Source organism: Microtus pennsylvanicus, chromosome 3, assembly GCF_037038515.1.
Source record: "Microtus pennsylvanicus isolate mMicPen1 chromosome 3, mMicPen1.hap1, whole genome shotgun sequence".
Lineage (NCBI taxonomy): Eukaryota > Metazoa > Chordata > Mammalia > Rodentia > Cricetidae > Microtus > Microtus pennsylvanicus.
Genome location: NC_134581.1, coordinates 42,789,177 through 42,932,809, shown reverse-complemented (window position 1 = coordinate 42,932,809; position 143,633 = coordinate 42,789,177). Strand labels below are relative to the sequence as shown.

The 143,633-nt window shown below is 44.1% G+C and overlaps 4 protein-coding genes across 9 annotated transcripts in view; 3 read left to right on the top strand and 1 right to left on the bottom strand.

Annotated features, from left to right (window-relative positions):
* Gcm1 (glial cells missing transcription factor 1) overlaps positions 1-12,585 on the top strand; it is a 12,869-nt gene extending 284 nt beyond the window's left edge. Inside the window, exons 2-5 of the mRNA XM_075967743.1 lie at positions 7,818-8,070; positions 8,979-9,091; positions 9,939-10,067; positions 11,845-12,585. Coding sequence (XP_075823858.1) covers positions 7,818-8,070; positions 8,979-9,091; positions 9,939-10,067; positions 11,845-12,585 — 1,236 coding nt within the window. The remainder of the gene's footprint in view (positions 1-7,817; positions 8,071-8,978; positions 9,092-9,938; positions 10,068-11,844) is intronic.
* Positions 12,586-34,459: 21,874 nt separating this feature from the next.
* Fbxo9 (F-box protein 9) lies at positions 34,460-66,913 on the bottom strand. Its single transcript, XM_075965162.1, has 13 exons — positions 66,578-66,913; positions 62,008-62,091; positions 59,790-59,948; positions 58,306-58,363; positions 56,726-56,825; positions 53,115-53,245; positions 49,088-49,202; positions 40,814-40,932; positions 40,563-40,653; positions 39,257-39,352; positions 38,875-38,968; positions 37,078-37,229; positions 34,460-34,981 (listed from the first exon to the last, which is right to left on the bottom strand). Exons 1-13 carry the CDS (start codon positions 66,578-66,580, stop codon positions 34,873-34,875), a joined length of 1,311 nt encoding a protein of 436 aa, XP_075821277.1. The 5' UTR covers positions 66,581-66,913; the 3' UTR covers positions 34,460-34,872.
* A 392-nt stretch (positions 66,914-67,305) lies between these two features.
* Positions 67,306-89,710, top strand: LOC142845808 (uncharacterized). 6 transcript variants are annotated; one of them, XM_075965176.1, is made up of 3 exons: positions 67,306-67,756; positions 86,480-86,537; positions 89,568-89,710. In XM_075965176.1, the coding sequence occupies exon 3, from the start codon at positions 89,591-89,593 to the stop codon at positions 89,708-89,710; it is 120 nt and encodes a 39-aa protein (XP_075821291.1). In that variant the 5' UTR covers positions 67,306-67,756; positions 86,480-86,537; positions 89,568-89,590. The 6 variants fall into 6 exon arrangements, with proteins under 6 accessions (XP_075821291.1, XP_075821294.1, XP_075821295.1 ...); XM_075965179.1 differs by lacking the exon at positions 86,480-86,537 and adding an exon at positions 80,177-80,284 and having other exon boundaries at positions 89,572-89,710; XM_075965178.1 differs by lacking the exon at positions 67,306-67,756 and adding an exon at positions 71,939-72,164.
* On the top strand, positions 89,601-132,231 carry Cilk1 (ciliogenesis associated kinase 1). Its single transcript, XM_075965161.1, has 13 exons — positions 89,601-89,840; positions 94,051-94,105; positions 98,157-98,278; positions 99,092-99,171; positions 110,052-110,184; positions 112,959-113,130; positions 115,165-115,332; positions 117,528-117,839; positions 120,657-120,847; positions 120,964-121,112; positions 123,526-123,654; positions 126,769-126,891; positions 127,705-132,231. The coding sequence occupies exons 1-13, from the start codon at positions 89,740-89,742 to the stop codon at positions 127,857-127,859; spliced, it is 1,890 nt and encodes a 629-aa protein (XP_075821276.1). The 5' UTR covers positions 89,601-89,739; the 3' UTR covers positions 127,860-132,231.
* The last annotated feature ends 11,402 nt before the right edge of the window (positions 132,232-143,633 follow it).

The window sequence follows — 143,633 nt, the reverse complement described above, 5'->3', positions numbered from 1 at the left end:
TTCTCCCTGTTGAAGCTGGCTCGCTCTCAGTTCACAGTATTTGCCAGGGGTCTGACTTATAGCAACACATAAGACCCCATAGCACCTTTTTGCTGTAGAACTTTAAACAGTTAACCCTGGAGCTGGAATTTCTGAGCAGCGGTGCCCTTGGGGCAACATAGGCAGTGTTGAGGGATTGGCTCATGGGTGGCTTCTACTCTACCCAGGACAGAGAGAGAGAAAAAGAGAGAGAGAGACTGGGCCTTACTCAGCTGCCTAAGTTAGCATTAAATACCCCAAAGGAACTCAAATTTGCCTTGAACTCACAATCCTCTTGTTTCTGCCTCCCAAGAGCTGGGATCACAGGCCTGGCTAGCAACTGATCTTTGAATTCTAATTCGGTGGAAAGCATTAATTAAGACCATGTTTATCATTCCTGACTATCTTGTCCTCTCTTCTTGGTATTTAAAGATACTTTGACTGAACGTTGTAACCACAAACTCTAAGCCCGGAGTCCACTACTACCAAATGTCTGTCTGATCCTGGGGAGCAAACAGGGAGGAGGGCTGGGGATTCTGGTCTCAGCTCATGACTTTTCTGGGTTCTCACTCTAATGGACACTTCTTTTTGTGTCTTTGTTTTCTCTAAACTTCTCCCTTAGATCTCCTTTGGTGGATGTGGAGAAAACTAAAAGACAGAAAATAAGCCCATTCATTCAAGGGGGCAAATAAGCTATCACTAAGCCAGGCAAACATCCATTTTCCAGACTTGCATTGGGAGTTGCTCCTGATTTGTACTGCAATTGCAATAGCTATTTTAGGGAACTTTAGAGTCAATTTGAATTGCTGTTGGCTCAGTGGCCCATATTTCTCCCTATTTTTAATTTCATGTTTGTACCCTGAGAATGTGAGCTGAAGATAGTATGTACAGCTGAGGTCAGCAGATATGGAAGAACTTGGCAGGCAGGCAGGGCAGCCCTGTGTCCTCACAAGCATTTTTCCAGATGTGCTGGTGTATGCCTATAACCCCACCACACAGGAGGCAGAGACGGGAAAATCACCACAAGTCTGAGGCTGATCTTAAAAAGATAAAAAAAAGCATACAATTATCCCGGATGGAGGATTCATATCCTTCATCAGCTCCGTAAACAAAGAGAAAGAACAATTTCCCTGGAGGGACACTCGGGGCCCCAAAGCTCTTGTTCCAGCATGAATTTCCATAGCATTCTTGACTCCTTAGGCCACTGCACAGGAAAGCCCATGGCAAACATGTGTACTCTTGCTCTGGAAACAGACCCTCTGCAGTTACTGAACAGGTGAAAGGTTGCTTAGGAAAAAGCTATTCGGCTTGTAAAACTCAGGGCAGTAATTAAAAGTATAAACATCAAGCCAGGCAGTGGTGGCGCAAGCCTTTAATCCCAGCACTCGGGAGGCAGAGGCAGGCAAATCTCTGTGAGTTCTAGGCCAGCCTGGTCTACAAGAGCTAGTGCCAGGACAGGCTCCAAAGCTACAAAGAAACCCTGTCTCGAAAAACTAAAAAAAAAAAAAAAAAAGTACAAACATCTTTCAGTCTGAATAGACACGACCCCATGCAAATCTGGCTTGATTCGAACTCCGAAATCATATCTACAACCAGTTAAGGTGAAAAATAAAAGATCTCAGAAAGCTTTCAGCAATTGGGCTTGTGTGTTTCAGAGCAATCTAAAGGCAGAGGTTATCCAATGAGAAACTGAGGATCTGGAGACAACAGCCCTGGATTTGAGTTCCAGCTGTACCTCTCTCTACTTGTAGGGCCTCTGAGAATTAGCTGCCTCTCCTCAAATCCTTTTTCCTCCTGAAAATGCTGCAGCATGCAGTGATCTCTTCTGTACCTATTGATTCTGATTGCCAGGGATTCTAGAAGTGTCGGTCTGGGCCCAGTGAGTGGTTTCATTTATTTGTTTGTTCTTGTTTATTTACATTTTTTCCTTCCTTCCTTCTGTGTGTATATCTGTGCACTATGTACATACCTGGTGCCCTCGGAGGCTAAGAGAAGCCAGTGGATTCTCTGGAACTAGAGATACAGTCAGTAGTGAGCCAAGTAGGTACTGGGAATTGAACACATTTCCTCTGGAAGAGCAACAAGAATTTTTAACCATTGAACCATCTCTCCATTCCTATTTATTCAGGCTGTTGAGACAGGATCTCACTCTGGAATGGGCTAAAATTCCCTTTGTAGCTTAGGTTGGCCTTGAACTCATAGAAAGCCTCCTGCCTCAGTCTCTCAGCTAATTGGAACTGTGTAGCTTTGCCTAGCTAGTCTGGACTTCATGTCATAGACTGGGCTAGTCTCAAACTGGTGTCTTCTGCCTCCTGAGTGGTGGATTACTGCTGTGTGCCCACATGCCCAGCTTCCTATTTCTCTCAAGACATTCACTGTGGTGTCAGCCCAGAAGCACAGGCTCTTGACTACACTATCATGGATGGAAGTCTTATTCCAGGACAGCGTACTACGCCGGTTGCGCTTTCCTGTTTTATTCCCCTTAAATTACATTTGCACCTGCAAAATTAATCACTGTAGAGCCCAAGCAGCAAATGTCCGGTGTTGGTCTTGTCTTGCTTTCACTCAGAATGTGTATTACATGGTCCCAGGGAGTCTTACACTTGTCCCACAGACTGTGGCAGCTGAGAGACAAAACTGTAGCGTTTATTTTCCTTTTTGACTGAAAATTGGGGAGACACTCAATGCCCTTTTCTGTTAAACAGCATTCATTTCACAAGGCATAGATCGCCCACTGTTCTCACTGGCTTTCCTGAGCTGAAGAAGGGTTGTTCTAGAAACACCACAGACACCTCAATCATTTTATTGCCAAGTACTGGGCAGTTGCCGGTCAAACCCATGACCAAAACAACACGAAGGCTTCCAATCTGGCTGTTTTGTTGGTGGTGGTTTTGTTGTTCCTGTTGTTATTTTGATTGTCTGTTTTGAGGCTAGAGCTCACTGTGTAACCCAGGCTGAACTTGAATTCACTATGAGGCTCATTGTAGCTACAAATTCAAGATCCTTTTGCTTTTGCCTTCGCTAAGATTTCAAGTTTCATGATGCCTAACTAATTCCGTTTTGATCTGTAGTACTGCGGGCAAACACAGGGCTCCAGGCTACCACTGGGCTGTACCATCAACCCAGTTCCAAGGCTTGAATTCACAGAGACAGCATTCTTTATAACAGTGGGGTCGCATATCAAGGGGCTGTAGCTCCAATTAGTTCATGGCTGGACCAAAATTTTAGCCAGCAAAATTCCTTCTGCCTTCACAGAGGATAAGCCCCAAAGTGTGGCTGTCTGAACTCTCTGTAGAGCCAGGTGCCTGCATGTAATCACAAGCAATCAGATGTGCGGAGGCACTGAAGAGGCAAGGGGCAAACCCAATTCTGCATTCTTCATCAATTCCTATTATCCTGCAAGGCTATGTCAGGTTGTCTCTCACACAGACACTTGTAACTTCACCCTCTCTGTCTGCCTCCTACTTGACCCCAAGCTCTCCTGGGACTACATGGACACCCGTGGTTACCTGAGGAGACCTTGTTGTTGGGTCTGAGGTTCTACCACCCTGAGCTTCCGGTGCAATGGCAGTGGGGGCATTCCTGCATCTGTGATGATGGGCTCTTGCCCATCACACACCCTTTGCTTGAGAGGTAGGAGCGGGGAAGGGAAGGGAAAAGAGAGGAGTTGGAAGTGAAAGAGAGTGTGAAAGCTGGAACTTGACCTAGCAATATGGAACTTCTCTCCTCAGGTGGGAAATAGCAGGATTGCTAGCAATTCCTGATGCAAAGACCTTTGTTGAAGCATGACGACATTTAGAATTCCATCCATCTATAGTTGACCTAGAAGAGGCAGATTCACTTCAAAAAGTTATCTGTAGGGTCAAAGTGAGAGTCTGTTTTGTTTTCTTTTGTTACTGTTGCTGTTGTTACAGGGTTTTACTATGTAACCTTAGCTGGCCTGGAACTTGCTATGTAGACCAGGATGGACTTGAACTCATAGAGCTCTGTCTACCTCTGCCTTTTTGATGCTAGGATTAAAGGTGTGTGCCACCACACCTGACATTTTGTTTTGTTTTTAGTAACATATAATTTTTTCTTTAACTGATTATCTTAAGGTGTTTGAAAAGCTGGGTATGAGTATTGTGTTGTATTTCCATAACCCTAAGAAAAGGCCCGCCTTTGCTACATAGTGAGTCTAAAACTAACTTGGGCTAGTTGGGCCCTTGTTAGTGTGTGGGGTGTGTGTGTGTGTGTGTGTGTGTGTGTGTGTGAGAGAGAGAGAGAGAGAGAGAGAGAGAGAGAGAGAGAGAGAGAGAGGTTCTTGTTCTATTTGGCAATACTAATATAAAGGAGTTATGCATAATAAGTTATTTATGCTGGAAGACAATTGCTTTATACAAGAGTAGACTATACTGTCGGCTGGTGGTGGCACATTTAATCCCAGCACTTGGGAGGCAGAGGCAGACAGATCTCTGTGAGTTTGAGGCCAGCCTAGTCTACAGAGTAAGTTCCAGGACAACAAAAAGCTACACAGAGAAACCCTGTCTCGAAAAAAGAGAGTAGACTATACTAAGAATGAAAATTAATTTAATGTAATAACCTGATGTAAAATTTTTGGTTTTGTTTTTTCTTTTCTTTCTTTCTTTTTTTTTTTTGAAATAGTCTCTTACTGTAGCCCAGGCTGGCCTTGGCCTGGAAACAACCCTTAGGACTCAGCCTTTCAGCTGCTAGAATTATAGGTGAAATCCACCTCACCTTACTCATAATATGAATATTTTGATTTTATTAGTTTTATATAATAGTAATAAATAATTTTTACAATAGCCTATTAAAACTCCAAATGACTAAATTAAATTAAAACAAAGGTCATATAAAGAGTGTCCTTGTGTTCTCATACGGCTAAGAGCTACTGAGTAAATTATAGGATTAAATTTTTTTGTAAAGAAGTATTGAGAAGTCATAGGAATATCAATTAAATTCCTAATGATGCTTCCCGAGATGATAAAATATAGATTTGTTAGATGTGACAGGTTGAAAAACTTAAAGATGTTCCCTTTCAATTATAAACTTCTTAACCAAGAGCAAAAACAAAGAGTTACTCATGAAAAGTTAGAAATTAAAGTAAACAAAGTGTCTAAAAAGAAGAAAGCGTTTTATGAAAAGTTAGAAATTAAATTAACAAAGGTTCTAAAAAGGAGAGAGCATTTTTCTGGGAATTGCTAGCAAGGTTAAGAATCAGTGTTCTCAGTTTTAAAACTTTATGTCCCTGGTGGCGAATTATATGGACTTTCAGAAATGCCCTCCTCACACTCTTCTGATTCTTGGACGTTCGGATCCAGATGGATCCACCATCGTCCCAATTTTAATATAAAACGTTGCCAAACATTCCACTGACGGTCCAGGCAAACTATAGAATAAATAAACAACAGCCAAGAGAAGAGCTTTGTGGGCTCATGCTTCCCTCTAGTAGACCCTCCCTTCATACTACTGCCTCACTAAGGGAAGTAGAAAACTAGGGTGTCGGGGGTGCCATTTGGGAAGAAATAGCTTCAAAGGCGTTGAGAGTCACCTCCTCCTCACACACATGAAGTCTTTGCTTTGGTCAGAGCGTGAGAGGGCTCTCATGGATACATTTCACTTCTCCTGTCTCATGGCTCTGTAGTTCTGACCTTCGTGGGTGTGGGGGGCATTTGCACAGAAATCCCTGCTTTCCTCTAAGTATCTGACCCCCTGTCTCTCTTCATCTTGATACCTGTGTGCATTAAAGGATAATAAAAATCAAGTCCACCAATTCTTTATAGTTAAAATGATTAAAGGCAAATATATATTTTAGTGTTTTAATCTGCATTTTGATTATTTCAAAAGTAAAATACTTAGTGCTGGAGAGATGGCTCAGAGGTTAATCAGGAGTGCTCAGTGCTCTTGCAGAGGATTTAGGTTCCGTTCCCAGTACGCATACTGGGTGCCGGCACTCATGTGCACACACCACTCTCCACACAAATGCATAATCAAAAGCTAAAATAAATCTTTTAAAAGTGAACTAACATACTCTGCTATGCTTTTCTGAGATGGAAAGCTGGAAGCATTGATTACACTTTCAGTCAGAAGGAAAAAGAAAAAAAAGATGGCAGGTGTTGAGGTTATAGAGGGCTTCTCACGCGGACCCTGAACCACATCAAGGCCGTAGTCCCCCACGAAGGAGCAGATAGTTGGGCTCAGCGGCCCTGGCTGTGGGTACCAATAGAGAGGTACTATAGCTGCCCTCTGGGCCTCAGGGGGCGCCTCCAGCAATGCAGGCCTTTATTTATTGAACCCCTTCCTCTAGGACAGCAGTCTAACCCAGGGGATTGCTCACACTTCCCGGCACTGGTGTTTGCCTTCGTTTCTTTTCAGACGTTCCTTGGCTTAGCTTACTTACATTGTATGTTCTTGTAGGGAAAGCAAAGAGTTGGTAGCTTGATTTCTTTTTCTGGTTTTCCCAGAGTCTTCTACCATGACCTTGAAGAATCGTCAAAATGAAAACTGTTCTTATTTCTGTGTCAGGTCTCTGAGAGTCATGATGATGGGCAGAGTCAACCTAGGATGATTCTCCTTCTAGGAGCTAGGCAGGATCTCTCACACGCAACATCAGTCCCAATTGTGGGACGTGGCAAAAAGAGCCACACCCAGCAACTATGTTTGTTTCCAGCCTACAGCTTGCTAGAGGCTGTGACTAGTATTTTATATGCATGATATTTAAGCCTCACAACTCCTGCAGTAGGAGAGTCTCATTGTCCGTATTTTACACACGCAGGAACAGAACAGCAAACAAAGCGACTGATGCTCTAGGGACCTCTTTTTAGGGTGATTATATTGGGCTTCAAAATTTAGCATGAGAGCTGCCACCACAGCTGCTTTGCAATACCTGAGTGGCCGCCACCACCCACTGCTGCCAGAGCTGCTTCTCTTGCCGAATCGGAACTCGAGACCCCCTGAGCCCCAGCTCTGACCTTGCACAACAGAGTCCAGTTAGATGTTCACATGCAGGAAATAAGGCAGTGCAGGGAAGCACACAGGCTCAGCCGGAGTCCTCTGCGTGTCTGGGAGTAGAGGATAACAAGGAAACTGCCCATGGAGGGAAACGTGAGCTTCCAGACCTCTCCGACCCGGAGCTCCGCATTGCCTGCCTGGCGACTGAGACTCCCAGCCTGGCAACCAGTGTGGTCTGAGTCATTATCTCTCTGTGCTCTCCGTAGTCATTAGGAAAGAGCATGGCGAGGCTACTCCACCCACAAAATTCTCACTGAGAAGTGGCCGTTACTGTTGTCTCCAAGGACTGGAGAAACAGCAGAAGTCAGAAGGGCTGAGCTCTAGCTCATCTTGCTGCAAGAGACCAACCGCTTGATAGACACAGCAGACGCTTTGCCACCATTGTGCTGCCAGAGGTTCCCCACCTTCGGGTCACGACCCCTCTAGGGATCGAATGACCCTTTCACAGGGGTCACCTAAAGACCCTCAAAAGGCACAGATATGCTACGATTCATGACAGCAGCAAAAGTGTAGTTATGAAGTAGCAATAATTTTAATTGTAATAATACTAATTTTATGGTTGGGGGTCATCACAACACGAGGAACTGTATTAAGGGGTCACAGCACTGGGAAGGTGAGAATAAACTGTTAGTGTTCCCAGATTTCACCACCAGGATTAAAATCAGGTAAAGCTCTTCCAATGGCCTCTTGTTCCGGCCCAGATATCTTTTACATCTATTAACACTACAGCGGCGGATGAGTGGGTTTTCTGGACAAAACCGTAAACAGAATCTTTGTGTTTCCATCAGAATGTGAAAAAGACTGACTGGTTCCAGGAGTGGCCGGACTCCTATGTGAAACATATCTACAGCTCTGAGGACAGGAACGCCCAGCGCCACTTGAGCAGCTGGGCCATGCGGAACACCAACAACCACAATTCCCGCATCCTCAAGAAGTCCTGCCTGGGCGTGGTGGTGTGCAGCCGGGATTGCTCCACCGAGGAGGGCCGCAAGATCTACCTGAGACCCGCCATCTGTGACAAAGCCAGGCAGAAGCAGCAGAGTGAGTGAGGCTTGGGGGCAGCAGCAGGAGGCCGGGAGTCTGTGTAGATGCTCCAGCCAGGGTGGACATGTCCCAGGGGCCCAGTCAGCCCTCCCACTGGAGTTAGGTGACAGGCCAGGCATTCTGATGGAGCACTAAGTGGGAGGCACCCATCACCCCCCATCTCTGCCTGCAAGGCCTCCCGTGTGCAGAGCCCCCTCATGAAGGCCCCCATTGCTTGGGAGAGAGGTCTGCTCACGGAAAGTTCAGGAGAAATTGGTTCACAGACTTGCTACATGGCCCCTGAGTCCCCTGGGAGAGCTCAGTGAACCCAGTCTTTGGGAGTGGCACAACTGAATTTATAAACTCAGTTTTGCCCGTTTAGATTTGTGCCCTTGTTACCATGGAGATGCTTGCTTTCCCTTCTCTATATCATACTCACTGGATTGTGAAATAGATGCTCCCAGTCTTCCCGTGCCTAACCCACAAGTTACACCTCAAGTTACTTTGTGTTCTTTCCCAGTGTGTGTTCCAAACTTCCTCTCAATCATTTACAACCGAGTGGAAATTTATTGATGGTGTTCTTTCTCTCCCTAGTGGCTTTGCCCCTTAAATCTGAATTATTAATCATGAAATAAAATACTTTTTCTCTAGAAAGAATACTTAATAATAGGAAATAAGTAGGGGGAACTTTTGTTCTTCGGAGTGCTTTGACCTGTAAAATAATCACACCGGTCAGGCAGCTGTTGAGTGTATCCGTGTGTGAGCCCAGCTGGCCGTTGGTCACGGGTTAGATCCAGCCGAGGGGAGCAGCAGGGACGGTGCGGAGAGGTTCCTCTCCACTATCCTGGAACCAACACTGAAAGCCAGCAGGGCAGCCCAGACTCAGCCCGGGTGGTCCAGTCAACTGCCTCCTACCCTTCTTCTAGGGAAGTGCTGTCCCAACTGCAATGGTCCTCTGAAGCTCATTCCCTGCCGCGGCCACGGGGGCTTTCCGGTCACCAACTTCTGGAGGCACGACGGTCGCTTCATATTTTTCCAGGTTGGATTTGAGTTATTTACTCGACTTCTATTTCAAGTGCCAGGTGTCTACCATGTTTATCAGTGATTGGGGGTGTAGGGGGTCTATGAGACTGTGCCCACCCTCTGGGAGAGCAAATGCCCACGCGCCCTACTTCACCAGAGGTGGAGCCCGGGAAACCCAGGAAGGCTGAGTGCCTCCACCCCTGAGAGAGGAGGCCTAGCTTTCAGCTCACGGCCTTCCGCAGCCCCAACTGACTCAGCACTAGCGCTGCCCACAGAAACAACTTGATTCCTCCCGGAAACCGGGGTTTTCTGCAGGCTTTGTAAGGAACGCTAGTGGGGCCCGGATGTAGACAGGTGAGGAGTAGGCTCTGGCGTCAGAGTGCCCATGGAGGGCTGACAAATCAACTCTCCCAAGCTGTGACTCGGCTGTTACCACGGCAGCTGAACGTCAGCTACCAGCCAGTTAATGCCAGCTCAAGCAAGGGCTGAATGTTTCACTCCCACCTTGGCTGTGGAAATCCAGCGCCACTGAGAGAGGTTATCTAGATGGCACCCTTTCTCTGGGTCTCACTAGTTTCTTACTCTGTCAACTGGAGAGGTAATAGCGGTATGCATGTAAGCATTGCACCTTACATACATAAGGGGCAGAAGACGAGCCTGGCTAGCAGACACTACGAGGACAGCCTAGGAGAAAGGACAGGAGGCAGGCATGAGCTCAGTGGGCTTGGGAAGAGTTCTGCCGGAGCAGGCGGCCTTGCTAACACCAAGGAGAGGACAGGACGGAGAACAAAAGCTACGCCCCGTGAAGTGCAATCCCGTTACTAAGTTTTGCTTCATTTCTACTATTTTGCCTCTCTCTCCAGTCAAAAGGAGAACACGACCATCCCAAACCAGAGACCAAGCTAGAAGCAGAGGCGAGAAGAGCAATGAAGAAGGTGCACATGGCATCCGCCTCTGGCTCCTTGCGGATGAAGGGGAGCCCGGAAACTAAGGTCAGCTGCCCTAAATGTGCTCACCCGTGCATGGAGGCCTCACCCCTGCAATGGGCATGGTAGATCGCCCCAGTCTCTTACTGACCAATGAAAGCAGCTGACATTCTTCTATCTGGCCTATCTAGAAGCAAGCATCCACTGGACAAACTAAATCTGAGATATCTTTTTCACCACATTTGAAACAGGCTTGCAAATATTCAGTATGGTCATAGACTCATCATAAGTTTTAAAAAGGAGCTTGAATCAGTATCTAACCTATATTTGGCAACTCTATATTTTAGTTCCAGTAAAATCAGAATTGATCTAAATAATCTCCACAAAATGTTATCAGCCTTATGCTTTTGGAGTTTCTGTTTTCACGTTTCCGTATCCCTAGAACAGATGGTTTTCTTAGCTTGTCAAAATAATCAGATGGTCTACGGCCACAGGGCCCTGAATGTGTCTGAGCAGTTTCCTCTAAGTCAGTGGTTCTCAACCTTCCTAATGTTGTGACTCTTTAATACAGATCCTCATGCTGTGATGAGCACAAAGTTATTTTCATTGCTACTTCATACCTCTAATTTTTGCTACTGTTATGAATCATAATGCAAATACCTGAGATGCAGGACATCTGATACACGACCCGCAAGGGGTCCCAGCCCACAGTTTGAGAACTGTTAATCTAAATAATCAGACTGCTGTTAAGCTGGATGCTCTCTAGTGTGATCCCAGCTCTGGGGACAGAGATATACCAGCAGTTAGGATGCAGAGTCGGAGTCCAGCCTGGACTATATAGTGAGACTCTGTTTTTTTAAAGGGGGGAAAATAAAAAGAAGTTTCTGCAAATGATGGCCCCCTCCAGCCGTAGAGGCGAGCGTGGCCTGTATCAAAAAGTGCAGTGCTGCAAGGGCTTCACAGCAGAGCAGGCTTGTCTGTTTGATACAGTGCCAATTCTCACTTGGAGAGCTTTAAGGGTACCTTATCTAGAAGGAATCGTGATTTACTCTGTGACACAAGACCTGAGCACCCAAATCCACACGACTGGCCCTCGCCCTTCATCTTAGTCCCGGTGCATCTCTGACGCTTTACTTGGACAGAATCTTTCTCTCCTCCATTCAGACTATCCTCTTTGAGGGGAGAGTTTACATAATGAACCATGTAAGAGAGACCTAGCAGCTTCTTCTTCTCAGGGCTAATATAGTTACTCCATCTACATAAAGAAATTAGCGCTGACCAGTTTATGTTCTATTCTGTGTAGTTTCCATGAGCTCAGAGAAAAGCCTCTAAAGGAGAAAACCAATTAAGCTCAACAATACCGTGATCTCTCACACTAGGCACTGGCCCAGGCCAGGTGGGAGAGATGGAAAAGGAAGAGGTGGATGTGGGCCAGACTGATGTCCCTGAGAGCTGTACCAGGACTAGCATAACTCTGGGAACCTGCAGGGCTGTTTTGTTTGGGGGTTCTGTGTGTGTGTTGTTTGTTTTTTAGATAACCTCCTATACATGTTGCAAAAAGGCAGTTAGCTATCTGCTATCTGAAGCATATTAAACAGCCAGTGTGTCTCCAGAGTGCACCGGGGTCCTCACAGTTTAGGAAGTTGTAAACTGGCTTAGGAGTCAATCTCCCTCTCCTCTCGCCGGTTCCCAGAAGCTGTGGAGAGGCTGTGCCTATGGTCGTAGTATGCCAGGAATGAAGGTGATCTTATCGAGGGATATTTGCAGAATAACTCAGGGGAGCCTGGGGTAGCCATGTGGATTCGCTTAACTTATTAACGTGAGTGTTCATTTCCCTTTCCAGGCTCTTCCCTGTGAAATACCAAGTCAGGGAAGTTTACCTTTAACTTGGTCATTCCAGGAAGGCGTCCAACTGCCCAGCAGTTACAGTACATCTTTAATAGCTAACACTCCCCAGCAGAACTCCCTGAATGATTGCCTATCCTTCCCCAAGAGCTACAGTTTGGGGGGAACCACTGAGCTGGAAGATCCAGCTTCCACCTTGGACCCCACTCCGCTCTATGAGAAGTGCAAATTCCCCAGCAGTAGGATCTACGGCAGTGAAGATCAGTTTCAGTCTGCTGTCCCCGGGGTCTACACGGATTACGACGATCTGCAAGCCTGGAGTAAAAATGCTACCTTCGGGAGAAATCCCAGCGATGATGCGTGCTACCCCAGCTATCCTCTGCCTGTGACCAGCTGGCCCTGCGACTTCTTCCCCTCCCAGAACTCTCTGGAGCACTTTCCCCAGCAGATTCCACTGGAAGCAACTGCAGTGCAAACTGCTTGCCATCCGCTGTGGTCCAACCCAGGCGGCGAACCTTACGAAGAGAAAGTACCTATGGATTTCAGCGGCTACGCGCCCTCCCTCTCGTACCACTCCCCTCAGCAGGACCCCTTCCTGCTCACCTATGGCTCTCAGCCTCAGCAGCAATACTCACTGCCCAGCAAGAGCAGCAAGTGGGATTTTGATGAAGAGATGGCATGCACGGGCTTGGATCACTTCAACAACGAAATGTTTCTCAACCTCTGCCCTTTAAGATGACGCAGGGCTGGAAGAATGTCCTTCGAGAATGGGTTTCGAAGCATAGCCTCAGAGGAGTGTAGGACTCACGATAAGCAGTAGACAAGGCTTTTGTTTGCAGTCTTCCTCTCTTCACCTCGTCAATGCTAGTGCCTTTACCCGTAGTCAGGAATAGAAACTCACTCGTGCCAGGAATAATCCCAGAAACTCAGGAGGCAGAAGCCGTTGGATCTCTGGGAGTTCAAGGCCACCCTAGTCTACCTAGTGAGCTCCAGGACAGCCAACGCTGTGTAGAGAGACCCTGTCTCAGAACCCACCCACCTAGCTCCCCTCCAAAAAAAAAAAAAAAAGAGAGAGAGAGGGAGAGAGAGAGAGGAAAAAATGAAAAAAAAAAAGAAGAAAAGGAAAAAAGAAACTCTTGTGTTGTGGGACAAAATGCTCTCTGGTGCCCTTGTCCAAGCTCTGGAAACTCAGCACCTCAGTGGGGCTGTCTGAAGGAGTCCTACTATGGCAGGCACGCTTCAGCTTAGCATTTCGTCTATGCCTTTTTGGAAGCCAAAAATGAAGGAACAGAAAGAAGACAGAAGACCTGTGAAGGTGTGGAGTTGAACATTTTACCAAAAAGTATTTAACACTTTGTTTAGTTTTATTTAAAAAAAAACAACAAAAACATGTTTTCTAGATTTGTGACTTGACAAAACAAGAGGCGTGACCTCATTCTGTTTACAAAGAACAGAAAACAAGCGGATGCGGAAGGAGAATGGAATCCACATCTCCTTTCCGTTTTCTCTTCTCAGTGACTTCTGCTTCCACAAGGTCGGAGTTTCTGCCCTGTTCTTTCCTATCCTTTATTGTATCTCAGTGTCAGAAGTTCTTGATGAAAAGTCTTTGTGAAGGGCTGCGCTGGGACTCAACAGACCAGAGCTTGCTTAGCGTGTCAATGGCCCTGGGTTCAACCCCCAGCAACAAATTCCTAGCAAAGCTTTGGTGGGCATGGCAGTGCACACCTGCTATCCCAGTATTTAGGAGACTGAGGCAGAAGGATCGTGAGCTTGAGGTCAGCCCAGACTACACAGTGAGAGAGAACCTGTCTCAAACAAACTTAGAACATTCTTCGTGGAGGCTAGGAGGCATGGCTCCATGGTTTAGCATGTAGAGCCGAATGGGGCTTTAGCCTCGCTACTCCAAACCCAAGCTGCTAAACTAAGGGGTCTCTGTTCCTTCATCAGCTGGCCAGTCCCCAGGCTCTGCTGAAGTACCATCCAGAAAAGACAGCTCAAAATCTAGAATGAACTTTGCCATAAGCAAATGTTTTCAAAATGGTCTTTGCCATTTGATTCATAGTTAATGTGTATGATACAAGAATCAAAATTAAATGATGTCTCTTGTTCCTCTGGTCCTCTGCAATACTAAAAGCTTTTTCTTGTCTACCCCACAGATTAATGCCCTTTTCTAAATATACATGTGAATATTATTATACATAATATAAAAAATATATTGTTTTCTATATTATGATGTGTATGTGTGAAGTCATATCCTCTAACTCCCGCGTGTGCTTGTCGCCCTCAAACAAACACACACAATGCATGTGATAAGAAACTGTTGAGTATACCAGATGTAAAGAAGAGTGTAAAAGTCATAGTGCGTAGCTCAACACATTGAGATAGGCGAGTCTGTGTGTGCACTCTCTTCGGGGAAATAATGTACTTTGCAGACAAGACATAGTGTATTTGATATCTACAGCTGCTTACAAAGACGATGTGATGAGGCCCTATTGAGTATCACCGAGGCTGTGGGATGTAGCTATGGGCCTGACGGAGTTTCCTATACCTAGAAGGTTCTAATTGCACCGAAAGAAAAACAAAGAAAGAATCACTGGGTTTTAGTTTCTATTGGTCTGAGATATTTTGGTATTGCAAACATTTTTCTCCACTAGACTGAAGTACCCTTTCATCTCAAACGTTTTCACTTATAAAAAAAATCATAATTTTGATATTTACCGAAGCTAGAATATGTGATTAACCACCATCTCCACTCCCGAGTCTGATTCCCAACCTTCCAAAGGCTTCTACTTCTTAACTCTCTACTGCTTCTCACACTTAGCTCTAGACTTCCACATAGTAAGAGTCCACATCTGTGTTTTCACATTATGTGTCCTTGGTGTTATGACCACAGATTAGGATCTCAGAGACTCATAATGGTACCAGCCCCATTCTTCATCATCTAAGCTGTATAATTTGATGATTTTTGCCCATAGTATACTTGGTCATGTTGTGTAATGAAATCAAAATCAAGATATAGAATACTGCCATTATCCTAAAAAAAAAAAAAAAAAAAAAACAAACTTTTGTTGGTGTGAGGCTAGGGGAGAGGTGGAGAGATGGCTCCGCAGTTAAGAGTGTACACTGCTCTTACAGAGGACTCCAGTTCAGTCTCCAGCACCCACATCAGGTGGCTCACAACCCCTATAACTCTAGCTTCATGGGATGTTGCACATTCTCCTGGTCTCTGGGGATGCCCTCACTCACATGCACACAGACATATGTAGATACACATAATTAAAATTCCTTCTGCCTGCCAGTGGTGGCGCACACCTTTAATCCCATCACTCAGGAGGCAGAGGCAAGTGGATCTCTGAGTTTGAGACCAGCCTGGTCTACAGGGTTCCAGGACAGCCAGGACTATAAAGAGAAACCCTGTCTCAAACTACCACCTCTCCCACTTCCCAAAAAAGCTTTTAAAAAGTTGTTGGGCCCCTCACCAATCAATTCTTCCCTTGATTCCCAGTCCCCACAGCTCCAGTGTGCTTTCTGTCATTGCAGGGCTGCGTTCTTTGAAATGGCCTGCAGTGAGATCACAAGGCCTTTAACACCTGCTTTCTACACTCTGCACAATGCTTTTAAGATCTACAAATGTCTCGTGTGATATTAGTCAGTTGCTTACTCTGTTATATGAATGAACCACACTTCATCCGTAAATCAACCTTGTCCATTCAGGTTGTTTTCAGCTGTATAAACTATAAATATGACTACTACGAATGTCCACATTAAAGGCTCTTGTGGACATTTCTCCTGTCTGTGTACCTAGACATGAAATCATTTCATCACGTGTTAAATGCACGCTACGGCATTAGGAGATACCGCCAAGTTGTGTGGCAAAGTCACTGCGGTATTTTCAGCCCTTCAGAAGCAAACACGAGAGTTCCCTTCTTGACTTCATTTTTAAGCTCCTTTAACTCTTAGCCATTCTTAGAGAGAAGAAGTGGCCTCTCACTAAGGCTTCGTTTTTTTTTTTAAAAAAAAAAAAACAGGGTCTTACTCTGTTGCCTTGACTGATCTGGGACTCACTATGTAACCCAGGACTCCCAATTGCTGGAATTACAAGATTGAGCTACTATAACTGGCTTCTCACTGAGACATTATATTACATTTCCCCAGTGACTTGCAGAGTTGAGCTTCTTTTTATGTTTTATTTACCATTTGTACGGCTTTGGTAAAGTATCTACTTAAAGCTCTTTATTTGATTACAGATAATGAGGTCTAAGAATTATATCTTCAGAACCTAAATCTCTAGTCAGATGTGTTTTGAAGGCTTTCTGCTTTTATATCTTCTAAATAAACATTTGTAATCAAATGTGTGATTTACAAATATTTTCCCAGTTATTGCATTTTATCTAATTTAAGGCCATAAGGATTTTTCTCTGTACTTTCTTTGAGAGATTTTGGTTTTAGCTATTATAGTTAAGCTATGCTCTACTTCTACATAAATTTCATGTATGAGGTATGAGGCAAGGGTTGAGTTTCATTTTATTTTGCATATGGATATTAAATTGTCTCAAAGGCATTTGTTGAATCAATATTTCCTCACAAACTGAAATGATTAATATTCAGAATTTCTAGGGCCCAAAGAAAGGCTCAGCAGTTAAGGATACTTGCTGATCTGCAGAGGACCAGAGTTTCATTCCCAGTATCCACATGATGAATCAAAACCATCTGACACTAGTTCCAGGAGAGATGATATGCTCTTCTGGCTTCTGTGGGCACCAGGCAGAGATGTATGTATGTTTGTATGTATGTATGTATGTATGTATTATGTACGTATATATCATGTAGGCAAACACTCATAATACACCAAAAAAAAGTCTTATTTCCTTGAACTCATTGCTATTTCTTCAGAGAGCCCTTGATGGGCAATCCTGGTTTGGCATTATGTTCATTTCTTTCAACTCTATAGACATGTAAAAATTATGAGCACAACATAATTCTATGCAATAGCAGGTTTCTCGTGGCACTTTCATGCAGTCTTACTTTGATCTTATCCACAGGCTCCTATTGACCTCTTATCTCCATGCCCTTTACTGACCTCTCTCGTCTCTTGCTGTCTCCTTCCGTATCTTTTTTTCTTTTTAAATGTTGGGCTTTCTGTACAAGACAGAACATAGTTGCTGACATTTCTTCCTGTTCTCATAGACAGACTTCTATGTTCACAGCAGATGTGAACATATACTTTAAGCATAGCTTTAAGTATCTGTATAAAATGAGAGAAAAATATACAATATTTGTATCTCTGATACTAAATGAGTTTACTTAATATGATTCTCTCTCCAGTCATATCTGTTTTCTTACGAATGACTTCATTTCTATTTGTGAATGAAAAACTTCCATTGTGTGTAGAGAGCACATTTCTTCCTCCATCCCTGTGTTGCTGGCCACCTAGGCTGGTTCCATCGCTTAGCTCCTGTGAACAGCGCTGTGGCAAAGGCTGATGTGCAAGTCTCTCGGGTGCTGTCTTCCATCCAGGTCACAGGAAGATCTAGCTTTAGTTTTTTAAAGAAACCACTACACTGGCTTCCACAGTGCCTAGACTAGTTCACACTCCTGGAAGAAGGGTCCCTTGGTCTACATCCTCAATAACATGTCTTGTTTTCTTAATGACTGCCACTTGGACTAGTGTGAGATGAAATCTCAGTGGTCAGCAGGACAGTTCCAAAGACTGGGTCTTTTCAACATCACATTTTCTTCCTTCTGTTTGATTGATCCATTGAGGCTTTGTCTGTATTGTTGGTTCACAGAATTCTTCATTTCCTTGACAAACTAATGGTTCTTATCCCGAATCTCTCTTTCCTGAACTCTTCATCCATAGCCTATGCCCTATTTTCTCTGGGATCTTACTGACCTTTTTATGATCATTCTTTTTGGGGGTATTTTTGTTCATTTCAGTTTCTTCGGACTCTGTTCATCGGGAGTTATTGCATTCTTCTTTAGTTGTGTGTATACATATATACACATATGAAATTAACATACAGATATGTATACATATACATGTATACACACATACACACACACATATGGGGGTTTCGTGTAGCCAGACTAGTCTTGGACAGGCTGTGCAACCCAGGATGACTTTGAACTTCAGATCCTCCTGCCACCACTTACCAACTGCTAGAATTCTAGGTGTGTGTCATTATGGCTGATCCATAGGGTGCTGGGGGTGCAACTCAGGACTTTGTCCAAGATAGGTAAGCACTCTATCAACTGAGTTACATTTCCAGTCTTCTTTTATTTTGTTAACCCCCATAAGAAAGTTGCTATTAAGTCAGGGGCACACAGTATTAGGAATGTGAACAATTTCCTCCTCCCAGGGAAGCGGGAAGCAGACCTGACTGCAGGTCTTCACCCGTCCTTCGGTTCCTCCGGTTCCAATGCCCACATTAGTCTCATCCCAATTCTGTAGCAAAACACATGCGGCAGCCTCCCTTTCCTCCTGACACCATCCCGAACAGATCATCGCTAAGATCTCCTCCCACCTTCCTTCCCGCAACTCATTGCAGCATCCCTGCCTCCAACCGAGCAGACCAGGAAAGCAGGTAAGCTAACCAAACACCTTAACACTCCCTCCTCTCCTCTAAATCCAACCCCCCAGTTTCACTCCTTACAATACTTTGACTTCTACTTTCCAATTTGCATCCCCTTGATCTCTTTCAATTGTCTTATTGCTCTAGCTAAGACTTCAGTTGTTACAGAGACAGCAGACAACCTTGTCTTGTTCCTGATTTTAGTGGAAATGCTTTGAGTTTCTCTCTATTTAATTTGATGTTGGCTATAGGTTTGCTTGCTGCAAACTGCCTTTATTACGCTGAGGTATGTCCCTTGTATTCCTAATCTCTTCAGAACTTTTATCAAGAAAAGGTGTTGAATTTTGCCAAAGACCTTTTCTGCATCTGATGAGATGATGACGTGTTTTCTATTTTTCTTTCAATTTGTATGGTGAGCTACATTGATTGATTTTTGTATAATGAGCCATCCTGCATCTCTAGGATAAAGCCTACTTGATCATGGCAGATGATGTAAGGCAAAGCACTCAATAGAACAAGGCAGCAGCTACAGAATGGGGAAAGATCTTTACTAACTTCATAGCCAATAGAAGGGTTAATATCCCAAATATATAAAGAACTCAAGAAACTGGATATCAAAAAACCACAAATGATTTCATTTAAAAATGAGATACAGATCTAAATAGAGAATTCTCAAATGGCTAAGAAACCCTTAAGGAAATGTTCAATAGCCTTAACCATCCAGGAAATGCAAATCAAAACTGCTTTGAGATTCTACCTTACACTTACTAGTAGGGCTAAAATTAATAACGCAAGTGACATCTCATGCAGAGACACATGCAGTAACATACAGGGGCATACACACAGAGAGGAACACAGATAGACACACAGACAAGACACACGTAGATAAACAGACCAATGTTAAAAGAAAGCTGGAATAGCAAGAAGCCCTGCCCTTTCAAATGAAGTGAGATGGGATTGCAATGCAGTTTTGACCTACGTTTCTCTAACTCCTATTCATTTCCTATATTTCATAGACCATTTTGATTTTTTTTAAAAAGAAGTTGTAGACACTTGCTTTTTTGTTGATTTTTTTTTTAGTATTGCACACTTTTTGTCTATTAACTGTCTGTCGAATGAATAGTCTGAGACTATTTTCTCCCAGTATGTAGGTTATCTCCTCACTGCTGTGTTCTGTGCTCTGTAGAACTTTTTGGTTTCATCTAATATTGTCATTTTTATACTTCTGTTTCCTGGGATTTTGTGAGTTCCATCCAGGAAACCACTGCGTGTAGCAATGTCTTGAAGTGTCTCCGCAGCTCTTCTTTCTAGTAGTTTCAGAGTTTGAACTCTTGCTTTTGGATTGAATTTTGTAAGGGTAAGAGGCAGGGGATAGGTTTAGATCTTCTGCAGGTGCATGTCCAGTTTCCCCAGGCCAGTTGGCCGAAGAGACTTCTCCAGTGCAAGCGTTTGACATCTTTGTTGAGAATCAGCCAGCTGTAAATGTGGAGGTTTATTTCTGGGACCCCTGTACTGTTCGACTGTCTGTGTGTCTGTCTTTATTCCAATAGAATGCTGGTTTTGTTTACTCTGGATCTGCAGTGTGTTTCAAGGTCAAGGGTTGTGAAGCCTCCATCTTTTCTCTGTTTGTCCAGATGGCTTTGGCTGTTTGGGATTTGGGAGTTGGGGTGAGGCTTCCATATGACCGTAATATTGTTTTCTATAGCTCTGCTAAGAATGCCATTGGGATTCTCACGGAGATTACACAGAATCTATAGAGTGCTTTGGGAAGTATGTGCATTTTAACAACGTTAAATCTTCTACCCCATAAGCATGGAAGGTCTTTCTATCTTTTTGCGTCTTTCATCTTATGTTTAAGGATCTGTTTGTTTTTAACTATATGTATGCATGTGTCTGCGAGTATGGACATCCATAGAGGTCAGAGGCTTCTGAGTCTCTGGAGCTGGAGCTACATGCAGCTGTCAGCTGGCTGATGTGTGTGCTGGGAGCTGAACTTGGGTGCTTTGCAGGAGCAATAATAGATGTTCTTAGCTGCTGAACTGTCTCTATACACCCTCAATCTTTTTTGTTTGTTTTTTTTTTCTTACTTGAACTAGCTTAGGTTTTATTTACCTTGTTGATATGATGATTGCTGCACAAATAAAAACCCCTCCCCCACAGAATCATAGTCAGAATAGTGATTTATATTCTCTTCAGCTTATCACCACCACCTCATCCTTAGATTATTAATTTTTTTCTACCTACGTGTGAGTATGAGTGTGTGTATGTTTGTGTGGATACAAGTGTGTGTATGATTGTGTGCATTTGTGTGTGTGTGTGTGTGTGTGTGTGTGTGTGAGAGAGAGAGAGAGAGAGAGAGAGAGAGAGAGAGAGAGAGAGAGAGAGAGAGAAGAGAGAGAGAGAGCAGGTAAACATGCATGTGTGTGACGATGCATGTGGTGACCTCCTTATATGTTGAGGCAGAGTTTCTCACTGACTCTGGAGGTCCCTAATTCAGTTCATCTAGCTATCCGGCTTGCTCTAGATGCCCTCTGTCTCCTGAGTACTCAGATTGCAGGCAGACTAGGTTGAGCATATGAACTCTGGCCCTCATGCATTTGGGGCAAGCTTTTTATCTGCTGAGTCATCTCCCCAGGTCAAGATATTCAATGTTTGAAACATTTTACATCTCCTAATTCCTGGGAATCAGGTTCCAAAGGAAAAAATATCACTGTTTAACTACCAAAGGAAGTCAGGCAATATTATTTCTTGATACTTCCAATCAAGCAATTTTGTTTTGTTTGGGGGTAGGGAGAGGGAAGCAGCTGCTGTTGCCAATGAAATCTTCATTTTAAGACTAGTCTTGTTGAGGGGTGGCAGGCAATCAACATCACCAGGAAGAATGGGAATTCCCTGCAGACAACCCCCTTCTTGAAGACTGGTCCCCAACAATAATGTTATTATATATTATTATATATAATATATTGTTGTTGTTGTTTGGTTTTTTTATTTTATTGATTAGTGTTAGTATTATTATTATTATGGGGTGAGGGAGAGATGGCTCAGCAATGAAAAGCACTTGACCTTTGTTCAGTTAACAGCTGGCTTCAAGTCCAGTTCAGGGTATCAGACACCCTCTTCTGGCCTCCTAAGGCACTGCACCCATGAGGTACACATACATACATGGATACATGCCATACATACATGCAAGATAGGCAAATATTCATACACATAGCATAAAAATAAATAATAATGCCAGGTATAATAGTGCACACCTTTAATCCCAGCACTTGGGATGCAGAGGCAGGTGGATTTCCGAGTTCAGTGCCAGCCTGATCTACAGAATGAGATCCAGGACAGTCAGAGAAACATAGTGAGCCCTTGTCTTGGAAACACACACACACACACACACACAAACAGACAAATAAATAAGTAAATAAATAAAGGATGTAAAAAAAATGTCTGAAAGCATTGTGGGCTAAGGCCCAGAGCCTTTTGTTCTGCCCAGCTGATACCAGCTCTGGCCAGTACCTGTTAGTGTGTTGATCGTTGCTCCAGGGTGAGACACTGCATGACTGTCTATAAGCAGGCTGCATATGTGGAATCTGTCCACCGTGTGTAGGATGAGGATCTGGCTGACTGGACCGCACAGCCTCCCTCCCCACAAGTCACTGCAATTCATCTTAACTTAATGATCTCCCCAGCCCCAGTATCACTAGATTTTCCCACTTTTCAAGAAAACCGGTTCTATAAAGCCTTCCAACTCTAAAACGCTAGCTCAGATTTCAAAGACAAAAATCTTCCTAATTGAGCTAAATAAAACACTTCTGTAGACCATCTCTGGTCCTGCTTTGTGACTCTGCTGAACATGGCCATTGCGAGAACTCTTGGGAACAGACGGTAACCATGGGAACTAGAGAGCAACATTTGAGGCAGAGAGAAACGGAGTTTAGTGGGACATTGGAAGAGTGATGGTAACTGCAGTGAGCACATGGTTGCTGATGCTGTGTTGTCCTGGCAACAGTAATTATGGATCAAATTCAATCTTCAGGGTCTGTACAGTTCCGTTTGGTGTAATTTAATCTTTAATTACCTTCCCTGATAAACCATATCACAAGTTCATGTCTCAGATATCTTAAAGGGAACTCTCCCTATAAATGTGATTTTGAATTTTTAATTGTGCATGCACATACATGCACACATACATGTATGTAACAATAATAGCCAAAGAAAAAAGACTATTGACTTGAGAGTGGAGGGGCGGAGAGGGTAACTGGGAGGTGTTGGAGGAAGCAAAGGAAGGGGAAACGTGATAGAATTCTTTTTCAACTAAAAATGTCATTTTCAAAGTATAATTAATTCAATCTTTTTATTGAAAATAGATTCTTCTCCTGTACAATGCATCCTGACCGGTTTCCCCTCCCTCTACTCCTTCTAGCTCCCCTTAGTTAGGTCTTAACAAAGGCCTATGTACTCCTTCTAATCAGATCGTGTTGACCCACCTTGCTTTGGGGGCTACTCCGCAAGGGAGAAGAAAGAAGGAAAGTCTGCATCCTTTATTTTTTAAATCTCTAGGGTGATATTTAGTAAAAAACAAATTTTCACAGGAAGCAGGGTTTCGAGTTTTGATTGAAGAGCTGCATATATTCACTTTCTGTGGCCAGGCAGCCTGAGGCACCACCGAAGCATCAGCAGGCACAACCCTTCCTGAGACAGCAGCCCGCTTTCTCAGCTGGCCATTTCATCTCTGATCCTAACTAAACAAACAGTTTAGACTAGGGTGGTCTGAGTGGGAAAGTATAGGTTACTCCAGAAACAAGCAGGTTTCCGATACGGTTGGTTGGGGAGTGAAGTCTGTAAACCTTAAAGGAAATGACATCTCCAATAAGTGTAGAAAACTGATTAGATCTCTATTAGATTTGGGGTCAGGAGTAGGGAAGAGGCTCAGAGGTGGACATGCAACACAGATCTAAGAATATGAGTTCCACTGGGCTGGTGGTCACAAAGCCTTATAAATAAAGTCTTATAGTTTCTGTATGGTGCCCAGTTCTTTCTGATCATCGGTTTATTGTTATTATCTGTTCTAACCCTCATGCCTAGCCTCATTTAAGCCATTAAAAATGAAACTGGGGCTAGGAGATAACTCATCCAGAAAGGGGCCTGCGATGTGTAGACCCTGGTGCTGAGCACAGAGCCCCAGAACCTTGTAAAAGCCTGGCGTAGTAGCGTGTGTCTGAACAAGGGCTGATATTGGTCAGCCACACTAGCCTAACAGATGAGCTTCAGGTTCAGTGAGAGACTGTTTCAGGATAGACAGACAGACAGACAGACAGGCAGGCAGGTAAGTAAATAGATAAATTAAAAAGGAGAAGCCAGGGGAGCTGCCTGAGTTCCATTTCCAGAATCTTCATAAAAAGCCCCATTCTGTTCTGTGTGCCTGAAAATGAGGAGATGGTAAAGCCATGGTGTTGTTTAGTCCTGACCCTAATCCCTTTGGGGAAGGACAGTCCTAAGAACTCAGAATTATCTCCTGATCCTGTCAGTGATGGTTGCTTGAGTGTGGAACCGAAGAAAGGGTAGAGAGGCCACATGGACATCTGCTCTGGGTCCTGCTACACATCTGAATAGGGCTGGCCACACCCTTGGTCTCAAGAGCAAGTGCTGTGAACTCCTGCTTCATGAGAGCAATGCCCCTCTGGTTCTCCTCCATGTTGTGACACCCCTCTGCTGTGTTTGGGCTTCCATCACAGTTACTTGGCTGAGTCAAGCTGGCTCATGAGGATACTTTGTTCCCCGAGTCAGTGCAGTAGAAATGTCTGCAGAAGCCCAGGAAAGGGAGTATACGAGGGTTCCGAAACCTTGAAGCAGCCAGCGTAGAGTCCGCAGTTCCCTCTTCAAGACAGCGACTGCCTGCAGTACCCTGAGGATTCCCTGGAAGATGACATATTTTTTTTCCCCTAAAATAAGGTACCATGCAGATTTTTTGGGACTTATCTCAGTGAGCTACAAGCCTGGTAGCATTGTGAAACTTTCAGCCAGGATTGCTCACATCTGCGTTGATGGCATTTTCTCAGACCCTGTCTTTCATTATTACTGCTGCAGAGGGGAGGGGACCTGGGTGGCAGTCCCTAGGGCTTTCTGTTTCTCTTACTATGCTGATCCCAAGTCTCTGAATTTTAGCTCTTCTGTTTTCTTTCACATTGATTCCCAGTATTCTTCCATGGTTCCTCACCTCAAACGCAGCTGCACACCCGTTGCCTTTGCTGGATTCTGCAGAGAAGGAGGCGAGTACTGGACAGCCACTTTGAGTCCCTCCTCCTCTAAAAACTCCAATGATGCTATAAGCAAGCACCCACAAAACCCCTCCCCGTCTGCAGGAGGCAGCCTACAGCACAGGAAATGCTGTGGGATAATCCTTTTGTACACTGTGAAGATTCATTGCTGTGATTGGCTTAAAAAATAAGCTGATTGGCTATTAGCTAAACAGGATAAAGTTAGACAGGAGAGCCAGACTGGGAGAATGATGGGAGGAAGAAGGATAGAGTCAGGAGTTGCCAGTCCTGACATAGAGGGAACAAGAGACGAACATGCCATGCTAATAAGTTTTATTTACTGCTGCATAGCAGAGAGTAAATAAGGAATATGGATTAACTTAAAATGTAAGAGATAGTTAGTAATAAGCCTGAGCCGTTGGCCAAGCATCTATGATTAATATAAGCCTCAGTGTGTTTATTTGAGAGTGGCTGCAGGACAGGAAAGCTCTGCTTACAAGGAAACCCTCCCAAAACCATGGAAAACAAAACAATGTCACAGAGAGATTTGAAAGGGTCTAAGAGTTTGAGTGACATCAGTGATGGAGAGGTGTCATTGAGGCCAAAGATCAAACTTAATACGTTCTAGGAAATGTGAGTCAAGTTTTGCCCGAGTTTTAGAAATTAGTGAGAGGCTTTCTATGAATGCTATGTATCTCCACCTACAAGGACAGGGACTAAGCATGGGTTAACCTTAGCCCTAGTGTTTCCCAACAAGGTGGGGATGGGGTGATAGCATCCTTCAATAGACATACACCGATGTGTAGAGAAATTTTGGTTATCATAAATGGAAAAAGGTGCTGTGAAATAGTCCTTCTGTACACTGTGAATATATGTTACTCTCACTGATTGATAAAGAACTGCCTGGCTGGTAGCCAGGCAGGAAGTATAGGCAGGACAGCCAAACTGAGAATGCTAGGAGGAAGAAGGGTAGAGTAGGTGGAGTCACCAGGAGACACAGAGGAAAGTAGATGCTGGAGGACAGCCACGAGTCATGTGGCAATACATAGATTAATAAGAATAGGTTAACTTAAGTTTTAAGAGCTATTTAGTAATAAGCCTGAGCTATTGGCAGAGCACTTGTAATTAATATAAGCCTCAGTGTGTTTGTTTAGGAGTTGCTAGCAGGACAGAAACTTCCACCTACAAGAAGAGCTTAGCACTGCCATCTCATCAGCTCAGGAGAGCAATGTCACCAGAGATCCTCAGTGGATAATAGTACATCACAGCAGAGTATCCAGCCCAAATGTCATGGTGCTAAGATAGGGAACAACAAATCCAAGATAGGGAACAATGAGTTCAAATCCTCATGGCTGGTGAGTGAGGCAGCTCCCCTCAATCTCCCTTCAATTACTCAAGTTCTAGAAGTCTCGGGCCAACCCTAACTCAGGCATCATGGGAGTCACTGTCAACTCTGAGGAGTTACTAGCTGCAAAGGAGTAGTCTTTCTGTAAAATACATCTCAATCGCTTTGTACAGTGTTTATTATTTTTCCTGAAATGCCTGTCCATGTTGAGAATTGATTCCCTTGATCATATCTTTCCAGGGCCTATCAAAGATTTCTAGGGACTGTTTTAGTGATTGGAAGCAATGACAGCTATATTGGAGTATACCTGCAATCTCATAACTATGGAGACAGAGGCTGGAGGGCCATGGGTCCATGCAGGTCTGCCTGGGCTTCCTACAGTGAAACCCTGCCTCAAAGAGGAACGGGGAGATAAGATATAGTGCTAACCATAGAAAGTTGCTAGTTTTTCCTTTATATTCTTTTATCACTTCCATCTGTCAAAAAAAAATCAGTGATCATTTGCTGCCTAGAGAAACTTAGTTTAGTGATGGGGGAGGGGAGAGCCCAAAGTTAAGGTTTAAAGGCAATTAGCAAATCGTAGGCTTTGAAATTAATTTCCATTGAAGCCGGCAGGAATCAAAACCCCAATCTGGTATAAACAGAGGCCTTCCAACCTTGCACATGAAGAAACAAAGCTTTGACAGATAATTTTCTTCACAATCTGACAATGGTCCTAGTCCCCAGCTACCTATCCTCCACACTGACACTCCCTAAAAGAGCAATCTTACCACCCGTTCGTGCGGCTGCATCCGTAGTCACCATGTGTTAAGTTCACCTCTCCCTGCTAGGTCATCCTCACTGGGTCCTACACTCTGAGACTGGTACATCTTGTAAGAGACCTGCTGCCGTGGTTCTCATGTCATTTGTGGCTTGTTCTGGGGTTTGCACGTCAAGAGTCAGATAGCTGTTGGAATTTTGTCTTAATTAGTTAGATCACCTTTCTTCTTTCAGTCAGAAGCATTTGTAACCTTCGGGTGGGACTAGATTATAGTCGGGTTGGCATGTCACTGTCCCCTGTATGACTTCTGTATAGGGCTCCAGGTTTTTTCCCAGCCATCCCCTGCAGTGGCGGTGGCTATCTATGGGTAGACCAACCGTGGTAGCAAAGTCACAGTCAACCATACAGCAATCACTCCTTAGGTGCTGGTCATTTTCAGGAGTAAAGGGACATTGGCAGCGCTGTGTGTGTGGTAACATTAGTTATTGGCAGCGCTGTGTGTGTGATAACATTAGTTATTGAGGGTATAAGTTGGGAAGGGGCGAGAAGAGTGAACAAAGAAAGAAAGCACGGTAAGACTAGTAATTAGTAGTAGGGTGGTAGGGAGAATGTGGGGGAAAGGAACAGGAGGGGGACTGTAGGGAGAAAGACTTGGGGAGCTGTGGGAGTTGGCGCTAAAGGTGGACCAAAGAGAGAGAGAGCTAAAGATGTGCTGTCAGGTACCACAGAGAAGCACATCTCCCAGGAGGCTGAAGCCCAGGTACCCTACAAACCAAGGGAAGAATAGAAGAGAGGGAGGAAAAGAGAAAGTAAAACTGTTAAAAAGCAAGAGAAAGAAAAGGGTGCAATCTAGAACCAGAGTGGCGAGGTGACCCGCTAAAACAAAGTTGGGTATTAAATGCAGATGGTAAAGATATAGAGGAAGCTAAGCGTGGGTGGGGATGTAGGATGTGAAAACTCCCTAGCTCAGAGGTTGGCTGTCCTCTGTCCTCGTTTGCGTTCCTTCGAACTGATGCTAGGAGGCCCTTTGAGACGGCTCTGCCCTCCGCTCTGATTCGGCCTGTGGATTATCGGCGTTTGGCTACAGCGCTTCACAGGTGGAGTCGGCTGTGGTCACAGCTCCGGGAAGTCCTTCTGCCCTCCGGCTGTCAATGCTGCCCTACCCTTGTGGCTGTCTGTCACCAGTCCTATGCTTAGCTTGGAGTCCGAGAAAATGCAGGTGTGACTTTAGTTCCACCGTATTCTCAGCCTCCCAAATGTGTTCAGATGCTCTTAGAAATTACTTCCCTGCCTGTCCTGCTGGGGTCTGTTTGTCGGGTTACCATGCACGGCCCCGTGCCACTTGATCTGGGTCTCTGCGTGGTTTACTCAAGAACTTGAGCTGCCCAGCAGCAGTTCGGAGGAGGTTTTTGGAGCATGTGTTTGTTTTGGTGATTGTTGTTCTTGTTTTTGTTGTTGCTTTAAATGGTGTCTTGTTTTTGTTCCTTTGGTGCCAGTGCTGAACGGTCATTGTTGAGGCAAAAGACTTTTCCTGTAACTGCGGCTGCTGCCCTAGGGTGGCCTTTCCCCAAGCCTTTTAGAGTAACCATTGCATTCCCTGGAGACTCTCTCGTGTGTGTGTGTGTGTGTGTGTGTGTGTGTGTGTGTGTGTCACTGCATTTTTGCCATCTTTACTACAATATGTTGTACAGTGGCTCCTCTCTGGTCACGTCTACAGAGGATTCTAAATGTCTCTTATGGTTGAATATCTAGTTCTTTCTGTAGATTTGGGAACTTTTTGGCTATTGCTTTGTGGAGCAGGTTCTCTATGCATTCATCCTTGCACTCTGTGTGATCTTAGGTTGGTACCTTAAAACAGCCCAGGGTTTTTGGGTGCTGTGGCCATGCTTGTTTCTTCCCCTGATGGTGTTTGTATGCACTATGCCGTTGACTTTATCCTCCATCCCTGATACTCTTTCTGCTGCTCGGCTGAGTCTGTTGCTGGTGTTCGCCTCTGACTCATCAAGATTCTCAATCACTTACATCATTTTTTAAATCTATACTTCCTAGCTGAAAATTTCCCTACATGCCTGATGTTTTCATCTGCCTCACGAGCTTCCTTGTTTATCTGTTTTTCTGACTTTTCCCTCAGCATTGCCGCCTGTCCCTGGGTCCTGAATCTGAAACTCTTTCAGGTCAATGATCAATTTCTACTAGAAAACTTTGGAAGTCTTCTTCTTGTGGTTTACCTATTTCAGCATTCTGAGGAGCTGAAGGCTCTGTTCTACTGAATGTGTCTCTTCGCTTGCTTTTGGTGTTTCTTATATTTCTGTGCCTGTTGGGTTTTGTTTCTCTTCCAGTTGGGTTTTGTTTTTATTGTTTGTTGTTCTTTCTGGTTTTTGAGGCTGGCTTGATAAGACAGTGAATTCTAGTAAAAGTGGAAGTCCTACCCAGAGTAGTCTAAGTAAGCTCACAGGCCTTCTGCTTTCTTACTTCTGTCAAGGCCAAGTTAACAAAAGGCTTCACCTCCGGGAGGAAGGAACATGTCCCGTGTTTCCTAGTTGGCGCCCCAGTTACTCAAAAGAAACATTTTAAACGTCAAAGGATACATAGAAATAGATGAAACTTCTTCAGTCTAAAGAAGGCCATGTCGGGCGATGGTGGCACTCGTCTTTAATCCCAGCACTCGGGAGGCAGAGGCAGGCGGATCTCTGTGAGTTCGAGACCAGCTTGGTCTACAGAGCTAGTTTCAGGACAGGCTCCAAAGCCACAGAGAAACCCTGTCTCGAAAAACCAAAAAAAAAAAAAAAAAAACTAAAGAAGGCCATGTTTGTGGGCATCTCTTGCCCTCAGTGGTACTAGTAATAGCAAAGAGCCCTGAGAGCTTGAGATTGGGGTCCCCTCCTCTGACACACTATTGGTAGAGAAGGCCAGAGTCTCCTTGACTTCAGAGGCATACTATGGGGGTCTAAGTAGGAATCAGCTCACATTTATCGAGCATCTACCAGCGTGGCATTTGGTGCTAGGTGCAAACGCACTCTGATGAGGCTTCTGGTCCTCACACTGCACCACCCAGCTAGCTTCTCACACTGTGCACGCCGCATGGATTCCTTTCCTCTGAAGTCATGGTTGTTTTACATGGGATGAAGCTGGATAAGGCAGAAGAAACTTTGCCTTTAGCCTTATACTTTAATACAAATTGGGGCGGAGACCTAGCTCAGTTGGTAGCGTGCGCGAGGACCTTCTTTCCATCCCCAGCATCGCAGAGTGGGCACAGTGGAACTTGCCTGCAATGTAGAGGTGGAGGCAGAAGGATCAAGAGTTCAGACTCATCCTCAGCCACATAGTGAGTTTGAGGCTTGCCTGAGCAGACTCTGTCTCAGAAAAATAAAGAAAGAAAGAAAATACAAATCATAAGACAAGGGGAAGACCTTTCTTGGCAATGTCCACAATGATGGGATGTGGCCCAAGCCTGGGAGAAACTATGATTCTAGGTTCTCTATAATCATGTCATCTCAGAGACGGCACACGGAAGAATCTATCCGAAGACTTGCCTTCCCGTGTCTCTGAAGGTCTCCCAAGCCTGGATTGGTCCGAGTCAGTCATCAAGGAAATCAGACTGAATTCAGAAACTGTATGAGAAAAGAAGAAATCGGCATGGGGTCTTGGATGGAAATGGCGGCTAGCCGATCCTAACACCTCAGTCATGCGTGTTACCAAGGCCTCGGAGTCACAGCAGTGAGAGAGATGCCGTGACTTCCTACAAAGTAGTTTCACGGGAACGCCGGAAGTGAGCGGAGCTCTGTGGCACTGTACTCTCATGGGCTGGGATGAGAATAATAGTAGGAACGAGGAAAAAGAAGTCATCGCTGATGAAAGACTGAAGTGGTGCGTCTTCTTAGTGGTGATATGGGAGGGCCCAGTCCTCGTAGGAGCTGCCCCTGGATGGGTGGTCCTGGGTGCCATAAGATAGCAATGTTAGGAGCAAGCCAGTAAGCAGCACCCCTCCGTGGCCTCTGCATCAGTTCCTGCCTCCAGGTTCCTACCCTGATTTCCCTCAGTGATGGGAGTGACCTGAGAGTTGGAAGGTGAACTAACCCTTTCCGCCCCAAGTAGCTTTAGTAGTGGTGTTTTAACACAGCCACAGAGATTCAAACTAAGTCAGAAGCTGGAATGTTAATCAAATTTCCTCAGTCTGACACAAGCACTCTGGTCCACACCGTGAAGTAAGATCAAAAACCTGGGACAAGATTGACACCTAGTGGCGGAAACACACTTTACTGTGTTTCTTAGTAAAATGACGGGAAGACTTAGGCGACTTAGTGGTTATTTTCACATGACGTTGGAGTCAAGGTTTTAAAGGAATTGTTCAGGTGTACATGCCATTAATCCCAGCAGAGGCAGGCAGCTCTCTGTGAGCTCCAGGCCAGCCAGACTACACAGTGAGACCCTGTCTCCAAAAAAAGGGGGGGGGGCTTTCTCAATTTCCTCCCCACTCTCAAGGCTCAGAGAACATTGTGGAAGGTGAGGCTAGTCTACCAAACCAGCATAGTCCCTAACTACACTCTAAACTATTTATCCTTATTCCCACAGATAGGAGTAGTCTGCCACTGTCACCAAGGAAACTTTTCTCCAACAGAGACCATTAGAGAAAATCACAACCAATCCCAGTGTGAGCCCCAGTCCCAATGGGTACAACCACAAAGCACTTCCACACCCAAGGCTCAGGGAACATTGCAGAAGATTGTAGGAGTCAGAGAATAGGCATGCTCACACGAATGACAGAAAGCCCAGGAGATGTCAAACCCACAGGAAGAACGACAGGCAGCTGAGAAATGCTGAGACCAGAACAGTCTTCCCCAGGAAGAGCACTCCAATGGGTTATTCGATTCTAAGCAGTCGACCCGCAAAACACACAGGGGTAACGTACAGATAGAGCAGGGTGTGCTAATGGACGAGAGGGAGAGGGAGAAGGGGAGGGGGGAGAATATAAATGTATAAAACAATAATAAAAATAAAAAGAGACCAAGAATTTGAAAGAGAGCAAGGACAGGTCTATGGGAGACTTTGAAGGGGGAAAAGGGAAAAGAAAAATTAATCTCAAAAAATAATCTCAAGTCTTGCCGGGTGGTGGTGGCGCACACCTTTAATCCCAGCACTCGGGAGGCAGAGGCAGGCGGATCTCTGTGAGTTCGAGATCAGCCTGGTCTACAAGAGCTAGTTCCAGGACAGGCTCCAAAACCACAGAGAAACCCTGTCTCGAAAAACTAAAAATAAAAATAAAAAATCTCAAAAAAATAAAAGAAATATGGCCAGGCCTGATGGTACATACCTTTAATCTCAGCATTTGGGAGGCAGAGACAGGTGGAGCTTAATGAGTTCAAGGCCGGCCTGGTCTACAAACTGAGTTCCAAGATAGCCAGAGCTACATGGTGAGACACTATCTCAAAAAAAAAATTTAATTTAAATTATTTTAATTTTTTTCCTCACCACCTCCATGAGGATAGCTGGTCCTTCTGTCTATGTGTTGCTTTCATTGGTTAATAAAGAAACTGCCTTGGCCTGTTAACAGGGCAGAACTTAGGTAGGCAGGGAAGACAGAACTGAATGCTGGGAGAAAGAAGGGCAGAGCAAAAGAGACACCATGGAGCTGCCAGAGTCATTACGCTGAATCTTTGCCAGTAAGCCACTGCCACATGGCGATATCCAGATGAATATAAATGGGTTAAACTAAGATGTAAGAGTTAGCCAATAAATTAGAGCTAATAGGCCAAGCAGTGATTTAATTAATACAGTTTCTGTGTGATTATTTCGGGTGTAAGCTAGCCGGGCGGCCAGGAAGAACAAGCAGCCCCCCTCTGGCAACAGTTAGCAATTAACAATGTCTAAGGTAACTTTTAGCTTTGGCAGCTCACATTTCATCTGAAATTTAAAAATCAGCCATATTTGTCACGTTTAATAACCTATCTTCCCATATGCAGCTACTGCTGCCACCGAGGACCACGTGGATGTCCAGGGTCAGGTCAGCCACCTGAATCCACGTTAGTGTCCGAGGGCCACGATGCAGCCAGGGCCATGCAGATCTGAATGGCCTTTGCTGCTACCCAATGCCATGGTGACATTTGAGCCAGAGCTGCAGCTGAGAGTCGTGTCTGGATCTGTGGCCTTACTGCAGCCAGCCTGTGTTACCATAGAAGGCCATGCAGACGCCCAAGGTCGCAGGCCATATTGGTGATGAGGGCCACACTGCTGCTGAGGCCTTGTAGACCTGAATGGCCTGCGCTGCCACCTGGAGCAATGGTGACATCCAGATCCAGCTGCTGCCAAGAACCATGTCTGGGTCCGTGGTCCTATTGCAGCTGGCATTTCTGCTCAAGTCCAAGTCCCATATTGCCACCAAAGGTCACACAGAACATGGGGTTGGGGCCTTTTTGGTGTCCAGGGGCCAGGCCACCACCAGAACAGTCCCAATCTGAGTGTTCAGTGCTCCCCCCCCCCCCCCAGAGTCCAGGCCCGAGTTGCTGCTGAGGACCAGGTCTGGGTCTATAGTCCAGCTGCAGCTGGGATCTGTTGATGTCTACGCCCTGTGTCAGGAGGCCATGGGAACCTTGGGTGATGAAACCAGAGGGCCATGCTGAGCTGGCCCCGCCCTTCACAAACTCAAGGACTCTACAGCAAGCGAGCTGACCCATGCTCTCAGAGAGATAGCCCCACCCCTCAGCACTGGTGAGAGAATTGACCCTGATGGTATGTAGGGGAGCTGGCTCCACCCCGTCATCTGAGGTGGGTGGCCTCAGTGGCCTGGAATGACCAACTCAGCTACCACCCAGACACATAGCTGGGCCTAGGGTTGGCCCATGCTAACATCTACCCCATCTAGGACCTGCTGAAGCTGGCGAAGGGACTGGTGCTGTGGAACAGTACCCACAGGTCTACTGTGTGGCACACTGCCCCAGAACAATGAAGAAGTCTACTGTGTGGCACACTGCCCCAGTACCCTAGAACAATGAAGAGGTCTACTGTGTGGCACACTGCCCCAGTACCCTAGAACAATGAAGAGGTCTACTGTGTGGCACACTGCCCCAGTACCCTAGAACAATGAAGAGGTCTACTGTGTGGCACACTGCCCCAGAACAGTGAAGAGGTGTTGGAGAGGCAGGCAAGAAGAAGCAAAGAAGTTTTTTTGTTTGTTGGTTGGTTTGTTTTGTTCTTGCTTTTATTTGCTTTTTTAAAATTTTCTTTTGGGGGACCACTGAAGCGGAGAGGGGAGGCTATGGGAGGATTGGGAGGTAAGCGGAATTGAGGTGTATGATGTGAAATTGCCAAAGAATCAATAATTTTTTTTTTTAAAAAAGCACCCGTTTTCCAATGTTTTCTTCCTTTTTTATAATCTGCTCTGTTTCGTTCTTGCATCTTACCTCTCCTCTTGGTCCACACTTGCCCTTTATTTTCACAGTACACGACTCCCGGGATGCTGCAGTGTTCACTTCCGAAGAAAGACCCAAGTCAGTTGGCTGAGCTTGTTGGTTCCGCCTGAGCGAACTCAACTGTCCCCACTTACATATCTGTAAGTCTTGCAGATGAGATTCGAGTCCCCAGGGTTTGGAGTTAACTGTGGAAACGAAGATGACTGAGGCTCCCCAGCCCTTGCTGGCTACCCCAGGACTATTTATTAAATACTCTCCATTTTTAAAGGCCACCACATCTTGAAAGAAACATTTGTGATCTTTATTGAACAGCTTCAAACAAATCCAGACCAGGTTTCACATTCTGAGTCTGATTCAAGGACACAGGTCATGCGGGAATAAGTACTATCCAGTGTGCTCCCTGACGTATGCGAGTGTGCGGGTGTACATGGCAGATCTGCTCAGAAACCTGCTGAAAACATGATTTAAAACCCCACATTACAGTTTACTACAACATGAATGTACTTAACAAACTTCTAATTTCAAAACAAATTACCCCAGGAATCAACTACCCTTTAAATAAAAAAAATAATTTAAGCTCTTCTTAAAGGAATTCCAACAACTTAAAATAGTTCCAACTCCATGTATGTACATATAACTTAGGGGTTCTGGAGCGCGGCTCTGCTCATGCAGCAGCGGCATGCTGGCGAGGCTCACAGGGGCCTTTCAGAGAACGCGGTGTAGCTCCTCACTCTGGCGAAGAACAAAGGGGTGTACATCTTGTCGATCTCAAAAGCACTGACTGCAGTCTCACCAGTTGATCTAGAAACAAAGTACAAAACCACTGGAATGAGGAAATTCCAGTTTACGTGAAATCCCTGCATGTTCATACAGGGTGGGTTTAAAGTCTGAACAATGAAGGCACACTGTAAAACATTTAAAAACTTCCTTCAGAAACCATTTGTATTAGCTGCATAACATATAACCCCTGCTTGTATCATAACTTATTAAATAATTTTTTTTAGAAAGTTAGGTTGTTTCTGATATTTGGCAATTAAAGTAACGTGTTATTCTTCATCATGACCCTCTACATATATGTAAAAGAATTTCCAAGTCAAAGGCTACCGACAAACCTGCAGCCAGTGTTAAATACAACAGAACTAATGATTTAGCATTTGATTAATGGCAAAGTCCTAAGTGTGTGCGTGCTCAGGGGGCACTAATCATGCTACTGCATCCAAAGAGTGCACTCCTGAAGAGAAAGCAGCCAGGGCAGAAAATCATGTGATTCTGACGAGTATAAGGTTGTGTCACTTCCCTCCTGGAGAGTGACTCTTACTTCCTACGGGGGCAAGCACAAACTGTGGCAACACAAACTGCAGCAACATTCACTGGCTGCCTTCTACTTAAGGGTGTTACTGTGAAAAGTAGAAAACATCACCATTAGATCACAGATAGAATCTAGAGGGGAAGGCTGGCATGTGAGGAGCCTCCAAATGAGCACTGAGGAAGGCTGACCCTGCATGCTCAAGTCTGTGAAGCACATCCATGGGAGCCTGCCTCAAAACTTCTCTCCCAGAATTCTGGATTCAACCTGCATAAAGAGCCCCAGAACACTAATCGTCTCTCATGGCAGTCACATGACCTAGCATTTCTGAACTTTTTATTTCTGTACTGCTCATTTTGATATTCTTAATTAATTAGGTGGTGTGGGAGGTCCTTTTGTTGCTTTTATTGGCTAATGAATAAAGAAACTGACTTGGCCTACAGTAGTACGGGAGGAGGAAGGCAGAGTTAGGGAGACGCCATGGAGCTGCAGCCAGAGATAGACATGCTAAAAACTTTGCTGGTAGGCCATGACCTTAGGGTGATATACAGATAAATAGAAATGGGTTAAATTCATATGAAGAGTTAGCCAATAAGAAGCTAGAGCTAATGGGCCAAGTATTGATTTAATTTATACAGTTTCTGTGTGATTATTTCAGGTCTAAGCTAGCCAGGCAGCTGAGAACCAACAAGTGGCCCCCTACAACAATTAGGTAACCAGACTAAACCCTAGCTCACAGAATTTAGAGTTTTAAACAGGAATCACCTACCTAATATTAACATTTGGCTTTGGGTTATACTGAGCACTATTTTAAAAACAGATAGTTTATAAAATTGTGTAAATATAATTTTTAAAACCATTGTATAATCTCTAAGAACAATCCAACAGAAATGAAGTAAAAGGCATTAACGTGACCTGTAGGAAAACGACCTTTGAGATGAGCCTACAGCAGTCAATGAAGGAGCACTGTGTTCACAGCGCCACAGAAGGAATGTCCCCTTCTTATGGAGGGGTTGTGGGCACTGAAGCTTGGCCTTCCTCAGCTCTACGGAAGGAATGTCCCCTTCTTATGGAGGGGTTGTGGACACTGAAGCTTGGCCTTCAGCACTTTGACTCCAGAAGCGGAAGCACTGACTGGGCAGGAGCGGCAGGGCTCCATTTCCTCACTCACGCTCAACTGTTTTACATTTGAGCCTCTCTTTTCTTTCTTTTTCTTAGGTTCATTGTAGTTTTACACTGTGGTTTTACTTTGTAACAAGATACTGAAGAATTCCAAACATATCAAGCTTCTCAAGCTGAATATAAAGTATACTTTTATGCTAGTCCTAGCTTCTTTATTTTATTTTAAAATTTGTTCTTGTGTGTATGGTTATTTTGCCTGCATGTGTCTATACACCACGTGTGTGTCTTGTGCCTGTGGAGGCCAGAAGAAAGCATCAGATGCCCTGGAACTGGAGATACAGATGGCTGTGAGCTGCCAAATGGCTGCTGCAGATTGAACCTGGGTCCTCTGAAAAATCAGCAAGCAGCTTTAACTGCTGAGCTGTCTCTCCAGGACCTAATCTTGGCAGTCTTTCCTGCATTCACCTACTTGTATGTAACGTGACAAGAGTGGTGGATCCAGATGAGTTTGTTGAACCTCTGGTGGCCACTGGAACACAGCTGCAGCCCCACATGAAAACTGTGATCTGCTTCTTGTACAGGAACACGACGAAAATATCTGTACTTATAGTCAAGTGGTTTCTGTAAAAGAAAAGACTCGTGAGCTGTGATAACCGTGTGTGGACATATGATGTCAGAGTCACACTACTCGTAACTTAATAGTTACACATTGCAGACTTGAAAGAGCAGCAAGTAAAATCCCAGGTTTGCCCCCACCATCACAGTAACTTCATGTTAAATACATGGCTGAAGAAATGAGGACCAGGGAGGTTAAACCCAGCAGTTTCAGAAATAAAACTTCTGTCTCCTAATCCTAATAGTTTCTTCTATTAGGAAATACTCCTTTAAAATACTTTTTAAGGGCTGGAGAGATGGCTTGGCAGTTAAGTACACTGGCTCCTCTTATAGAAGATTTGGGTTCAATTCCCAGCATCCACATAGCAGCTCACAATTGTCTGCAACTCTGGTCCCAGGGGATTCAATGCCCTCTTCTGACCTCTGCAGCTACGAGGCACACACATGGTACACAGACAAGCATGCAGTCAAAGTATCCATATACAAACAATAAGCAAAAATTTAAAAAAAATCTTAAGGCAGAAAGTGATAAATTGGTGAAGGCTATTAAAGAAAGCATGATGACACACGCCTTTAATCCCCGTTCTGAACAGAGACAGGTGGATCTCTGGGAATCTCAGGATTCCCAATCTACAGAGTGAGTTCCAGGCCAGTCAGGGTTATAGAGTAAGACCTTATCATTCATATATATATGTATTACACACAATAAACATATATGTGTATATATTATATATAGTATTGTTATATAAAAAATATATATATGTTTATATATAAGAACACAGAGTACAGCTCATCTTTTACAACAACAATAAAATAGTCCATAGACAAATGGGTGTGATGAATTTCATTCTAATAATACTTTTGCCAATTAAGAACACTGTGACTGGTTTCATTATAAAAGGATACCGACATGCTACCTGGGAATTCCTAAATGTTTTTATTAGAAATAAACTAATGATGCCATCAGAAAACACACAGTCACAGCCAAAGCAATTATCTCTGGTCTTCAGATTGTTGCACCACAACATTCCAGGAGCCTATCAAAGGAGGCAGGGAAGCCAGGGATGTGGTCTCGGGACGATAGCATTGTCTCACTATATGACACCAGGAGGAGAGAAGGACCCCATAAAAACTGCCACTTACATAGGCAAGACACGTACTTGTTCCAGCTACCTCACGAGAGATGTGACAGATACGCACTGTGACTTTTCACCAGGACTGGACAAAGGAACTTAGAGAAAGGTGTGAAAATAATAACTCTTTAATCTGCCAAGAATTTGGAGCACTGCAGATGGTGACATATATTAGTAAGCATAATTCTTCACAAAAACAGAAGTGGGTAGTTTTTTTTCTCAACAAAATGCTCTCCCTGCAAGATTGGCAAAAGAGTAAGTAGTCTGTGCAGGTGGCCCAGGAAGCAGCAGGCCCCCTGGTGGACAGAGACATTCCTATGTGTAAGAATCCTAGAATAATTTTCTGGAAAGACAAACACTGTTTCAGATAAAAGAGCAGAAAACTCCAGCTGTGTTGGTAGACCTGTTAGAGATCAGCACCCATCTTACCCGGAAGACCACTGTGTTCCTAGCTGGGAACGCACAGAAGAATGGGCTACGGAACAGGAACACCGCCAGTTCCATGGGGGCATACTCACGTCTTCTTTTTTCTTAGTTAGTACAGCAAATACTTTGGTCTGATTGTCTGCATCTTGTGACAAGCGATAATGACCCAGCAAAATTGCATCCGTTCTAAGAAATAATAAACACATCTTAAATCAACCAGTTATAGTTACTGGAGTAATCTAGGAAACTGAGCTACACCACCACCTGCTCAACTCGCCTGCAAACGGTTACTAACTAGTTCGAGAATGAACTTTAAGTCCGAAGCCCCAAACCTATTACACAGGCTGCCTAGGGAAAGGCTTCTGGAGACTGTTTCCCCGAAGCCCTGTGCCTGCTTTTAAGTCATACATATTCAGTCAGAGGAGGTTAAATCTGAAAATATGGACTGGCTAGAAAGCTATATAAAAACACTACCTGGTGTTCCTAGTTCTTAAACGGGGAACAATGGACTGAGGCTCCTCAGGGGTTGTCAACATCATCACATGGCCATCAGGAAAGAATCTTATGTACCTAAATAAAAAGAAAAACACCAACACCACTATATACACAATATAAAACATGTCCTTATTAGTTTGCAGTACCTACACTTGCTCATAGCTGTGAAACCTAGACTGAAATACTGCAGGGAGCCGGACAGAATCGCCATTACAAGATGGCGCTGACATCCTGTCCCGTTGGAAATAAACAACTCCATATATGGCTATGCCTTTGGGAGCTGCACGTCCCCTGCTTCCCGCTGTGGATAAGGGCCGTTGGGCCTATCCCGATGCAGTCTGGTGTCAGCTGATGGTGGCAACCAATCACAGGGCGACCCATGTGCCTGCTCCCTATATAAGCAGCCGCCTTAGTGCTCTCAGGGCCCCTCGCTTCCTGCTCTCCCTCAACCAAGGGGCACTCCAATAAAGCGTGATCTGAGAAGAATCCTTGTGTGGTGGTTGTTCTTCCTCGCTGGTCGAGAAGTTCGCCGCAAAATACCATCAGCAAAGCACTGCTAAGATAGGAATGCATGCACGACAAAGTCAGCCTATAAGGACAACTAAGGCATTCTATAAACTTCCTTGGGGATCTGCTGACCTTTTCATTTTACTCACTGGATAAACACTAACTTGGATCTTTTCGACCCAGATTCTTTAAAGCCATAGATGCAGGCCAGAATGTAGCTTAATTGACAGAGTGGTCACTTAGCACAGACAAGGCCCTGTGCTGACCCCCAGCAGCATAAAACTAGGTGTGGTGGTATACTTCCGCAATTCTTAGCAATCAGGGGGTGGAAGCTGGAGGATCAGAAGTTCAAGGTCATCCTTAACTATGTAGTGAGTTTGCAGCCAAGCTTCAAACAATAAAACAAATTACAAAAAAAAAACCAAACAAAACAAAAAAAACTTGGCTCTTTTGTTAAAGTTCTCTATTTCCCTAAGGCACTAATGAATACCCAACAAAGTGGGACCCAATAATCAATACACTAGCACTAATCTACTTATTCTCAGCAGCAGTCACACGTGCTAACAAAGAAAAAGGGCTCTAGACTGCAACTAGGGGCTGAAGGACTTATAAAATTTATATTAATCTTTTGGTTTTTGAGTGCAGTTCCTGTCATAATACTGGATAAAAATACTGAGGATCATTCTGTGGATAAATCATAAGCAACAGAAAACAGACTGAATAACTAAGAAGCAGACACTGGCGAGAGCTCTCACGCACTCCGTGTACACAGCTCTACCTGTAGTATTCCACTTGGTGCCAGGCTCTATAGAAACCATCCAGAGACTGCTCTCCCTGGCGGATATATGTGGTTTTACTGATGTACACGCCTAGAAAAAAAAAAGTTGTCTTAAAAGTACATAAATACAATTTAAGTCAGAATCATATACCATAGTGTTGTTTCGCTTAATTATGCTCATACATACTTTAGTCATTACAGAAATGTACTTAAAACAGTGCAGATCATGACATCTCCTGAGTTGAACTTACCATCAAAGCGAACACGAGGCCGTTCTAAAAACATCTCTCTCCAGGATGAGTATGGGACGAGTTTCATACAGCCTCTACCCCACACTTTCAAGCAAGCCAGACGCCATATTTCAGGATCTCTAGGTAGAAAGCACATCACCAATAAGTGTTAAAAGCTAAGTCCTTAGAAGCAATGAATAGTTTGACTACCATGCATTTCTTTTTAAGTTGACAATTATTTGTTGAGCTCCTTCGAGACACTGTCTCAAGCAGCAGGCAGAGGACCTTTTGTTTACTGGTCAGAGGAATATGCAGATAGAGTGCTCAGTGTAAAATCCAACCACAGAAGTAGTTAGACAGGAATGACACTGTTCAATAAACTGGTCCTTTGCGCAGGGTGACCACAGGGACAGGGAAGACTATCCTGGCAGGTGTGGCCAGTGCAAGGTTTGGGTTGGAGTGTGAATGATGGGATCTGCAGGCTGCAGAAGAGAGGGAGCTGAGCAGGACGGAGGGGGAAGCCTGCAGCAGGAGAGTGCCAGCTTACCAGAGCTGCACGCCACTAGAAACTGAGCGTGACTGTGCTTTCAAAGGACAGCTCTGGGAGAAATGGAGTAAGGAAAGGTGACAGAATCTGAGACAGCATCAACAGAGCAAAGTCAGTGCATTCAAGACAACAGAGGATGATAAAGGGACAGAAAACCAATTTAAAGAAATAACAGCAGAAAACTTTCCCAAACCTGGAAACAGACAAACACCCAGGAATCAGGAAGAACAAAGGATCCCAACCAAATACAACCAGAATACAACAAAGAAGTTCTAATGTGCCTAGCAACAGACTTCCAACAGGAACTTCTACTAAAGATCAAGGACATGGGATCCCATTCTAAACCCTGAAGGAAACAAACAAACTGCTAAGCAAAGACAAAGGACCCAAGGGAGCTGGAGAGAGTCCTTGCCAGGACTGCCACAGAGAATCCAACAGCAAAGGGAAACTGGGTGAGGGAGAGCTCTGCAAACAGCAAGAAGTGGCAAGAGCCCTAAATGGAAGGGCAATGCAGAGAATGGAAGAACTGCAGCTTCGGTGCCAGCGGCTGGGGACAGGTTGTCAGTGCCAGCTGCTGGGGACAGGTTGTCAGTGCCAGCTGCTGGGAACAGGTTGTCTTTGTGCTGCCAGGAAAAGGAAAGTAGCTCAGTGTTGGCAACAGCAGTTCAAGAGCAGGCTGGCAGCTCTAACTGTGGGACCTCACAGGCTATGGGGGGAGGGCTGTGTGCTGGGAATTGAACCCAAGGCCTTGCACATGCTACACAAGCACACCGCCACTGCACTATCTACAGGGGTTTCATACAGTTAGTTCCAGGAGTTGGCTGGTGTAAGAGTGGCTGCCATGCTTCACAAGGAAACTCACAGTTCCCTGATGGCAGAATCTAAGCTGCTACAACAACAGCCAGTGTTAGATATCCTTCAGCCTTAGGGTAAGCGGAACATCTGATGCCGGCAGGAAGCCCTGGCCTGTGCGCCTCCCAGCCACTCAGCATTCTCAGATCAGCAGGTGGCACTGCCTCAAGCTAGAGTCCCATCTGCATTTTCCCTGGGGGTACTTGGGGGGGGATCTCTTGGCACTGCAGCTGATGAGAGGGTCCCAGCTTTACCTGTGTCTGCCCACTTCCAGCAGCTCCAGGAATACAACTCCTAGAGTTCCACTACCTGGTGCCATCTGCACTCTGTGGGAACGGGGCAAGGGTTCTTCTCCAGCCTGTTGCCTCGAGACTAGCTAGCTGTGAGTGCCAAAACCCAGCACCATCCACCACTATCTCTCAGAACCTGGGGGAAAAAAACTGATAAACTTTCAACCCAGGTTCCCCAAAGCCCTGTGTGTTTATAGCTTGACCCTCAGTTAAGGGCTACTGGGAGGGGGCAGAATGTTAGCAGGCAGAAGCTTTGCGACCTTTAAAGGATTAACAGGACGCTAGTTTCTTCCTACTCTTTCTTCCAGCTACCATCAAGTCAACAGCTGCCCACACCACATATTCCAAACCATTATGTTCTACCTTGCTGCAGGCCTCGAGGCAACAGACCAAAGACCAACACCATCACCCAAAATGAACCTCATAACAGAACTCTACCACAAGTCCCATCTGTGCCCACAGCTCTAGAACCCCCAAAGTTGTCATACACATATGGCTCCCCGACAGAAACCAGGAAAGACCTCCTCCCCAGTCCACAGCATTAGTGCTGCAGCTGCTGGGGCCAGAAAAGCACTGGCAGTGCCCGGACCCAAGCCTGTCTTATTCATGCCCTGCACTTGCAACACTGACTACCAACGCTTGCCCCACACAACCTAGGGACATTTTATCCACATCCTGCAGACAACAGATACCAAAACCACAAGACCCAGAACTATAGACACTCAACCCATAGGATCTAGTACAGCCACCACATCCAGTATCCCCAAGAGTATAGACACATCAGAATCACAAACCCAACTCTTACCCACATAAGCCCTATAAGGCCTGTGTACATGGGACCACAGCTGCTGGTGCCAAAAGATAACTTGTATTTGTCACTTGAGACCTGGTTCCCACAAGCGGCTATCAGAGGTCCAAGTCCCAGAGCCACTCACAATTGTCCCTTTGCATCCTATTACTTCTGGGGTTACTGATGCCACAGACCTCACCACTAATTTGGTTTTTATCACATGGAATCTAGGCAAGGTGACATCCTACCTTATGGCTCCCAAAACTGGACACTGGCACCAAAGTCCAGGCATTTCCCACATCTATCCTAAGAGTTGTGACAAGGTCTTTTTCAAATCCTATGGTTCAAGGACCACAGCTGTGGGCATCACAGACCTTGGTATTGCTGGTGCTTGTCAGGATGGACCTAAGGACAGCCCTCTGGGCATCTCATACAATCAGGACCTAGAGGAGCCTGAGGACACAAGAGTCTGTGCCCACTGTAAAGCTGTATCTTGCCTTGGTGACTCACTGCAGTCTAGACGATCAGGTGCTCAGAGACACTGCTGACATCAAGCAGAGCCAAAAAAAAATCAATCACAAAGATGTCATACATTTAAGCTCCCTTCTAAGCAGAGCCAAAGCCCCAGCTGACTCTATATCCCATCTAAATGGGGGAAAAATATTTCCAAGAAGTACAGGAAATAAAAACAAAAGGAGATGAGATAGATTACTTCAAAATAAGGTTTCTTTCTGGGTCAATGGATGGCTCAGAAGGGATGGCACTTGCTACTAAAACTGATGACGTGAATTTGGTCCCTGGGACCCAGATGGTGGGGGAGAACACTGACTCCAATGAGTTGTCTCTGGCCTGCACAGGCATGGCGAATGCTGTCCACATACATGTACATGCTAACACATAACCAAATATAGTAATTTAAAAGGTTTCTATGACGAGAATGAACTTTAACTCCGAAGTCCCAAACCTATTACACAGGCTGCCTAGGGAAAGGCTTCTGGAGACTGTTTCCCCCAAGCTCTGTGCCTGCTATTAGAAAGAAAACATCTAATAGCATGTAGAGATAGCCTAAAGAATGGGAGAAACACACTGGCCAAATCTGCGCATGAGAGAGGTGACATTTATAAGAAATTCTAAATATTCAATAGCAAAAAACACCAATAAGCTAATTAAAACATGAGCAATAAATCTAAACAGACATTTCTCAAAAACAGATATTCTGATGATAAACAGGAACATGAAAAAAAGTGTTCCATACCACCAATCATCAGGGAGAGGCAAACAAAACATTGGTATCACATACTTCATGAAGAATACTCCATATGAAGAATACAAATTAGTACAGCCATGCAGGTTCCTTGAGAGATGCAAATAGGGCTGTCACATGATGCAGCAATCCCAGTAATGGGTAAGCATCCACAGGAAATGAATCCATGTATAGAGGCATCTATACCTCACTTCACTGCAGCACTGTTCACATAGATAGCAAACGGCAGGAGAGTGGACTTTAAAAACCATAGCACAGCAAAGAAAACCAGCCCAGAGAACTTAGACAACAATGAGGACACTAAGAGAGACGTACATAAATCTAATCTACATGGGAAGTAGAAAAAGACAAGATCTTCTGAGTAAATTGGGAGCATGGGGACCTTGGGGGAGGCTTGAAGGGGAGAGGGGAGAGGCAGGTAGGGGAGCAGAGAAAAATGTAGAGCTCAATAAAAATCAATAAAAAACATAGCACATATATACACTGCAGCACTATTTAGACATAAAAAGAATAAAACCATGCAGTTTGTATCAACTTGGATGGAACTACAGGTCATTAAGTTATGTGAAATGTAGTGACAACTGCCACATATCCCACTCATTATGCAGGATCTAAAAAAGTCAGTCCTATAAAAGATGAGTACAATGGTGGCTATCTGCTTATGTCACTGGGAAGAGGAGTAGAAGGGGGGGCAGGGGTTGATCAATGGCACTAAGTTACAGTTAGGACAGGAAGGGCCAGTGCTGTGACATAGTAGAGAGGGCATCAAGGTCAATATGCTGTATATTTTCAAACAGTACAAGAATTTTGAGTTTCCACCATGAAGAAAGAAATAAGCCAGGTATGGTGGCATTAACCTGTAATCCTAGCACTTCAAAGGCTGAAGCATAGAGATTTGGAATTAGAAGACAACCTGAAATAAACAGATATAGTTCAAGGCCATCCTGGGCTATACAGCAATACATAGTCTCAAAATAACAAATGCTAAGATATAGTTTTATAAAAAGTACTTGCCTAGTACAAAAACAGAAGTGAATATGGTTAATGTAATTATACAGTATGCAACATACACATATCATACATTATATAGAACTATTAATATAGAAATTACTTTTACCTTTTCATGCATTAGCTAAAATAATAAAATTAGGTGTATGCTGATAGAACCAGGACCTGGGAGGCTGAGTCAAGAGGACTACTTTGCACTTGAAGCCAACCTGGGCTACACAATGAGTACCAGGCCAGACCTTACCTCAAGACCCAAAATAAACCAACAAACAAACTCCTAGAAACAAACAAAAACGCCACCCAGTCCTGTTCCTTTGAGAACGGCCCTTCAGACACAGGAAGATAGAGCTGTTCCCAGAGAGAGAAGATTTTCCCCAGCACACCTGTGACAGGAACATTAGAGAACATAATCTTCCTAAGATGGAAGAAAACAGTACTGATAAACAACACAAATACCTCATGTTCAAACTACAACATCAAGAACTCAAATACAGGGGCTAAGAGAATTGACTGCTCTCGCGGAGCATATCTTGGCTCAGTTCCCAGCACACACAGCAGCTCACAACCATCTGTAACTCCAGCTCTAGTGGACCCAATACCCTCTTCCAGCCTCTTATATACAAGATCAGCTTTCCAACTGAAAGACAGACGCCTGGACAGAGGACTGACTCTGGCAAACTGACCTCTGACCTCCATTCATGCTGCGGTACTTGGACACTCACACACATACAAACACACAAATAAGTAATATGATAAAAACTGTTTTAAAAGCTCATGTTGAACTGTCACTTGTCTCTTGTTAGATTGTGAAATAGGGGAAACGGCAAACGTTAGCCAGCTGTAGGGAGAAGGGACTGCTGCTGGAATGAATAGACACTGGTACAGTCACTACTGAAGGGGTGGAGGCTAAAATATTACAAATATAACCATACGATCTAGCAATCCTACCACTGGGTATCTTTTTAAAAAAATTAAAGCATTTATTTGTATGCACATGAGAGAAAGAGAGAAAGTGTGTATGTGTGTGTGCGCGCGCACGCACACGCTTGTGCCAGGGTGTGTCAGTGCCCTCAGAGGCCAGAGGAGGGCAACAGATCTCAGAGTCAGAGTTACAGGTAGTTGTAAGCTGCACCCCACAGTGCAAATATATTTTAAAACATCATACTATAAACAATAAATATATGCAATTTCTTTCTGTCAGTTAAAAAAAATCCCTCTGGTAGTTACAGAAAAAAATGTTCTATGTGTCCAGGAATAAAAGCAAGGCCATAGAGAATGTCACCAAATTTATTGAGACCAGGGGAAACAGTGGCCAAAGCTGATTGGTAGCAGTAGTAGAGAAATGGCTGATTGGACATACATTGTGAAGATAGCAGCAGAATTTTTTACAGTGAAAATAAGAGAGGCTGAGGAGATGGCTCAGTGGTAAAGGGTCTATCATTCAATTATGAGGTCTGGAGTTGATTCCCAACATCCATATAAATGCTAGGTGGACATGGCTGCCCCACACACACCCGACACACTCAGCCCTGCAGAGACAAAGGAGCCCCACAGCAAGCTAGCTAGTCAAACCTGCCGACTAAGCAAGTTCTATGTTCTAGACTGACCCTGTTCCCAATATATAAGGTTGAAAATAATGGAGGATCTAGGCAGTGGTGGCATACTCCTTTAATCCCTGCAACTCAGGAGACAGAGACAGTTGGATCTCTGTGAGTTAAAGGCCAGCCAGGTCTACAGAGCAAATTCCAGGAGTCCACAGGCTCCAAAGCTACAGGGAAACCCTGTCTCAAAAAAGAAAAAAAGAAAAAAAAGAAGAAAAAAGAAAATGATGGAGGAAGACTCCTTACTCAATTTCAGGTGTGTGAATGTGCAGACACATGTGTTCAAAAACATGCAAACACATACTCACCTACACCACATAAATACAAAAAACTAAGTGTAAGCTGTATTAAAAAGACATTATTTTGTTATAATTCAAAATATTTTTAAATCCCACTCGATAAAAGATAGCATCTTCAACAAATGGTCCCAGTCAAACTAGATAGTTACATGTTGAGGAATGAAGCTATATCCTTATCTCTTTCCCTACACAAAACTCAACTCCAACTGGATCAAGAACCCCAATCAAGTAAGATCTGATAGAGAAGAAAGCACAGAACACACTCCAACTAATAGACACAGGAAGGATTTTCTGAACATGATTGGGACAGTACAGGCAGTAAGAGCAACAATTATTAATGTCTGGAGGGATGGTTCAGTCGTTAAGAGCACTGACTGCTCCTCCAGATGACCAACGCTCAATTCTCAGCACACACAAGGCAGCTCACAACTGTCTGTAACTCCAGTTCCAGGGGATCCAATACCATTACACAGACATAAATGCAGGCAAAACATCAATGTACATAAAATAAAAAACCTTTAAAAATGTTTTTTAAGACCAATAATTGATAAATGTGACTTAATAAAATTGGAAAGCTTCTGTAGGACAAAGGGCACCATCATGTGAGTAAAGAGATCCCTACAGAATGGAAACTCTTTACCTGCTATGTATCTGATAGGAGGGTTAGTATCTAAAATACACAAATAATTCTTCAAGAATTGTTTCTTGACTAAACACCAAGAAAATAATTACCTATTAAAAATTTGGGCAAGAATCTAAACAGATCTCAAAAGAAATACAAATGTCTAGGTCCTCTGAGAGTCCTAATGCTCTTAACCACTGGGCCATTCCTCCAGCGCCAGGTTTCCTTATTTTAATAATTTCTCATTTTATGATGATATATCAAGTTTCATTCCAGAAATTTTGCTTTATTTACCAAACTGACATGTCTTCCCACCTATAATTAATGGAGTAATACTGATCGGTTGGCCAATTTAAAAGAATAGGCAGCAATCCAATGCTGCTTAGTAGATATTTATGCAACAGACCAATACAGAATTATTACAAACCCAGGCTTTAATTCAAATAGTTTGTGCAAAATATTAGATTCTAAATGGAATTAGGCTATTTAAAAATAATGCATTTGAATTCTAAGGACTAACATTATAAAATAAATTCCACATGCTAAGGACTAAGTATATATTTTTGTATAAGAAACCTCTGGAGAATCAAATACAAATGACTTCATATTGTGCTATGATACTCTTCATACAACAACATTTTAAGGTATGCACTTGTTAATTTAAGGAGTCAAAACAAAAGTCTAGAAGAGCTAAATTTAAATCATTAACACCTAATGGGTTTAGAGTTATTACACGAACACTGTGAATGTATTTTCTTCCACATCAGCTGAACTGTCATGAGAGCCGTGGAAGTAGTCAATGTGACCACATCTGCTTCAGTCTCTATACTCTGGAAACCCAGCACATTCTAACTTTTAAATGTTATTCACGAAAAATCACATTGAGTACAGTTTTGCACAGTTTCTATTTAAGCTCTTACTCCGAACATCAAGGTTTGTTTGTTTTGTTTTGTTTTTTGTCAAAACTGACAAAAGGCTATCATCTTTTTCTTACTGTCTAAGTCATTTCTAAAAACAAGTACCTGGCACAGATATAGAATCCTCTGCACACCAGTGACAACTGCTCTAACGATCTGAGATCCAAGTCACTTGAAACCACCCAGCGGAAGATGTACATCAGGACCTCCATAGGCAGGACTGCAACAGAAAATCAGCCTTCAGTGACTCCCTTATTCTCCTGGTGCACTTGTGCATTCTGAGAACCCTGTGTACATGACAGCCTCATACTGCTCAGACACAGACTGAACACACCTACCTACCCAGCAGAAACAATAGCCCCTACACCGATACATGAGAATCTTTATTTTTTGGGAAAGATTTGGTGCTACCGAAAGTACCATTCTCCCCTGCACAATTATTTTATATTAAAATAAATTATTAAAATGCATTAAAAACAATGTGATTCATATAGGTAACTGTGGATATTCTTCACACTGTGTGAATATATGCCACTGTGATTGGTTTAATAAAAAGCTAAACGGCCAGTAATGAGGTAAGATTTTCAAGGCAGAGAAAATGCTGGGAAGAAGGACAGAGTCTGAGAAGACACCAGGAGATGCAGAGTGAGCAGGATGGGAAGTACATAGATGAGGTAAGTGTGCCTTGGGGCAGCACATAGATTAATAGAAATGGATTAATTTAAGCTATAAGAGCTAGCTAAAATCAGGTGGTGGTGGTGCATGCCTTTAATCCCAGCACTTAGGAGCCAGAAGCAGATAGATCTCTTGTGAGTTCAAGGCTAGTTTGGTCTACAGAGTGAGTTCCAGAACATCCAGGACCGTTTCACAAAGAAACCCTGTCTCAAAAAACAAAAACAAAAGCAAAAAACAAACCAAGACAAAAAAGGCTAGCTGAAAACAATCCTAAATCCAAGCATTTCCTATCTCTGTGTGTGGGCGTGGCTGGCAGGACAGAGCTAATCTGTGGTCATTCGGAGAAACTTTGCCTACAAATGGCGCCCACTGTCAGGCAACACAGAGCCACATAAAATCTGAGATCAAGCTTTAAAAAAGATTCTAAACACATGAAAACAGAGTCAAAGTCGGCTTCCTGGTAACTGCCTTCTCTCAGGTAGGCTCAGTGCTAGCAACAGAGGCATGGCTCCTAGAAGAGGCAGCTTCCTGGCTCAGTGCTAGCAGCAAACACAGCCATGGCCCTTTTAAGAGGTCCTGCTACTGAACACTGCACTTCTCAGGGGCAGCATGGACCCCAAAACTTCCCAGAGTTGGGGCATAAACGTGGCTCCCTGGCACCTATGGCATGAGGCTAAGCTCTCAGGGAATCAAGAGGGGAGGAGCCAGCCGCCAACATGCCATGAGCTAAGTTACACAGTGGTTTAAGTTTTGCTCATGCAGACAAAAAAGATTACAGATACATATTAAGACAAATCCAAACAAAGGAAACCTCTAGATAGGTTACAGTGAATTTAGAATATACACAGGCTTAGGAGGGGGGGGGAGGATAAATACAATTATAGAATAAAAAATAGTTTAAAAGTAATAAAGTCCTTAAGAAAGAAGTGTGTGTGTGTGTGTGCGCGCGCGCGTGCATGCGTGCGCGCGTGTGTGTATTAAGTCATGTAAAGATGGGAAATACACAGGGTCTGGATCCTGTATGTTACTGTGTTGTTTTGAATTTTTTGACTCTTGATAAAGGACCGATAGCAACTTAGAAACATTTGATTATTAAAGCTGCTAGAGTAAACCAACCAATATATTTTAAAAATCTATCAATTTCAAAATGGAAGTCAAAAGGTGTGTTACGTTGGGGGAGAGGTTATGCTTTTAGGCTATGAGTTGATTCCACATTGATATGGATCAGGTTTGATCAGGGAAGACCCCCTGAAAATTCTGGCTACAAACATAAAGAAATAAACCTAGAGAAACTACAAAACACATAATGTTTATTTTACCTGCTCAAACATAAACAAAATCATCTTTGGTTAGCTTGTGTACAACACACAGTCTATACTTGTATTAATACAGACATGTATGTTATCTTTTAAAGTTTATTTGTATTTTCAAAACAAGGGAACCAGACACCAATGAAAATGGGTGGCTTAGATGATCCAGCATCTCAGAATGCCTCTGCTATAGCCTCCTTAGAATTCTGCATCCAGAACAGCTTCAAGGCTGCTGACTGAGATGGTCCAGCCTCACAAACTACTCCAGTCAAGACTTAACAATTATCCTGATTTTCCTAAGGTTCCCCCCAAAGATACCAGCACTCACTGAGAGCAGGAAGTAGTCTTAAAAAAACAACACCCATTCCCAAAAAGTGGATTATGGATGTTGCCAATGTTTGGGGGGGTTGGTTACACGTTGTTATTAGTCATAGTCAGGAAAAAAACAAAGGAGTTAAATTCAAAGATCTGTAATGGAAAAAAGGAGGATATGATATAGAAATGATGAGATAAAATGGTAAGTTGTTGAATCTACTTTAATCCAAAAACAACTATTGATCTCAAAATATTTTAAATTGGCATGGATTTTAATTTAGTGATACAAATCTAAAGTTAATTTTGTTATACTATTTGTGTGTTTCTACTCTTATTTGGAGTATTGTACTTATGCAGCTCATTTTAAAATGTAATGTATAATCAGGAAATATAGATTAGTAGTCATCTATAATAATCAAACTTGTAGTCACATTAGGTTATGTTTTTAAGGTTAAACAGATGTATTTAGATAGATAAAAGGTCTTCAAACACTACAAAGACCTATGTAATATGGCATTTAATATGTTTAATGACCTAAGGCTTTTCATGACAGTGAGACATGTCTGTTCCTGACAGCACTAATTTACTTCAAAAGAAGATAAATACCAAAGAACCTCCATATGAAGTTTGCTGTCTTTATGACAAAATTTGGGCAAAAAAACCTCCCCTTGCCTCAGTTGTTATCCAAACTGGACCAGCAGGATGCAAAAGAAAGCAACTGCCAAACTTTGCCAAGACAAGGTAGGACATTCCTTACTTCTCAGAAAAGTCTATCAGAAATACTTTAAGAAGTATTTCTTTAAGAAGTATTATAGAAAGACCTAAAAGCCAAAGATGGATGTCCCAACATTACAAAAGAACTTTGGTTGACTGTCCAGGCAGCCAGATGTCCCTGTCACTAGGTAACATTACACCTCTCTGGGGTCTTTGATCAAGTTAAAGACTAAATATTTAGAGTTAAAGCTTTTCATAGCCATGATAAAAAGCAAATTAGGTATAAAATGTTAGACTCACAAAGACAAGATAAATAATAGAATATTTTCTCTAAATTTGCCAAATACAAATCAACTGGATATTATAACTGTAATTCTCACTTGATAACTGTTTTTGTTATATGTAGTTTTACTATGTTAAAATTAAAACCTTTCTTTTTTATTTAGACAAAAAAAGGGAAATGTGATTATATGTCACTGTGATGATCAGTAGCTAAGCAGGATTTTGGGGGCAGAGAGGATGCTGGGAAAAAGAAAGGCAGAGTCATGAGCTGCAGAGCAAGCAGGGTGGGAAGTATATAGATGAGGTAAACAAGCCTCAGGGCAGCCCATTGATTAACAGAAATGGGTTAATTCCAGTTATAAAAGCTAGCTAAAAATAAGCCTAAGCTATTAGCTAAGCATTTACAATTAATATTAAGTCTCTGTGGTTATTTGAGGGTGGCTAGCAGGACAGAGCTGATCATAGGCAGTCCCCATAAAAAACTCGGCCTACAGTTAACACTAAAGTTATTTTTATTTAAGAAAGTTTTAAACAATCCTCCAATAAATAAGCAGTATTCAGTAAATGAAAATGATAACTTCTGAACATTTGAGTACTACTGTATACTCTGCCTGATATGTTTATTAGCACCAGTGTTCAGTGTTCCTCCAGCTTCCAAAGGGCTTCACTGAAAAAAGTATGGCACCCCAATCTCCTGCATCACCAGTTCTGTTGTTTCAGGTTCTAAAAAGCACAGATTTACATCTCTAGCTATTTCTATAACTAGATCGCCCATCACATCGGACTGTACACCAAGGTTGGAGTGTTTCTGAGTGAAAACCCCCGAGAAGCCACACCTGATATGTGGGTCTGACTGGTCTCCAGCTCAGGCTGACACAGTCTGAGCACAGACTCCTGGAATGTGAGCTGCTGCTGGAAGTACGACAAGAGATCTGCCATCTTGCTGCCATCATCGCTGTCTTCCATGCTGCAACAAGAGGAGTAGGGAACTCAGTGCATCAGATCAGAAGTGCACACAGTTAAAACTGTTACAGAACCTTCAAATGGCTTCAGAAACTCATCTAAGAAACACACCTTCTTACTACAGTAAAAAGATGTGCTAATGTGTGTCCTGCCTTGCTGGAAAGTACCATACCATGCTTCCCCAAACAAAAACGTTTTGGTAATTATGCAAAAAGTTAAGCTTTTAGGCTCAGGTATTGAGATTTAATTAGTTTAATTGTAGATATTTTATGAGTTAGTGAAAACATTGATTTGAAATTTTGTGTAAATTCTTTAGTGAATTTTTTTGTGTGTGGGGGTTTGTCTGAGGGTATACCATGCAGAGCCCTCAGGGGCTGTAAAGTTTAAAACGGCAATTAATACTGACTTCAGCGGATGTCTATAATACGCCTTATCCAATTCTTTTCTTTTCTTTTATTTTTTTAAAGATTTATTTATTTATTATGTGTATAGTATTCTCAGTATTCTGTCTGCACGTATGCCTGCAGGCCAGAAGAGGGCACCAGATCTCATTACAGATGGTTGTGAGCCACCATGTGGTTGCTGGGAATTGAACTCAGGACCTTTGGAAGAGCAGGCAGTGCTCTAAAGCCTTATCCAATTCTTAAATGCTGATTTTTTTCTGTGTTAAAGAACACTGGTTCTGGGAGGAAGAAGAGGACCAACAAGAAGGAAGGAAAATGAACAAAATTTAATTACACCACAGGCACACACCCAAAGATGAAGGCCATCATTTTGTTTGCCACTTTAAGCATATATAATGAAAAATGTAAGTGAATTATTTCATGACAGAGCAAATAATAAAGCACCAAATAACTCCTTAGTAAACTCTATGTAATAAAGCAGGTGGTTGTGACACAAATTTTTAATCCCAGCACTTGGGGGCCGGGGGGGGCTGAGGCAGGTGGATCTCTATGAGTTTGAGGTCAGCCTAGTCTACAGAGTAAGTTCTAAGATAGCCGGGGCCACACAGTGAAGCCCTATCACCAAAATAAATGAATGAATGAATGAATAAAATCAAAACAGACAAACAACAACAAAAAAACCATCCCTCTATGGTTCCCCACCATTAATGAGAAAGAGTCTCATAGCTCTAGCTATCCCTCAGTTCTCTATACATTCAAAGGTAATGCTGAACAGACTCCCACCTCGCCCTCCAAGTGCTGTGATCAGAGGTACGTGCCATCAAACCCTGCTGTGTGGTAATGCTCAAGGCCAGACTGGTCTACAGAGTGAGTTCCAGAACAGCCAAAGATACACAGAGAAATTGTGTCTCAAAAAAACAAAACTTAAAAAATAAAAAAGGAATAGAGTAAAAAAAAAAAAAAACAAGCCATGAGAAGATGGAAATTACAGAGAGAATCTGTCTGAATGCTGTATGTTATTGTGTTGTCTTTGAATTGTTTGACTGCTGAGGAAGGAGTAACCGTTGCTAAAAGACATCTGATTATAAAGGCTGCTGGATTAATATAATTTATATATTTTGAAAATATCCTGACTTCAAAATTTAAGTCAAAGGATAATGTTACTATGGAAAGAGGTTCTGCTTTTATTTCCACAGAAAATGAAAGGCTGTGGATTCATTCTGGGTTAAGAATAATAAGGTTTGACGGAGGAAGAACCCCTGAAAAATCTCCAATGGGAATGGATGGCCCAGATGATCCAACATTTCAGAGCACCTCTGTTGTGGTTTCTTCTGATTTCTGCATCCAGACCAGTTTCAAGGCTACTGCCTGAGATGATCAAGCCTCACAGAATATTCCAGTCAGAACTTGACCATAATCCTAAATTTTCTTTGGGTCCCCACAAGATTACCAACACAACCAAACAGCAGGAAGTAGCATAGAAAACTTCATCCACATTCCCCCCCCCAAAAAAAATGGATTATGGATGTTTGTCTTTGTTTAGAGTGTTGATTACAAACTGTTATGGATAATGGTAAAAAAAAAAAAAAGCTAAACAAAGGAGATTAGATTCCAAGTTCTTATTTTGCAAAGAAAAAAATGGGAAATAATGTGGGATGATGCTCTTGTAAACTATAAAGATTTGTCACTAATATTGGTTTAATAAAACGCTGATTGACCAGTAGCCAGGCAGGAAGTATAGGTGGGGAAACCAGACTAAGAGAATTCTGAGAAGAGGAAAGACAGAGTCAGTCACCAGCAAGATGAAGAAGACCAAGATGAGAAGGCCTTCCTGAGAAAAGGTACCAAGCCATGTGGCTAAACATAAGACAAGAATTATGGGTTAATTTAAGTTATAAGAGCCAGTTAATAATAAGCCTGAGCTAACAGGCCAAGCAATTTTTAATTAATATAAGCCTTTGTGTGTTTATTTGGGACTCAATGGCTGTGGGACAGGGCAGGACAGAAATGTCTGTCTACAACACCCACTTTACATGGTGCTGGGGATCAAACCCTGGGGTTTGTGCATGCTGGGCAAGCACTCTACTAACTGAGTTGTATTCCTAGCCCTGTAATGCCCACTTTGAATGCCCTGACATTTCCTCCTGGGCACAAACATCTTTCCTTTTAATGCCATCAAGTTGGGCTTTGGAGAAAAGTTAGGCCAAAACAATTTTATAACCATATTGATAAAAATCACTGGCTTTGAAATATACTCAATCTTTCCTCAGTTTAAACCATCATTGCTCCTTCATAACTGATGGAAGTACTGTCAGGTACAATGAAACACGACTTCTCTCAATGCTTATACCTTGCACCTATGCTTTTAAGCAAAGCTATCTGACAGGTTTAATAATGCTCACTCTATATACAGTAAGAGAATGAAAGCACTATAGTTTAGCATTTTCCTAACAAGATACATTTTTTGAAATGTCAAAAGATTCAAACACAGAAACTAGTCTAATGATGTTCCATATACCTACCACCCAACTTCAAACAATAGTGACCATACTTATCAACTTGCCTAACTACATTTATTTAGTACTTTCTACTTCAAATAGATTTCAGAAGGTTGAAAGATATTCTTTAATTTCTTTTCCATAATCATCAATTTAATTTAAAAAACTTTCATCATTGAGGCTAGAGAGATGGCTCAGTGGTTAAGAGCACTGGCTGCCCTTCCAGAGGTCCTGAGTTCAATTCCCAGCAACCACATGGTGGCTCACAACCATCTGTAATGAGATCTGGCACCCTCCTCTGGCGTGCGGGCATACATGGAGGCAGAATGTTGTATTCATAATAAATCTTTTAAAAATAAATAAATAAAAATAAAAACTTTCATCAACTTATGCTTGTTACATCTACTCAAGATATAAATCTTAAAATTTCTCTAACTAAGTAAGTCTATTTATAAATGTAGACACAGTAAACACGACACTAACAGAAACAGCATCACCATCTTAGCAAGTTCAGAGTCAGAATGGCAAAAAGCACTTAGCTTATATCTGTATACATTACTGTCTGTCAAATTATACACGCACTAGCTGTTTCCAACGCCATCACCATCTGGAGACCGGGTATAAGTAATCTTGAACTCAATATCAGGTACAAGTTGCATAGCTCTACGGTAGAACTTGATGGCTAAAAGCAGAGACAAAGCTAAATTAGTTATGGGCACACATTTCTGTCAGTTACTCTGACTGCCCTTAACTGTGGTTGGCAGACTTCTTTATGAACAGCTGAACACTTCAGACATGCAATGGTAGCATACCGAACAAACACGTCTCCAAGCCATGCTGCTCAGGCTCCTATCCTCTCAAGACTAAGGTTATGTAACTTAAGATGTGTTTTACAACTATCTTTTCATCCTTCCCATGTTTTTCTCACCATCTATGACTCATCAGATTGATTCTATGTGGGTGCTTCTTTGTGGGGTACAAAAAAATGCAATTATTATAGGTCAAAATAATTACTTCTGGATGAATTTTTCCTTGTATCACAAAGTTGAAGAAAATGAAATGCTGGATATAATTCATCCTTCAAATCCAATTTCCTTCAACCCAATGTGCCCTTATTCAGCTAAATAAACTTTAAATATCATTATTTTTATGTGAAATTTTTATTTCTACTTTTTAAATTACTCTTTGAGACTATAAATATAATTACAACATTTCCTTCTTCCCTTCCCTTCCTCCAAACCCTCATATATACCTCTCCTTTATCTGTTTCAAATTCATGGCTTCTTTCTTTTAATTAGTGGTTAAATACATATATATTCCTACATATAAGCTGCTTGGTCTGTATATTACCTGTGTGTATCTTTTCAGGGCTGACTACTTGTTGCTGGTAAACTCCAACCTGGGGATGATTTTTTAATTCCCTTCTCAGAAAATCTTAGTTTCCTGTAGTTTTTTGGTTTTGTGTGTGTGTGTGTGTGTGTGTGTGTAGAGTTGAGGCCTTCTGGCCTTCCCCCAATTTATTTTTATTTCTGTCTATGTGTAGATGCCCAAGGAGGACAGAAGAGAGTATCAGATGCCCTGGTGCTAGAGTTACAGGAACTGTGAGCACTGTTGAGTATCTCTATAGAACCACACAACTTATTTTTGCTGCTTTGGTTTTTGTTTTGTTTTTTTGGTAAAATGTAAATCAAGCTTAGAAAGACCAATTGGTGTTATTTGATTTCATCCGTAGTATTTCATGCATCTGAAATACTTTCACACATGAAAAGAACACAATGTGATTTTTATTTTACTAATGAAAACTAACACAAAACTAAATATAGAAAATTTATTTTACTCATTCTACACATATGATAATATTGTCCTGCAATGTATTTTGGAAACAAGTTATATAAAATTCATTCATTTTAACTAATTAATTATTTTGGTGAGAAGGGGTCTTTACTATGTTGTAGCCCTGGCTGGCCTGGAACTCATTTTGTAGACCATTTCAAACCTGCAAGGATCTTCCAGCTGCAGGCATGCACTACTGTGCCCAAATTTTTGTTCTTAATTTAAAGAAATAGCTTCCGTGGTAGGAGGAGAATGCTCTATACCAAATAAATTCCAGCACAAGTGAATACTGATCACTAACGAGCTGCAATTTAGAAGCTGGGTTTTACCTTCATAGAGAGCTCCATTTTGTTCTTCTTCTACTGCTTTCAGGAAGAGTTCTCGAGCCTGTGAAATAAAAAGGTTTAAAAAAAAAGCTCTGAAAATCCGTATGGTAGGCAGACAAACCAGGTGTGATGGCACAAGACATCAATCCGGCACTCGAGAGGCAGAGGCAGTAGGTCATCCATACGTGTGGACAGCCTGGGCTCATGAAACCCTATACAAAAATAAATAAATAAATAAACAATAGGAAGTAAATTTATAGTAGAAAGACAACATTTTCAAATGATGCTACAGAATTGTACATCCAAAGCAAAATAATGGATTTTGACCTAAGCCTCTCAGTTTACATAATAACTCAAAATGGATTATCAACTCAAACACAAAACCAAAAAAAAAAACTTGAGGGAAAATGAAAATCTTGGGGACATAGGTGGCTCTTATTGTGTGAGTGACACAAACACACAGTCCACCCTGTAAAGACTCAGGCTCTGAGGGGCACCCTGCTGGGATGTGATGACAGGTGGGGACAGCCCCATGTGAGAGCAAGACAGTGACAGGGGTCAGGCAGCAGCTAGCACGCAGAGTACTTCCAGTGTGAACAGCTACGAACTCTCCAGATTAAGGTAATGACTGATATAACATGAGGACATGTGCAGTTTAAAATGTAACAAAACACCAACTCTAGCTCCCAAAGGCCCAGGTGCCCAGGTGCCAAGTGAGATGTGGCAAGGCACACAGGAGGCTCAGGCAGGGAGAGCACGGTAAGCTCTAGGCCACTCTACCTACACAGGGAGTTCCAGGCCGACTGGACTACAGGGTGAGAACCTGTCTCAAGACAAAAACAAAACAAACAAAAAAGCCAGCCAACAAACATCCTTTGAAAAGGCTAGAACATCTGAAAATTTCCACCTCTGCCTTTAGGACTTCTGCTGTAAATTCTAGACATCCATTTTTTCAGACACTAGGTGAATCTTAAGAGGCAATAAATAAACAACAAACTTTACATGAAAATGTTAGGTGATAGGAAAATAAGCTGGTATTAATTACTGGATAAGATGTCATGACCGAACCAACTTAGAAAAGAGAAAGTTTATTTGGGTTCGCGGTTCCAGAGGCTTGGAGTCCATGGCGGGAAGAGTGAAGGCATGCTGCAAGAACGGGAAACTGAGCGCTCGCATCTTTACACAGTGAGCATGAAGCAGAGAGCAAATTTGAAATGGCATGAGTCTTTCAACTCTCAAAGTCCAGCTCCAGCAACATACTTCCTCCAACAGTGTCAGCAGGGACGGGGCACTCAAACACCCCAAACTATGGGGGACGCTTCTCATTACAGTAATAACACCACCCCAAACAGAAGCAGTGCAGGGCAGGTAAGCGGGAACACTAGTCAAAATGTCTCCACATCAGAAAACGTCATTTTACTTTACAAATACACTCTCTATCACCAGAGCTGACTAGAGATGAATTATTCGATCACTTTAGCACTTACCTTCTCTTCCTTTGCCAGTTCCTGCCTTCCTTTGGTATCTGCAGCTGCTTTCAGTATGGAGCCTCTTCCTGCTCTGCAAGGCCGAGTTTCTAAATTACTAGAACCTACGCCTGGGGTAAGTTCAAACATCCACTGAGCTCTGAACATCTGGAGCTGTGCCTGTAACAAAAGGGTAGTTGAGGAACCATCAAGAGAAGATAGTGAGACGCTGGAGTGACTTAATAATATGCCCAGTATTTATTTCAATGTACTTTCTTGAAATTCTAAGGCCAGGAAAATCAATCTCTCTCTATCCAAATACCTGATAAACATACTTTAAAAAAATAATTTTCTGCTTAAAACTTTAAAGAATGTGTATCAGTTGTAAGTGAGTCTGTCTATACAACAAAAGCCTGAAAGTACTGGGGAATAAGCCCTGGCGTGGGGGCTGAACTTCTGTGAATGCCGCACATTCAGTAGATATTACAAAGCTGAGAAGTTCTATAGCTCAGCCCAAAGATCTTCTCTTTTAATAAACATTCTATACTCCAAAAAGGAAATCCTTCGAAACACAGGTCATTTCAATATAAAACATGCACAAAGTCAAACCCCTTATGTGCTGGATTTTAAGGGAGAAATTGTTACCCCAACTTCTAAAACCAGCCAAGTTTTCACCCCATCTAGCTACTGCCACAGCAGGGTGCCTTCAGGCTCCCCACGTGATGACCTGGCTCCCCGTGAGGGCAGTTTATCCTCAGAGCCCCACAAGACCAGCCCAGGAAGTCCATTAAGACTGCACTAGAGCTGGGCTTCTTCCTCTTGTCTCCATTTCCCTCCTCCCTCCCAAGGCACTGACTCTTCGGTGTCCTGAAGAGCAATCTCCACTTCTCTGTTTCCCTCCCAAGGAGCTCAAGCCAGAACCATGTATGTTATTTGTGGTAACTTTTAGAAAATGTGTCACAGATGTTCTAAGAATGTTCTGTACAGGGCTTTGGTTCCCAGACTCCTCTAACATGTTACAGTCATGTCTGACCTGCAGACCTGCATTCATTATTTACTAAATGACATGGACCAAATAGACAAGTATTATTAAGGTTACAAGTTTAATAATTAAATTAACTACAGTAATTAGTGTAATATATAAGATCTACCTCATCCTTGGAAATGGCATTAGTGTATTTCATATCATGTTTCCACCATTCCTTAGAATGAGTAATGGCTATTTGGGTCATGTGACACTTTTCCATATAAGTAACCCTATGATAAACATCTTTTAACATGTATATTTACTAATTTTTTCCATTATTTCCTTAGATTTAATTTCCTGGAGAATTGCTGTATCAAAAGGGAAGGCATACTTTTAATTTTGATACACATTGCTGTGTACCTACAAGAAAAATAATGGCCATTTATAATCTCAAGTGTAATGTGCAAGTGGTTTTACAATCCAGATAGAAATGGACATTATTCAATAAACCAGTTAAATTATTAATGAGGCATATTATCTCTTCAAATATTTAACAGCCATTTATATTTTTCCATTAACTGTTCACCTTTCTGTTTTGTGTTCCTCTGATTTATGCACAAAATCTATATACTGAGGATTCTAAACCTTTGTTCACACGGCAAGCAGTTGTTCAAGCTATTTCCTTCAACCTTATGATGCCTTTTGTTATGCACAGGCTTGGAACTTCTAAGTGAGCAAAAATCAATCTTGTTATTTAAGGTTACAAGTTTTGAGTCATGCTTACATACTACTGAATACTTTAAGCCTACATTCTGGGGACCAATGCAATAGTTCAGTAGGTAAAAGCATTTACTGCCATGCCTACTGACCCTAGTTCTATCCCTAAGACTCACAGTAGAAGGAAAGAAATGACTCCCACAAATTGTCCTCTGACCTCCACATGGGCGTACACGTGCACACATGCACACGCAAATAAAAAAAAATAAAAAAGTTTTAAATTACATACTGAACTCCAAAGCTTCAGTTATTGATATCTATTTTTACAGAAGTATGATTTATGTATGCTATAAAGAATATGAAAGTCCAAGCCAGGCAATGGTATTGCATGCGAGGTTATTCTGGTCTGTAGAGGAAGCTTCAGGAGAGCCAAGACTACATCTCAAAAAACAAACAAAAAAGAACATGAAAGTCCAGCTAAGCTCCATGCAAAGAGCTGACAGATGCTCCCAATGGGACCAGTTTCCACACAAGGGACGAGCGGTCGATACGTGCCTGCAGGTCTCCCTCCGCAGGGCTCTCATTGTCATCATCACCCACGCTGACGGCATCAGAATGACAATCTTCCTCCGCTTCTGCCTGAGAACAAACCAGAACAACATCAGAAACTGGCAACCTATACGACGCCTTTGAGTTTGCGGAATGCACTCTGAAGACAGAGGCTGGACAGTGCATTTAGGACCCTGCTGTTTATTGCAAAGGAGAACGAGCCTGAGAAGCATATTCTCTACTGCACCACAGGAGTATGGTAGTATCACCATCAATCTTAAAATCTTTTCCAAAAACTGTAATATCAAGTCCACTCATGCAAAAGTCATTTTGAGCCGGGTGGTGGTGGCACACACTTTTAATCCCAGCACTTGAGAGGCAGAAACAGGTGGAACTCTGAGAGTTCGAGGCCAGCCTGGTCTACGGAGTGAGTTTCAGGACAGCCAGGGATACACAAAGAAACCCTGTCTACAAACAAACAAGTCATTCTGAGTCTAGATTTTGCTATCTGTAAATGTTTCTTTGGCCTCTTATTTTCTATAAACTGTATCTGAATCTAGAAGAGGAAACGGAATAAAGTCTGGTGAGTCGCTGCTCTCTAAAGACCACCTCACAGGTGGCGTGTTTTCCAGAAGGACCCAGGTGTCCTGAAATGCAGCTAATAAGTCCTTTCAGCAGTGCTCCAAACACAATTATTTCAGTCTACCTCAAAGCAAAACATTTTCAGAACAATTTTGTGTTCATAAAGTTCAGCAACTTAAGTGGACTACGACGTCTCGTGCCAATGAAATACAATTGCTTCTCTCCAGATAACTACTTTGGTAAGTTTAAATGATGCCAATGAAAGAAATTTGGACTTTAATTTTTGTAATACCGTAGAATCAACCACCAGGCTTTAGTTTGGGAGCTGAAGACGATTCTGCAGTTAAAAGCATCTGCACTTCCAGATGAGCCAGGTTCCGTTTTCAGCACCCACATGGTGACATACATCCAGGGGATCCACCTCAGCCTGGCATGCTATCACATGCCTTTAATCTCCACAAAGAAAAAGGCAGGCAAATCTCCTTGAGTTAGAGGCCAGCCTGGTCTACAGTGAGTCTAGGCCAGTGAAAGAGTAGATAGTGAGACCTTGTCTGAAGGAAGGAAGGAAAGCAGGGAGGGAAGGAAGCCCTTCTCTTTTTCCTTTTTTTTTTTTCAGTGCTGAGAAATTGAGTCCAGAGCTTTGCACATGGTAAACAAGTACTCTACCACTGAGCCACTTAGTTATATCCCAACCAAATCAACCTCTTCTATTTTATCTATTATAAACCCAATCTTTTACACTGGAGTGACTTCAAGTGGAATAAAGGTGAATTGAATTATAGTATGCAGCTTTGGGCTTAAATCGTGTTTCAGTTTACTATTTCCATTGAATCCTTTTCGTTTCAGTAAACCAAATAACTAAAATAACCCTACTTCCCAGGTCAGTGAAGCATTGCCTCAGTTCAGCCTGTTAGCTAATAACTTACCAGCAAGGGGAACTTGCTCAACACTCACTGTGATTGGTCCTACACAGAAATGTGGCAATGAGGGAAAGAACCCTGAAAGTTAGCTAAGAATAATAATAAAACCAATCTTCCTGCCTCTAGTATGTATACACACATGCAGAAGGGTACATGTACAGTTTCATACACACATGGACCTGCACACACACACCATCCCAGAAAAAAAGAAAAGCCAAAAAAAAAAAAACCAAAAACAATTCCATCTAGTTCCAAAGATAGCAACTTTTATAATAGCAAATTTTAGCTGTAAACTATTTCAGGAGAGAAAAGGTTTTGTTACCACAGGTCTCTGAACAGAGCAACCAGACACACTTGCACAACATAAACAAGCTCTGCTCACCCTTATCTCGGGCAACCAGACTCCCAGCAGGGGGCCAATACCACTTGACTAGCTGGTACAGTGAAATGCTTGCTGCTCTATAAAGGTTACATCAGTGAAGACATAAATGAAGCAGCATCAGCTCTAAGTCTGGAGCCTGGGTTTGGATAAAAGGGCTTAGAACCCTCCAAAAGGTCCCTGTGTAAAAGGCATGGTCCCTTAGGTTGGCACTCCTGGACATTGAAGGTACCTGTAGAATCTGACCTAGCGGGAGTGCCTGAGTCATGGGGGATAAATCCTTGAAACACACTGTGGGGCCCCTTTCTTTTCTGTGTCCCGACTCCCGAGGTGAACATTTTCGTTCATGTGTTTCTGCCATGATGTGCTGTTTCATTAGAAGCTCAAAGCACTTGGATCCAGAGTTGATCCTCCAGAACCTTGGGCCAAAATGAATTCTTTACAAGTGATATCAGGAATTCTGTTGCAGTAAGAAACTGATCTACTAGGAAATGCATGCGGGACTCTGAGATGCATAGATCCCTCTGGGAAGCATGCTGCTCTTTTTTAAGAGTCGACTTATCATTGCAAACCCTCAGTGAGCTAATATGAGAAGACAGAGTCCAACAGAGTATCCTTTTAGTCGGGCAGCCTTCTAGCTATTACCTGGCAGTCAGACTAAACTAACTCCATCTGAAGAGCTTCCCTTGTTCACGCCAGGTAGCGCTGCTTGCTCTCTGGACCTGGACTACCATTTTCCTCACTTCGCTGCTCCTACTTATCGTCAAAAGTCAGGTAAAAGTTCACCTTAGCAGTTTTTCCCAATTACCATTCTGTTTTGTACCTTAGTTTTGGGTTGAAAGTATTTGTTCCCTTCAGTGGATTGAGTGCACTGAAGTCAAAGAACATACCTTGATCATCTCTGCTACCTTTAGGACCAAACACACTCCGTGATTCTTGGTCTCACTCTGTATAGCCTAGGCTGGCCTTGAACTGGCAGAGATTTTCCTGCCTTGGACTCCTGAATGCTAGGAGGAATGGAATTATCACTGTGAGCCACTACGCTGGGATCTCTCCATTTTCTTCGGAGGGACTCTGTGGAGCTGGAGAGAGAGCTCAGCAGTGAGGACTTGATATTCTTCCAGGGAACCTGAGTGTGGTTACCAGCACCCATGCCCATCAGCACACAACAGCTCCGGGGGACTGGAACCCTCCTCTGGCCTCTGCAGACACCTACACATCCATGACGCCCTGTCTTAGTTAGGGTTACTATTGCTGCGATAAAATGCCATGGCCAAAAGCAACTTAGGGAAGAAATAGTTTATTTCGCTTTTGCTTCCATATCACTATTCATCATCAAAGGAAGTCAGAAGAGGGGTTCAAATAAGGCTGGAATGTGGAGGCAGGAGCTGATGCAGACAGAGGTCATGGAGGAGCGCGGCTCACTGGCTTGTTTCTCATGGCTTGCTCACCCTGCTTTCTTATAAAACCCAGGACTATCAGGCAAGGCATGGCACCACCCACAGTAAATGGACTGGGCCTTCCCCCATCAATCACTAAGAAAATGCCCTACAGTGGATCTTAATGACAGCATTTTCTCAACTGGGGCTCCCTCCTCTCAGCCGACTCTGGCCTGTATCAAGTTGACATAAAACTATCCTGTACACATACAAATACACTCACACTCACATTCACACACGAATTTAAAAACAATTTAATTTAAGGAGACAGAGAGATCTGTAAAGACAATTGGAGAAGATCAGGTACGGCACCAAAACCCACACCATACAGAATGCCTACCTCAAAGACAAGAAAATGGGAAACCTGAAATAAGACATCTCTTTTCTCCCGAGTTTTCCCCACTGAATCCACTGTTAACCTGATTTTGAAAGTATGACCTGGGATTTTACTACATTTGATCAATTTCAATGCCACTTGAAACAGGCGCTTAGGAAATTTTCAGTTTTTTCGTAATAGAAAATTACTCAAGCATCACTGTATACTTGAATCAGTTTCTTCACAGATGGGGTCAATTAAATACGAAGGTTAAGGGCTTCATCCTGGTCAGAGAACCACTTTTGAAAGTTTAGAAGAATAATCAATTAGTACGTTTTCTGTTCCGGATTAGTTACATAAAAATAAATCATCTCAGCCAATTCACTTAAGGAACGACAATCACCTGGGTGTTCTAGTCAGTCTGTACCTTTCATTCTTAATTTGTTCAGCCCTAGCCGGAGATTAGTTTCTTAGTCATTGCAGAGACTACACATTCCATGCCACAGTCCCGTGAGACCAGAGCAGCTTAGCACAGTCGCTCCATCTGCACACAGAGAAGCGGCTTAGGCCCTCGCTACCACGAAATTAGATCGGAGTCCTCCAAGTCTGCCAGGACTGCCGGCCAATATCATCATCCTAGCCGGGCCACTGAAGCCTCGGGGGCGTGCGTGCGTCCTAAACTCGGGGCTCCCGAAGACGCAGAGATCGTCTGTGGGCCCTGCTGCCAGAACAGGAGCAATCAACAAGTGTCTCCGCTTTCCAGGGCCACCTCCCTGGCACAGAGGCCAGGACCGTGCACCTCAGTCCCCAATCCCTGCTCGGCCGGTCTTGGGGCGCCGAAGCCGGCCTTTCCTCCGCTGGCCGTCAAAGCTTACCCTCACCCGGGGCCGCCTTCCCGCCCCGACGGCCCAGCCCGAGCTGCCCGCCCCCTCGCGGTTACCATGCTGGCGGGCGGCCGGCCCAATCGAGGGGCTCCCCGCGCCCGGCTCCCAGAGGGGTGGCGGCTGCCCGGTGTCTACTCCTGTCCGTCTGCTGCAGCGGGGCTTAGCAGAGTTCTCGGTCGGAGAAGCGCACCAAGCAGCGGCAGTAACTGCGGGCCCGGCGTACGGCAGCCATCTTCGCGGGACAGGGGGTCGGGGGTAGGCGCGCTGCGGCGGCCGGGGACTCGAGCTGCGGAGGGGTCGCCGGTCGCCTGCGGAGGCCGAGCACCGAGCGAGGAAACGAGCGTCGGCCCGACACGAACGATCTGGACGCAGCGCCCGAGCTGCTCTGTTGCGGAAACTGCGCCGCCGCGCCGCGCATGCGCACGGCCGCCGCCGCCGCCTGCCGGGTTAGCAGCCGCCCGTGGCGGGCCAGGCTTGATGGGCCTACTGTGTGCAGCCCTCCGCGTGGCCGGGCTGCCCCGCCTCAGTCAACCCGCCTGGTTTTGGTCCTGAGGACACCAAGGCAGCAGGGAGCAGACGTTAGCTCCAAATGTTTAAACCTGAATTTGGAGTTGAGTCCCTGAAGCGATCCTAATTGGACGCTAGGGAACTGAAGTTTAGGCGGCCTGGGACACTGGGGGCCCCGTCGGAATGCAAAGAGTAGTAGCAGTCATTGCACCCCACAGACTCAGGACCGAAGAAAACGGACGCTCGTGCGTGCAGCCGGAGAGTGGGACCAGCCAACGCTAAGCAGGTCGAACTACAGATCCCACAATACCACGGAGGAAGGACGTGCCTTTCCTAGGCCCGAAACCCGATTCCTGAAGGGGGGGCGACGCAACGAGGCACGCCGGGATTTGTAGTCGCCTGTACAACGTTGAGCCGGAACTTACACTCACCCACCCCCAGCCCTGTGCCACTTCTTGAAGCCCAAACATCCGATTCCACGTCAATAGGAGGCACTTGGATTGCACGTTTTAGAACTTTTTCACCTACAGACATATGCTAGCAAAACTTACGGGCTTCGTAGCCTTGCACAGACATTTAGACAACATTTATTGAGTTTCTGTAAGTGTCAGGACCTAACCACCAGGACTCTACGCTACATTCATCCGACTTCACAGAATTTAAAATTTTATTGTGCTACTTTATTCTGGAGCTCATAAATGAAGTACGTCTTCGGCAAAGAAATGGAGGTAAAAGGGACGGGGTACAACTTGATTACAGTAAGAAATTGCAAATCCTATGTGTGTTGTTCTTTTAGTTTGTCATCCACCGAGTCCAGTTAGTGTTGCCTGCTGGAATATTGCCCGATCTTAATGACTTGATTTTGTAGGAATAATCATAACTGCAGTGGGTTAATGACAACTATCATGTCATGTCCAGAAAGCAGCATTTTCGAGCACTCCTCCCGATCCCTAGGGCTCTCACATTCTGTCCACTCCGTCCTCTTTAATGTTCCTGGAGGTGGGAGCTGGGGAATGGATAGAGATGTCCCGTTTAGTACCGAGCACTGACACTTATTCCCCCCAGGTTTTTGGTTTGGATTTTTGGTTTTTCGAGAAAGGGTTTCTCTGTGGTGTATCGCTGACCATCCTGGAACGCTGTAGTCCAGGCTGGCCTCGAACTTAGAGATCCGCCTGCCTCTGCCTCCAGAGTGCCGGGATTAAAAGCCTGTACCACCGTTTTGTAAATATGGAATCCACCTCTACATGGAGACTGTCCTTGTCTCCTGCATTAAGAATTAATCTAGTGGGATAGGTCAGACACTTGGCTAAGGGAACACCCCAAGGAAGATGGGTTCCTAAGATAATGTAATTTTCCTTCCCAGAATTCCCGTCTCCTGTACATTTCTGGAAGACAGCATAACGTGTTCACCTGGGTCTGTCTGTTCAGGTCTGCCTGAACATTTTTTTTTCCTTTCTTTTTCTTTAAGATTGTAGCCAGAACCTAAGCATGCTTTTAAACTCTCTAAGACTCAGAGCTTCCTTGCTCCTTCTCCAGAGTTATCCTTTCTGTCATGTGACTGCAGACACCATCCATACCTGCTAGTCTGCTCTGTTCTCTTCCTCCTGGCAGTTCAGGGTTTACAGCTTGCCAACCCTAGGCTTTTCCTTGTTCTTGAGCTTCTGCTTGGGTTCATTTTTAAGTTCTTTTATTAATGACTCTGCTTATAGGACTCAGCCAACCATGATAAGCTTAACAGAAACAGATCACCCAAAGGAAGTTCTTTTCTTCTAACCATTACCGCTGGCCAGTGTAGGACCCAGCCATGATAAGCTTTATAGAGGCCTGAGTTTCAGTAGTTTTCCTTGAGGCAATACCTGGTTGCAGGAAGGACCACATTAACTAAGATTACCCAGGCACCACCCAAAAACAGACTGTCCAAAGGAAATTCCTAATGTTCTACTGTTGTAGATAGGATCACTGCCAGCACACACTCACCAGGACCCCCTAGACAAATGTCAGCCAATCATGCGTCCTGAACCTTAAAAATCCCTCACCCCCACCTTTACTACTATAAAAACCCAACTCTAACTGAGCTCAGGGCTCTCCAATCATTCCAATACATTGGACACATGGAGAGACCAAGTTTGCAAACTTGTATAAAATAAAGGCTCTTTGCTTTTACGTATGGGACTCGGTTTCCTTGTTGGTTTTTGGGCATAACACTGCTCAGACTTCCCAAGATTTCTTTCCTGCCTTTTAATTCCTTTTTTAATCTTTTTTTTTTTCCAGACAGGATTTCTCTGTGTAACAACCCTGGCTATTCTGGAACTCACTCTGTAGACCAGGCTGGCTTTGAACTCACAGAGTTTCGCTTGCCTCTGCCTCCGGAGTGCTGGAATTAAAGGCATGTGCCACCATACAAGGCTAATTCCCTTTTTAAAAAGATTTCCTTTTTTGTATGTTTCTGTGTGTGTGTGCGTGTGCGTAAGTTTATGTGCACCGCATGTGTGAGGGACAGGTGAGTGGTGAACCATTTCATATAGATTCTGGGGACCTAAATCCAGGCCTTTACAAAAGCAGTAAGTGCTTAATGGCCAAACCGTCTCTCCAGCTCCCTGCTTCTTAATTCTTTAGTTAGCAAAGGAAAGGATGCTGACCCTCCACCCCAGACAGCATCCCTTAGGCCAGTTATGAGTCTGCGTTAACTGCAGAAGACACTTCCCTGACTAGGTAAGGTTGAGAGTAGTGCTAGTCTCTGGGTATAAACAAATACTGGAAAGGCAGTTTAGCAGCGTGTCCGTTTCGTAAAGCATCAGTCATGGGTCTCCTCCATAGAACCTGTAACCTCCTAAGCCATAGACTTTTGGCAAGTCTTACTATAACAAACATGACTTTCTTCCTGTGGAGCAGGTCTCAGAGCCAATCAGAAAGCAGTTGATTTTACCAGTGCCACTACTGCACCAGTGGACACATCTTGCCTAAATCCTATGTTTTATAAAGGTTCTCTCTTGTGAATGTTTTTATTTGTACATTATGTTAGCCACCTATTAAAACTACCTTTCTATTCAATGGAGGCCAAAAATTCAATGGTTCTCTTTGTTTTTAAGGAGACTCTAAAATTTAGGTCTTCCAAGAAATTTTTTCTCCTAATTTTCTTTTTAAAATAGGTTCTAAATGAAAAAAAGGGGGGGGGTTATAACAAAAGAGATTGGAATTTTTTAAAGGTCAGTTTTCAAAGGAAAAAAAAAGATGTGAAATAGTTTCAGATGTAGTCAGTTTCATCGAAAAGTGTTGAATGGTCAAGGTAGGCTGACCAACTAACACAGATGTTTTCTGTTCTCCTAACAAGTTAATGAAATAATAAAGCTTAATAAAATAAATATTTGTGAAGAGAAATTGCGTACCTGCTTTATTGAAGCGCTGTTTGTTTCACAGTGAGAGAGCCTGTTTTATTAAAGCACAGCTATAACTCACAGCTGCTGTTCGATTTTAGTTGGGCTATCCAGGAGCCCTCATCACTGGTTTTTATTATCTCAACATGGATTTACAGCTTTATCATTTCCCGAGGGCCAGAATTACTAATCCAAGCTAGTTAGTAACCCAGTGGGCCTCTGCCAAAAGTAGACCAAGATAGTTCCCGTATTTGCAAGGTAGACTGGCTTGGTCCATTAAATTATACTAAAACTTAATCATTTTAGTTACTTTTAAAATTGCCTTTTATGGACACTATATGACTAGTTCTGCTCTTTGTCTTACGTTCACTGATGATGATCTGTGATTTTTCACTTGCCGTGTGGGTTGGCTGTCATAGAAGTAAGCAAAGAGATAGATAAATGTTGGCAGAAGCCTACGGGAACTTGACTGTCTTGTAGGTTTCTTCAACAGAAACAGATGCAGTAAGTGCTTGCAGCTTTAGTAAATTCGGGGTAAGTTAGTAATGAAAGGAAATTGTTATGGTGATGAGCTGGGGATTATTTTATTTTATTTTTAAGACAAGCGCTGGGGTAGCCGAGTTGTCTTTGTAAGCTTGATCTTTCTGCTTGCACCATCTCAGTGTCAAGGTCAAGCCCAAACTGGGAGAGTTAAACTCACCAAAGATCAACGGTGGAAAACCGCTACTGTGGCAAAATAGTGTTCTTTAGAACGGTGTGGGTCTCCAGACTAGCAGCATCTACCCCAGGAACTTCTGGTGTGAGGCCTAGCAATTTGTTTTTACTAGCCTTTTAAGGGTACCTCTGTGGAACAATGAACTCCAAGGGCAGAGGGAGAGGGGGTAGTTTGGAGCTTTCAAAGTGCTCCAGAGTCTTCCCTTAAGATGATTTCAGGTAACATCTACAGTATTATTTATTTATTTTCGGATTTTTGAGACAGGATCTCTTTATATCGTCCCTGCTATCCTGGAACTCACTATGTAGACCAAACTGACCTAGAATCCACATTGCCCTGCCTGCCTTTATCCCCTCAGTGCACGTAAATACTGTTTTCCGATGGTCTCGGATCTGTGAAAGGGTCGTAGGCCCCCGTCTCCCCCCAGGAGCCCCAACTCCCAGGTTGAGAACTGCTGCAAATAGGGTTAGATTTCCTACAGCTGCATGGGAAGGAGAGCAAACGCAGATTGCAACTAGATGGTTTCCCACGTGGAAAGGTATCCACCCGATCATTCAAACTTAAGTTAAAACAATGCTGAAAGCGGTTTTCTAAGGTGGCTAAATACAGGCACCAAAATTCGTTGTGAGTATACAATTTAATTGCAAGCAGAAAAATGTTTTCAGCAGGGTTCCCCTTCTTTGCGTGTACCGGTTCAGCCTGCCTGGCAGGTGGTGGGTCTGCAGCTCCAAGGTGGGCTCTTTGGAGCCTGGGAGCTCAGCGCTGCCCTCTGCCGAGCGTCCGGAAGATGGTGGCGGTGCAGGGCTGCGCGGGGCCAGCGAGGGGAGCTGCAGGGCAGCTTTTCCAGGGAAAGCGGCCGGTCGTCCCCACTAGAAGCCACTCTCTGTCTTTTGTTTGTTTTGCTACCGGAGGCCGCGGAGCGGCGGGTGCCTGCTGGATGCCACGCGCTGCCGGGTGTGGATTTGCCGGGCTCGCCCGCTCGGATCCCACTACCCTTGCCTGCCGGGCCGCTCGAGTGCACGCGCCGCCAGGCTGTAATCGCCGCCAGTAAGTGGGGCTGGGGCTGGAGGGCTGAGCCGCGACCTGTCGCTGGGTGTTGGGCGGTACCGGCTGACCCGAGCGAACTCACAGCCTGGAAGGCTAGGGACTGCGGCTTTCTCCGTGGACCTCGCCCTCCTGTGGATCTCGTCTCTGCCGAGAAAACTCCCGACCCCGGGGCTCTTGATGGGTGTGTTTACCTTTCCTTCTGAAGAAGCTGAGCATCCTAGCCGACTTGAAACCCCTCGCGGGTGGTGGGATCCGGGTGGGGATGCGAGTAGGTCGGTGCCGATGACTTGGGCTTACCATTTCCCTAACTAGGCCCGTGGCAGCCGCACAGGGGTCTGAGCAAGAACACTCAACACTTACTCGGAACCATTTTCCCCCAGATTTCCTTCTACTCTGATTTCTTTACTACCACTCGAACGTCTCAGACGTTTGGAGGAAGATATTGAAAGGTTTTTTTTTTTCAGAGCAACTATTTATTTTGTGGTGTTAACCTTTTAAAAGTTTGACACTAGCATTTATGGCTTGTACAGGGGGTAAAATTAATGCGTCTATCTGCAGGGGAGGGTATTCGCTTCCACTTCTTACTCAAGAGTAGCTTTCACTAAGCTGAGGACAGTCTACACTGGATTTTGCACACCCGACTAGATCTCTGGGCTATTGACAGTTTTGTTTTATAAATGTGGCCCCAGCGCTCTTTGTAGTAAGAGGAGTTTAATAACAGTTTTCATCGCACCCATTTCCTGGTGAGTCGGGGCTTCGGGTGTGTCCCAGGAATGCATGCTGCCCTTGCATCATACAAATCTAAAAGAGCTTTAAATTAGTGTGGTCAGCATATAAGTTGTTTGAGAAATCTGTGTACTGTATGCATGACTGTTCCAGGAGTTAATGTATGCATAAATATGCACATCTGAAATAGTTTCTGAACAAAAAAGCACTACAATCTGGTGGATTCTTTAAGGCCTTCCTAAGGGCCTACGATTATAGAACACTGGGAAGTCAGAGTAGAACTCAGGACAGTGATGGGAGTTTTTGGTTTTTCTAGACAGGGTTTCTCTGTGTAGCCCTGGCTATCCTAGAACTCGCTTTGTAGACCAGGCTGGCCTCGAACTCACAGAGATCCTCCTGCCTCTGCTTCCCTAGTGCTGGGATTAGAGATCTGCCCGCCTCTATCTCCCTAGTGCTGGGATTAGAGATCCTCCTGCCTCTGCCTCCCTGTTTTCAAATGGCATCCTGGGTCAGCCCCTGCCTCAGAGGTGCAAGCTTACAGTGGCCCCAAACACTTTCTGCTCTTCCCTTTCTACTTTGCCTTATCCCTTTCTTAGGTCATACTGGTGACTGGGTGGGAAGAGGGCAGCCTCAATTCTCAGTGAGACCAACCAGTTTCTGATCATGAAGGGGTGTGCTGTAGGGTCCATGGAGCCCACCTGAGTAGGCAGACTCCTGCCATTCTTGCCAAGGGAACTGAGCGTTTGTACCAGTGACAAAGACGTTTCTTCCCTGTTACAGAGTGAGGAGCTGGCCATCTGGAGTTCTGCTGACTGGCTGTTCAACCCCACCAAAGCCCTTTTCATAGTTGCGGTGTTCTCTTTCCCCCTCTTGCTTTTTAAGGTCCCAGTAACACTGAGGATTGTTTCAACTTCCAAGCATTTGAACTATCTTTAACCATCTCTCCATCATCCTTGGTGTCAGTGAGTCATCAAGACCTTTGAAATGTATTTCATATAGATCTTTCTCTATAGCTAATCTAATCCTGCCCTTCCCTTCCTGCATCTTGGGACACTGGAATCACCTCCCCGCTGGCGCCTCCCGCCTGTTCGTAAGCCCTCACTGAATGTTTGCCCAGGGAGTGAATGAATGAGAAGCTTCCTTCTCTGGTCTCTTCGTTCTGTTGCCCTTGTCTAAGTTTTTCATGTGATAACTTTGTTATAGTTTTCCTGGCCTAGCAGCCTTTAGTTATCTCTGTCATCTGTTATCTTAGTTCTACGCTAGTCCATCTGATATCTCAGGGCCTCTTATTGTGGACCTCATCCTTCATATCTAAATTCTTTGTTTTTATTGTCTTACTGTGGGGGCCAGACTCCGGTCACCCAAGTGTCGCCATCATATTACTCTCTATAACCACACTCTCCTGGGCAAATAGTACCCACCCTGGGGGAGGATACCGTTTTGTGTGTTTGTAAATATGCTCATGTGTGTGTGCAGACACATGTATGTGTAGATGTGTATGGCCAGAGGTCAGCATTGAGGGTCTCACTGGTTCAGTTAGATGACAAGTGGTGCACCTCTGTGCCTGGTTTTGCTTCATGTGTGGTGCTGGGGATCGAACTTGGGTCTTCCTGCTTGCACAGCCAGCTCTTCATCAACTCCCCAGTCCCATGAGTCCTATTTTTTTTAATCATTCCTTTCTCCTCCTTTTCTTTACTTTGTTCACTCGCCTGTCATTATATTGCTATCTAATTTGTTTAGTATTTTAAGTCTTGGAGACATAGAACCTTATTTTATGCACGGCAGTCTGTCCTTGTGGTTTTAAAGTCAGGAAAAATTACGGTTGGGCTTGATTTATTTTTCAGTCACAGGGCTATGTTGGATTCTTCCAGCATTACTCTTCTCTTCACGCCAGTTGTAATGTGAAGACGGTCTACAGTGCCTACTCAGTGATGGCTGCCCAGGCTCTGCTTTATCCCTTCGCAGTGCCTGGCAGAGTCCTAAACAAACACTGGTAGATTTGTAGTAGACATTTCATAGTCGAGCCTAGAGGAGGACCACGCTGACCTTGCAGTGAATCTTACCCTTACTGAAAATGCTGGAGATTACATTATTCCTGGCTACAGCTCTGCTTCTGGGATCTGTTGCTATTTTTCCTTCTGAACCTTGCCAAGAATATTTCTGCCTTTAAAAAGAAAAAATCAGCAACCTCTTCTACTTCATTTTGTGGGATCTTGTCAAGTTAAAAAATATACCTATCCAATGTATTTATCTGCATGTGGAAGATGTATGATTATATATATATTTTTTATATTTATATTTATTTGTTTTGATTTTTGAGACAGAGGCTGTGGTGGTTTGAATGGAAATGGCCCCCATAGGCTCATAGGGAGTGACACTCTTGGGAGGTGTGGTCTTGCTGGAGTAGGTGTGGTCTTGTTGGAGGAAGTGTGTCACTGGAGGTGGGCTTTGAGGTTTCAGAAACTCAAACCAGGCTCAGTGTCCCGCTCTCTTCCTCTTGCCTGCCAATCCAGATGTAGAAGTCTCAGTTACCTCTCTAGCACCACATCTGCCCACATGTTGCCATGCCTCACACCATGACGACAGTGGACTAAACCTCTGAACTGTAAGCCAGCCCCAATTAAGTGTTTTCCTTTACAAGAGCTGCCATGGTCATGGTGTCTCTTCACAGCAATAGAAACCCTAACTAAGACCCAGGCTTGTTCTCTAGGCTAGGGAGCCAGGTGAGCCCCCAGCCTCCCAAGTGCTGGGGTTGAAAGTGTGAGCCATCACCCAGCTTTAACTATGTGTGTTTAGGCAAGACTACTTACCGGTGGTTTCTGGACATACTTCTGGGTACGGTGACCATTGTAGTTTCCCCTCTGCTGCGATAGAACACACTGACTAAAAGCAGCTTAGGGGAGGAGGTGTTTATTCTCCCTTACGGCTTGCAGCCCATCATTGAAGGGAGTCGTGTGGGAACTTGAAGCAGAAACCATGGAGGAACACTGCTTGCTCACTGGCTCACAGTTCATACTTGCTAAGCTTTCTAATGCAGCCCAGGACCACCTGCTCAGGATACGGTGCCACCCAAAGTGGGCAGGGCCCTCCCATATCAAAAGTCAAGACAGTCCCCCCAGATCAATCTAGGCAGTCCTTCGATTGATGCTCCCTTCTCAGGTGGCTCTGTGTCAGATTGACTAGGGACAGTGACCTTTCCGTACAAGCTGATATGTAGACTGAGAAGCAGTATCTCACTTAACTGTTCATTCTTCATTAGCATTCTTTGAAGGCCATGTTAGCTTTTTACAATCAAATTAAATTTATTTACTAATTTACTTATTTTTGTGACAGGGTCTCCTTGTGTAGTTCTGGAACTTGCTATGTAGCCAGACTAGCCTTGAACTCACAGAGATCTACCAGTTTCTGAAATTAAAGGCATGCAGCACCACTACACCTGGCTCCATGGCCGTCTTTTTTTAAAGCAGGATCTTTGTGTTCAGGCTCGTCTCCAACTCAAGGCAGTCCTGCCTTAGCCTCTTGAGTGCTGACATTTCACATATAAGATGCCACACCTGGCCTAGGCATCCTGTGACTAGAGAGTATCAGACTCTGGCTGGACCTTAGTGTTTATAGATGATGTGGTTGACTAAGAGTGTACAGAGGCGTGTGCTGGATGATAGACACGTTACTCTGAGGTCATAGGGGAGCCATGCCCTTACTTATGTTAGGATTTACCTTTGGACTACAATGCTAACTTCCTTGTCAAAGTACACATGTTCTGGCCAGGTATGGTGGCTCACATCTGTAATACCAGCACTCAAGGAGCTGAGGCATGTAGATTTCTGTGCTTGAGATCAACCTAGACTACACAGTGAGCTTTACACCAGGCTGGGCTATAGAGTGAGATCCTGTCTCTAATAAAACTCCCACAACTTACTTTGTAAAATGACTTTGGTGAAGCAACCAATTTCTAGGGCAAATTGCATTAAAATCCTGGGGAAATATTGTGAGAAGAAGAAATTGAAGCTGCCTGTACTTGAAGCCTAGGAAGTAAAAGAAGCAGGTCAGACTGTACCAGAGATGGTAACTTCAATGCTGTGGCACCCTGCGCCTCTCTGCTCAGTCTGAGCTACCTGCCAGTGAGGAACGGAGCCCTATTGAACAGTTCGGGGAAATGTTCAGCCCAAGCTGAACCCTTATGTTCCTAATTTCCCCATGAAGCTACTGAAGTGTCTTTCATCCTCTTTGAGAGGTGGACTCTTCACAGGAAGAGTAACCCACAAGCTCACTGTGCAGATCTATGAAATCAGGTGAGGGTTCAGGATTAGAAAAGAACCCGCAAGCCTTTTACAGAGGTTGCAGGAGCATTTGGTGCACCTTTCGTGGATGAAAGGCTGTTCACTTTCACGCCTTAAAAGTGTACCACTCAGAAGATGGCAAAGGTTTGATGTGGAGTCTCTGACCTCTCCTGCGAAGTCGTGGTGCTGGATGGTCTTCAAGTTTACGTACAGAAAGACTTTCCAGTTTTCTTGTGTTAATCCCAGAGGTGCCAAAAAAAGACCACCAACCCAAATCATCATACCAAATTAAGTAAAGCAAGCTTTTCCATTTGTCTACATGGGCTGTCTCCCCCATGACAGGATTCAAGAGCTTGGCATTGGATATGGGCAAGAGAAGGATTTTTATAGCTCATATTATAAAATATTTAATACTCAGTTTTTAAGATGGAATGGGCACAGTAGTGCTTCGTATTTCATTTGATTCTTTCCCCTGTTGGTAGAGGACTCCGTGGCCACTGCAGTCTAGTGGTGGCTGAGGGTATGTGAGAAGTACACATTTAAAACATGTTCGTTTTATTTTTATCTTATTTATATTTATTTAAGACAGTCTCATTCTTTAGCCTGTGCTGGCCCTGGAACTTGTCATGTTGTCTAGACAGGCCTCAAGCTCATCGTGAGCCTGAACTGCCTCTCAGTACTGGGGTTACCATACCCAGCAGAAACATATTTTTTTTTTGGAGTGAAGATTATTATAAGTAGTTTTGTAATGTAATGTTTATAGGCATAGCATAACACAGGATAGAGTGCTGCTAGTATGCCGGCCATAGAGACCACATTAAAATGTAATGCTCACAAGCAGGAAAGATGGCTCAGCAGTTAAAGGCACTGGTCCCTTGAGCAGAGGGCCCAGGTTCGATTCCCAGCACCCACGTGGTGGTTCACAATTATCTATAACTAAAGTTCTGGGGGATCTAATATACTTTTCTGACCTTCATGGGCACCAGGCACACACCTAGGAGACATGCATGCATGCAGGTGAAACACTCATCCACATGAAGTAAATAAATCTAAAACTTAAAAAGTAATAAAAAATGTAATTCTTCAGAACTAAGTTGAAGGGTTACAATATCCAGTTACCTACTTGACTGTACCATCTCTAACCAAAACAACAAAAATATGGTGTTTCAAAGTGTGAAACTTTTTTTAAACTATTTTTATTTTGTGTACATTGATGTTTTGCCTACACGTATGTCTGTGTGAGGGTGTCCAGCCCCCCCTGCAATTAGAGTTACAGACGGTTGTGAATTGCCATATGGGTGCTGGTAATTGAACCCAGGTCTTTTGGAAGAACAGTCAGTGCTCTTAACCACCGAGCTATCTCTCCTCTTCAGCCCCCAAATGTGAAACTTTTTAAGCTCCAACATAACGCCCACAGTTGAACTTCTGCAGCAAACTATGCCTGTTCTACACGCTACATGCAGTCCAGGAAAGGGGCTGGGGATTTAAACACATTCAGGGGGAGAGAGAGAGAGAGAGGGAGAGAGAGAGAGAGAGAGAGAGAGAGAGAGAGAGAGAGAGAGAGAGAGAGAGAGAGAGAGAGAGAGAGAGGTCATCCTTGAAACAAAAATGCCACCTTTATTGGGCATCATATATAGGGCAGCTTATAAAGGAATTCTTAACTGATAGCCACGCCCCAGCCAAACCCACCAGAAACCACTCCCCTGCCATCAGGAGCTCCTGAAGGTCTCATGCTCAGAGCAGCTGCAAACACAGGAAAACAAGTTGTTTTGCTCAGAGCAGCTGCAAGCATAGCCAGTTGTCTACAGGAAGTTCAGGGTCTGGGGATCCACAGCCACCAACAAACTTGTATGATTTTCACAGCTGATTCTTTAATAGAGTGTGGTTGAAATGTAGACATAATAAAAATACTCTATGAAATTACCCTCTTAAGTGTGCCTGTGAGCTGTGGTCTATGTTTAAAGTATATACAAATATCATGTATATACAAATATTCCAAAATACTATGCTTCTTCATAGACTTGTAGTTCACAAAAATGATGGTTAATTCTTGCGTCTTTTGGGATTATTTTTCTTCAAAAATAAGTATCAGAAAATGATTTCAGGTGAAGCTGAAGGAAAAGAAAGCAAGATCTATCAAGATATCCATGTAAAATTACTGCAACAACTTTAGAAGGGCCCATATTTTGAGCCCTAATGTGGTTGACCCATTTTTCCAGAAAGGGGGCTGGGAGAAACAGTGGTGGGAGTGACTAATGAAGCAGGGAGATCACCTGCAGTCGGCCAGATCCCAGTACTAGGGATGCAATTGTGATGATGCTAAAACCTCCACCCTCCTGGAGGTGGAATCTGGGGATGACTATATTTTGGTAAATGTGACCTTGTAAAATGTTTATATGGAGAGTGTTTCTATTTACATAGGGATTTCCTGTTTGGGGGGGTCAGGAAACTATGGCCTGGGAAGCAGGTCCTGCCGTCCGCCTGTTTTCGTGAATAAAGTTGTGGTGGACTGCAGCCATGTCATTTGTGACCGCTCCTCTCCTCCAGTGATGGGTGAGCAAGGGATGTGGAGCCTTGGCGCCTCAAGTATTACTGATCCTTCCCAGAAAACGTTTACTGGTCCCCGCTCTTTTCTTGTTTTCATATTAAGCTGCCATTTTATCCTTGATGTGTTTTAGTGAAGGATCGTAAACTGAGTTAAATGTGTTGGAATTCCAACTTGACAGGATTTAGATTCACCATGGAAACATGCCACTGGCTAAGTCTGTGGCTGCGTTTCCAGAAACTTTAGCAGGGAAGACCCACCCTGAATGTGGGTGGCACTGTCCCAAGGCTGGAGTCCCAGACAGGATAAAAGTGAGAAGAGGGCTGGGCATTGGCTGTGTCTCTTCCTGCTTCCCTCCAAGGATGCCATGTGACCACTTGCTTCCTTCTGCCATGATTTCCCCATCTGACAGCTGAACCTTCAAACTGAGCCTGAACGAACTCTTTCTTCACAATTCCCAGGCACAGAAGAAGGCAGGCAGATGATGGGTTTCCTCTTCTCCCGTGCAGTCAGTGCAGGGGCCGGAGGCATCTTTATTGCTCTCCTTTGTCCAGGTGCAGGCAAGGCAAGTCCTCCGGAATGAAGTTTCGGTCAGTCTCACAGCTACTGTTCCTAGCAGGAAAAAGTAGCTGTCCAGAGTCAAAATGCTTATAAGATTTGTTAAGAGTGTACGGGTGGAAGACTTAGGTCCTGGGAGAGAAACAGAAAAGATGTGGACTGTTTTTAGGCAGCTTATAAAAGAACTTCACAGAAAGTTGTTCCAAATTTGAACAAATTAGTAATTTGTTACTAGTAAACAGAAAGTAATTAGAAACCCGTAAGTGCAGTGCACTTCGCAAGGCCTATGAGAAGGGTCTTTAGCGGCTTGCACACAAGCAGACTTAACTGTGGGGCAGGGGAAAGCAACAGAACCTCGGCAGAAAACCACCAAGGCTGTGAGCTCCTCTCGGAGCTGGAAAGGGTAAGTGGCTTTGGAGAGGACAGCTAGAAATCACCGGTCTGTACGTAAGTTTGTATTCCTATGTAACTGTGACACCGACTCCTTGACCATCAAGGTTCCAAAATAAAGAATGGACTAGAGTTGTGCTGTTCCAGGCCTGGTGTCCAGGCTGTGAATGAGCATGCTACACAGTCACGAACAGAGAGAGGAGGGAACTGGGGCAGGCCCAGGAAGGTTTGCGCCAATGTCACCTCGCTAGGAAAATGCTAACGTTTATTTCAAACATTTGCCAGAACTCTTTGAAAGAAAGCCTTTTTCTGTTTAGATAGAGCATTACCCTCATACAAAAGACTCCCCAAACAGCATGGGGGAACCTCCCTGTGACTGGAGGCCTAAGAGGCCTGCAGCTCCAACTGCTCTGTGCTGTTCACTCTTCTTCCACGTTAGAACTTCAAAATGCTTCCAGAGACCTCAAACGACTACCTGATCTTTGTTTTGGGCATGAAGAAACAGACATGCTGCGAGTTTTCTGTACCCAAGGAGGTACAGAAAATAAATAGTGAAGTCTAAACTTCAAATTTGGACCAGCCTTCGAGAACCTGCTGTGTGCAAAAGGAGTGTGCATTGTGAAAGCACAAAGGGTAGAGAGGTGTGGGCTGCCCCCTGCAGAGGACTGTCCTCTGGGTCACTCACCACAGGGCAGGGGCTGGCACAGATGAGGACAGGCTGCTGTATGACACTGTGAGCAAGGATCCGTAGCTGTGTCTGTCCATGGGACAGGACGGGAGGTCCAAAATGGATGCATGAGCCGATCTGGGCAAGACGAGGCAGTTCTTGGAGCCTTCCTTGCCACCTTGCTTCAGTCAAATACATTATAACAAAGGCAGAATTAACTAATGCAAGCTGGGCAGTGGTGGTGGTGGTGCACGCCTTTAATCCCAGCACTAGGGAAGCAGACACGGGCCTGGCCGGTCTTGGTCTTTATGAGTTCAAGGCCAGCCTGGACAGGCTCCAAAGCTACAGAGAAACCCTGTCTCAAACAACCAAAAAAAAAAGTACAATAACCATCTCTATTGTACAACAATGTGGATACACAAATACGGATTGCCTCACAACTGTGGAGAAGGCAATTGTTGGTCTTTTAAGCAAACTGTAAGGAACGCAGCCGTTTGAAGCTGCCCCTCTGCTTTCAGGCTGAAATCCCAGTTAATCATAGGTAAATGTGGAAAGAAGTAGAGAAACTTGACTCGGAGTTCGGGTTCCATAACAATTAAAGATACCAAGTAGTTCTGTGGTTTCTTTTGGTTGTTTTGAAACAGTCTCATGTATATCAGACTAGTTTCAAACTCAGGTGGTCAAGGATGACCTTGAACTTCAGAATGTCCTGCTACCACTTTAGGAATGCCAGGATTTACAGGCATGCACCACCACGGTCAGTTTATGCTGTACTGGGGATTGAACCCCACACAGGGATCTTAAAGGATCCCATGCAAGGGAAATTGTATGTAAAAATACTCCAGGGTGAAGAAGGGAACACTCTGTTTTGGCCAGCTAGTTCTCCAGGCATCTCTGATTGCTATCAGAGTAAATTCTGGACATTTCTTATTGAAGCTTTGTGTTGTATTTATGTCATGATTATGATTTATGTTGGATGTATGTATAGTTATCATCTGTGGGTTATTTGGTTGGATTTTGTGTGTGTGTGTGTGTGTTTCTTGAGTGTGAGCTTTGTAGACAACATCATTTCCAATGTTAAAGGTCGGACATGCCTGATAGCGCATCCTTTGTCACAGTGCTCAGCTTTTCCACAGTCCAGAAACAACAAAGGCAGCCAACTGTGGGTTGAACCAAAACGTATCATTTCTCCTTTTAAGTTGTTTGTGTCAAGTATTTTTTCACAGTGATGACAAACTGACTCAATAATAATGCCGGTGTAGCCTTGCCCTGCTGGATATGGAATGCCTTTACCTGTTCTTAATAGAGGAGTGAGTTCAGCATCAAGGACATATTTAGTTAGGTCATCCAGCATCAAGGACATTTAATTAGGTTATCCAGCATCAAGGACATTTAGTTAAGTCATCCAGCATCAAGGACATTTAGTTAGGTCATCCAGCAAGACTCAAAGGCAGGTATGTTTGGGGAGTGTACAGCAGCCTTGCTGGTGGCAAACAGGACTGAGCTCCTGTCTTTCTGTTCACCCTTAACAGATGAGGTCTCATCTTTGCATTGACATCTCCAGTACAGCACAGCTTTATACAGCTGCGATCAAGACAAATCTCAGGCCGCTTCTCGGTCACAGGTCTCCTTCCGACTACAGCCCTCCTCTGCCGTCACCCACTCACTTCCCTTTTGATACTATGTGCTGGGGCTATCATCCCATCTCTTACTGTTTTTAGTAGGAAGTGCCGTGTTTTGCTGGGTTTAAATTAAAGCCTGGGACTAGAGCAGGTGGCTTCTAGACCTGAATCTGCTGATCTGGCATAAAATCAGGGGCCTATAAGCTAAGGAAGGGTAAAGCTGCTGTTGAGTGGGCCAGCTACGGCATCTGCCAGAACACCCTCTCTTCCTCTTTGTGTTGTCTGCCAGTCACCGCGTTGTGTCCCAGAGTAACTGAGCATCCTCTCCCTGTTTGAACAATCCTGATCTCAGATGTTTAACCTCTTCTTGCTTAGATATGCTTGATTTTTCCTTGGCTTTCTGCGTGGTGCTAGTTTGACTATCACCGCTCTATTTTTTAAGTATGGAACGTAATTAAGGTTGGAGAAGGAGACGGCTGCCTGTGGTGAGCTGCTCTGTTCTCAGGATCCATACAGAATGCAACTAACCTTTTCTCTAACACTGTTTCTGCATACTTGAGAAAATTTTATGGCTCCCCAACCTCCTGTGCCTCTAGCAATCTATGCTCTCATTGAGGACCCTCACTGTGTTCTTTAATGTATCTCTTTAAAGTTTGGCATCTAGAAGTGAATAGCAGTTCAGCTTGGTTTGAGCCCAGCATTGCCATGTTGCGCAACCCAGTAGACACCATTCCTGTTGTGTTTTATGTAAATGAAATGTCATGAAATCTCGAAATATATCAGCTTAGTCTGAGTATTATGTTTCTAAATTAGGTTCCACTAGTGTGCTCTCTGAGGCGGAAGGTGGAACTTTTAGAAAGCTATCTACAGTTGCCCAGTGAGCATGTCCAACGGTTGTTTGGTTTTAGGGGTGGTTTTGTTGGTTTTTGTTAGTTTGTTTGATAGTTAGTTTGCGGTTCAATAAGGATCAAACCCAGGCCATATGCAAGTAGGCACATGCTGTACCACTGAGCTACATCCTTAGATGAGAAGTATTCTCTAGAGTTCAAATTCAGCACCCCAGGTAGTAAGACTTTTAAAAAATAAATCTCTTTCCATCGTCCAAATAACATAATCATATATTCCACATCCCAAACTGTGTCTACTCATGTTTCTGATTAAGTCAGGTCGATTGCCTTTGTTTAGGCCTCTGTCATGTGTCCCTCAACCATGGCCCCTACTTTCTGCCTTTGCTTTCTCTGCCCTAACAACTATTCATTCTCTGGGGGAATCTTCCTCTTGTGTTTCTCTGCAAGACTCTGGAGGTTTCCCTCTGCAGGATAAAGACTAAAGCTCCTATATGATACACAACCACTTTTATAACTGGGCCTCACTCTGAGGTGCTAGTTCCCTCCACTGCCCTTGCCTTCCATGCGCCATAGCCCTCCCTGGAGAGCTTTTAAAACTATCAAAACTGGTTCCCACTCAACCTACTTCTTAGGGGTGGGTGGGCCAGCAAAATTTGACTAGAATTGTACATGGTCAATTTGACATCAGTGCGTGAAGAAGCACTAGACTAATCTGTCATGCAATCATTATGTAATTATTTGACATGCCAGCCTATAAAGCTTCTACCCTGACACAGTGTCAGTCAGATCTTGTCACAATAATTGATTTTTGTTTCTTGATAATAATGGCAAATTGTAACAAGGAGAAATTGCTAGGGAATTTTTGTGTTGGCTGATTCATTGTGTCCTTTTCTTAGCGATCCAGAAAGGCATTGTTGCAGTTATCCAATTTACGTGGATAAGGAAATAGCGGTGCATTAACTGAGAAGCAAAGGCTTTTGTTAATAATTGGTAGTATAAGGCCATTGCAAAAAGAGAAGCGGAGGTGCCCACACAGCGCTGTAATATAATCGCTATTAAGCTTTAGTCAACACAATTCATCAAGGAGGTGGAAAAGCGTGAGAGGATTCAGAGGTGAGCGCCAGAGATAATTAAGGAATGGAAAATGGGTCCTATGAGGGAAGCTGTGCAGTTAAGGCTGCAGGAAGCCAAGCAACACTTGATTACTAACTTTATGTGCATGCACACTTTCGTGACATGGTTTCTTCCAAACACTAAACATGTAGAGATTAGCTTGAATAGCAGCATGCAAGATTGGGTGGAGAGGAAGAAAAGTATCTAATGAACTAGAAAACAACAGTAACAACAAAAATGCAGCCTGGTCATAGCAGGCCCCTAGTTTTAAAGAGCAACAACTTACCATTATCTAAAGAACAGAGCAGATGTAACCTAAATAAGTAAATAAGTAATAAATGTTTATTTATGGGGCTGGTGGAATGGCTCAGCAGGTAAAGGTACAAAAGCAAAAGCACAAGCCTGGTGACCTGAGTTTGATCCCAGGAACCCACCCACATAAGGGCAGAAGAACTGACTCCACAAAGTTGTCCTCTGACCTCCACACTCACGCCACGCACACCTACCCACTTCCCCAACATCGTGCCCTTCCAAATACACAGCACACACAAAGATACAAATAATAATAAAAACTTAAAACTAAAGAATGTAGTTCATTAGTTCGGTGATTCTTGACAAATCAGAGCTCCAGTGAGTTGTGTTGTTGCTTTTGTTGTTGTTTGTTTGGTGAGTGGGAGGGTGCGCTGGTTGGTTGGTTTCTGGAAGATGACATACAGTGGTGGCTTGGGAGTCTAAATCCACTGCAGAAGGAGCTATGGGTGCCCATAGAAAGTAAGCACACTGCCAAGTAGATGAGGGTGACCATGGTGAAGGAGGGGTCAGGCGTGGCACCGCTGCTGTTTCTTGGCTGTGGCCAGATGTTCTTTGCATCAGCTTGAAGCAAGTCCTCGATGCAAATAGTCCACAAATGATGATCATATATGGAAGAATGAAGGTGTCTGGAAAGGTCATACTAAGAAAATCTGCGTTCATATGTTTTAAATGATGGTAAACTGTTCAGTATGGCCTATGTGCCTTTTTAAAAGATCCCCTCTTTCTACCTCTTTGAGGAGAAACATTTAAACTTTTAAGCTGTAGAAATGTTAGATTTACAGAAAAGCTACAGGAGCTCACAAACCTACCTCCCTTGCTGGCATTATATTGTGTTTGTGTTTACATTCCTTCATGTCTACAGAAAATGCACATCTCTGTGTGTAGAAGATATTTAATACTTGATAAAGTAGCCCAGCTGTGCTTAGCCAGGAGAAGGCGGGCAAGGCTAAAGGATAGCATTGGTAGGCTAGGAATATCAGATGCATTTTCAATTCCCGTTATTTTCAGCTTATGGTAGCTTCATCAGGACATAATCCCATATGAAACTGCAATCACACCCATCATTGTCCTTTATCTCCAGATCTTTCTGTGTATTTTCCAGTAATAACACAAGTGCTCTTACTGAGCCCAGCATAGGCATCCACTTCAATAAATTTAAGACAGATACAATATTTATCTAATTTACTTGCATTTGTCTGGTTGCTTCCATTGACTGGATAATGTCTTTTTATACAGCGTTTTCTTCTTTTTCAGAGTAGAATCCAGCCGAAGCTATGTTTATAAACATGGGCAGCTGAGAAGATACAGCCCAGTGAGTAAAGAGTTTGCTGTGCAAGCATGAAGACTTGAGTTTGGGTCCTTAGCACCCATATATAAAGCCTGGGTGTGCAGATGTGATCCCAGTGCTAGGAAAAGGAGAAATGCAGAGAAAATGGATCCTAGAGTTCACTGTTTAGCCAGTGTAGCCAAAACATTGAGCTCCAGGCTCAGTGAGGGACCCTGTCTCAAAGAAACAAGGTGGAGGGAGGTAAAGGAAGATAGCTAGAGTTGACCTCTGGTCTTCATGAGTGCATGCGCAGGTCAGTGACCTATGCCCACATGCAAACACCACACATGCATGCATGCACGCACGCACACACACACACACTTACACAAAGGTATCTGGGGTTCTCCAGAACGAAATGCTGGAATTATGCCTTTAGGTTACCCATTTTTCCTCCTCTATCCTAAGTTTAAACCTTTATGTTTTCCTCGCTGCTCCTCATGCCGCTGGCATTCCTGTTCACCATACAACACACCTAACTTTCCTTCATGACTCAGTTTATTTGCTTTTCTTATTGCCTCCTAAGCCCAATTGGAATGGACCCATCTGGAAACCAAGCCAACTAACCCTGCTCCATATTCCCTCCCAAATAACCGGTACTCTGGGCCTACTTGAAATACCACCCCCCTCATTCCTTACTATGGTTAAGCTCTTTTAAAAAAGGGCCCTTATTTACAAATATTTATTAATATGTATGTGCTTTATGCATATGTATCAGCCAGCAGTGGAACACTTCACTGTAAAGAATAGCACAAAGAAGCTAGGGAATCCGATCCTGAAGGGCAGGAAGAAACAAAATGCCCTTGCAGGGGAAGGAATGGAGTGGGCGTGGGCTGAGCTGGAGCGTTATGTGCTCTCTCAGTTGTGTGATAGCGAGTAGGGAAGTCAGGACTGCCGATATATTTCCCAAGGAGTCTCAAGTCATGCACAACTTTTTACAAGAACACAGTCTAGGTTTATTTTTTTATTGTTGTTTCTTAGTGTTGAGCTTATCTTAGACACAGAAAATGTGCAAACAATAGTAAAGTATTAGAAACTGCACTTGGCATCTCCATCTTAGGTAACCGTAGAGTGTGATCAAGAATAGAGAATGACTGTAGGGATAGTAACGCTACTGACTAAACCGCACACGGCAGGTGCCTTTCATCGCCTCCATTGCTGTCCCTCTCTGAAGAGCTTATCTTGGATCCCGTGTTTGAATTTAGCTGTCTCAGCTCCTGTAACCTTACAGTTTCTCAGTCTGCTCCTGTCTTATGATCTGGACTCTTTGGAATACTACTGGCCAGTTGATTGTAGACTATACTGTGTCCCTTATTTGGGGTCTGCATGCTGTTTCTTCGTGATAAATTGACTGAGATTCTGCTTTTATTTTGTTTCATTTTGGTATTTTGAGACAAGGTTTCTCTGTCTAACAGCCCTGGCTGTTCCAGAACTCGCTTTGTAGACCAGGCTGGTCTCAAACTCACAGAGATCCACCTGCCTCTGCCTCCTGAGTGCTGGGATTAAAAGTGGGCTCCCCCACACCCAGCTGAGATTCTGCAGTCGTAAGAGAATTCTGTAGACTGCATTTTTAAGCACACTGACTGGTGTTGTGCCTTTCTCGTGCATTGCTCATTCGTGAGGATATTAGTGAGGATATTAGTAAGGATATTGAAATTACCTTTGGCACAAGGATATTTGGGGATTTTGTTTTGTTTTATTTCAAGACAGCCTCACTGTGTAGCTCTGGCTGACTTGGAAGTCCCTTTTACACCAGGATGGTCTCAAACTCACAAGAGATCCGCCCCCTTCTTGCTTGAGTATGCCACTACCAGCAGCTAAGGAGACATTTTTGGTTTGTTTTGGGGATTTGGTTGGGGGGGGTTGTTACTGTTTTATTGCTATTGTTTAGTTTTGGTTTTGGGATTTCTTTCTGTAAAGTTATGCCCTTCCTAGTAGTTAACCAGTATATTTGAGATTACACAATGTCATCTTTGACCCACCCATTAGTTTCTTCGTGTATCAGTGAGCCTTGGCAACTATAAACAAGTCTTACTGCGGTATTTACTTAGTTGTACATTTCTTCTTTCCCCCTTTCATTTTCCACTTATTGATTGGAATTCTTTAGGAAGGAGAAGCTGCATAGACAGGAGTTAGATACAGAAAGGCATGTCCTTTAGTCGTCTTCTATCATTTGAATCTTCACAGTACTAGTTTAGCAGCCATGGTATACCTTTACTGTTTTTATTAAGTGTTTATGTTATGAGTGTTTGACTAAGAGCATTGTAGCCACCTGGGTTACAAAGCTTTATTTTAGGCAGACTAAATGACTCTCAATTATGTGTTTTGAGAAAAAAAAATTAATGACGTTATTTTTTTTTTTAAAAAAACCTACAACAATGGGTATCACTGAAGTTGCTATATATCTTCTATATAGGCCTTGAATAATTCATTCTCTGTTTAGCTTCCAATCATTTAAAAAAAAATCGAGCTGTTGATGCTTAGCTACAAATAGTTCATGAGGCACATGTCAGTTTCCTTCTGCAGTGTGACACTGGCTTCCTCGGCGTCTGGATGTTTACACTGTATGTTTACAGTGTAGCTGGTGTGCAGAGAATGTGTTTAGCATGCGTCCTCTTAGTTCAGCAGCCCTCAAACACCATAGTTACACAGTTTTACCAGAGAAGCACCTAATTGGAGCTGATTCATCTCTTCAATTTCAAAACATACTATCTCTAATTTTATGAAGGTACTTATTTGTGTTTGAAAGGGAGTGTGTAAGCCAGGAGTTGACAGCTTTTTCTCTGTCTCCAGAACATAACTACTCTCAGCTATACAATGTCAGAAATACTCAGTTCTGCTATTGTGGATAGAGATAACAAGCAAATGTATATATGCTTTGTCCCAATAAAACTTTATTTAAACTAATGAATGACAGTCTAGTGACTACAGTTCACTAACCATTGTTTTAGACTACAAAAGTATGCAGATCCAAAACACTCATTAGCATCTGACCTAATCCTCCATGTTTTTCTACAGGCAGAAGACTGACCTTTGAAAATATGTATTTGGGAGATAATCACGTTCTATTGAATACCCTGTGCTGGTGCTGCCATCGAAAAATCTGGTTACAGTCTGGGGAGGCCTGCTACTGCTGCAGGACTGGACCATCTCGGCCCTGAGATGAGCGTCCTGACAGAGCAGGCGCACCATGAATAGATACACAACAATCAAGCAGCTTGGGGATGGGACCTATGGTTCTGTCCTGCTGGGAAGAAGCATTGAGTCTGGAGAACTGATCGCCATTAAAAAGTAAGTTCCTTCTTCGCTCTTGTGAGCTCATGGTCAGTTCTACCTATCATGATGATTTCAGCTCTGTTCTGTCCATTCCCTGTCTTTGAAACATTTCTAAAGGGGAACGGACGGGAGCCATAAAGAAGAACATTAGGTGATGATTCTAAAGTCATAAAGAAACTGTATGACTTCTGATGAGGTTTAATAAATTCATTTTCCAGAAGAGGAAATGTGTTTATCTGGTACCTGCTGTCTGTGTCACTTATACTTAGCTTTTGCAGCCAGGGTTCAGACCTGTTGAGTTAGTTACCTGTGATCGTATAGCAATTCACTCCAAACTTGTAGATTAGAGCAACATACATGCCTTCTGTCTCAGTTTCTGTGCGTCAGCACAACTTAGCAGAGTTATCTGGTCCAAAGTCTCTTCTGAGGCTGCAATCAAAATGTTGCTCAAAACTATGGTGTTATTGGCAGCTGGGTGGGGAAAGGCTCTGCTTCCAAGCTTACTCCTGTGACTTTAGGTTGCAGTTAGAACCTTGTACATTGTTGACCTGAGGGTCTAGGTTCTCTGCTAGTTGTCAGTCAGAGGCTGCCTCTTAGTCCTGTGCCATGTGGACTGCTCCAAAGACTAGTTCACAATACGGTGATATAGGCAGTAAGAAAGCAATAAGGGGCTGAGAGATGGCTCAGCAGTTAAGAACTCTTATTCCCAGCCGGGCGGTGGTGGCACGCGCCTTTAATTCCAGCACTTGGGAGGCAGGGGCAGGTGGATCTCTGTGAGTTCGAGGCCAGCCTGGACTACAAGAGCTAGTTCCAGTACAGGCTCCAAAGCTATAGAGAAACCTTGTCTCCAAAAAAACAAAAGAAAAGAGGACTCTTATTCCTCTTATAGTGGATTGGAGTTCAGCCCCAGCTGAACTACACAGTTCAACAACCTGTAACTCCAGTTCCAAGAGAGCTAATACTCTTTTTTGGTTTCTGTGACCACTTTCACACACATAGTGCCCTATTATACATATATACATTAAATAAATAATGTTTTTTCTTTTAAGAAAAAGTCTTATATGGAAGTCAGATCTTTTTATTCTTACAGATCAATCATAGAAATGACTTCCTCTAAGATGATGTGCCCTTACTGGCCAGAAGCGAGTTACTGAAGGAGAAAGGGTATGCACAGTTATAAATAGACGAAGATAGAGGTCTTTGGGGACCAAATTAGAGTCTGCTTGCTGGGCACTAAGTCCTGTAACCATTTAAGAATCATTCTTACATCCAAACTGAACTTACATCCAGCATAGCACGTTCCACTTTTATTCCAGACTGTTTATCCTTCTTATCTTTGTTTTGTTTTGTTTCTATGAGACAGTCTTGCTCTGTGGTCTAGGCTGGCTTTGAATCCACACTCTTCTGCCTTGCCTCCCAATCACAGGTTACAGAAGTGTAGTGTTCCTTATGACTCTGGTTTCCCTGTTTCCAGCAGCTCAAAGCCTGAGTTCTCTTGATTTCGCTCCCACTCATACCTGACCTTCACTCATCCGGTCCTGTTAATTGTACTAAATGTCCATCTGGTCTACCTACTCCATTCCTACTAGAACCTCAATTCCAACCTATTACCATTTACCATCCGACCACCAGGTCCTCTATAGGGCTCTTGGCTTCTGGTCACGTCACTGCTCATACCAAACTGAAAAGACAGTTCATTAAAACCACTAGTGTTAAACATTCTCCTTGTCTTCTTGTTCTTTGCAGCCCAGTGCTAGTTGGTTTTCTGTCAGCTTGACACAAACTAAAGTCATCTGAGAGGAGGAAACCTCAACTAAGAAAATGCCTCCAGGGCTGGAGAGATGGCTCAGAGGTTAAGAGCACTGATTGCTCTTCCAGAGGTCCTGAGTTCAATTCTCAGCAACCACGTGGTGGCTCACAACCATCTGATGCCCTCTTCTGACAGGCAGGGATGCATGCAGGCAGAACACTGTATACATAATTAATAAATCTTTGAATAAAAAGAAAAAAAGAAAGGCCTCCATGAGATCAGGTTGTAGGCGGCCATATAAGCACTTGATGGGAGAGGCTCAGCCCATTGTGGGTGGTACCCACCCTGGGCTGGTGGTCCTGGGTTCTTAAAAACAAAAACAAAACAAAAAAAAAAAAAAAGCAAACTGAACAAGCCAGATGGAGCAAGCCAGTAAGCATCAGCCTTCCATGGCCTCTGCATCAGCTCCTGCCTCAGGTCTCCATTTTGTTTGAGTTCCTGTCCTGACTTCCTCCAGTAAATGACTAGAGTTTGTGGAATCTTAAGTCAGATAAACCCTTTCCTCCCCACCTTGCTTTTGCTCTTGCGGTTCATCATCATAATAGACAAGTCTCTTGTCTCCTCTGCCTTTAGTGCCCGCAGCAGAGCTGGGCCCAGTCACTGCTCTTGGCACCGGCACACTCACACTTGATCCTTCAGCTTTCCTCTGGTTTTGGTGACCTTTGCCCTGGCTTCAGGGAATCACCTTCTAAATGAACTTCCTACACCGAAGCCTAGGAGAGTCCAGTGTGACATCGCTTGCGTTCAGAGTCATCAAACTCTGACCTCCGATGCGGTTGGCCTGTTTCCCTAGCTTTGTCTCTTATCGCTGCCCTCTCGCCTCCTTGTTCTCCTCTCCAGCCTTTCAGTGTGGTGAACTTCCCTAACACCTTTCTGCCCAGATCTTCTTGTGGTTGACCCTACTGCAGGTGCCTAGCTACATTGTACTAATTCTTACTTCCGTGGTGGCAGAGCTGAGGGAGCAGGTTGTAGGCAAGTAGACCAGCAACTGAGAGCTTACATCTGGAACCACAAACAAAAACCAAGTGTGCTCACCCAAAATGGGGCAAGTCTTTTGAAACCTCACAGCCCACCCACCTGACATACTTTCTCTAACAAAGCCACACTTCCTAAACTTTCCTAAACAGCCACCAACTTGAGACTAAGTAGTCCAGTATCCTCGACCATTGGGCATAGACATCTCCTTCAGCTATTACAAATGGTAAGATACCATATCTGGATCTGCATGCACATTAAAACCCACTTCCTGTGGTGTACTAGCTCAATATAGCCACATAATTAATTGATTATTTAATTGATTCTTTGAAGTTTCATACATATGTACAATATATCTTGGTCCTATTCATTCCCAACTCTCCCATGGACCTTCCCAATATATGTTCCTCCCATCTTCATCATCTCCCCTTCTTCCTCTTCCTCCTCCTTTCCCTTCTCTTTTTATAACGCCTAACTAGCACTTTCTACCTTATTCTATACTTGTGGATATCACCAAAGATTTCCGCCAACAACAAAAGTTCTGTTGGCCGGTACTGGCCTAGATAGAATAAACCTGAGGGAGTTTCCTTTGGGCCAAGTTAGTTTGCTAGTGGTAGAGTCAGACAGCAGACCTGGCCCTTTGTACTCCACCAGGTGGCCTGGTTAGGGTTTCTGTTGCTGTGATAAACACCAGGACCAGCTGCTGTGGAAAGGGCTTATTTCTTCTCCCACCTCTCAGGTCACACTCCATCACTGAAGGAAGTCAGGGCAGATCCTAAAGGCAGGAGCTGAAGCAGAGGCCAGAGAGGAGGCTTGCCCCTGTGGCTTGCTCAGCTTGGCCTGCTTTTTTATACAGCCCAGACCAGCTGCTCGGGATGCCTGCAGTGAGCTGGGCCCACTAGCCTCCATCACTAATCAAGACAGTGGCCCACAGACTTACCTGCAGGCCAGTCTAATGGGGCCTTTTCTCAGTTGAGGTTCCTTCTTTCCAGATGCATCTGGATTTGTGTCAGGAAAAAACTAGCAGTGCACCAGGTTCCCACTGCAGCTGGGAAGTTTAGTGGCTTAGATTGGACTGACTTGCCATGTTTTAAAATAAGGGCTTCTTTCGATGGTATAATATTTTATAAAAATTGAAACCAACATTGGTTAGGTTCAGAATGAAAAAAATTTATTTTTATTTGTGTGTGCATTCATATATGTTTGTCGCATGTGTGTACATATGTGCCCCCCAGAGGCCAGAAAATGACATTGTCCCCTGGAGCTGGGTTGCAGGCATCTTGAGCTGCCTGCATGGGTGTGGGACTGAATGTGTTCTCTGCAGGAGCATGCAGTGCTCTTAGCACAGCTACCTCTGCAGCCCTGGATGAAAACATTTAAGAAATGGTATTCGGCCTGTCACTTGGAATAAGCATGCTATTTCTTTTTCCTCTCTTTCAGAATGAAAAGAAAGTTTTACTCCTGGGAAGAATGCATGAACCTTCGGGAAGTTAAGGTATTTATGAATTTACCAGGGAATAATTCTGTTTGGCTGCTTAGCATAGCTGTATTCATGGCTAGATTTAGAGTTGCGGTAGTCATTCCATTTGCATTTTTTCGCTAATGCTATGAAAGAGAAAGGATATGATACAGCTGGTATCCGAAAGTGGAAAATTACTGCATTACTTAATGAATATATTATTACTAGAATACTTTTGTCATTGCTGGATTTCAGGAAGTGTTGATTTGGTGGACTGTTGCCTCCGTAGGTGTCATTCCTATCCACTGAGGCACAGGAAGCTCCGTCTCCATGTAGCTTGTTTTTCCTGGATACAGAGCAGCACCTCTTGCGTTTCCTTGCACTCTGTTACAGTGTGTGATGGAATCCTTTGCCTAACATAAGCGCTTTGACAGCATTGCATAGTGTGTGTCTTCACTGGTTTTGTTCCTTTCTTTCTTTTTCCAGACAAAGTGTGCCTATGTAGCCCAGGTTGGCCTTGAGCTAGAAATCCTCCTTAGCTCTGCAGCTTCCCAGCTGCTCTGACGTACAGGCTCCACCATGCCTGGGTTTTTTGTTTTTCTGTCCAGTGCTGGTGTGCAATCCCAGGACCTCGTGCCTACTTGGCAGGTGCTCTAGAGCAGAGGTCCAACCCAGCCCTTCACCTTTGCTCTTGTTCCCTCTTCTTTCTCTCCTTCCTTTCTCCTCTCCATTCTGCTTTAGTCCTCCTGTAGCATCTCCCCAGGTAGACCGACCACTAGGCTTTTCCGTGTGTGCTGGAGGGGGTTCATCCATTGTTAGGCCTCTCACTCAGTGCTGTTTGAAAAGCCCCATAGGATTTGAAACCAACCCTTTAGTACATGAATAGGGCTTCCAATCTAGAGCAGGGACACGCATACTTTGTTCATAAAGGGCAAGGTCATAACTCTTTTAGACTCCATAAGCCAAAGGATATTGTTTGTGTATGTAACAAGTGGAAAATACTCTGTCAGGTATGGTGGTGCATGACTTCAATACCAGCACTTAGGAAGCCGAGGCAGGTGGCTCTCGGAGTTCAAGGCCAGCTTGGTCTTTGTAGTGAGCTGCAGGCCAGTCAAACCTACATGGTAAGACCTTGTTTTTAAAAAAAAAAAAAAAGTAGAAGAAGAGCAGCCAGGCATGGTGGTACACAGTTTTAATCTCAGCGCTCGGTAGGCAAAGGCACAGTATATTAGTATGGCAGCAAGAGTGATGCCATTGTTCTGTATCAAATCTGTATCAGGAGGAGGAGCAATGAGTGCTGGTATTAGCTTGCCTTTTCTCTTCCTTCTCTTTTTGTTGATACAAAATCTCATGTAATCAGATTGGCCTCAAGTCCACTATGTAGTCATGACTGGCCATGAACTCCTGATTCTTTTGCCTTCAGCTCCCAAATACTGGCTTATAGGTGTCCATCATCAAGCCTGCCTTCCTTTTTTTCCCTTTTTATTCTATTCAGGACCACAAGCCTGGTGTTGCCCACACTCAGAGTAGGGCTTCCTTCCCAAGCTAAATGTTTCTGGAAACCCCCCTAAAGTCATGCCCTAGAGGTGTGTCTCCTAAGTGATTGTAAGTCCCATCAAGTTGATAGTGAGGATTAACTATTACGTGCTTTAGTCTCTACCTTACCTTTGACCTTTAATATGTCTTCTTTATTTGTTACATTCATTATTTGTTTGATTTTTAGACAGGGTCTCACTGTGTAATTCCGACTGGCCTTGGTCTTAGAGAGATCCACCTGCCTCTGCCAATCAAGTGCTATATGATCAAAGGCAGGCAACACATACCACCAAGCCAAGCCACGTATTACATGCATTTTAAATTCATATGCTATGCTCCCAGCTAAGCTGCTGGCCTCTGAGAATCAGACACTGCCTTACACCAGGCTTTTCCTTAGGGTATAATACATTATAGTTTTAACAGGGAGGAAAGTGTTGACCAGTTCCCTGAAGGGGTCAGAATTGATACTATTGATTCATCTGTGGCATATGTCACTGTGGGAACTATTGGTTCATTTTAGGTCACTACTGATGCTTATCTGCTCTTACACAAATGGTTTGTCTCTGCTCCTTCAGGGACTTTTCTATGACCACATAAGATGTTTCTTTCTGGAAATCTTTGTAAAGTGAATACTGTAAAATTCTGTGAACTCTACAGATTAGATGGACAGAAAATTTATCTTGCTCAATACCCTCGCTAAAATTGGAGCTCGAAGCTGCTCCTAGGCCTGGGCCTGTCAGTCATGTTTCAGACAGACCACAGCCTGAGGGCCGAACCTGGTCTTTATCCACTACCTGTGTTTCCTCTCTCTTCTGAGCTACGTGGATGGAGGTCTGATATTTGGATCCTTCGGGATTTGGATGGTCACTTTAACTCTTCCTTCTGCACACATTCTGTTTGTTTTATTAAAAGGATGTTCTTTTTAATGAAAAGTGTAGTAATCGGAGCGGCGGGCTACATTCCTGGCACCCGGCTGCCCGCACGGCTAGCTTTACCCGAAATAATTACACAGAAACTGTATTCTTTTAAACACTGCCTGGCCTATTAGTTCCAGCCTCTTATTGGCTAGCTCTTACATATTGATCTAACCCATTTCTAATAATCTGTGTAGCCCACGAGGTGGCTTACCAGGGAAGATCTTAACCTGCAGCTGTGTTGGGTGGGAGAATCATGGTGACTGCCCTGACTCAGCTTCTTTCTCCCAGCATTCTGTTCTGTCTACTCCGCCTACCTAATTTTCTGTCCTTTCAGAGGCCAAGCAGTTTCTTTATTACTTAACCAATGAAACAACAGATAGAAAGATGACCCTCCTCCATCAGAAATGATAGAGAACCTTCTGTAATTTGTCATTATTGACTTCATTGCCCTGTAGGGGCAAAGACTTTTTAAGGTTCAAATTCTGATCATCCGGGTAGCCCTTCCAATGACTGGGTGTCTCTGGATTCTGATTGCTGGTCACTAACAGGGCAGCGTTTTTGTTCATCATTAGCAGGTGGTGTTTATGGCAAGTTGTATGTACAGGGCTACGCTCAAATGGCCTTAGAAAACTACATGTGTAAGAGGAGAAATCAGAAGCTCGTGTATCATCTTCTGAATCAAGTCCATGTTCCTCCGCTGCTGCCTCTCTCACCTTCATTGCCCTTAGACCTTTCACTCAGTATTTCTTCAACGATGTCTTCATCCCCTCCCTCACGTCCCTACCCTACTCCTGCCCCAGTAATTAGAACTCACATTTGCAGGCAATGTTTTGTGAAGCCACAAGAGCTCAAATAAAAGGATAACAAAGATTTATTAGGGGACATTTACAAATACCAACAAGGTAGAGAACCACCACAGTCTTCCATTCTTCCCTGGGGTCAATGGATGCAGCAATCCAGTCTCCAGCCAACACACAAGAGAGCGAGAAAGCTCCCTCCTCTTCCTTATAAGAGATGGTATTCACACATAGAAGCCGCACCCTAAGACCGATACCCCAAAACTATTGGCGGAATGAATTCCCACAACACACATTGTAAGAAGGAGCGTTTTGTCTCAGGCACACGAGTCTGAAGAAAGTCTAGAGAATCAGGCTATCAGCCTCAGGCCTTTGAGGAGTTTCCTGTTGACCCTGTCTGCAGGCTGCTGTCTGGCGACCTCACCCTTAACCGGCTGCCTTCTCCAGCGCTGGAAGATTTAGAGCCATGTCTTTCTTTATTGGTTCCCCTCTAGCCACTTGCACAGCCTGAATTCCATGATCTGGAGGGAGGGAGCCTAAAATAGCCTGGGCCCATTGCCACAAAAATAGTCCTGCCCTACTGCTCCGGGCTGGGCGCAGCCAGGAATACCAGCTAGTGATCATATGCCTACCCTCTAGTCAATTCGTCAAAGTCATGTTTCTAGATAAGGTTATGTTGACTTCAGAGAAGTACTGATTACTAAGTTGTCAATCAGATGTAATTCATGTTTGCATTCTCAAATAGAAATCCCTTTTGAACTGTGCTTAGGGTGGCTTTCCCTGTTAGAGACACTTGTTTTCTGATTTTGTTTGTTTCTCTTTCTCGCCTTGTTTCAGTCTTTAAAGAAGCTCAATCACGCCAACATTGTAAAACTGAAAGAAGTCATCAGGGAAAACGATCATCTCTATTTCATCTTCGAGTACATGAAGGAAAACCTTTACCAGCTCATTAAAGAACGGTGTGCCTCAGTCATGACCTTAGTTTTTAACCAAGTGTCTTTGAGATTTATTTTTATTCTTTTTAACTATACGTGTAGGGGTGCATATGTGTATGAGTGCCCACCATGGCCAGAAGTGCCAGCTCCCCACTAGTGCTGGAGTTACAGCAAGCCACTCCAGTGTGGGCGCTGGGAATTGAGCTCTCAAGGGTCCTCTGTGAGAGCAATATGTGTCTTAACCTCTGAGCTGTTTTTCCAGCCTCATATTCAGAACATTCTTATGAATTAATATTGCAAAGGCATTGTATTTTTTGCTTCACTTACTTCAGTTTTCTAGATCTTTCTGTAGTCCTTTAACAGTCATGCCTCTGGATTTCATGACCATCTGTAGGTGAAGGATCCAACCACATTCCTGTGCCCGGGAGCCTTGAGACAACTCCCAGGAAGCAGCTTGCAATACAGAAATTAATTTTGTATTGTTGTTGTTTTGTTTTGAGAAAGTTTCCTTCTTAGGCTGGCCTCAAACTCAAGATTCTTCTATGTGAACCTTCTGAGTTCTGAGATTATAGGTGTGACCACCATGCCTAGCTTATTTTTAGACACAGTGTTACAGGTTTCTTATTTATTATTGTAAAAGGTTTATTCTTTTTTATAATAGAGCTTAATAGAATTGGTGTTTATTACTTAGCTTCACTGTATCAAAAAGAGATTATTTTTCTCTGCTGTTTATCATCAAAGGATCTGGTAGAAATTTCTTAATTTCATACTATATAATAGATTCCTTTTACTACAGAAACTCAGCTTTTTAACTTTGTTTTATTCTGGCTCATACAGAAATAAGTTATTTCCAGAGTCTGCTATACGGAATATAATGTATCAGATATTGCAAGGACTGGCTTTCATTCATAAACACGGTAAGTTATTTGCAATATTGTGCTTCTGAATAGCAGTGAAATATCAGGTAGATAACACAGGAAGTATTAATGGCTGTAGAGCTAACAAGCTGACAATGGCTTTCAGAGGATGTTCCCTCGGGACTTTGATTTCTGAATTTGCCTGTGTGTGTGTGTGTTCTTCAGTTTTAGCACTGAGCTTGTTAGTTATAGATAGATCTAGGAATTATTTCCCACCATTTTCTGATGTATCAACAAGAGACCTCAGATCAGAATTCTGAGGTAGTCATATGTGTGGTGCGTAGCCCACAGTAGACCTCAGATCAGGATTCTGAGGTGGTCATGTGTGGTGCGTAGCCCACAGTAGACCCCAGATCAGAATTCTGAGGTGGTCATGTGTGGTGCGTAGCCCACAGTAGACCCCAGATCAGAATTCTGAGGTGGTCATGTGTGGTGCGTAGCCCACAGTAGAGAATTCTGAGGTGGTCATATGTGTTGTGCGTAGCCCACAGCACACCTCAGATCAGAATTCTGAGGTAGTCATGTGTGGTGCGTAGCCCACAGTAGACCTCAGATCAGAATTCTGAGGTGGTCATGTATTGTGCGTAGCCCACAGTAGACCTCAGATCAGAATTCTGAGGTGGTCATATGTGTGGTGCGTAGCCCATAGTAGACCCCAGATCAGAATTCTGAAGTAGTCATATGTGTGGTGCGTGGCCCACAGTAGACCTCAGATCAGAATTCTGAGATAGTCATGTGTGTTGTGCGTAGCCCACAGTAGACCTCAGATCAGAATTCTGAGGTGGTCATGTGTTGTGCGTAGCCCACAGTAGACCTCAGATCAGAATTCTGAGGTAGTCATGTGTTGTGCGTAGCCCACAGTAGACCTCAGATCAGAATTCTGAGGTGGTCATGTGTTGTGCGTAGCCCACAGTAGACCTCAGATCAGAATTCTGAGGTAGTCATATGTGTTGTGCGTAGCCCACAGTAGACCTCAGATCACAATTTTGAGGTAGTCATGTGTGGTGCGTAGCCCACAGTAGACCTCAGATCAGAATTCTGAAGTAGTCATATGTGTGGTGCGTGGCCCACAGTAGGCCTCAGATCAGAATTCTGAGGTGGTCATGTGTTGTGCGTAGCCCATAGTAGACCCCAGATCAGAATTCTGAGGTAGTCATGTGTTGTGCGTAGCCCACAGTAGCATCTCTGCACTGTGCTGCTCACTTTTCTATATCATTTATATTCCAGAGTGTCCTAAAATTTTATACAATATAGAAAAGCAAAATAAATTAAAACTTAGCAAACTGAAGAAGAGGCAAAGGCAAAACAAGGCAGGGAGACAAAACCTCTCTTTCTTTCTTCCCTTTTTTTGTTTTCTTTTTCTTTTCCTTTCTTTTGTTTTTTTTTTGGGGGGGGGGTCTTTTTCTTTCTTTCTATTTTTTGAGGAATCAAACATTTATTCTGGCTCACGGTTTAAGAGGGGAGATGGCTGAGTGTGGTGGCACGGTCCTTCTATCCCAGCACTCGGAGACAAAGGCAGGCAGAGCTCTGTGAGTTTGAGACCAGCCAAGGTTACATAATAAGACCCTGCCTAAAGAAAAATTAAAAGAAAGGATATAGTCCACTATGGTGGGAATGGTAGTAGGAATGGGAGGTGATCAGTCATATTATGCCCAATTCTCTTTTTTTTTACTTATTATTTTAAAATGTTTTCATATAATATATTTTGATCATATTCTTTCCCCTCCCCCAAGTCCTTCTATATCCTCCTCACCTCCGTACCCACCCAGTTTCATGTTCTTTCTCAAAAAAAAGTCAATTATTACTAAATTACAACCAAAAAAAAAAGCACACATAAAAATGTGGAATCTGTTTTGTATTGTCTACCTGCACCTTAGCAATAGGGCTGGAGTTGGAGTGTGGTTGATATATCTCATATCACTCCACTGGAGAAAATTGATTTTCTCTTACTCAGCGAGTGTCATGTAGCTCCTTGATTAGGACTGGGACTTTGTGTCCACTTCTGCCCAGATATTGTCTGTCATGAATTTGTACAGGTCTTCTGTGTGCTGTCACAGTCTCTGTGAGTTGAAATGGTGTGCGTCAGCCCTGTTGTGTCTGTTTCTTTAGAGCCGTCCCCCACCTCTTGCTCTCACAATCCTTCTGCCTCCTCTCTGCCTAGACCCCTGAGCCTTGAGGAGAAGGGTTTGATAAAGACATCCCATTCAGGGATGAGTGCTCCAAGGTCTCCCATTGTCTGCACACTGTCCAGTTGTGGGTCTCTGTGTCAGTTGCCATCTATTGCAAGAAGAAGCATTTCCAATACGGGGTAACCACACACTGATCTATGAACATACAGCAATATGTCATTACAAGTTGTTTTATTGCTGTAGTAGTAGAGTCTCCTCTTGGGCCCATGACCTATCTAGTCTTAGTTTCTTGGCCTCATTGGTGGTATCAAGTGTGGCTTCCATCTCATGGAACAGACCTAAAATCTCATTTTTTTAAAACAGTGGTTGGTTGTTCCCAATACCTGTGTGCCACTATTGCACCAGTATATTTTGAAGGCAGGTCATGGTTGTAGGTTGCAGGGTTGTAGCTTCTAGTTGACACTAGCCTGATTTCTCCATGTTTGATGGCGTAAGTAAATGGTGACTTCAGCAATAGGGTCTTATACTCTGATTATGGAGGCTAACCAATAGCATTCATAATATCCTATCATGTTTGGAGGATTTGTCCAGTATGCCAGCAAATTTTATTTCAGTAGAAGAAGCAGACAACAGATTTGTTTCTGAGCTTATTATACAATGGCAAATGTGAAATATAATCAGTTAGAACATGTGTAGTTTTTGATTTAAAACTTGACTAGTTGCCGGGCGGTGGTGGCGCACGCCTTTAATCCCAGCACTTGGGAGGCAGAGGCAGGAGGATCTCTGTGAGTTCGAGGCCAGCCTGGTCTACAAAGGAAGTTCCAGGACAGGCTCCAAAGCTACAGAGAAACCCTGTCTCGAAAAACCAAAAAAAATAAAATAAAATAAAACTTGACTAGTTACCAAAAGCAAAACTACTATTTTTTAAATTAAGACCTTCATTTTACATTTATTTATCTAATTTGTGCATGCATGCGTGTGTGTGTTTGTGTGTACATATGCACATACATGTGTCACAGCATGGGTACAAAGGACAGCTTGCAGGAGTCTTGCAAGAAATCCTCTTCCTTCCACCCTCACATGGGTTTTGAACTCACGTCATCAGGCTTGGAAGCGAGTATTTTCACCTGCTGAGCCATCTTACTGGGCCCAGAATTCTTCTTGATACCCTGGCCAGGAAAGCACTTTCTTGTGGACCCTTTGAAGGGGACAGTGTGCCACGTGATTTTATACAAACGCGTGGCAGGCTGCATAGACCAGTTTTGTTCGATAGCCTTCACTGTAGGCCAGTTTTCTCACTTGATCAGAAAAAGCAATTCTGCCCTGCCCCAGTGTGGCTCACTTCAGGGATGGTGTGGGTATTCCACAGAGAGATTTAGAATGTCCAAAGGGAAGCATACTGTATGCCCTTCAGGAAACTCTCCGTTTGTGTTTTTTCTCTTCGCTGAGCTTGTGAAAAGTTAAGCAGCAGTGAATAGAGGCAGTAATCTCCCTGGAACTTCACTGGTTCTCTCCCTGCAACCTCGCTGGTTCTAACCACTGCAGATCAGATGAGGCTGGATTGAAAACTTTCCCATGAATACGTAGCCAAGACGTGGACATCTGTGGGAGAAGACAGAAGTGCTCCGAGAAGGTCATTTGAGGTCATCTTAGCATGTAGACACAGGAAGAAGCCCATACATTCTCAGTCTATGGATGCTGCCACTGTAAACATTACACAAACAAATGGATTCATTACTCAGTAAGGAGACTGGGTTGAACCTTTTTGGCAATTTCTAGATTTAGTGTAAATATCTTCTCTCTCTCTCTCTCTCTCTCTCTTTTTTTTTTTTAATTTTTTTGGTTTTCTTTTGAGACAAGGTTTCTCTGTAGCTTTGGGGCCTGTCCCGGAACTCGCTTTGTAGACCAGGTTGGCCTCAAACTCGCAGAGATCTGCCTGCCTCTGCCTCCCAAGTGCTGGGATTAAAGGCGTGTGCCACCACCACCCGGCTGGTATAATTATCTTGAGCTAACAATTTAGCACCCCTCAAGAGTCCTTTGGAGCTCTGTACCGCCATTACTTTCAGGCCTTACACACTGAGAGTGTGTGTGCAAATACTGCCGAGGAAGATTCAGCTGTGGAGGCATCAGACTGCGCTCACAGCCTCACTACCCTGGCCATCTCCGGAGTGGTGGCTGACATTTATCCAAACAGCTGTACGCCCAGTTCTGATTATAGCGAACTTCATCTATTACCTTTCTCATTTCCTCGTCAACTTCACAGGTAGAAAGAACAAATAGTAACTATGGCTTTCAAAGAAGAGGCAACTGCATCTCTGAGAGGCTTAAAGCTCTGCAGAGATCTCACTGCAGGCTTGGCAGGGGAGTCTGTTGGGGAGGCTTAGAGGAAGAACATGGTAACGGTGGTAATGGAGTAGACACTAAATTCTGAAGTCCTGGCTCCTTTTGTTTGTTTGTTTGTTACATTATTTTTATGTATAAACAAGGGTCTGGGGACAGAGAGAGAGATGCTCAGTGGGTAAGAGCACTTACCACCAAGCCTGGCAAAACGAGTTCATTTTCAATGGAGTGAGTTGCCCTCTGACCTCCACACACATGCCCTGGTAACACTTGTACACATACACAACTAATAAATCAATCTGATTTTGTTTAGTTTAGAGAGTTTGTGTGTTGATGACTTTGGTTAGTTACGAGCACATGTACCCCTCTCCTGTCGTGACAAAAGGACCATCTGACACACTTCATAGAACTGTCTAGTGGTTCCAGCCCTTCCCCATCGCTCATTCTCACAGTGAGAACGTACAGTCTGCCCCTGAGGAGTCTACTCCTCGGAGAGGGAAGAACAGCACAGCATGTAGTTGCTATGGCCATATTTCATGTCACTGAGTATTTTACCCCCATGGGGCAAGAGCACATGGCCATACTCGATACTGTCTGAACAATGCCAAAGCACATGTCCTTGCAGGAATATAATACAAATTTTGTATCTCCTCCTGACCTTACCCTTACATATTTCCAGAGCCCACTTCCCCATCAGGTGCTGAAAATGCATTTAGTGGTTTAGAGGGTGGTGTTTTGCCCTGGAGGGGATGCTGTGTCTCCGAGCATCCCCGACTCTTAAGCGTGTGACCTTGGCACAGCCCTTCTCTATTCGCCTGCTGCTGCTCCTGTGGCCTACTTTTTCTCTCAGTGTGAGCACTATAGGTTTAGATTCAAGGAAGGGCAGAAGGGAAAGAGGGTGAATATTATCTGAAATCACTTTTACAACAGGAAGAGGTGCTACATAAATTCATATTTAGTTACTCTTTAATCATTTCCTCTTATTTAATCAGAATCATCAGTAATAAAATATGGACAAGGGAAAGTCTTCCTTGAGGCTTCGTTGGTTTTCCTTTCTTCCTTGAAGTTATTCATGAAAATCTTGTGTCAGAATGAAAGAGGAAATTCTCCTGTTGCTGGGCAGGCGGGTGGAACCCTGGACTCCAAGGAAGGGTCTTTCTTCTGTGCTCGGAAGGCGTTTGAACAGGAAGGTTCTCACTGTGGCAGCACTCTGCTGCCGCATGATGTCTACTGGCACGGCTAGGAGGCAGAAGGGGGCTTAGGGGCCACACTGCACACCTCAGCAGAGCACAGATCCAGGCGGGAATTGGAGCAGAGCTCTAGTGCCACCTCCTCCCAAGTGGCACTTGTCACCAGTCTCACAAGCCTTAATTCTTGTCTGTAAAAAATGATAGTGCATGCACAAGCCCACGTTGACAGTTTGGGGGAGGTTGCCAGAGAGAACTTTCTGTTAGCCATTCGCATGACAGGCTCTTGCAAGGGGCTCATGTGTGGACACCGCCCTCTAAAAGCTTCATCCTGCAAAATAAGCCTGTGAGCTATGCTAGGCTCTATTTCACCCATGAGGAAACTCAGGCACCAGAGGGTTAAATGGCTAGGCGTTCTTGCTGGTCTACACAGTCACATCCTAAGCTGCATTGTCTCTTTAAATGGAAATAGTCATGTTTCACTGAAACAGATGACGTATAAAAAGTGGAATAAGTGAAGAATTTGATTCCTCATTCCCCTTTTGATTAATGGGCATGTTCTCTGCGAAACTAGAATTAAGACGAGTAAACCATGAGGGAAAGGATGAAGCCTTCTGTCGGGGGAGGGTGCTGGGTGCACAGAAGAGCGTGGCTCACAGTGGATGCAGAAAAGGTGAGGCGTGTTCAAGTGATGCCTGTGTGAGCCCTAGTGCAATAGGACAAACTGAACTGGAGAAGAAGGGAGCTGGTGTAGGTGTTCTAGACGGAGTGAGTTGCTATGGGTGGAGGATGTTTGAGAACAAATGAGTCACTGTAAGAGAACTGCCACATAAGTTTATAAATAATAATTACCCCCAATTAGAGGAGGAAGGGAAATTCTACTAGGAGACTCGGTGTTGATCTGGACTTGAGAGGATCAAAGCCACAGAGGTTTAGATGTGGGAGCCGAGAGGGAGGGGGTAGTAGTGCTTGGCACCGTTGGGCTATGACACATTTTTTGGTGGGATTGTGAGCTGTTCTTTGCCCCCTGTCCAAGATTGGGTTTTCCCATCTGTTCGGGAAGAAAATGATGCCTGCCATTTCTTCTTTTGCTGGAGAATTTTTAGAGTGCTTGAACTTTTAGGTAGAGAAATTGTCTCACAGTTTTCAAGGGTCCTAGGTATGTTGACAAAAGATGATTCTAATAATTGCATAATTCTTAATTCGTTTCCAAGATGGGTACATACAGTCAGGCCTTCTGAGAGCTGGCAGGTGTTTGCAAGAGTAAAGGTTCCCAACACAGTGACTCAGTTATACCAAGACTTAGAACAGACATCACTCATCTGGTGGGCAGACAATTTGTCTTATTGGGCTGATAATAAACCATCTGGATTTTGCTATGTCAGTCAGATTTTTTTTCTTTTATTGAAAAGGCCATTCTTGACTAATACTGAATCACTCTTAAGTTTCATGAGCTAAGAACCTCAAGTTTGGTTCTTATAATTATTTGTATTTGGTTTACTACAAAGCTGGTTAGAATTCTTGAAACTGGTCTTTGGAAGGCCATCGGGTCTGTGTCAGGACAGTGGCAGAATAAAGATGAAGCCCTGAAGTCTAAGTGAATCTCAGCGCACGAACTGATACCTACAAATCCATGTACGCTGTAAAGCAGACAACCTGCTGTGCTTGTCTCTTGTCTAACCCAGACCTGACTCTGATCCCAGTTCCTTGAGATGTGCAAAACAGGTGGCCCTGTGTTGTGAAGAGAGTGTGAAGAGAGTACTTCTTCCTCTTGCCTGTGTTCCCCTTGAATGTCTGTGATCATGTTTGTGCCTTAGTCTTCACGTAGGCATGGAGTTCAGCTAAGCCAGCCGCTTGGTCTGCAGACCCGTCATTATGCCATGCAACTGTGCATTTGGGAATTGACCTGATGCTAAGCCCAGTTGTCTCCCAGATAACAAGCACAGAGGAGTGCCCTTTTATTAAACCATTGCTACTTTCCATCATTCATTGCATATTCTGCACTTTGACATGTAAATACATCACAATTACTTTCTGCTAGAGCAGACACAAGCTTGGAAAACAGCCGTGGCTAGTTGTTTAGTGCTACAGGAATGCCCTCTGTCACGGACATCCAACAGTGAGCCCTCGTTGTCCCCACCCTGCTTCTGAGCCATTGCACTTGTCGGTTCTCAGTTGAGTCTTTTAGGACTTTCTTCCATCCTTCTCACTGCTCTGATCCACACTCTCTTGACCCTGCATATTTGGTCCATGTAGAAGTTTTGGTCACTGTGAAGTTCCTTCACTCTTCCTCAGTTCAGTCTTCAGTCATATGTTGTGAGACTGCCACGCTTTTTCTCGCAGGCGAGGCATCCAGAAATGTAAAAGGCCTTGACTATTAAGTGCTTCCCTCTACTCAGGGAAAATGGTGACCAAATCTGTAAACAGTAGACCTCTACATGCAATCGGGGGAAAGGCCTGTTCTCCCTGTGAAGGAAAGACCAAGAACCATGACAGTTAGGTGACTCTGAACCCACAGAGCCCAGTTCACTACTTGTTGTGGCCTCCAAATATTTCTTGACAGAGTGGAAGAATGCAAGAATGGCAGCATGTGAAATGTTTGTTCATTTGTTTGGCTTTGGTTTTTTGATAACAAGGGTTTCTCTGTATAGCCCTGTCTGTCCTGGAACTAACTGTGTAGACCAGACTGGCCTGAGTTCTGGGATTAAAGCCGTGTGCCATGACTACCCACCTATGAAGTGGTTTCTTAGACAACGGACAACTCAATAAACCTTGGAGAATGGTTAAGATTGGGATTGATATAGATAAAAAGGAACAAGGGCACATTATTAAGGAGGTAAACATTGGCAGAGTTTTCCTGTCCTGAACATCTGCTCCCAAATAAATAACCAGGCCACTTCCCAAATAAAATAAACTTAATATTAATTATAAATGCTCAGGCTTCTTACTAGCTAACTCTTACATTTTAAATTAACCCATATTTCTTATCTATGCTTTGCCATGTGATTTGTGGCTTGTTATCTCATTTCTTTTTTTTTAAGTTATTTATTTATTTATTTATTTATTTATTTATTACGTATACAGCATTCCTTCCATGTCTGCCTGCATGCCAGAAGAGGGCACCAGATCTCATTATAGATGGTTGTGAGCCACCATGTGGTTGCTGGGAATTGAACTCAGGACCTCTGGAAGAGCAGTCAGTGCTCTTAACCTCTGAGCCATCTCTCCAGCCCCCTTGTTATCTCATTTCTACATGTCCTTCTTCCTCAGCTGGCTATCATCTCCTCTGACTCCACCCTTGTTCTCCCATCATCCTCCTAATCTCCTGGTTTGGTTGTCCTGCCTATAATTCCTACTTAGCTCCTGGCCAATCAGCTTTTATTAAACCAATCCAAGTGACAAATCTTTTCAATGTATAAAAGGATTATTCCTCAGCAGATAAATACAGTAAACTTAAAGAGAATGACGAATTTCACCTGAGTGAAACACACTCTATATAACTGGTAATCAGTATTGGGAAATATGCTTTGTAGTATGGGTGATTGAACCTATCATGGTTAGTCAAATCCTTTACCACAGAGTTCTCTCCTCAGTTAGAAAGTACATTTATCTCTTTAGGTGGAAATAAAAGAGATCAGAGATCAGATTTGTTAGATTACTTAAAGAGGCTATTGCAAAGGTGTGTGTGTGTGTGTCTGTGTGTGTGTGTATTGGGGGGAGACAGTGTTTAAATTACTAGAATGTGTAGAGTCCAGAGAAGCTGGAGGAAGGAGACTATGAAAAAGCAATGGTGCAGTCCCAGGCAGGAAGAGGAGCTTGGAAGGCGGAATGAAAGGGAAAAAGGCCAGGAGGTATTCTAAAAGAAACGCAGGGCCGGCCCATCACTATCAAAGGAACGGATTCAACAGAACTACCGGGTACTTGGTGATAGTATTAGAGTTTGAGAAGGAGAGATTGTTTTTGCGTGGTTTTGGACAAAGCTGATGCAGGGATGAAAATGGTGACATCCAGTCAGGATCCTATTAAGGATACAGCTTTCAAGGATGGTACAGGATATAACATTAGAGATGATAACACATAACTAATAACACTGTCAGTAGCATCTACCAAGTTGTCTTTTCCATGCAAGTGTTCCAGTAAGATGGAGAAGCTCCCTGAGTGATGTTTGTGGGTGGTACCTCAGGGAGGAGGTGGTTTGGGTTTGCTAGTCACTGGATGTTTGTATGTGCCTGGTAGACTCTCACATTAAATATCGTCCTTGCGGCATCTCCACAGCACCACTGAGGCTGAGACTTTTCATTCAGTGAGCCATCTTTGTTCCTCACGATGTGAGCTATGCATTGGGCAAATTAGTAAATCCTCTTTTTTTAAAAATTTATTTATTTACTTATTATGTATACAATATTCTGTTTGTGTATATGCCTGCAGGCCAGAAGAGGGCACCAGACCTCATTACAGATGGTTGTGAGCCACCATGTGGTTGCTGGGAATTGAACTCAGGACCTTTGGAAGAGCAGGCAATGCTCTTAACCTCTGAGCCATCTCTCCAGCCCCTAGTAAATCCTCTTAAACAGTGTCACAGCCATATCAGAATCATAGGTCTGAGTAGACCATACCCATCAATCCTCTCTCTCTTTCTCTCCCCCCACCCCCGTATGTGTGTGTGTGTGTTGTTTTTCAAGACCAGGTTTTCTCTTGACTGTCCTGAAACTCACTATGTAGACCAGGCTGGCCTTGAACTCACAGAGATCCACCTGCCTGTACCTCCCAAATACTGGAATTAAAGGTGGGCTCCTCCTCACCTGGTTAATCCTTTGTCTCTTAATTTTTTTTTTATTTTATATGTGTGTGTGTGTATTTGTTGTTGTTAGAGTATACATTTAATGCCAATAAAATGTATTATCTTTTTAAATGTTTTTATTCTCAACTTATTTCAGCTGACTTGATAGGAATGAATTTTTCCCGCTGAGATAGTTAGGTTTGCGGTTTTCTCAGGCCACAAGTCTTAGTACTTAAAAAGACTTCCTTGTAAGCAAGATGTATAAAGATCAACTTGGGGTTGTATAAGGAAATTACCAAAACTCTGCAAGAAGTCTGAAGGCCTGGTCGTTTGTTACAAATCTCAAATGTTAGAGTTGTTTATTACAGATGTTGTCAGATGTTAGAGCTGCAGAGTGTGATACAGAAAGGAGCATACATTTGGATTCCTTCCCTGTCTCTGCAGGCTTCTTCCACCGGGACCTAAAGCCTGAGAACCTCCTCTGCATGGGACCAGAACTTGTAAAAATTGCAGACTTTGGACTGGCCCGAGAAATCCGATCAAGACCTCCGTACACAGACTATGTGTCTACTAGATGGTAAATGCTTTTTCTCTCAAAATTACTTAAATATACTTCTTTCAAAAGATACAGTTTATATATAAGGCCAGGTGTGGTGACACACATTTCTTAATCCCATCACTCAGGAGGCAGGTGGTTCTTTGTGAGCCTGGTCTATAGTGTGAGTTCCAGGCTGGCCAGGGTTACATAGTGAAACCCTGTCTCAAAAACAAAACAGAAACGAGAAAACTTTATGCTGAGGACAGTATTAATCATAAGCATTAACTTCTCACTAAAAAGACACAAATAGTTCAAACACTGCAGGTATTTTGTTACTGAATGAAGATATAAGCTTGTGTTCAAAGCAACTTTAAAAGGAAAGCCAACATGCTGTCCACAGTCTAAATAATTTTTAAAGTTTTTATATTTATTTTATGTGTATGAGTGTTTTGCCTGCATATATGTGTGTGCATGTACCATGTGCGTGCCTGGTGCCTGAGCAGGTCAGATCCTCTGGAACTAGAATTACAGATGGTTGTGAGCTGTCATGTAGGTGCTGGGAATTGAACCCGGTTCCTCTGCAAAAGCAACCTGTGCTCTTAATGGCCAAGCCAATTCTCCAGCCCTTGTCTAAATAATTTTTGTATGAAAGTTTTTCTAGAGTATTTTCCCCACAACCTTCTTCCATGCTCTCTCTTTTTTTCCCACCCAATTCCGTCCTGTGTTTCTGAAGATGCAGAGGGAATTCCTGCATGCAAGAGAAGTAGCTGAACACTAGAGTTTGTCTGGTCTCGGAGAGGACCCAAGTGCAGTCCCCCTCCCTCATCAGGTGGCTTATAACCAGCCATTTGTAACCCCTGCTGGAGGGACCCAACACCTCCTGTCTCCTGTGCACACACCCACACTCAGAATTCTTTAAAGGCATTGGAAGAGAAGGGAGAAGAGACTCCTGTAGACACATGCTTAGTAGAAAACTCGGGGAGAATCGAGTCTAGCCTTTTAAAGATGTGGGCTGCAGTCCTGCATGTGGTCAGGTAACCGAATGTGAGGTTGTGAAAAATCGGGCAATGGTGAAAGGCTTCTGAGTGTACAACTGAGAACTAACTCAGAATCAACTGTGTGATGATTCAGAATTTCTGGCTGTGACCCCAGGTTGCATGCAGGACTTCACTGCTGCTTTGGCTCCGAAGACATGGCGTGTGTGCTCTTCAGTGTGTATGCTGCCTGCCACACAATGCCAATGAGGCTGCTCAAAGCCTTGCAGCTCAGATTCAAGACTATCGTATGTTATAACTGCAGTGATGTGGATGGATTTTTTGCTCTTGTAGAATAACGTAATAGTTTAGCTGTAGAAAAACAAAGACTTTTAATAATATTTTTCTACCATTCCCAGTATCTCTTTGGATTGGATTGTGTTAGAGAGTTTGACTTTTAAAATTGGTGTTTGATTTGCTAGTGAAGTTTCGTTTAAAGGAAGTCAGGGCTGAAGAGATGGCTCAGTGGTTAAAAGCACTGGCTGTTCTTCCAGAGGTCCTGAGTTCAATTCCCAGCAACCACATGGTGGCTCACAGCCATCTGTAATGAGATCTGGCACTCTTTTCTGACATGTGGCATTCATGGAAGCAGAATGTTTTATACATAATAAATAAATAAATAAATAAATAATAAATAAATATTTTTTTGAAGAGGAAGACACTAGATAGGGCTGAGACTATGGCTCAGCGAATAGAGTACCCACCAACCATGCATTGAGTCCTGGATCAACCCTCAGCACCTCATTCAACCAGCTGTGCTGGCTCATGCCTGTAATCCCAGCACCGGGAGATGGGGGCAGGAGGAGCAGAAGTCCAAGGTCACCCTTGGCTACAGAGTGATATTGGCCAGCCTGGGCTACCTAACACTCTGTCTTGCCACATGTGATGGTACACGCCATTAGTCCCAGCACTCGGAAGGCAGAGGCAGGCAGATATCTGAGTTCAAGGCCAGCCTGGTCTATATAGAAAGTTCCAGGACAGCCAGGCTACATAGAGAAACCCTGTCTTGAAAAAAAAAATCATTAGGTAAATTTTTGCTTTCATCTTTAATAAATAGTAAAATTATGTGTATACTACAGAATTGATTAAAATGAATGTAGTTTCTTAAATTTTTATGCTTATTTAATATACCTATATACCTGAGGAGGTATAAAAATTTCTCATGAAATAGAGTCAGAAATGGAAAAGGTTTAGAAGGCTTAGAGTAGATCCCAATGTCTTTTATTTCTCTTCTGTCCTTCCTTCCTCCCTCTCTCTCTTGCATGTGTGTATAGAGTATATGTATTGTATACATGTATATAGTACATACAAGTGACTGTGTAGGTGCTCATACCTATGGAGAGGCTAGAGGAGGACATTGAGTGTCTTCCTCTATCACTGTCAGCCTTATTTCCTTGAGACAGGGTCTCTCAGTGAGCTGAAAAGCTCACCTTTTTGGCTAGGCTTGCTAGCCAGTAAGTGCATGAAATCCCCTGCCTCTGCTCCTGAATGCTGGAGTAACAGGCACATGAAGCCATGGCTGACTTTTTACTTGGGTGCTAGGGATTTGAACTCAGGTCCTCATACTTGGCATGCAAGTGTCCTTACCCACTGAGCTATCTCCACAACCCTAAAACTATTATTTTTTTATTATTGGCCATAACAGTTGTCAAGTCCTTGTAAGCCCATGTATCACACTGGATTTAGGAAAATATATATACTTTAATTAAGAGTTACTTGTTAATGAATTTACTTTCTGACCAGTAGACGCAATAGCTAGCTGTTGACTTTTCTTTTCAGGTATAGGGCTCCAGAAGTTCTCCTGAGGTCTACCAACTACAGCTCCCCCATTGATGTCTGGGCAGTGGGCTGCATCATGGCAGAGGTGTACACCCTCCGGCCTCTTTTCCCTGGGGCCAGTGAAATTGACACGATTTTCAAAATTTGCCAAGTGTTGGGAACACCGAAGAAGGTAATGCCATAGACCATGAGCCATAGGCAGCAGCTTCCTGCTCTGCCTCTCCACAGTGCTGCAGCACCAACTCTCGAGACTGCTCTAGAGTCTCTCTCTTGACCTTGACCGTGCTCCTGTGCTCAGGTCCCCTAGCAAAGCCAGCTTCTCCCCTTTGTTCTGCTTACAGCTGCGGTGTTTGTCATGGATCTCTCTACTTCCTCTGGACATCATCTCATCCCTTTACAGAATTTCTCCATTCATATGCGCACGAAGGCAATCTGCACCCCTGCTTCTCTCTCTCCTATACAGCTGTTCAGACCCTTAATGCTGTTTGGGGCCTTTCTTCTTGCTCCATCGCCTCTGACTGAAATCCCTTGAAGCTCAGGGCTGACCATTTAACTTGCTTCCTTTCTTCATGTGGTCTCATCATGGTTCTTAGAGGGCCAGTCTTGAGACTGAGTTCATATCGCTCTGGAGTTTGTTGGGTTTGAGTTTGGATTTGTGTTTTTGAGACCAGGTCTCACCATGTAGCCCAGGCTGGCCTGGACTCCACAGAGGTCCACCTGCCTCTGCCTCTGCCAGGAGTAAAGGCATGCGCCACCATGCTCAGCTGAGGCTGTTTTTGTCTTTGCAGAATTGGAGCTGGAACTGTGGGCATCATTGCTTGCCCCCCCCCCCCATCTTCCAGGCTTTTCCCTCCAGCTTATCTTTCAGTCAGTCTGTAACTAGATTTTCCTTCCTGGTTACAGTCTGGTCCTTGCTTGAAAGTATTCACTCATTGCTCAGCCCCTCAACTCCTTGCTTCATTGCAGTGCCCAGCCTGGCTCTGTACCCTGGAATGTCCCCATTTCTGTCTCTCGTCTGAATGAATGTCTCTTTAGTGACCGTCAAGACCCCTTCTTCCTCCACAGGACTCAGTGGCACTCCTCCCCACTGCTTCTCCAGTCTCTGCTGTATCTGTGTTCTTTGCTATTAATAGATTAGTCTTGTCTCTATCTCCCCAGCTCCCTGTACTATTGCTCTTATGAATTCGATCTTTATTCCCCCCCTTCCCCATTTTTTCTTTGTGTGTGTCTGTGTGTGTGCGTGTGTATCTGTGTGTGGTACTAGGTATCCTAGGTATCAAATCTAGGGCCTGAAACATGCTAGAAAAAGTTTATTTTTTTTAAAATTGTTTGTCTAGGTCATTACTGCCATTAAGCCTTTTAACGATAAGGCTTTCAAAGTCCTCTGCTGGCTTCCTTCCTCATTGTATCCATATCTACCCCTCTGGTGGCCTTTGTCATTTTTCATTACTGTATTTTAAAATAAATGTCCTATTTTTTGTCTTTTAAGGTCAGTGACATTTTTAAGAGAAGGGTTTATATTGAATTATTTCAGGGCACTCAGCATTCACCCAAGAACTGTCTGAGTGGAATGTGTACATGGTGCCTGCTGGCTCCAGGGAGGGGTCAAAATTCTATCAGGGTATGCCTTACAAAGCAATAGTGTTAGGACCAGAGGAGCCTCGAGCCTCGCCGTTCAGATTTCCCAGCGTTCACTCCAGCCTCCAGGGCCCCAGATGTGGAACATGAGAACCGGGATGTGGAGAGGGCAGCTGTGTCTCTGCTAGTCCTCTCAGTGTAAATATTTAGTCATTGGCGATACAGGAACACATGGAGTTTCACAGATCTACCGGGCCAGGAATAGGTATTTTGCTTTACTTCATTTTATTTGGTCTTCCTCCTCAAAGATACCATGCTAGCAATTTCCAAAACTCGTGTGTCAGGGGGCACAGCAGAGAAAATACTATGAACTTCAATCCCCTGTCCTCCCGAGGTGGACAGTCTCCTGTAAAGGTTGTAAAACAAGCTGAGCTGGCGGCGAGTCACTGTCTTTCCCGCTGTCTCTCAGATTTCATATTCTGTAGTCTGTGTTAGGGGAGCTGGGCCTCATCATCTACACCTGCCCAGTGGAGTCACGTGACCATCGCCTCTGGTTCCGGGCACTCGTGAAGACTCCTAACCCCAGTCACGGCACCGGCTCAGAAGCGTTTCCTGTCTTTTCCTGCAGACTGACTGGCCTGAAGGCTACCAGCTGTCAAGTGCTATGAATTTCCTCTGGCCCCAGTGCATACCCAATAACTTAAAGACTCTGATTCCAAATGCTAGCAGTGAAGCCATTCAGCTCCTCAGAGACCTGCTGCAGTGGGATCCCAAGAAACGACCGACCGCTAGTCAGGTTTGCCTGGTTTTGTTCTGTTTGAAGTGTTTCCTAGGAAAGCTATGCCTAACACTGGGTATTTCAGTGAATTACATGACAAGATTTCATTTGGTAACATGACTGAAAATATAGGGGGACTTTAAAGTAATCTGAAACTTGTTGGGCATAATCAAAATAGTTAAGATTAAACAGTCTTATTTGCTTTGAACATTAATATTGGTATCTGATAATATATATCACAATGTGTGATATATATATATATATATATATATATTCTACAAACGAAAATAAATATAAAATTGTCAGCAGGGCACCGTGGCACACACCTTTAGTCCCAGTACTCAGGAACCAGAAACAGGCACATCTCTGAGTTCAAGGCCAGTTTGGTCAACAGGGGATTTCCAGGACAGCCAGGGCTACACAGAGAAACTCTGTCTCAAAACAGAAAAAAATAACAAATAAAGAAAATAAACATAAAACTGCCAATGAATAAAGAATGGCTCAGAAAAGAAGTATGTATGTGTCTGTCTGTCTTCAAAGGTATTTTTAAAGTGTTCTCTATGAGTTCAGATTGTCAGTATTTTGGTGACAAGCCAGCACTGACTGTTGAAATGAAGCTTACCAAACCAGCTCCCTCATGTACAGACAGCAAAGACAGAGCGGCCGACAGACACAGCCAGGCTACAGAGTAATTGCAGCTGGCATTTTCATGTACTTTGTACATGCCGTGGTATGTTTTATGTCATTTCAACCTAATGACGATTCTATGCAGTAAATATTTTTGTTTTCCCTTCTGTAGGTAAGAAAATTAAATTTTAGAAAGTGAGAATGATTTTCCCTAATCACTTATTCAGTAACTGGTACAGATAGTGCAGCTGCCTAGAATCCAGGTGGCGGGGCTTCCAAATGTCTTCCCACCTACTTTCCCCTGCGCCACACTGCTAAATTATGAAATGTACCCAAAAGAGCCAAGGCAGCCCTTGTCCCTCACCTGCTGCCTGCAAGCCTGGTTTTTACATTAGTTCTGTTTGAGCCTTTGTCGGCTTGGCTCGTGAACAATTAATCACATTGCTCAGAGCATCAAATAAATGACCAACTCTGGCCAGAGAAGATGATCTGTAAGCCTTTATCTAGAAGCAGCAGAGCTGTCGGAAGAAAGTGCCGGGGTGGAGGTAGAATCTGTGGTAGCTGGAGAGGTGACAGCTGGGGATAGTTAAATGGGTGGAAAGTTCTTTCTCAACATCCTAAAGAGGCAGCCACAACCTGGTGCCAGCAGCCTCTGGCTGGTCAGACACGGTTAGAAAGGCCATGCACTTCTGATGGTAAAATTCACAAATGGTTTTAGGGCAGCAAGGAAAATTTCTGATGAGCCCCTTTATTTTCTATAGGATACCTATAAAATATTAAGTTAAACAAATACAACAAAACTCATATAACTAAAACGAATGGATGAAATGGTATCAGAAAAGCTAAAAATGCCCCCAAATCAGATCAGACTTTCAAAAATGCCAGGGGCTGCAAAGAATTCTTTCTAGTTACGTGCCATAGTCCAGGCCTCTGAGCTGCATTTACACACACTAATTATAGATGTTTATGATGCAGACTCATTAAGAAAATGCTGTTATTTTCAGTGCTTCCATCAGCAAATTCGGGGAATACATATAGAATTTCATAAGGAATTGTAAGTTTTTGCACTTTAAGGTTTATGCATTGGTTAACCAGAAACTCAGTTATCGATCAACTGGCAGCCAACCCATGTCTTCTGGGAAGGCCTGCACTCTTGGTGCAGCCTGGGTATGGCAGATACCTCCTGCCTGCTTTGCTGTTCTCGTTGTTGGTTAGTTGGTTTTGAGACAAAATCCTATATATATAATCCAGCCTGAACTTTCTGTTTGACCAAGTGTAGCCTTTAACTTCTGATCCTCCTGCCTTTGCTGTCCTGGGTGCTAGGATTATGGGCATGTCCCACCATTCCCAGATTCATACCATCTGCTTTTTCCAAATAGTTTTAAGTATTGTAACTAATATGTAAATTTTATATTAACTTAGATATGGACAAACAGAAGGGGGTCACCAATACAGCATATTATTTTATAGCAAGTTGGGGCTAAGAGCCTATAGTGAACAGGCCACGTGAACTCTAGTCCACTGGTCGTGATGGTGTTTACTGTCCCTTCTGGACTTTTCTTCTAATGCCCCATTTGTCATTCCAGGCACTTCGGTATCCTTACTTCCAGATTGGACACCCACTGGGCAGCATCACACGGGATTCAGGAAAACCACAGAAAGATGTCCAAGACAAGGCAGCCCCACCTCCTCACATCAAGCCAGCCCCTCCTGCCCAGCCCCCACCCAAGGCACATACACTGATTTCTTCACGACCAAACCAAACCAGTCAGCCCCCTCAGCATTTTGTGTACCCCTACAAAGGTGAAGCTTCCAGGACAGATCAGCTCAACCATCTTCAGGAGGGCAAGCCAAGCCCAACATTCTTCCCATCCCTCCACAATAAGACTCTTCAGCCAGTAAGTGTCACGTGTTCACAAAGAAACTATAGTCTCAGTTAATTCTCTTCTGGCTACAAATATTGTGTGAAATATTTTCCTTTTCGGTGCATGGAATCTTACACATGTATTTCCCCAGTACCATGGCATTTTGAGAAGGCCCTTGATAGAAAATCTGAATTCAGTTTCTGCCTTTTCCATTAACAGTACCGTTCTGTATTAGGTCTTTTGCTGTTGCTCTGATAAACACCATGACAAAGGTGACTTAGAGAAGGGGTTTATTTGGGCAGATGGTTTCAGAGCCTATGACAGCAGAACAAAGGCATGGCAGTAGGGGCAGGAGGCGGAGGGCTCACTTCTTGAGCTGCAGACACCAAGCAAAGAGAGCACACTGGGATGGTGCATGACTTTAAAACCACAAAGCCCACCCCAGTGACATACTCCCTCCAGCTAGGGCACACGTCCTAACCCTAGCCAAACAGCACCACCAACTGGAGACCCAGTACTCAAACAGCTGAGCCTATGGACATTCTAATTCAAACCATCACACACTCCTGCTAGCACCTGGAGTAATGGTAGCAAGCTGGACTCTGTAAGCAGAGTTCTGCTCTTCAACAGCTTGGTACCCTTAAGTAAGTTACCTGGCTTCTCTCCATATATCTCACCCGTTAAATAGAAACAATTATAATGTTCACCTAATGTAAATGTTTTGAGGAATGAATTTGTTAATACTTGAGAAGAATTTAGAATAGTACCTAGTATATAATATCAAAATATATATAGTACTAGCATATTTTATGTCAGTTTGATACAAGCTAGAGTTAGTTGAGAAGAGCGAACCTCAAGTGAGAAAATACCCCCCCATTATATTGGCCTGTGGCCAAGCCTGTGGTGTATTTTTTTTAATTAGTGGTTGATGTGGGAGGGACCACTATATGTGGTCCCACCCTTGGTGATTCTGGGGTGTATAAGAAAGCAAGATGAGCAAAACTTGAGGAGCAAGACAGTTGCCATGGCTTCTGTTCCTGTTCCTGCCTCCAGGTGCCTGCCCTGCTTGAGCTCCTGCCCTGACTTCCCTCAGAGATGGATTGGAAAAGAAATAAGCTATTTCCTCCGTACAGTGCTTTTGGCCATGGTGTTTTCTCACAGCTAAAGAAACCCTAACTAATATGTCAGTAAGCACTGGGCATTGTTCTCATCCCTACAGAGTTGGTTTCTTCATATGAGGAAGAAGACTTTAGCTTATGTCCCCTCTCCCAGACCTGTTTGTTCTTGACAATGGAAGGTCCTAATACCTGTAATGAAAATCCTAAGGAGCTGAAGTCATTCTTCTGTCTATAGACTGTTTTATATTATTATTATGAATTGATGTCAATGCTGGGCTGTTAAGTGAGCACAAATCTTTGTTCAGCCAATTTTTAAATAAACAGTGTGTGTTGGATCAGTAGAATGACAACCTGCCAGAGGACCGGAGTTACCCTTTGCGCAATGCTGTCACGTCTCACGCCCTGAGACCTTCATGCACAAGAGGGCCCTTTTCTGGACAACTGTCCACCAGGATCCCAACCCATACAATGCGTATGTCCCAGGGCTGTGGGCATCCATCTCTTGGTACTTTACACCTTCTCAAGACTGGGAAGTGACCTGTTTGGAAATCCCGTTGTACTAGTTCTGTACATCAAAGATTGTACCAGAGATAATTCCCAGGTTACTGAAAAGCCATTGCTTGCATCATTAGATGTAATACAGCAGAGTGACAAAGATTTGCAATAATTGCTTGTCTGTTATAACAAAGGCCCAAGTTAGAATTTAGCCATATTTCTAATATGTCAGAAGAATCTTATGCCCTGTGGTGGTTTGCTTTGTCAGCCTGATGCAATGTAGACTCATCTGGGGACCAAGTCTGGTGAGGAATTGTCTCAATTAGGTTAGCCTGTGGGCATGCCTAGGAGGGAATCTTTTTTCTTCTTAAGATTTATTTTCATTTTGTAAATGTGTGTGTGTGTGTGTGTGTGTGTGTGTGTGTGTGTGTGTGTATGCACGTGCGCGCATGCGTGCTCCGAGGTCAGAAGTGTTGAATTCTCTGGTGAATTACGGTCATGATTACAAGCTGTCTGATGTGGGTGCTAAGAGCTGAACTCCAGTCCTCCGCAGGAGCAGCATGTGCTTAGAGCCGCAGCACCACCTCCCCAGCCAAGGGCTTTCCTAACTGGGTGCATTGAGGTGGGAAGCCCCACCCTCTGTGTGCACAGCACCAGTCCACGGGCTGGGCACTGGCCTTTGTGCATGGAGAGCGTGCGCTGAGCACAAGCATGCATGTATTCATTCATTGCTGTCTACTCTTGACCGGGACTGTCGCCTCAGGTTCCTCAGCAGGACAGACCAGAACCTGGAATTGTTCCACTCTATCACAGCATCAGGAGGATAATAGGGATACTTTATTATATCTTCCTCTCTTACATTCTTGTTCCATGGAACTCTGTGAACTTTTGTTTACAAAAAAAGAGAAATGAAAAACTGTGGTTGGTGCAGAATGAGTTGGAGGCAGGCAGTGTGGGTCTGCACTTTCCACAGCTGCCCTTGCAGATGAATGAGGTCTGCAGGGACTCCAGGTCCTTCCTGCTGTAACAAAGGAAATGCAGGAATAGAAATTGCACGTGGGCTGAGGTTATGGCTCAGGGTAATATACAGCACCTAGCTATTATGTACAAGCTGCGGATTCCGTCCCCAGCATGCACACAGACAGACACACACACACACACTCAAGCATACGCACAGATTATTGGTAGATGAACTCCGTTAATGTTGGTTTTTCTTTTCCTTCTTCTGTGTACGCAGAAAACTCTCGCTGGCCTGGAACACAAGAATGGCGAGCTCAAGCCAAAGAGCAGGAGACGATGGGGTCTCATGTCCAGGTCCACAAAGGGCTCCGACGAATGGGCCGACTTGGATGACTTAGATTTCAGTCCCTCTCTCACCAGGATAGATGTGAAAAACAAGAAGAGACAGAGCGATGACACCCTCGGCAGGCAAGTGTGCTGCTGTCCCTGGGAGCAGGCTGGCTCGGATCTGGGGCCACCAGGGTCTCTCTGATGATGTATCACGGTGCCTGTCTCCTGACTTAAACCACATTCTCTTGATTCAGGTTTGAAAGCGTTCTGGACCTGAAGCCATCAGAGCCGGTGGGCACAGGAACCAGTGTCTCGACCCAGGCTTCCTCCCAGAGGAGAGACACGCCAACCCAGCGATCTGCAGCGAAGCAGCACTACTTGAAGCACTCTCGCTACTTGCCTGGTAACCGAGAGGGTGCCCGCGCCTGGCCGCTGGTCACCAATACCCAGTCTTTGTCCCCGGGATCGCATGTGTTTATAGGTTCTCTTCCAGAGAATTGAGATAAGAGAATCCTTGAAAGTTGTTAATTGGAAGACTTGAGTCTGCAGTTAGGGGCCTGCAAGTTACAGCTGTCACCTGGGTGAGAGGCAGGGGAGCCAGTCTGCGAGACAATCAGGAGTAAACCTCCAGATGCATTAAAGTGTTCCCTTGTGGTTGGGAGGGTGGTGAATCCAGGCCGGCTATCGGGGTTTTGACATTGCGGTCCTAGACATCTAGACCGTTAGTTCCCCGGGGTGACGAGTGTGGAGGGATCCAGGCGGAAGGAGGATGATAAAAGGGTGGGTGAGCCTCAGCTCTAAAGAACAGCTGTAGAGCCTGGCATCGGCAAGGTCATGGAGCATGGCAGAGGTTTGTCTTGAGGTCAGCTTCAAGGCTTCTCTGTTCTGTCCTGGGTGGCCTTGCGTGGGAAGAAGCAGCATTAATGAGGCTTGTTGGCACAGTGAAGTCAGCAGCAGCTAACATCGAGGGTGGTCCAGGCCTCGTGAGAAAGTGGAGCCTCAGACAACAGACACAAAAGGAAACCAAGGGCTGCAGAGCATGGGGTGGGGGTGGGAAATGGAGAGAACTTGAGTGAGTGACAGACAAGAAGTCATCTGGGAAGAGGACAAACGAGAATGTTTAGGAGTCCTGAGGGAGTCCTGCTGAGGGAGAGCAGCAGAAAGTCTAGACGTGGACTAATCTGTTAGTTGAGGCCCAAGAAAACTTCTCAGAGTACTCTCGAATGAGACAACACGGTCCACGCAAAGATGGCCTCTTCCCTTCGCATCTGTCAGATGACATCATCATCGGTTTCTAGGGGGTTTTGCACCACAGAAATTTCGTGTGTTCTGTATTTTATTTTTGAAATTTCGTATAAGATTTATTTTACATTTCAAATGATCTTTACTGTGTCTGATCAAGGCGTCTAACATCATGTCACAGGTTACTCATAAATAGCAAGAAACACACTAGGGTGACTGTAAGTGTCTTAATCACTGTGCTGTTGCTATGAAGAGACACCATGCCACAGCAGCTCTTATAAAGGAAAGCATTTAGTTGGGACTGGCTTGCAGTTTAGTCTATTGTCAGCATGGTGGCACATAGACAGTCATGGTGCTAGAGAAGGAACTGGAAGGGTTCTTCATCCAGATCCATAGGCAGGAGGAAGAGAGGGGCACTGGGCCTGGCTTGTGCTTTTGAAACCAAAGCCCATCCCCAGTGACACACTTCTTCCAACAAAATCACACCTCTTAATCCCTCTCAAGTGGCAGTAATCCCTAATGTCCAAGCAGTCAAATATATGAGCCTATGGGGGCCATTCCTCTTCAAACCACTGCAGCAAGGGTGCAGTGGAACCCCCAAAATGGACCACTCCATGGGTAGAAGGAACCGTTTGGGGAAATTCAGATCTGCTGTGGCTATCTATTGGAAGTCAGAGAGACTAGCAAAAGTTGGGAAAGCCTTGCCAGTTTTAAGGGCAGCTGGTAGCTGCGGGTGGGAGAGGCATGCAAGCCAAAATAACCTGGGAGCTAGTCTGGGGACTTTGATGTGTGTTACAGTATGTATTAGTAGGGAACTAGGCACCCATTACTAGAGGTTGTCTACTGTATTGGGGGATAAGGAAATACTGGCTCTTCCTGACAAACAGAAACCCACTTCACATGTGTCAAAGGAATGCTGATTCGGGGCTTTTCTTATCAGCTGCAATCCTTCTGTTTACCTAGTCAGAGTCCAGCCTGAGCTGAGCCAGACTGTAATCGACCTCATTGTCAGCTGTTCTGCCACCAGGGGTGGGGCTGCTTTGGACCTAACAGTGACAAAGTATCCACTCTCTCATGGAGTTACCATTAATTGTTTTTATGGCAAGAACAACAAAAATGTACACTTTCAGGAAGGCTTTCGTATGTAGTTGAGTTTTGTTACCTGTGGTCCTCAGGTAATGGACTTTTAGTCATGGTGGGATAGCAGATCCTACTCTGGTCTCCGACTGTCACTTTCATATCCCTTCTGTTTGTCCCTGTGCCCCCTGGCAACAACTGTAGGCTTGGTTTTTAGGGTTTTAGGTTTTGTTTTGTTTTTTCAATTATTTCTATATATTTATTTTATGATCTCTGTATTTTTTAATTTTTTTTATTTTTAGCTTCCCCGTGTGAGTGAGATCATGCAGTCTTTTTCTTTGTGTGTCAGCTTGTTTCCCTTGGGCTAAAGTCCATGTCACAGCAGATGGCAAGACCCTATTCTTTTTAGGGCTAACTAATATTCCGTTGTGAGATGTACCACTACTTCTGTCTGTCTGGTTTATTTTGCATTTTAAGTTCATTTTCTTCTCTACTAGGAATAAATATAAGAAATGGCGTGCTTCCAAATCCAGGCAAGGACTTTCCTCCATCAAACCCATGGTCCAGTTCTGGTTTGTCTGGAAAATCTTCAGGAACAGTTTCAGTAGTGAGCAAAATAACTTCAGGTAAGTAATGGTTATTACCTCCTGAGTGACCAGAAGCAAGTTCTCTGGATGCTGTAGGGTTGAGGGAAGGGTACATAGAGAACTGTGGGATGAGGCCTTTCTGGTCTAAAATATAGGCATCTCTTGGGCTTCCCTTCTTTTCTCTTGTTCCCTTTCTGGACAGTAGCCCTGGGGTTCAGCTCTGACCTCCAGGGAGATGAGAAGTAGAGCAGTCCCTGACCCAGGGGAAAGCCAAAAACAAGTTTAAAAACTTAGCAAATTTGACCCCTGACACCCTGGTGTGCTTTGAGCACCTGGCCCTAAAGTCAACGTTGGTTTGGTCTTCTCTACGCCAACTGGACTTTCCAACTGGTAAACCTGCCCTTCCCAGAGCATTGGAATCCCTTCTGATTGGAAGATGGGCAGGTTATCAGTACCCACCCCTGTTTGCATTTTAAAAAATAAAGTTCTCCATACTGATTATCCAGGTGCAATTTCCCCGTGTTGTTTCCCAGCCCTTGCTGAGAGCTAGCTCCTCTTCCACAGCACCTAGTACACTTAACCCTCCCTGCTCCCCTTCTTCCATTAGGTTCCACTTAGGAATACAGTGTCCAGGTTCCCATCATGCCACCTAAGAACACACCCAAGGCCCAGAGTCTAGCTAAGTCCTCCCTCCCACACACCACCCCATTCCCCCACCGCCCTGCACTGCCACGCACCGCCCCACACCATACACTACTGTGTTCGTGTTGCTGTGCACACAGGCACCAGGTCCTCTGCTGGAATCAGCATTTTAGGTTGAAGGGTGTGCCATCTTGGGCTTTAAAGATATTGTCAGATTGCTCCCCAGCTAGGTGAAGGAGTTGTGCCTCATCCTTGGTGGCATTTGGTACCCAAGACTAAAGTGAGTCTTGATCTGATGTAAAATGGTGTCCTGTGTCTAAATTTGTATGTCTTTAAGAATGAAGTTTGTTCCTCATGTGTTGGAAGGAGGCCACTTGTTCTTCCCGGCCACCCAGCTAGCTTAGACCCGAAATAATCACACAGAAACTGTATTAGTTAAATCACTGCTTGGCCCATTAGCTGTTGTAAGGAGCAGCTTGTTCTTCCCGGCTGCCCAGAACAGAAATAATCACACAGAAACTGTATTCATGAAAACACTGCTTGGCCCATTAGCTCTAGTTTCTCACTGGCTAATTCTTACATCTTAATTTAACCCATTTCTATTCATCTGTATATCACCACGAGGTCGTGGCCTACCAGCAAAGTTTCAGCACATCTATCTCCAGCAGTGGCTACATAGCATCTCTCTAACTCTGCCCTCCTCCTCCCATGCTATAGGCCAAGCCAGTTCTTTATTCATTAACCAATAAAAGCAAAACATAGACAGAAGGACCTCCCACACCACTCGTGTTCATTGATTTTCCCCCCTTGGGGGGCAGTGAAGACTTGTTCAAATTCTCCTCTTGTTTTTCTTCCTATTCCTTATTAACCAGTACTGCACACTGACTGTATCTGTACACCCCAGGATATGTTCCCACTCTGCCTTAAGCAATTATTGAATGCCTTTTTTTGCTGTCAAGACAACACAACTGTACCATTACCACTTCCTCACAGGTGGAACTTGTGTCTGCTCAGTGGACAGTAATATCATTCTCCATCATCCCTGCATGCTTTTAAGTCATAATGGTCAGCTTTAGAAATACTCATTCGTCTGTCTGTATTAGCTGGTGACCTATTTCACATTATACCATTAACCCCCTGGAATACAAAAGAGGGCAGCTTGTGGTCCGCCTTCACCCCACTCTCAGATGAAAATGATGTAAATGAGCCGATGGTACACACCTATAATCTCAGCACTTGGGAACCTAAGGCAGGAAGATTGCCCGTTTGGGGCCAGCCTGGGCTCTGTAGTGAGACTCTATGTCAGAAAAGAGAGGGAAAGGGAATGAGGGAAAGAGTAATGGCAGGTAGACATAAACAATGAATTTTTAGGACATTTTTATTAGGGGCCAATGCGATGGCTCAGCAGCTAACAGTTCTTACTGTGCAAGCCTGGAGCCCTGAGTTCAATTCCTAGAACCCATGTCAAGGTGGAAGGAGAGAACTAACCCCGCAGGTGTCCTCTGGCCTCCAGGTGCTCACTATGGTATTCATACTGCCACACACAGCATACAGACACAATAATAATAAATCTAAATATACATGTATATATATGTTCAAGACAGGGTTTCTCTGTGTAACAGCTCTGGCTGTCCTAGAACACACTTTGTAGACCAGGCTGGCCTCAAACTCACAGAGATCTACGCATCTCTGTCTCCTGAGTGTTGGAACTGTAGGCGTGTACCACCACCACCCAGTTTAAAACTATTTTTATTGTTGGTTAGTTTTTCTAATTATCAACAGGATATTTGGTTTATATGTATAACCTAAACAAATGAGATTACCTATGTGTACAATCAGTTAAGTGAATTATGATCAGCTGTACTTTATGTATAACTGATATAAAGGATATCCCATAGGATGGGATAGAAAAAGAAAGTTTCAGAACAGGCTGAACCAATTCTTGTAGGGGAAACTCCGCCCAATGGGGGGCGTGTTCGCCTCGGGCTAATGTTTACATATAAATCTAGTGGTATGAGCCCATATCTCCCGCTCATCGCTGGATCCCTGGTGTTGTAAACTATTCCTTCATTAAAATTTGCTCTTTCATATTAAGCTAGCCTGGTTATTACACCGCCTACATTTTGGCACCCAACGTGGGGTGCCACTCTGTTGAAATAGAAGCGGCTGGGCTGCGTCCCTGGCACCCGGCCAACGCAGCCCAGCTGCTTCTATTTCAACAAATTCTTTGGAAAACAACATGGAAATTATCAAATAGGTTCCTTGTTTAGTTTAACAGCCGCCTGCATAGATGCTGTGTAGAGGAAGGCTCTTCCTGTGCCTGTGCTGGCCTCTCTGACTGTGGTATGGTGGACTGTGTGGGGCTGGCCTCTGGCTGTGGTGTGGTGGATTGCGTTCTCAGAACTCTCCTCATTCTTCTCCCCCCCCCAAAAAAATAAAAACAAACTTTTGTGCATTCTTGGTGTCGCCGAGTGTGTTTCTGTAGTAATGACTTTCCTTTCCACGCTTCAGTTGGCTCAGGCTCCACGAGTTCCAGCGGACTGACTGGAGGTTACATCCCTTCCTTCCTGAAAAAAGAAATCGGTTCTGTTATGCAGAGGGTACACCTGGCGCCCCTGGCCGACCCCTCCCCTGGTGAGTTACAGTTAAAAACATCTGTAAGGTCATCTAGTAGTTACCTAACAGCTGCCTTGTACAGAAACAGTGTGGACAGGAGTCAGGCAGCGCTCCCTGCCCGTCTGTAGATCACGTGTGAAATGAATAAATGTAAATACATATTTACATTTGCTTTTCCATTACATAAATGTGTGTGTATAATTATATATACTAAAGGCCATTGTTCATAAGTGCTAAGGAAAAAGCCAAAGACGGGGAGGAGGTTAGTGGACAAGCACTCGCGCACTGTGACTGGCATGGGATCCTTGAGTAGACAGGCTTTTGAGCATCTCAGGCTTAGCAAATCCAGGGAACAGTGGAGAGGCCAAAATACAGGCTGCACGGGGGCGAGAAAGAGACAGAGGGAGTAGCTAAAGGAAGTCCGAGATGATAGAGCCTGGAGAGTGAGTCCCTGTACAAAGACTAAGCGGATTGTCCTTGGCTAACCTTGGGACCGCCATTTGCACAGGCGTCCTCCAGCTGATTGTTGTCAGTAGAGTAAAGGGGAGTAATGTTAGAAGCAGGAGCCATAGCTTAGGCCAGGGTTGTTAACGGCTGATAACAATTCACCAGATTCTGAGTCCGCAGGGGACCGAGGGCCAACAGGATTTTCTGACAGATTGTAGATGAGAGAAAAAGAGTGGCCAAAAGTGGCACTGGGATTCTGACTAGGCGAGTGTTCTTTGGAAGATTTCTTGTTGTTCCTCTGGATGCCCCAGACGTTTGTCCCTGTGCCGCGCTTTCCTGCTTGGGTCCCACCTGCGTCAGTTTAGCTTTTCTCTTCCATTGCAGGCTATTCTTCCCTGAAGGCCATGAGACCTCACCCGGGGCGGCCTTTTTTTCACACCCAGCCTAGGAGCACTCCTGGGTTGATTCCACGGCCTCCAGCCGCCCAGCCTGTGCACGGCAGGATAGACTGGTCTTCCAAGTACCCATCCCGTCGGTGACTGTCTCAGCCGGGAGGCCATTCTCCCTCAGCTCCCATGGTACCTGCAGAACCGGAACCGCGTGTTGGTGTAAAAGCTCTCACGCTTACAGTTGTTCTGAACTAACACATTTCAATATTTCTTTTAAATGTTTTTTTTAAAATATTGATTTGAATGCAATACCCTCTTTTTGTATAAAATTATTTTATTCTAAAACTGGGTCGCATTATTTTCTTAAACAACAACATTTTGTATATATGGATTATGTTTTAGCATTTTATACAGTCAACTTTGTAATGGACTTTTTAAAGATTACGTAATTTTTGTTTGTTGTTCCACATGATATTTTATACAGATTTTGAAATATATGATACTGATGCAGTATTGTGACAGGGTGCAGTTTAATGCTGTGCGATAAGGGATTAATTACTCGATATATTCGAATATTGTGAAGTGGCTACATTTGAATGTGGCTTGTTTGGCCCTTTAGGCTTTCTTGGACTGATCTTAGGACAGTGGTCCATCTCCTATTTTTCTTAGCAGCACTTATTGGTTGTTCTGGGGGCGGAAATTGTTTTGTTGTTGTTTTGAGACATGGTCTTATGTAACCAACCACTCACTGAATAGCTGAGGATCTCATGAGCTTCTGATCTTCCTGCCTCTAGCTTCCTGAGTGCTGCTGTGCTTGGTTTTAAACCCAGGGCTTTTTACATGCCTAGCAGCCCCAATCTACCATCTTTATACTCTTCTACTCTAAGCTGTCACAGAACAGAGAATTTTTTGAAATTTTATAGCACTCATAAATACGGTCGCAAATATTCAGATAAAAATCAAGCATAATCATACTAAACTATCACATTTCTGCTTTTTTTTTTTTGACTGACAAGGTTGCTCTCCATTGGTTAAAATCCCCACTGGCCTCCAGTTTCACATAGTGCACACCTGGGATGATGGTGAAGGGAGGGGTTGGGCAGGGACAGCCAGCGAGGGAGATGGCAGGAACTGTGGTCATCAGGCATTGTTCAGGTGAGCTTTCCTTGCTCCATGGGGCCTACCAGCCAGGACTTCCCTACCTTCCCACAGCACTGCCAGCAAGCCTTCCTCACCCACAACTCACCCACAGCAGACTAAAGATGCAGGAAACACCACTTAGCTAAAAGTCAGCTGAGCCACGGAGGCCGGGCGGGGAGGTTGCAGCCCATTGCAGGTGTCTGCACCTACCTCCCTTGAGCCAGAGAGGAGGCTCCCTCCCACCCCTGTGGTCCATACTTTTTTCCATTTTTAAAAACTCTGGGTTGAGAGATGACTCAGCCACTCCAGTTCCAAGAAATCCGATTCCCTCTTCTGGCCTCTGTCAGCACTGGCATGAGTGTAAATACCCACCCACGAACACAAACACACATACAATCTTTATAAAATCTTGTTAAAACCCCTTAAAAGGGAAGCTTTTTTATGTCAAAGGTACCTTTTTATTATAATTTTTCATTGTTTTATTGTAAAAATTTCCTAACATATGTCAATACAATCAATTAAACTTTTATCCCTGCCAAGATGAATGACCAAAAGAGCCAAGTGTCTTCTATGTAGCCCTGGAACTCACAGAGATCCGCCTGCCTCTGCCTCCTGAGTGCTGGGAGTAAAGGCGTGCGCCAACATGCCATTTCATTTTTTAACTGAGAACGAATGTTGCATTCAGCTCTCTGCACCTAACGAGAAGCAGCTCCTAAACTATCCAATCAACTTCTCAGGACAATTTTAGGAGTGGGAAAGACTTTGGGGAGAATTTCAACTTACCTGAGAAGTCAATTTTGCGACAATGTCATGTCCAGACTGTGCCACATCTTAACCCCTACCTTGCGTGGTCTCTTTCAAGGGTGAGACCTCTGTTGGACAGGCTATTCCATTGAGAGGAATGTTTACAGCAATTCTGCAAGTGATGAAGCTAGTTTGGAGACAGAACGATATGGAGGATCCCCGTCCTTCCATCTCTGTATTGCACATCTGCCTCCGCTCATGGTTACCTTACAAAAGGAAGGGTCACCTCCAATGAGTGCAATAGCATTCCCCAGTGGTGTATTAATTCATGTTCTCCCAGGGCCCAAATGACTCTTTTGATTACAATTTCCAAAATACAGCAAAGTAAACCATATGGAATGCTCATTTCTAGAGGCTGAAATAGGAGGGTAAGGTAAATGCAGACATTCGGTATGGTCCAACCTAATAAATGGGTTAATGATAGCTTTGATGTATTAGTAATGACTTCCATTGGGCTCTGTCTGCCCTAAAATCAGAAAGTAATTGAGGCTTTGGAGAATCTGACTCAAAAATACACTTGAGCAAGCACTTTGACCGTGAGGGGCATAAAGAAGGTGTATAGTGGGCTTGGGTTTGATAGGGATGTTTTTCCCTGTCAGCAAGCTAGCAGCAAGGCTTCAGAAAATGTAGAAGCAAGGCTTCAGAAAATGTAGAAGCAAGCACAACTTGAAACCATTCGTTTCTGTATTATAGTCAAAACCAACAAACTGTGGGTTCAGGCATGAGTCCTTTACTGTGAGGTTAATATTTATTTTCTCTTTTCTATATTATGTATAAAAAGATAATCTCAAATCCTGCTCAGCTAGCTAGAAAGTTGGCTCTAAATTGTAGATACCACTTAGCTATACAAATAAATCATTAACACCACATTCTCTGTAATCTAGCTAGTGTTAACTAAGGTCATTACATTCTTTTTTAATTGACAAAATCCTAGCTACCTGGTTATGGAACGTTAAAATTGTTTTCCTAATGCTTTGTGGCCCTGCCTTCGCTCTCCTTCCTTTACTAGCAAAAGTGTCCCTTGAGGAGTTAAACATACTCGTTTACATGAAAGAAACAGCTAGTAGCTAAGAAAATTAGATGACGAAAAACCAAGTTCTAAAGAACTAGCAGAACACCTCAGAAGTCCTCTCCCTCATCAAAACGGGTAAAGGAGAAATTATATACAAGCTATGTACTATAGAAGGAAGCAGACCTCCTTAAACAGTGATAGTCGAGTTTGCCTGCTGCATGTGTTTTTTAGCTATTGTGGAATTATGCAATGTTAAGCTAATACTGACAGGAGTGAGGAGCTAGGCTGCACCTAGCCATGACGAGATCTCACAATCACACGGCTTTTGGGGGTGCAGGAGAGTGGCTCAGAGGTGGAGCACCCACTGCCCTTCCAGACAACCCAGGTTAGATTTCCCAGCACAAGCAAGGTGGCTCACAACCATCTACGACTCTAGTTCCGAGGAATCTACCCTCTTTTGGCCTGAGGGCGTCAGGTCAGGCCTGCACATGTGCACAGTTATGAATGCAGAGAAAACACCCATCGAGATAAAATTTAAATTACACTGCATTAAATCAAATGCTTTTTAAATAAAAGAGATTTATTATTTAAACAAAGCAAAACCACCAAAACCAAAACCAGCTTTCTAGCAAGTCAAGAAATGGTACCGAGTAGCTCATTTGGGGCCAGTTTTGGTGCTAAGGTGCCAGGGTTTGCCTCACAGAGACAAGGGAAACTGCATTTGTATAAAAACCACTGTTAATCATGTTTTCTCTACTCTAAGTCCCATGAGTGTAGAAAACTGATCCTAAAACAATGTTTCAGACATAGTGCTTGCCTACGGACCACATGCATCTAAGGGTGTCACTGTCTCGTTCTAGAAATATCAAGACCTGAATATATGAAGCCAAAGCGTGTCAAAGAAAGACTTTCAATTCCAGTATAAGTACTGTTGGAGTTAATGGCACCATATTGTCCTATGAAGTCCCATTTCCATAACATTGAGCCATTGCTTTGTGCCATTGGGGTATGGGTGTTTGTGTATGTGTGTGTGGGGGGGAGGTGACACAGATTCTTTCAACTGTATGACCAGAAGCAATATGTTTATAAGAAAACATTTGACATGTTCATTGTTTTACGTTTTAGGCATACTGTAGCGATGTGTTTGTTTAATATATGTGGGTAGGTATTTTTTAGAATTGTTCTTACAATTTCCAACCAAATGTACTGTATGTTTGTATTAATTTATTGGGATGACCGGCTCATGTAAATTTATCAAGACAAAATAGGGGCATGTGTCGTCTTAATTGGTATTGGCTTTTCCTTGAACACTGATAATGTGACTTGAACACCTCCTGGATGAAGCCTCTGATCCCCCATATTCTCAGTACAGAATGGGGTTTAGCTCCACTGATTTGACTATAAAGTGAGCTTCCCTTAACTAGAAGGCAAAGCACAGGAAGTAAAGAGAGACCCTTATGAAACAAAATGTTACTTTTTGAGTGGTTTTATCCGAAGTTGTTTGATGGTGTTAACATTATATATGGAAACTTCTCCTCCAAATAAAGCTACAATTTAAGAAAAATAGATTTGAGTGTTTTGATTCTTTTTTTGTTCGTTTCACTAGCCAGTAACTGAGAAGAAAATATTGTTAACTGTTGTTGTTTTTGTTGTTGTTTGGTTTGGTTTGGGTCTTTCAAAACAGGTTTCTGGCTGTCCTGGAATTCATGCTGTAGACCAGGCTGGCCTCAAATTCACAGAGATCCACTTTTCTCTACCTCCTGAGTGGTGGGATTAAAGGCCTGCATTTGAGACAGCATCTCACCATGGGCCCCAAACTGACCTTGAACTCACAGGGTCACCTCCTTGCTTCTGCCTCCCAAGTGCCACTACATCTGGCTAGAGACTGTGTTTTAGACAGCTCAGTTTGTCTGAAAGTGGCTTAGTGGGTCTTACTGCACATATATATGTGTGTGGATAGGGAGGGGCTTAGTGTATTTGGTTGGTTTTAGGGACTTCTGGAAACCTCTTAATTGTTTACTTCCTGAACTTAATGAGCTTCTTGAATAGAATATTTCACCTTCCCCTTTAATATCCTGTGTCATAAGCAGTTTAAAGATAGAAGGTTCTCAGAGGAAATTATTACACAACAAAAATATAAACAAAGACAAAAATGATTGATATGTCTCTTTCCAGTCCAAGGGATGAAACTCCCTGAAATTACCTGGCGTGAGTGAGAAGGAAACACAGAACACCAACAAACCCACTTAGGAGTTTATTGGGGGAGATGTACAGGCCTGGTGAAGGTCGGTGTGCAGAGAGAGAGAGTGGGAGGGAGAGAGACAGAGAGAGAGGAGAGCTGAAGATGGGGTGCCTCCAGCTTTTAAGGGCTACCTAGCGCATGGGTACGTCATACACAGATGACAGGGCTCACACATGCTTGCAAGTGCTTAGCTGAGTCATACGTGGATGATGCAACACCACCACACGTGGCTCACACGTGGTCCTTTAACATCCAAGGGGCCCCGAAGCACTTCTGCCTGAGGGCTTGTCTGCACATGTGTGGCCCTAGAACCCAGAAGTGTCAGCCTTAATTGTGGCTAAAATCATAACACTCCCCATTCCTCAGACTTAAGTCCATTTGAGATGTTATTTGCACGACTGTTTCTCACTAAGGATTTTATTCTTGCTAAGGAAAATGGCACCTCCAGGCATGTATACTGAAGCCACATGCCTCCACTTTAAATGGTGCCAGTTGCCTATAACAGAGACAGTGCCTAGCCCAGAGGTCACACATCTCTGTCTCTTAAAGGTTAACTCAGTTCACATCTGTCGTTTATCAAGGATGGCTAGGACACAAATCTCAATTTGCAGGGAGAAGCTCTGACCTTGTAAATAAAACAGCCAGCTGTAAAATGATCTAAACTGATGGAGGCTTCCCAAGCATCCAAGAAAATAGCTCACTGTGAATGATTGAGCCTTCATCTGCTGAGAAAGCTGCTGATAGTTGTTGATTGCCTTTGGGTGGGCTACTCAGTCTAGGGGTTGTAACCCACCCTGCAGTCAGTTATTCCAGGGTCCCAGAGAGGCACTATCTGTAAGATATGAGCTGAGAGAGAGGAAGGAGGCCATGCTAAGTTTGTCAGAGCCTCCGTTTATTAGAGATGGGGTACAGCTTATACAGGGTAAGGAGTTGGGGGGTGGGCACAGGGGCCTGGTTCACGTTGGTCACGTGGTCCACTTTGGTCACGTAGCCAGGAGGTTACCTTCGGTCAGGTCACTGTAGGCCAGGAAGTCACGAGTTGACACACCTAGTGTCTTTAGATAGTTTGGAATGTGGGGTGGGTTCCGCTAACAGATAGCTCTCCATTAACAGCCAATTTGGGTGTGAGGTAGGCTCTGTCAATAGAACGATTCCTAACACAATTAAGGGTGTGGGGGTTCTCTGCAGACTCCCCAGGGTGATGGTTCCTGCAATGATTTTAGGAGGAAATTGGCTCCTGACAGATAGTCTGTTCTTGTTCTCCTAGACTTATAACTTTATATTTCTTTATTTCTACATTTTTATTTTTAGAATCTACATTTTTATTTTCTTATTTTTGGACTCTTCATACAGAGATGAGATAATAAAGCCACCAGGCAGAAAGTAAGTTAATAGAAATGGATTAGTTTAAGATGTAAGAGCTAGTTAGAAATAAGCCTAAGCTATCGGCTGAGCTTTCATAATTAATAAGTCTCCATATTATGATTTGAAAACTGGCTGGTGGGACAGAGAAAGACTTTCTGCATGTCTCCCTTAAGTCTGTTTCCAGACACCCTACACTTGAAAGTTGTACAAAACCACTGATGAACTTTTGGGGTCTTTTAGATAGGACTAAAAGATGATAGGGTCTTTTAGGGGTACCCCAACTGTTACACCCAATGAAGGGATCTCAAAATCAGCACAAGACACCCCCAAGGCCAAGTTCTCAACCAAAGAAAATTTATTTACCCCAGAGGGACAAAAGACAAGAAACAGAAGGGAAAAGGAACAGGGGAGATAGGGAAGGGATGTTTGTCCTGGGGGACAAAAGGGAAATAGTAAAGGGGTGTTTGTCCTGGGGGACAAAAGACTGCCTCTGGATAGAGGAGACAAAGTAGCCACAGGCAAATATAAAGGGGGAAACCCCATGTTAGGATGAAGTGTTTAATTTTCATTGGACATGTTAATTAGATGAGCCAAAAGGGGACTAACCAATTGCTGGTGAAAGAGCTGGGGCATGTGGGGGATGGGAGGTGCAGACTAGGCTCCCCTAGTAGCCTGACATAAATCTAAGATTTAGTTTCAGTTCACTAAAATGGGACAGAGCTAAACAAGCAATCCTCAGAAAAACCACAGCCTTCTGCTGGCTCATCAGGCAACCCATGGTCCCTTCTGCAGCCTCAGCAGGCCCAAGACGTCCCTTTGCTGGCTCAGCAGGTGTCCCCCAGTCTCCTGAAAACTAAAGAGAGCTTTCTCTACCCTGCTACTGGAAGAAGCCTAACCACTAGCACCTTCCACCAATCAGCCCCCATGCTAATCCTTCCTCCACCAATCAGCCAGCCCCAGATTAATCCCTCCTCTCTGGAATTCCCCTAGCTCTACTTAAAAGGAGCTTATGACCTTCTTTGGGGGTCACCAAGTGCCAACCCAATGTTGGAATTAATAAAGCACTCTTGTTGTTGCATACGTGGCTGTTGGTCTTCTTTGGGGGCTTCTCTTGGACCCTAACACTGGACTTTAATGTTGTGATAGCCATGATAAGCTAAGTATGGGCAGGTCAGCCATAGGAAGTTCTTTATTTCCAACCATTATCACCTGCCAGAGTAGAACTCTGGCCCTCGATAAATTTAATAAGAGGTCTGAGTTTCAGTAGTTTACCCTGAAGCAATACCTGGCTGCAGGAAGAACCAGAAACAGAAGAGCACCACCCAAGAACAGACCATCCAAAGGAAATGCCTAAGATTCCAGCCACTGTAGATAGGATCACCTGCCAGCGCACCTCACCAGGACACCCCTAGACAAATGTCAGCCAATCGGGGGTCCTAAACCTCAGAGACCCCTCACCCCCCACCTTTACTACTATAAAAACCCAATTCTAATTGAGCTTGGGGCTCTCCAATTATTCCAATACATTGGACATGCGAAAGACTGAGTTTGCAAACTTGATTAAATAAAGGCTCTTTGTTTTTACATATGGGACTAGGTTTCCTTGTTGGCTTTTGCGGGGACTTCGTGGATTTGGGCATAACAATAGCTGGTGAAAGGTTTCTGTACCCCGATATTAAGTCTCTCCACCAATGCAATGAATCAGATCAGGCAGAATTAAAAATCCAGGTTTAATGAACTAAGCAACTCCCAGGGAATGAGAAAAACACGAGAACCTTCTGAGCGTGGGGAGACACACACTGACACTCTCTCTCTCTCTCTCTCTCTCTCTCTCTCTCTCTCTCTCTCTCTCTCTCACACACACACACACACACACACACACACACACACACACACACACACACACACGGGGGGGGGGGGGGGGGGGCGGGGGCAGGGTCTGGAATGGGAGGAGCGGGACAGGATGGAGCTTCCTAACAGCTGGAACTTGATAGTCAGCCTCAGGAGGAGGAAGTGGACAAAAAGAAAATAAGGGAATAGACCTTGGAGACTAGCTTCAGGACTCTAATCTAACAGTTCAGCAAGGCGGAGGGAATGGGTGGGGGGAAGGGCGGGGCCTGTCAGACCGGCTAGAGTTCCTTCACCCAATGCTTCCAATCTTTTGGAAGCAGCAAGGTCAGTCATCACTCCAATTCCGAGTGGCAGTGAGGGTTACCTCTTTAAAGGGGTTGATGAGAACAGGAAGTAGACATTGCCTAGGTTAGGATCCCAAAGAAAAGTAACCAGTTTGTTTCTTCTTGGCTAAGAGCCAGAAACGAAGGACTAGCAAGATGACTGAGTGGTTCAGAGCACTTACCGCTCTTGCAGAGGACCCAGGTTCTGTTCTCAGCACCCATATGTGGCTCACAACCATCAGGAACTCCAGTTTCAGGAGATCTAACACTCTCCTGTAAACTCCTCAAGGACCAGGTACACATGTGGTGCACACACATACACATACGCAAGAAGTCTGTTGGGAATATTTCCTTATACGAGCTCCCTGTCGACGCAAAATTCCCAATCAAGCCAATTTTTAAAATATCCAGGTTTAATGGGAATTCTGTGCTCTCGGGTGGCCCTGAGGGGGAACCGAGAAGCCGCGGGAACCTGACCACAGGGAGGAAGGAAAGGGGAGACCACCTGTTACTCTTTTGGTTGCTCATTTAAATACCGGGTGTGTGTGTGTGTGTGTGTGTGTGTGTGTGTGTGAAGTGAAGGGGGGTCAGGACCTGGCCTGCTGGGATTTGGAGTCCAGACCAGACCTGGGGCCTGAGATAGGTGCGAGGGGCTGGTACCTACGCTCCCAACTTGAAAAAGTCCATCAACATAAAAATAAATAATTAGTAATATAATAAAAATAAAAGTCAGACATGACAATGGGGCCTCTTGGCAGCGAAGTTCTTGCCAGAGGCCAGATATTAATAATTAAGGGTTACCTCTTGAGCGGGGTGTATATTAGTGTATAGCAATAGATGCATATTAAGAAAAAACTCCTTCTAATCAAGAGAATAGAATTTCTCCTCTGGGTGGAGACCTGGTATTCTACTTGGGCCAGGTCAATCACTTGGATATAGGACCACCCTAGGGAGGCGGTACTGTAAGCCGTGCTAAAAAGCTAGAGTAATTAGCCTTACAATGAATGACACAAGGCTTTACCTTCTCAGAATGCCTGCAGCTCCCCAAGTTGGCCTGCTTTTCTAAATGCTACAGAAAAGTGTAAATTTTCCTTTCCTCCCCCCCCCCCCATTTTAATATCTCAAGCTTTCATAATACTTTGAACTCCTCCAGCATTTCGGGTTTTCTTACCCTTTCTCTAAAGTTCCCCTCTCACCACGAGTCTGGCTTGTTAAATGGGATGACTTTCTTGGCTACTACGGTTACAGCTACTGGAGGTGTGCCCCTTCACGTATAATAATATTTTGCTTTTTAAAAAAATGCATTTAAGCTGGGTGGGGTAGCTCACGCCTTTAAACCCAGAAGATCTCCAAGACTCCCAAAACAGCAGGGCTATTTAAATAAATTTTATTTAATACACATATTCATACACATACTCCTACATTTTAAAAAAACAATTAGGCTTATTAGGGACAAAAGAAAGGCAGACTGCCACATGCAGCGCCTCATTTGGATGTGTCTGGAGTCTTGGAAGCTTGACTACCCTACGTTCTCCTACAAATGGACCTTGAGAGCTTGTTTGGAGGTTCTAGCAGGGGAGCGCAGCTACTCGTATACCCTTGACCGAAGACCGGTCCTCCTCTATTCGGGGAAGGTCGTCCTCTTCGACCGAGCGCGCAGCTTCGGGAGGGACGCACATGGAGCGGTGAGGGAGGAAGGGGACACCCGCCTAGCCAGCCAGATCAGCCGAATCAACCCTGGCGATCAATGGGGTGACAGATGTCGCAGCCAGATCGCCCTCACATCCGAGAGAACTGGGGAGCGTGCCGGCCTTATAAACCCGTGGAACTTTGCCTCTTTTCAGCTAGGTCGACTTTGTTTGGCCTTCTTAGCCATCATATAACTTTATAACAAAAACCTAAATCGTTTCTCGTGATAAAAGGTGAATTTTATTTCCCTTCCGCTATTAAGGTAAAAGTGATTAAGTTTAGGTTGTTTTCAAAATACCCAGAATGCTTTGTAGCTGGGCGGAGTATGCTAAACGCAGCCGTCTGGATTGGTGAGGCCTTCCTGGAGCTCCGCCCACGGCTTTGTCTGCGCGCGGCGTGCTCTGTGCCCTGGCTCTACGGTGACAGCCGCATCCGTGTCCGGTGCTCACACCGCCTCCCGTGTGTCCTCGGCGCCGGTCGGCAGCTCTGCTGAGGCGGTCTGGACGGCGGAAGGCGCACCCCGAGAATCTCCGGCCTCGAGACCCTCACGTGACCCGGTGCGGACCACGGTCGTGTGTGTAGAATTTGAGGAGTTCTGCCCTGGCAGGATAATGCCATTACAAACGAATGGCCCCGGCTTCCCCGGATCCAGAATAAGCAACAGACAATATGAAAGCCAAGGCTAAGGTTTTGTTCTTTCCTTCACGTTTTCTGTGAGAGGAAACGCAACAATAAAAGAGAACACTATGTTCTCAAATCCTGAACATTTTATTATGCCCAGAACACTGTAGAGGATAGGAGGACCTAGCCTCGCCGCTCTGTGCTGCTTTCATTTTTCAGAGTCAGAAAGCCATCAAGACGTCCTCTATCCGAGGGGAATAGTTGCATTCCGTGAGATGATCATTCGCCGGTGCTGGAGTTGAGGTCCCATCCACATTACAGCAGGTCCCATTCAGGCAGAAAATCCTTCCTGTCGGGACTTTTCTTTGAAAATAGAGTATAATTAACGGAAGGTTCACACACACACACACACACACACACACCCCTTATGTTACCTTTGGTTTCTGAATCATGGCCAATGGATATCTATTGGTTAAGAAGGACAAAGAGAATTAACGTTAATTTTGCCAGTTTTATTAATTATACACCCTCTAGGCGAGTTTTCTGTTCCTGGTGCCCAGCTGGCAGCCGTGGTTCCTTGCCTACATGAGCATTTTTGCTTCTGTTCTATTCTTTTAGTTCCCTATGGACATGTTCAGATACCAGCAAACAAAACATTGCATAAATTCTATGTGTGCAACCCTACCCTGATTGACAATAATCAGCTTATGCTGATCCTGTTCGGTGTGCCTCCTGCCTCTTCTTGATATGCTGGAGTATTTTAATCCAGACATTGTTTCCCGTGGGAGTGCCACACATAAGTATTTCTGGCAAGAAGGATTATCACACCCACCAAAATTAGCAGGCTGATAGTCTTGTGCAGAACCTTTAGTAGCATGTCACAGTCCACTGAACGAGGTTTGTAAGCCTTACCCGGGGATAACTTTAGATTTGTAGAGCCCCCGCCCTTCCCTCATTCTAACGCCTTACATAACCATGAAAACCGAGAACTAAAGTCACTGGTGCGTGAGTAAATGGACCGCAGGCTGTATTAGGGGTTCACGATGCTTTTCCACTGAGGTCCTCTTGCTATTCCAAAGATCTACTGTCTTATTTAGACTTGTTTTCTCGGTTTCTCCAAAGCTCCGATGGTTTCTCAGCCTATTTCAACATCTTGACAGTGTTGAAACCATCAAGAGAGTTCACTAAGAATAATACCTGTCTCCCACCACGTCTTTGACCTTGAGTCCAGGCTGTTAGCTCACAGAATGTCCCCTGTTCTGAATAGGCCTGTTTCTACCTCGTGGTTGCAGGACTGTTTGTGTTGGGTTGTTGTTGTTTGTTTTTCTGGTGTTACTTTGCCCTTCTCAGTGTCACAACAGAAGGAACAGGAGGACATCTGAATGTCCTCCTTTGGAAATTAAGTTTAAGGTTTACGTAGTTGGTAAATTCTCTGTGCTTTTCCGTATTAAAGATACACGATACATTTTTCTCTTCATAATAATCAGGAAATCCAGGGTGATATCCAGACATTCCCTCAAACTTTCAGTATCCATTATGATCTTTACCAAAATAAGTCATTAGAACACTGGTGGTTTTGTAATTTTATCTTTAATTAGCACTGACTTTTCATTAATTAGCTCTAGTTCTTCTGCAAAACAGCCTTTATTTACTCCCTTCTTTTGGCATCATCATTATTATGTCTTTTTTTGTTTTATTTTTGTTGTTTGTTTTTTTTTCTCAGATTATTCCAAATGTGGTCAGGGAATCTCATTAAATAATGCCTTGGCCTTTAACGTGCTTCTTTCATCATTGAGACTTCCTCACGGAACGCAGAGTGGTCTTCGCTCGCAGGAGCCCTGCTTTTTCTTCATGGGTTGTATTATTTGGAAACCAAGACATGGGTGCTAATGGGTTCTTTCTCTCTTGCTTCCCCAGACAACAGCTTAACTTTGTATTTTCAATCTTCACCTGGAACGACATTTACCTTCTCAGGGGACAATCTCTCTTGAGAAAGAATTTCTGGAGTGAGAAGAGCAGCTCACATGTTGCAGAATGATGAATGTAGCAGTGAAAGCAACCGTGTACAGAGCTTAAGATGTTTCTGTGAAACCCTGTCTTGAAAAACAAAAAAAAAAAAAAAGAAGAAGAAGAAGAAGTTTCTGTGGCAAGAGGGAAAGCAGATTTAAAATTCCTGTGTTCAGGAATTCCAGAGCTGAAGGATGAAAGTGGCCTTTCCCCACTCCCCACAGCTTCCTCCCTTCCCTCCCTCCTTCCCTAGGAGACTATCCACCTCCAGCTAACCTCTTTGTGCCCCTTCCTTTTTCTCCTGTGCCCATTCCTCCCATTTCTGTCTCCTTTATGCTATCAGCTTCCTATACAGAAGTGGGCAGCCTGTTCCCTCCGCAGCCATCTTCTTGGCTGACCACCAGCAGCCAGCCATAAGCAGGGGCCAGGCCCAAGTTACACTTCTACTGAAGGACAACGGATCTCCGTAACTATGACTCCACTTTCATGTGCAACACCAGCTCCTACTTACAGGGCGTGAGCCTTCTGTCTTCACCTGTGTTCAATGCCTGACCCTGCTGAAGCCCAGTTGAATCCATGCCTGTACCTCGCCCGGGGTTTGGCAGTTAAAGGGTTGGGCACAGGTGTTGAAGAAAGTACTGGGCTGTTTTCGCATCAGTGACAGCAAACTTAGTAGTAAGTGCTCTGCAGAGAAAAACAGTCACGTAAGCTTGAGAGACTGGTTCCTGCTAGGACTGCAGTGGCAGACAGACAGGTTCTGTCCCTTATGGCAGCCCTGAGTCTGTGGAGCACTTGAAATGTGACATGTTGATGTCAGTGTGGGTGCTCACCTTTCCTGCCCCTCCCCTTGTGGGTACGTAGTAGTTTCCTTTGTTGAAAGTTTTAAGACCAGCTCCACTCCCTTGAAGGAAGCTAAGGTTATCTGTCCCTGTGGAGCTTTATGAGCCCCTCTTTGTTCACTAAAACACCTTCTTAGGGGCTGGGGTGTGGCGAAGGAGTTACTTGTAACTCTGAACTTCTCATGTTACCACCTGCGCCTTCAGCAACTGCCCCTGGTTGAAACCAACAGGATAAACCTGGTTCGGACTCAATGCATTCTCCACTCCAGAGCAGCAAAGGACTTGGATAACTAAAGGGATACTAAAGAGTAAGCATTACTAAGGTCTAGCATAGAATGAAAAGATCTCTCTCTTGGGGACTGGAGAGATGGATCAGCAGTGCAAAGCACTTGGTGCTCTTGCAGAGGACCTGGGTTCAGTTCCCAGCACTGAAATGGCAGCTCACAGCTGTCTGTATCTCCAGTTCCAGGGTATCTGATGCTCTCGTCTCGGATATGTGGGCATTTGCACACATGTGGTAGACATATATGCAAACAAAACACTCAGACACACAAAATAAAAATAAATCTTTCTTTAAAAAAAAGGATGAAACGATGTCGTCATTGCTGTCACCAGCTGTGACAAGGGGAATGTTGGCTGGAGGGATACTCACCCTCATTCTCACACGCTGTCAGGAGGCCATCACACACCTTCCTACCCACAATAGCGCAGCAAGCCTGGCTCAATGTGCTTCGCTCAGTCCAGGATCGTGATAGAGGAGGGCTATGCTCTTCCTGTTATGTCTGTTACTGGAGCCAGCTCCCTGGTTCTGAGAGGACATGGCCCTGGATCATGGCCATTGCCGTGGTTAGCCACCCCTGGCTGCTAAAATGGCTTAGGTCTGGGTATACAATTTCCACCTTATGTACAGTTTCCCCTGGGTGTGTGATGTACTTAACCTGTGTAGGTTTAGTTTAATCTTGTTCACCTGTACCCTTCTAGCTTCTATTCCATTTACCCCCTTAGGAAGCTTCCATTCAGACTCTAGCATTCCAGAGCATATGAGCAGAGAACTTTAGGTCAGTCCTTTTTCTAGAACGTCACATATCCTTTTGAGTGACCTGGACAGGCCCCATTGTCTTCTTTCCCTTGTCTTCACCCACTCCTAAATGTTTTAGTCTCTCATGATAAACCCCAGTTTGTATGCTGGTCTAAATTGCACCAACCCTGAAGCCTCTCTTATGACATAAAGACCACACCCCATGGGGCCCAGCCAGACCACTAAAGCCCCATAGCAACCTCACTGTCCCTACAGAGATAAGTTCTTTCTCTGTCCTGCTGTGAAGAGTCCTATCCTCATCTGCGTGCCAGAACATGGGTCTCTCCATCCCCCACATTAAAGTCGGACCTGGAGAGGTGTTACTTATCTCTTCCACCTTGCTTTCTCAGGACCGATTCCTCCCATCTGTGGTGGCTTGACTAGGAACGAGCCCCACAGACTCATGTGTGTGGATGTTTAGCCCACAACAGTGGCACTGTTAGGAGGAATGACCTTGTTGGAGGAAGTTTGTCACTGTAGGGGTGGGCTTTGAGGTCTTATAAAATCAAGTCTGGCCAGTGTGGTACTGTTCGTCCTTCTGCTGCCTGTGGATCAACATGTAGGACTCAGCTGGGCAGTGGTGCACACACCTTTAATCCCAGCACTCAGGAGCCAGAGGCAGGCAGAGATCTGTGAGTTTGAGGTCAGCCAGGTCTACAGAATGAGTTCCTGGACAGCCAAAGACAGAGAATCCTGTCTTGAACCCCCCCCTCCAAAAAAAGATGTAGGATTCTCAGCTCCTCAAGCACCATGCCTGTCTTCATGTCACCGTGTTCTGCCATGATGATAGTGGACCAAATCTCTGAACTGTAAGCCACCCCAGTTATTTTCCTTTATAAGAATTGCTGTAGTCATGGTGTCTCTTCACAACACTAGAAACCCACCATCTTTTGGATGTTCCCCACTTAAAACTTTGCCACTGCCCTGCATTCTTGCAGGACAATTTTTCTCTC

What these genes read in the sequence shown, in the direction of transcription:
- LOC142845808 (XM_075965180.1), top strand. Translation starts at nt 89,591, where the DNA reads ATGTATTTGGGAGATAATCACGTTCTATTGAATACCCTGTGCTGGTGC.
- Fbxo9 (XM_075965162.1), bottom strand. An exon ending in GCCTCGTGTTCGCTTTGATG is followed by an intron (nt 40,654 to 40,813) that starts GTAAGTTCAACT and finishes TTTTTTTTCTAG; the next exon opens with GCGTGTACATCAGTAAAACC. An exon ending in TTAAGAACTAGGAACACCAG is followed by an intron (nt 38,969 to 39,256) that starts GTAGTGTTTTTA and finishes ATTATTTCTTAG; the next exon opens with AACGGATGCAATTTTGCTGG.
- Cilk1 (XM_075965161.1), top strand. Translation starts at nt 89,740, where the DNA reads ATGAATAGATACACAACAATCAAGCAGCTTGGGGATGGGACCTATGGT. An exon ending in GACTATGTGTCTACTAGATG is followed by an intron (nt 110,185 to 112,958) that starts GTAAATGCTTTT and finishes TTTTCTTTTCAG; the next exon opens with GTATAGGGCTCCAGAAGTTC. An exon ending in CCTGGCCGACCCCTCCCCTG is followed by an intron (nt 126,892 to 127,704) that starts GTGAGTTACAGT and finishes CTTCCATTGCAG; the next exon opens with GCTATTCTTCCCTGAAGGCC.